The sequence below is a fragment of the Canis lupus genome, chromosome 36, assembly GCF_048164855.1.
Source record: "Canis lupus baileyi chromosome 36, mCanLup2.hap1, whole genome shotgun sequence".
NCBI classification, from domain to species: domain Eukaryota; kingdom Metazoa; phylum Chordata; class Mammalia; order Carnivora; family Canidae; genus Canis; species Canis lupus.
The window spans coordinates 18,063,979-18,179,887 of NC_132873.1; the positions used below are offsets into that span (position 1 = coordinate 18,063,979).

At 39.3% G+C, this 115,909-nt stretch overlaps 1 long non-coding RNA gene across 1 annotated transcript; it reads right to left on the bottom strand.

Moving 5' to 3' along the window:
• Nucleotides 1-5,331: 5,331 nt before the first annotated feature.
• LOC140625299 (uncharacterized) lies at nucleotides 5,332-82,893 on the bottom strand. Its single transcript, XR_012024656.1, has 3 exons — nucleotides 82,682-82,893; nucleotides 77,234-77,293; nucleotides 5,332-5,439 (listed from the first exon to the last, which is right to left on the bottom strand). It is a non-coding gene; the product is annotated as an uncharacterized lncRNA (long non-coding RNA).
• Between the last annotated feature and the right edge of the window lie 33,016 nt (nucleotides 82,894-115,909).

Genomic DNA, 115,909 nt, shown 5'->3' on the forward strand with positions numbered 1-115,909 from the left:
ATCCCACGTATGCAAAAATAACTATTCTCCTCAAATGTCAGTCAGCTCCTTGAAGTTTCAAACTCCATTCAGTGGTTGGAGAAGGCATTTCCTCTGCACATATTTTAGTATCGCATGGGGCGGTTCAGAGACGTGGGGTTTCCTGCTCAGTGGTGACTGGGAGTACGTCTAGCCTCAACCACACCAGGCACAGGGTGGCCAAGAGGTTGGTTGTTGTGCTTATTGTTTTTGTTGTTGTGGAAGTGGAGGCGGGGCAGCTCCTGGAGTTCGAATGGCTTCCACGGAGGCTGCCTCCTTCCCCCTTTTGTGTGTCCTGAGCTCTGAACTGCAGAAATGAGGTCTCCACTTCTGTTAGTCGAAGGGCTTCTGTGAGGAAATTCCAACCGCTAGAATGTCCCATGAATCGCAAAGACGACCACAACAGTCTTGGAAATTTGTCTGAGGAATGGTTGCTGGGCTCCCCAGCCACGTCCCTCCTCCCTCCCCCTGACGTGGAAATAGAATCCACCAGAAGAGTGGGGGGGAAGAGAGGGAACCCGGCTAAAACGTGTGGCCGTGAAAAACAAATGCTTTTGTTTTTTTTTTTTTTAAAGATTTTATTTATTTATTCATAGACACACACAGAGAGGCAGAGGGAGAGGGAGAAGCAGGCTCCATGCGGGGAGCCCGATGTGGGACTCGATCCCGGGTCTCCAGGGTCACACCCCAGGCTGCAGGCAGCACCAAACCGCTGCACCACCTGTCCCACTAACCAGGGAATCAGGAGAACACAAACCAAGGCGGCGAGGCCTGCCGCACCCCACGAGGCCCCGGAGTCGAGGAGCTGCTCGGTGTGACAGGGGATGTGTCTGCCCCAGACAGGTTCACGGTTCCAGAGCCGCCGGAGGCCAGCCGGAGGGGAAGTGGAAATGCTCACCTTGCGAGGAGTCAGCGTGATCTGTAGAGATAATGGAGCGTTCAGTCTGACATCCGAAACCAGTGTATCCAGGAAGAGCGGGATTCTTGCTGGGAGGGGAGACAGTCATTGTTTTTCGCATGACAGATAAGACAGTCTGCAGATTCCCCACACCTGGGGAACGACTCCTTCCCGGGGCTCAACATTTACATGAAGGCGTGCAAAGTCTTCAGCTTGTCTCCACCTCCTCCTCCAAGATCACTTCTAAATGGGGATGTCCTTCCTTCGTAATTTTACACAGAGATAGGTAAAGGGGCCGTCGGTTTTAGAGGATGGTTTGCTTTTTAATCTTGATCCAAACAGTAAGTCACCGAAAGTCTTCTGAGAAGTTATAGGGAACATTCATTGTGCAGCTGGACAGGGAGTGGGGGACCCTGGGAAATAACCCTAGGACTGAGCTGAAGAATATAGAAAGGGAGGGAAAACGGAAGCCCCTGGAGAAAAACGCCTGAGGTCTCCTCTGAGGTGAAAGTATGTAAATATAGAAAGAGTCTGTTCTCTCAAGGTCCTTTAGGGCTTAGGGTGGACAAGATAGTTGACCCATCTAAACATTCATTTGGGGAAATGCGACACTATTTTCTCCTCCTCTTGACCCAGCGCCTCTTCTTCAAAACATCGAACAAAACCATACACAGACTAAGGCTGCTGCTGGGAGGGATTTTCCCTCTGGTTTCCCTCCTCCTTCTGCTGGGTCTGTCTGTCTTTCCTTCCCTCCCACCCTCCAACCCCTCCTCACCCTCCCCAGCAAACTCTGGAAAAACAGTAGTAACTAACATTTGTGCCTTTGGCAATAAAACCACAGGCCTCGCAAACCCCAAATGGCAAAAAGACATTTCCATTCCAATCCCAGTTTTAAATTAAACTGTAATGAAAAATCAGCAGTGGCAGCTGGGACCAGAGACACTGATTGTCTCTAGGAACAAAAAGGAGGGGAACAGAGGGGGAGAGGAAAAAGAAAAGAGACTGCAAGGAAGCCTCGCTCTGGTAATAAAGCAGCTGGTAAACCTTCAAGTAAAAAGAAATTAGAAAAACAAATCTAGGATAGAGACAAGCAAAGATGGCTGTTCCCCTCTACAATCACAGTGAGGAGGTCACAAATCACCCACCACTTTATGAATGGACTCGGAGGGGGCAGGGAGGGAGGAAGATGTGTGGGCCTCTACTGACATCTGGAGGAAGAGCAGGGAAATTCTCGGGGGGGGGGGGGGGGGGACGTTGGCCCCACCTCCAAGCCCTGGGAAGGAGAGAGGATTGGGGCTTTGCCTGTGATCCTAGGCAGTGGCCAGGATCCTAGGGGCTTTAGGGAAAAACAGAGGGACCTCATTGCCTACATATTCTCTCCAAATAAAAAATGCACATCGCGGCAAGCATTTGACTTCAACAGGAGTTTTGTTGGTACCAAGGAATGTGCAACCTTGCAGCTCTCAGCCTGATTTTTAAAAGTTCAAGGCATAGGCGGCCAATCAGAAATGAGGGGGAAACACCCAAGATTCGAGCGTTTTAAGGTGTAGCTTACTGCAGCTTGCAAGTCTCTGCAGATCTTTCAGCATATAATTTAGGTGTGTATTTCTGAGTGGAGGTGATCAGGAATTCAGAAAAGACCTGTGCTGATCTTTAAGAACCAAAGATGCTGACAAGCAGGTAAGGATCAAGACACGGAGTGGACTTCTAAGTAACAGATGAGAACTAGAGACCTAGGAGCTGGCTTTCTGAACCTTATTTTGTTCCCAGAGCTCTTCAAGAGGCTGATGAAATTAGTAGACATTCTACTCAGAAAAATGCTCTACTACACACACACACACACACACACACACACACACCCCTCCCTAGGTGCACACACAATTGTAGATGCTCACGGAACCCCATGGGCCCAGGTTGAGAGCTGCTTCTCTAAGGAAATGAAAGCAGAGGAAGACTGCAATCCATCCACAATGAAGACTATCATGATCCCACATGAGAAGAAATTCAGATAAAATTTAAAATGTATGATTGCCTATTTGGATGTCAAATCAGAGTTCTTTACCGAAAGGAAAACTGCTGAAACCAAAAATACACAAGATTCATGCAGAATAAACTGCATCGTTAAAGTGTGCCCTTGTGATTGTGACTTACTCAATAGACACGGGGGACACTTAAGACATTTGAGGGCTCCCTCTCGGAAAATAATCAGTAGCTCATATGGCACTGCCAAGCAGTTGCCAAACTAGAAAATTCTGTACAAAATTAAATTTATTTATTTTAACTAATCAGGTGGTTTTTGTCACACAAAACTGTGAGATGCTCTGAGGGACCCTTTGGGTGGACATTTAATTACCTCTGTCTTGGTGCCTTGAAAGAACCAGTGCGTCTCCCAGTGGGTCAAGCTGACCTTTACCAGCTGTCCCAACAAGAGCCATTGTTTTCATTATTAGTATTTTTAAAAATAATCTTTGACTATTACATTCTAATCATCTTTGCTAAATTCATTGTTGCAGTGACAGCAGTTAAAAGCAGAAAAACAAAACTTATCGAAAGGACTTTAGAAGATTGTGTGAATGGAAAGGTTTTCAACTTCACCCTTGTGGTCTACTTGCTTCTAGATTCTACTCTTCCTTTCTACTTTTTTCTCTCACTTCCTTTTTACTGCCTAAATTAGTGGTCTCTGTTATCACTAGAGGGTGATCAGGAGCAGAGAGAACCACAACTTCCTCAGAATAATTGGATGCTAAAGAACGTTGAGCCCAGTACTTAAAAATCTTTCAATTATTTTTGTTTCATTGTACATATACATTTGTTGTAGATATTTGAGTCAGCTTCTCTTCTGATTTTGTTTAACCACCCAAAAGTTACCCACTTCACAGAAACAACTATAAAGCTTAAGTTAAGAAGATCAAATAAGACAATAATTTTATTTCATTGGTTGGGCGATGTTATGGGGTTTTTTCCCCACCAAACTTTGCCATGAGCTATGATATGTATCCAAGCTTGTGTCCATCTGTGCTGTTGTATGACATTTGGGTATTTTTGCATAATATGGTGCCCTCCTAATAAATGAGTGTTTTGTAGAATCGAGTACTTTTATTTATAGCTCTTTATTTATTGCTTTCTGAGGTATAACCAAAACTACCCAGGCAGCCCAGGTGGCTCAGTGGTTTAGCGCTGCCTTCAGCCCTGGGCCTGATCCTGGAGACCCAGGATCGAGTACCCCATCGGGCTCCCGCATGGAGCCTGCTTCTCCCTCTGCCTGTGTCTCTGCCTCTCTGTCTCTCTGTATCTCATGAATAAATATATAAAAAATCTTTAAAAAATAAAAATAAAACTACCTGATACATGTTTTAAGACCTTTGGTCTTCCTTTATTTCTGATTTTTATTTATTTTGGATTTGAACAAAGAAACGAAAAAAAAAAACCCATATGAATTAAAAGTTTATCCTCACCTCTAAATTTCCCAAACGTTAAAAAAATCTTAATCATCCCAACTTCCTGTCAATTAGGAAATGTTTACCACATAGTATGAAGAATGCAATCAGGCCTTCTGATAGTGGTGGAGAAAGTGGTTAAAAATCAACCGAAGATAAATCCTCTGTTGCTGAAATCACATGGTGGTGGATGGAATACAGATTTTGGAACAAAACAGAAGTTTGTTCCAATTTTCGATGTGCTGAATATAGCCCTTAAATTTTTACCATGTTCTCTAACTTCTCTGAGCTTCTGTTTGCTTATCAATTAGGAAGAATATTATCTTACCAAAATATGCTCAGTACTTGACCAATGTCTACTTTCCTCCTTAGAATGGAAGGTCCCCAGGGCAGGGCCATGTCTGATGAACTCATTGTGGGGCCAGGGTGGGTGCCTCACGTTCGTGTTGAGTGAAAATTGCACATGTGCCCATCTTATGGAATTTAATGGCATACGGTTACGTTTTAGTTTAAGTTATAAATTGACCTTATTATCACTAAGATTAATGGAGCCCTTTGCTATATTTTGGACATCCAGCTAGATACTCTACATATATTTAGGTTTTCACAGGAATCCTGAGTAACAATCCTTTCTGTTTTACAGAAGAGCAACAGAAGCTTACCAGAGTTCCCCTAGGTGATAAGTGGCAGGGCCAGGATTCAACCCCTTATGTCTGGCATCAAAATCTCCAAACATAACACTCCACCACTGTCACCTCTGGGGCAGGAGATGGGATGGGGGTCATTAAGTAAAGGTTGGAGAGAAGCCACAGAGGCCCTGAGACCCCAACCAGGACTGCTCACAGGTGTGAGAGAGGGTGGCCCCAAGAGCAGCCCTGTTGGTTTCCCACCCAAAGCCCCCCAAAAAGCTGAGTGAAGACAAAAATATGAAGTGAGAAGAGTTTCCTGTAGGGACCCTCATTACTCAGGCAGTGTGTACCTCCAGCATTGCAGAGTGAGTCTTCCTGTTCCCAGGTACTCAGGGCCACTTCTCAGAACCTCCTGAATCACTGCCTTATTCCTCAGATGGAGGATGACCCTACACCACTTTCAAAGGAAAAAGAATTTCCACAAATGAATATCAACTTAGAAACAAAACTCTTTGGCGCTATTAACCTCCAAAGGTTGTCATTTAGCTAAACTTCCTTTCATTTTTTTTTTTTATCCCAAAATCTCCACTCAAGAGGTACTCTTCCTAATTAAAACCATTGTCAGAGACCACAAACTTTTCATAATGGTTTCTAAACCTGTAACACCATGGTGTATGTCTGTGTATTATTTCTGAAGCATAGCAAAGAGACCAAATTCTTTTCTTATATTGTGAAAGGTTTTAAATAACAAGAGTATTATGTTTACTACTGCACTGTGCACAGAGCCAACACATAAAATCCATGGTCTGTGGGAAGTAGCCCATGCTGTATCTTAAAAATGTAAACCTGTGTATGTATGTGTATGCACATGTTCAACCTTATATCACTTCCAAATGAAGGAGTTATTAGTAATGCCTTTCAACGTGTGTTCTGGGTCTCGCCTGCATTAGAGTGACAGCTGAGTGTGTGCAGGGGTGCCTGGGTGACTTGGTTGGGCATCCAATTCTTGATTTCAGCTCAGGTTGTGATCTCAGGGTCACAGGATCGAGCCCCACATCCAGATCTGGGGCTCAGCATGGAGTCTGCTTGTCCCTCTCCCTCTGCTCCTCCTTCCGCCTCCCTCTATCTCTAAAATAAATAAATTAAACCTTAAACAAACAAACAAACAAAGAATGACACCTGAGTGCTTATTAAACATGCAAATTCCTGACCTCCACCACAAAAAAATTGCATTAGAGTCTCTGGGGTAGGGCCTTGGGATCCTCATATTTAGCAAATATTTCCAGGTGACTTTTAATTCATGGCAAAACCTGAGAACTGTTGTTATATAGTATAGTGCAGTATTTTAGAACATCGATGTTGAAATCAGATCTTGGTTTAAAGCTCAGTTGTCCCATCTATTGAATGATGATAATCATTCCTACCCCCAAACCTGTTGTTGGGATTAAGAGATGATGCATGAGAAGCAAAACCGGGGCGATGAAAATTTAAGTTTCAGAGGCTCCCTTCTCTCCCTTCCTGAGAGGATCCTCTATGTTGCTGCCTGGCTCCTGGCTGAACTGAGGAGGAGGGAAAGGAAAAAAATCTGTAAAGTGGGAGAAGAATGGAAAGAGTGAGTCAGTGGGCTGAAAGTTGGGTGCAAGGCAAGGAGGACTAGGAGACAGAGACAGATTGAGGCAAAGTGGAGCTTGGGGAGAGAAACAGTAAAAGATCTTTAGACATCCTTTCAGTGTGTTAGATCCTAAAATTCCCCCTTTACAACTTTTTCAAGAAGAGTTTTCAAAATGAAATATATTTTTTCAAAGCATTTAGGAGTCAGGTTTCAATTTCTTTTAGATGCATTACCATTCAGAGACAAACACAAATCCTGCAAGGTTCAGATTAAGTAGATGCTGGATTTGATTAGATAGATAGACACATGGCCTGGTGAATAAGTGCCCACTTATCAAAATACCTGAATTATCCCGAAATAATGCAATCATCCCACCTGTCCTTCTAACTTCATGCCCTATGCCTACGTTCCTTAAAAGCTTGCTCCTACCCCAACCTGCCCTAAATTTCCACTGCCTAGTTTTCTCTTTATTTTTCTTGCCTATCTTCGCATGTGTCTTTTACTGGCTTGTTTCTCCTTTCCCTTTTCTAAGACTCATTTTCTTCTTGCCCCTTCACATGACTTTCCCTTCTATACCACCACCTCCTGGGGCAGCCTCTCTCTGTAAGCTCCTAGCTCGGATCCTGGGATCCAAGTTTAAAGCAACATGTCAAGGAAGTCTACAAGCTGGCTTTCTGCCTTCAGGTACCCACCGGAACTGGAGTGCAGCAGTGTATCCGGTATTTAAGAGGGAGCTGGAAGTGATAACCAGAGACACGGCCTTGTGAGAAGGAGCTGGCCTGATCTCACCGGCTTTGAAGATGGAAGAAGGGGATTAGGGCAAGGAATTAGGGCAGCCTCCAGAAGCTGGAAAAGGCAAGAAATTAGACTCTTCCTAAAGCCCCCATAAAGTGATATGCCGTGATGACATCTTGGTCTTAGCCTGGGGAGATCTGTGTATGACTTCTGATCTATGGAACTGTAAGATACTAATTGCTTGTTGTTTTAAACCACTAAGTTTGTGGTAATTTGTCACAGAAGCAGTAGAAAACTAATACATTTTGTCTTGGGAGGCTCTTTGGGAAAAACCCAAATTTAAGATGGTAATTGCTTTTCTTATTGTTCTTGGGGTGTTCAGTCCCACTTTCCCTGATAGATCATGGCATAAATGCTTGGTGGATATGACTGCCAAAACAATGTAGAAAATTGAACTAATTTGGAATGATGTCTGGCTAATTACATTAAACCTCTGTCTCTTTGGCAGAGGAGCCCTTACCTTGGAGCGCCAGAGAAGTCTCACTAGGGTAACAGTTTTAATTAGTCCAGCTCTATCTCATATCCCGTGCCTGGTTCTACATCTGTTGATATTTCTCATTTAAAATATGAAATAACCAAAACATTCCAGTATTAAGAAATAATTGTTAGAGACACTGGTGGGTTTAGCTATTACCTGGATGCAAATAGTTTCATATTTTACTGTAAAGGAAATGATTTCTAGCATTAGAAATAATGTAGTATTTCTTCAGATCTCCTAATGCAGCACTCCTTTAAAGTGAAAGCTCTGGAAATAAACGACCATAACCTTCGTATTTATTTATTTTTTAAATCCTCAAAGTATTGGCCCATCTCATCTTCTTAGTCAAAGCTTGCTTCCTGGTTTTGCCCTGCTAATGACCTCAACTCTCTCTTGATGCTTTAGGACCTAGAGCTCTTTGATTAATCATTCTCTGTGTTAATATCAAACAGCTCTTGCATTCTTCAAACAGATTGCTGCTTCTGTTAAATAATGCCCTAAATATACAAAGCAGATAAATGATGACCATTGAGCCAATGGGAACAGAACTGAGCTCCAAGACCGCGTTGCAATTATAATGAAAAGACACATAACTGATGAACTCCATATCTGAACTTAAAATGATTTGTGAAGCATAAGATCAAGAGGAGTACAGACTGAGGTCTTAAGTTAGAGTTGCAATGATGAAGTATAGACAGGGGGTTAGAAAGCGTTTTAAAATTGCTTGATGTGCATGTATGTGTGTGCTGATGTGTATTTTTTTTCTTTGAAATGGTTAAATGCTTCAAGGAGTAGACCCTTTTGGGGGGCAAAGGCCCAGAATGATATGCATCAGGGTTTTATTTCATTTCAGCTCTTGCTTATTCTAATTTATGAGGTGTGGAGAATATTAGTTTTTAGGATGATTTAATATTTTATGTTGTAAGTGATCTTCTGCAGTCAGTTTGTTAATTAGATACTGCAGACAGGCTGTTTAATATTGTGTGTTGACTCTGCAGGAAAAAAGGAGGAGAGAATATTTCTGATAGGCAAAAAGAATCCAAGGCACATGATCAAAGTTCTCTTACAGACCATGTGTTGGAGGTGCTTTGCTGTAGAACAAATTGTATTTTGCCCTTAGAAAGACTCCCTGAGAGTGCTGGAGATAATTGGAGCCCTCTCCTGTTTTGTTCCTTTAGAAGGTTTTCTGGAGTCAGGTAGGAAAAGAAGACAAGAACCTGAGCTTTTTATTTAAATAAAAAAAAGAGATGTCTGGGGGAATTAGAATACTTTGGAAGTCTAGAATCCACTGAAATGGATTATCTTATTTTGGTTTCCTGGAAGAACACAGTTTAAAGGAGCAGCTTCATGTTGTTATTTCCTATTGGGCCTGTCCTCAACACCAATACCTCCTAAATAAAAATAATGTGGTCTACTGGTATATTAGTTATGTATTTAGCTTTTAATTTGGATAATCTGGGAGTGGGGAAAAAACTGACATTGAAAATATAGAGGTGATCTCTTCTACCCCTGCTACAGGAAGAGGCTTGTTGGCTGGCTTCTTTGGTTGGTGTCTACTGTATGGGGTGGCTTTCCCAAAACTTTACAAGAGCAAGGAAACTCACCAACAATAGGATTTATCGCTCAATTCCATTACTTGTACCTTATTTTTGCTTTATATAAAGTGAGTATGTACAAGTCCAATGAGCTATTGTTAGTGAGTATTCAAAATATGTTGTTAAATCAAAAGAGTGATAATTTGGGTAGTTCATGTTAAGATGCAGTTCAGGTACATGAAACTGAAGACTAGTCTCTTTCCAGGATAAAACCCCTGCCATAAGAGTTCAACTTTCATAAGCAACTCAACAATAACAATTATTTTATGACATGTTGTAAGGCTTTAAAGAGGTTTTGAGTCATGCTTTGTAAGAAAAAAATGGCCACACATAGTACGAATGAGAGTTAAAAATATTTCTCAAATACAAACAAAAACATGTAAACTTATAACCACCATTAAAACTGATTTGGTTTAATTTGTATTTTTTGCCTTTTTAGTTTTTTAATTTTTTGCTTTTTTTCTTATTCCAGCTATGATATCTGAATATTGAACTTATCGTCTTGCTTTTCTAGAGCTGTAGATACTGGTCTTAGTGTATAATAAGTAAGAAATTATTTTTCACATAAAATAGCACTTTCCGAAGGCAAGATAACATTTGTTGCTATATCATTTGGATTTTATATGCCTGATGTAAATCTAATTTCAGAACTGTTGAGGGCAGCCCAGGTGGCTCAGCAGTTTAGCACCACCTTCAGTCCAGGGCCTGATCCTGGAGACCCGGCATCGAGTCCCATGTTGGGCTCCCTGCATGGAGCCTGCTTCTCCCTCTGCCTCTCTCTCTCTCATGAATAAATAAATAAAATATTTTTAAACCTGTTGAAACTGTGGAACTGATATATGTATAAATATAATGACATAAAAATTAAAATTATGTAATTTACATATCCATAGTTTTGTTAATTCCATAATTTCAGCCATATAGTGTGTGTGTGTGTGGTGATGGGCTTTGATTTTGATTTGCTGGCACTCACTCTCACCATAATTATATAGTCTTTAACTTAAAACATGAACTTTCCTGGGCACCTGGGTGGCTCAGTGACAGAGTGCCTGCCTTTGATTCAGGTCATAATGATCCCTGGGTCCTGGGATCTAGTCCTGCATGGGGCTCCCCGTGAGCAGCCTGTTTCTCCCTCTGCCTATGTTTCTGCCTCTCTCTGGGTCTCTCATGAATAAATAAATTTAAAAAGGAATGAACTTTCCTTCTATAAAAACTTATCTTTTGAGATAGTTTCCTCCAGTCATCTTATGATATGTCAGCATATATGCACTTTTTTACTCTTCTAAGAGTTCACTCAGAGGTGAGAAAAATAAGCACAACTAAAAAACGGGGTAAATGCTTCAGAACTCAGTATTTAGTGAGTTACTCTAGAAAGAAGGAAGACTAGACACTAGACACATCTATAATCAAGATTCTCTCACAACAAAGAACATTCCAGCCTCCTTATTGGAAGTAATGTGTAAGAAATAAATATTTAATTTGCAGAGTTAAGTGCTGTTGACCAGTGCTACTGTTAGAACCTTCATGATGCACCCTTAAGTATCAATTGCAACTTTACCTACAAAACAGCTTTATACATTCAATAGACAAAATACATGAATAAAAGGTTGTCTTGATCCTTCAGAGAAAAACATTCTGTTCTCTTGACATGGGATTTTTTTTAAACCTCAAGGCACTGTTCCGATTAGTTATAATATACTGATCTAGCATCACTCTATGGAAATGTATCATGTACTTGAAATATATATTTAGTATGATAATACCGTTAACCAAGCATAGCTCTAAAGATGGTATCTTCTTTATTTCCTTTTCTATCTGCTGTTTAATTTCATTATGATTTCTAAAAATTCTCTGGTAGTGTACAGCTGCTCCACTCTTAATAGCCTTGAAATAGAAACGTGTTACTTTGCTTAGTGAGAGACATCTGCATATTGTAGAAAAAATCATTTTGATGTGATTAATACAGGAAGATGCTTATTCGTATTTTTAATGCATGTTGTTTAAACTCAAATATGTTTGCCTTCCAGTCATTTTTAGATATGTTATTCGCATCTATGATTTAAATGTGTGATGCTTTCAGGATCTACAGAAAAAAAGAACTCGAATGTTTGCCAGCCCATCCAATACCTCCTGCTGCTAGTTGGCTGGGGCTTTTTGAATGTCACAAACAGAGCTTTTGATATGGTACCCATGGGGCTCTTTATCCAGGATGATGTAAATAACTACTTCCAACATTTGGTCCTTCTACCATCTTTGATCATGTCATCTTAAAATTTGCCCTTGCAATAAGCAAGTCTTTACTTTCACATTAGAAGAACTCATCCTATATTTGAAAATGTCAAAGTCTATAAGCCCTAGGAGGGCAATAGGACAGGTTCAAAAGTTTGCAGATAGATGGATTATTACAAGCTTAGAAATTACAAGGAGAAAACGCATCCATGCCTTCTCTCATTCCCTCATAGTCTTGCAAATCTCTTGCTACATCATAAATCTATGTCCCTGCTGCCGTTCTCTAGCCATTTCACAAGTGGTCAGTCTCGGCCTCAGATTTACATCCAGAGCCCTGGAACTGACCTCATTGGAGGGCACGATTTATGTGGTGGAGCCAGTGACAGAGTGGAATACATACAGTCCAGCCCTCTTGTCATGCAGCCGAGATGCTCTCATCAGACTGCTCCTGCTTGCCATTCACGGCATATCAGTGCTTAAAGGGACCTTGGAGTGCATATACTTCAGCTCCTTAAGCATCTAAAGATGAAAACTCAAGTGAAGTTATTTTCTTAAAGCTTACACATTGATGAGAACTTTCTCTTTTTACTCATCTGGAATGCCTGCCTGGTAATCTCTTTCCCAGGGAGTAGCCTAACCTCCTGCCATAACCTGGACCCCAGAAGCACTGACTATAGAGAACTTAAACCCTAAGGATTGATATACCAAGAGAGCAAAACTCTGCCTTTCTTGCCCATTTGCTCCTGAAGCCATAAGAGAGTCTACGGGGGATCTGTGACATGACTAGGAAACCCAGGAGAAGTTTTTTTCTGTCTAGTAAGGCAACCCAACAGATATGACCAGTGGGCCAGTAAGATGTTCAAGTAAGATGTTTTTTAATCTCCATTCAAGTCAACAACAAGCATTCCTGAATTTGGTATAGGTTAAAAATGGCATTTCAAACTAGGGGAGAAGATGGAGTATTTAATAAATGGTGTTGGGACAGAAAGGGTAGGCATCTGGAAAAAATAAATAGATCTTTACCTCCCATTCTATGCAGTGATAAATTGCAATGGATCAGAGACTTAGATGTTAGAAATAAAACCATAAAATTACTAAAAGAAACTAGAAAGATTTTAATCTTTGCAAAGGAAAGATTTTTTTAACTGATTCAATATCCAGGAGCTATAAAAGAAAATAAAGATAGATCTGAATACATAAAAAGATTTTACACGACAAACACGTACACACACACACACACCATCCACGCACCCAGAAGTGTCAAAATATTCTCAAAAACCCCACAAACTAGGAAAAAAACATTTGCAAAGAATTAATTTCCCAATAGATAAAAAGTTCTTACAAATAGAGAAATAAAAGCCCAACAAGCTGAATGGAAAAACTGGGCAAAAGATATAAACCTCTTTCACAGAAGATGAAATATGAATGGCTCTAAAACATTTGGAAATATGTTGAACTTCACTCATAATAAAAGATATGCAAATTAGAACTACATTGAGATACCATTTTTCTCTTATCGAGTTGGCAAAAATCCAAAAGTTTGGTAACACACTCAATTGGTGAGGCTGTAAGAAACAGGCCCTCTCATACGTTGCTCGTGGGAGTATATGTTAGCATAACCCCATATGGAGAGCAATTTAGCAAAATCCATCAAAATTACAAATGCATATATCTTTTGCCCCAGCACTTTCATTTCTGGAAATTTATGTTACAAATGCACTTGCAAATGAATGAAAGGACATCTGTTTAAGATATTTATCACAGTATTGTTTTTAAGAGCAAAAAATTGAAATAACCTAAATTGTTAAATCCAGTAAACTGTTTACATAAGCCAATTAAATAAATCATGACACATTCATACAACAGAATACAGTGAAACAACAAAAAGAAGAGTGAGCTGACTACATAACATGGCATGGATTCTTGAGACCTTATTGAATGAAAGAAGCAAAATGTAAAAAAGTATGTCATGGGGTGCCTGGGTGGCTCAGTTGGTTGAGCATGGGACTCTCAATTTCTGCTCAGGTCATGATTTCAGGGTCATGGGATCAAGCCATACATCGGCTCCAGCTCTCTCAGCATGGAGTCTGCTTGTCCTTCTTCCTCCACCTCCCCCATTCATACTCTCTATCTAAAATAAATAAATAAAATCTTTTTAAAAAAGTGTTTAAAGATAAGCTGCATTTGATATTAAAAAGGAGAAATAACTTGAATTTATATTTGTTATTATACATAGGAGAACTGGACAAATTGGCAAGAAGCTAAATATAGTGATTACTAGTAAGAGGTGGGCATTGGACCTGGGAACATGGGGTACAGGAGTGGAAAGACTTCTGTTTATCTTTAAGCATATTTTTAGAACCATTCCAATATATGACCTTTTCTAAAATTAGAAAATTTTAAATCAGGGGCACCTGGGTGGCTCATTCAGTTGAGCAACAACTCTTAGTTTTAGCTCAGGTCATGACTCAGGGTCCTGAGATCAAGCCCCACAACCAGCTTGTACTGGCCGTGGAGCCTGCTTAGGATTCTCTCTTCTCTGTGCCTCTCCCTTCCCCAGCTCATGCTGTCTCTTAAAAAAAAAAAAAAAAAAAAAAAAAGAAAAGAAAAAGAAAAAGAAAAAGAAAGAAATTTTTAAGTCAAAGAAAAAAAATAGAGTGAGTCTTCCATTTGACTCTAAGAATGCTAGCAAGTCTCTATCTTAGCATAAAGGTGAGACTTCCAGATTAGCATGGGGTGCCCACAGTCTTTATCTACTCATTTGCCCTTCTTTCCTTTTTCCACTTAACAAATATGTATTTACAATCTGCTGTGTGACAGATTCTCTACTAGACCCTGAAGGTGCATGGAGAATAGGACCCACTAGGTCTTTGCTTCACAGACTCTACAGTCTAATCTAGGGTCCCTTTCATTTGGAGTCTGGGGTCTCCAATCAGCATGTAAGGACTCTAGGATCCATGTCAACAAGTTTCATTTTATTATGATATCATGTTAACTTAGCATATTAAATCTCTATTGGTACAGAGTTCAAAAATTTAATATCCTTGATTTTTATGAGCAAACAAGTTGTGTACAGGCTAGAGGCAATTTTGGTTTCTCTCAATGGCACCTCTTTGTAGAATTCCACGATATTTTTTATTGTGTATAATACAATATAATTTGAAACCCTGTTCCAAATATGGCCCCTGCTTATGCTTATCCAGGGTTGTAACAATTTCCTGTGATTTATATTATTGCCTTTTTATTAGTGCTCTAGAATTATACAGTGTATCACTACACTCTTTTCCTTTCTGTTTTTCTTCTTAGTTTTATCGGTTTACATTCCATTATGATTCATTTTTCAAGCCAGATATGTGTTCCTGGTGTTCCTACTAGTGCCTTGAGTAGCATTCCTCAGCCTTGTTACCCCATTTCAGGTAGATGAGAGCTGATGCTAGAGCTCTTTCAGCTCAGTACATGTTTGTTCCTGAACGTGTATACTTCTGTAATCATGTCAACATATTTCAGGGCTGGGCCCATTTGGTTCATGAAACAAACCAATCTGTCTAATCGAACTTTCAGAAATGATTGAAGAGTTCTCTGGTTTGCGCTATCCAGTATGGTAAACAGTAATCACTTGTGGATATTGAGAACTTGAAATGTGACTGGAGCAACTGAAAAATTGAATTTTTAAAAATATTTTATTTAAATTCAATTTGCCAACATATAGTATAACACCCAGTGCTCATCCAATCAAGTGCCCTCCCTAGTGCCTGTCACCCAGATACCCCATTCTCCAACCCTACAAATTGTATTTTTAGTTTGATTTTATTTAAATTAATTCAAACTTTATTTTTTTTTAAAAAAATTGTATTTATTTATTCATGAGAGACACAGAGAGATAGAGAGGCAAAGACATAGGCAGAGGAAGAAGCAGGCTCCATGCAGGGAGCCTGATGTGGGACTCAATCCCAGGACTCCAGGATCACACCTTGAGCCGAAGGCAGATGTTTAACCACTGAGCCACCCAGGCATCCCTAATCCAAACTTTAAAAGCTGTTAGAAGGGTAAGACGTGAATGCAAGGTATATGGCCCCACTGAGAGTAACCAGACATCAAAAATGTCCATCAAAGTGGAGAGGTCACAATGATGAGAATCTCTGAGTCTTGGGTAGTCCCATGAGGTGGTGAAGCATCTTGCTTTGTGAGGAGTAAATCTACACAGATTAGAGACGGTTTCCAGGTAGTCACTAAAACAGAAAACAATGCATTCTTCCCATACTCTGTCATAAAAAGACAGTCAGCAAGCATCAAGGAAGTTTGGTTAGAACTCCAGGCAGGCTTATCAGGGTGAAAGGCTAAATTCCAGACCTTGAATACACATCAGGAACATGGAAGAAAATGTCATCTCTTGGCCCGAGTCCAGTCTATGTTTGAAGGTGATGGATACCCAAAGGACATCATGGATGGCAGACTTAGAAAAGTAAACTTTCATTTGCTGGAAGGAATAGACTCCTAACCCACAGACCACCAGGCACATATTAGCTCAAGACCTGACTACAGTTATGCGGGTGAATGCAAAGTCTTCAGTATCCTTAGGTAGACACGCTCAGGTAAGCAGAAACTGACAAACTGCAGTCTATCCAGTACAGTCTCCTTCATTTGCCCCTCATTACTCTACTCTAGGTGCATACACCACCACCCCACCCCTCCCAGAGCATTCACAGCTCTCCATAGTATGGAACCCACTGCTTTGCTTAATCTTTGTCCCCACCAATCCTCATGCCTATGCTCCAGCCAAACCTGGCTATTCATGCCTCCTTAAATGTGCCTGGCCTCTCCCACATCATGCCCTCACTTAAGCCATTGCCAGAAATGCTCTCCTGCAGCATCATCATCTGTCAAAACCATCGACCTTCATGGCTCATTTCAGGCCTGGCATTCCCTGAATTCTCTTCCCCGGGCCCCCCACTATGTGTACTCATTCCCCCCATGGAGCCTTGAGGCACCTGGTTTGTGCCACTGTTTGGCACTTGTTCCACTCCTCCTTATGTTGAGGGCATTAATGAACTTGTCTGATCTTGTCTCCTATTTTGTGAGCAGTTTGAGGATGGGGCCTGTGTCACCCACTCTGTATGCTTGATAGTGCTTGACACAGGGTCGGTCTCCAAGAATTATTTTCTTTGAACTGGACTTAGGGCAGTTTCACATATAGGAATTTCAGCTATAGTCAATCAAAAAGAAATCTTTTGCTCTAGAAAGTAAGAGAGCCCGTGCAATTCTGTAAAGCGCATTTTTGCAGAGGAAACATTTTTCAAATCAAGAGTAGCAAACTAGGGAACTAGAGGTCACACGTGCACTGTATACATATTTTGTTTGATATAAATACACCATTTTTAAAAAATTGTCAACATTTAAAATTTGGAGGCTTGCATAAAAGTCCATGCTCCCATTTTTCCTTGGGAAAAAAAAAAAATCAGATCTGACATACTGGTCATTCATTTCCCCTCTGGCGATGTGCCAGTCTACCATAGTCCCTGGTTAGCCCACTGACCTTGGATCCTATAAGGACCGACGCTCTTGTTCTTCCTTCCTCACATTGTATGTGAATAGAGTCCATCACCTTTAACAATAATAATGACCCACACATGTCAATTATGAAGCCCATAGTGACTATTATAAATCGTGCAGGTTCTGATGACTTTAATGGTTATTGTTTTGGCTTGCTACTTTCTGTCCCACTCATCAGACTCCTGAGAGTGCAGCATATGTTCAGATAAAAATATGATTTAAATCATTTTTAAGGAGTATAAGGGCGACTCCATGTCCACTGTCACTTATCTGCAAGTGCAATTTTTAGACATTAGAGAATTAGTCAAGAGACTCAGGGTGGCAGGGCAAAAGGCATACTTGTTGAAAGCAGAAGTGGTAGACACTTGAAAAGGAATGACGAGTGAGACCTATGTGATACTGGATGCTAACATTTCATCTCACATCCATAGCACCTTTTGTGTAAAGATTTCCAAGTAGGTTTCAGGCAGTAATTGAGCCTCACAGCACTTGATGGGAAGGGGAAGTGTTGTCCTCATTTTCTGATGGAAGAAACTGAGGCAGTTTATTCACCATTCTAAGGACTTCTCTGCAAGAGAACTAGTAGTTAAACTTAATTATCTTCATTTCTGGCCTCTTCCCTAATCACTCATTCTTACTCTTTGGTTTCAAGGATAATTTATGTTAGATCAATTTAGACTGACTCTCAGAATCCAATCAATACCATCTGCAACTTGTAGGCCCTCCTTGGCTAAAGGTTCATCTTCAGAAAAATGATGGACTAAAGAGCATAAACAGGCAAAATATAAAATCTGCTGGGCCACTCTGACTTATAGGTAAATACCAACATTTCAAAATCCCCATCTTCCCTCTTCATTTCCCATTTCCCTTCCTGTCCACCTCACACACACCCCTACACTACCTGGAGACCCGTGTGAAAGCAGTGTTTTTGTCCAGCTTTTATTTTCATGTTTAATTCTTGAAACATCTGAAAGGAGACTTCTAATTTCCTTGACCCATGAGAAGCATAAGTTTTTAAGAAAAGAAAGACTTTGTCAGCTAGATCCACATTTCAAGTGTCTAGCAAGTGCTTTCAGCTTAGAAAAGAACAATGTGCTACCTTTGACTGTTAAATCCATTACTCTAATCACACTTTAAATGAACCATTTCGAGGTACTGATTTATATACTGTCTTTGCAAACACAGTATTTCTAGAGTGCAGGTATTCGTCGTATTTTGAGTAGGATTTGGTCATTACGTATTCTTTTTAGTAATCATAATGATTAAAAATCACTTCTCCCAAAACATCATCTTTCCAAGTTCATCTCCCTGATGACGTAACAAAAAAAAATGAGTGGAGAACTTGGGACTTAAATTCTAAATTATATGCTGCTTTACCAAGTTCATGAACTAACCTTTTGCCTCTGGAAAGATGAAATTAAATATCACTCAGATAAAAGTAATTTAAAAGTTCTCTCCTATGGATTTTTTGAATAAAGGAAACAAAGTGAATATACAGGTCTACCTAGAAATTCCTGTTGCAGGAAAAAATATACAAACAACATTTAGCAAGTGTTTCACATCCCTGGAGCAAGACTTTAATATGAGCAGATGACCTTTTTTTTTTCCAACTTTAATTTCTGATGCTCCAAGTCAGCGGTAGGGGAGCAAAATCAAAGTTGCACCAGCTTGAGCCTACAAAGATTGTCAGCCATCGTGTCATTTCCCCACAGTCTGGACAACATTCATCCTCAGCTTCAGCCATTTCTTAGTTGCCCCATCAGAGACCTTGGCCTCTGCTGGCTGTTCCTTCCCCAGCGCATCCCTTTTACTACCATTTGATCATCAGCTTGTTCTCTCTGTCATCTCTTCTTATAGCCAGGTGACCTGCCCTGGATCATTTCATGTTCTGTATTTTTCTAAATTACATTGTTCTTTGGAGTCTGTTGCCCAAATGAAAGAGTTACATATTCTTTCTCTGTTAGTTACTCAAAGTATCAATCATCCTGTAACCACCTGTACTACCGTTAACCTTCTTCCTGTCTTCCAAATCAAAACCCATTTCTCACTTCCATATGTCAACACCAGCCACATGCATTGATTAAATGTCTTTCATTTGAAAGCACACAGTCCTGCTATCCTTGCCTATGTTTGAATGCCTCCCATATGCTCTCCACACAAGCCTAATTCTTCTGTTCTCTTCCTCTGGAAAGTCATTCTTCATTGTAATAAGTTGCCCAAAGTAAATGTATTCATCATCTTTTTCTCTGACAACCATGTTTCTCCACTACGGGAAATTAAACACTGCAACATATGGCCTGAGCAGCAAACTTTAGTGCTTGTTCGCTCAATTGTTTTAACACATTGCCGCCTTCACATAATATTCTGTTTGCCACTAGCATGTCAGGCTTCCACTTGACATATGCATTAGACATGTTAATGGCAAGACAGAAACCAACCGAAGCTGACAATATGACGAAAGAAGGGTAAGTGCCTATTAATTACTAAAATTCACTTTTTCCCACTATTTAGCAGGGGGAAAAAAAACAAATTAATGTCTCCAGAACATACCACCACATTAGCCTGCTGTGGTGCCATCTGACAGATTTTTTAAACCCTAAATACTTAGGAAGAGCTTTGTGTAGATTCAGCAAGGCGTTCTCCCCGTTATCATGGGCTCTATCCGTCTGCTCTTTGTGCTTTTCTAGTCAACCACTTACACAACTAGAAAGGCTGCAGTTCCTAAATTCTTTATATGGTCATCTGAATACCACCGGTACATGCTCAAGGGTCTTCTATTATTTATACATATAAACCCCTCTGGAAGTATATATTTTTTTAAGATTTTATTTATTCACTTGAGAGAGAGAGAGAGAGAGAACGCAAATAGGGGAAGGGACAGATGGAGAGGGAAAGAGAGAATCTCAAGCAGACCCTGTGCTCAGCATAGAGACCGATATGGGGCTCTCATGATCTCAGGATCATGGTACTGAACCAAAATCAAGAGCCAGATGCTTAACTCATTGAGCCACCCAGATGCCCCTGGAAGTATATTCTAAAGCTACACATTTACTGAAAAAGAATACAGCTTTCTTCTAGGTCACTACTTCATAGATGACATTAATTGTTTATGAATCTTTAGGGTTCTATAGGAGTTTACAGATTTTGAATTCAGTTAATCTTTCAGTTAATTCATTTTCTTATCAGAATTGATAAGAAGTTATCATTTATTTAAAAGTCTTTGTTTTCCAGATCTTTATTTTTTTTATTAATAGACATTTTCAGGGCATATACTTAGGACTTAACCATGACCCTAAACAATAAAAAAGTTTAAAAGTTTTCCAGTGGAAACCATATTGAATTTTCTCTTATATAAACAAATTAGAGCTATATTTGAGTCATTGGTTTTACTTGATGCTGGAGGACATCCAACAGCTATAGTTTCCTAGAATTTCTGAGTCTGATTAGTCTCTATGACATTTTCTAAGACCTTAGAAGTCCATGGCTTCTAGGGCATTCCTTCTATCAATAGCAGTGTCATCCTGAACTCAGTGTCAGCCAATAGTTACCCAAAGCTTAATTGAAAGAAACAATTTATGGATGTCCACCCATAACTCTGACCCTCTAAAAATCTATCTTGAGATTAAGCTAGATAGCAGAGAGCTATGTCCCTGGACCTCATCAAATTGGTCCTCTGTAGAATTGCTTTTGCATTGACTTAAATGTCACACCCTATACTGAGGGATATTACCAGAAGCAGTCCTGTGAAACCCATTGTATTTTCTAGAAGGATGTTGTTGAAAGTATTACCAACTACGCTACAAAGTGTCTTCTCAGTGAGGATCTACATGACAAGTTTTTTCAGGCTTCGGTATCAGAAGGAGTTGGGCCATATATATGTCAGCACCCAGCTTTACCTTACAAAGAGTAGGTACATTGAGTTCTGGTTCATAGAGTGACTATTAGAATGCTTAGATCAAGTAAGCAGGACCTCGTAACTTCTAATTTTGCACTCTGGCCTCTTTGATGTAGTTTCTTTTTTGTTTTTTTTTTGTTTTGTTTTGTTTTTTTTTTTTGTAACTCCCCTTATTTTCCCATTGCTGATTTTCTTTTTAACTGAACATTATAATACACACACATATATATTGTCCAGTAGCCTTATAATCTTCTGAAGGTAAAAAATACATATGTCAATATATGCCTAAAATAGATTTTAGGAAGTATACATTTGTGCTGTTCTTATAAATATGTTTATAAGTCTGTCTACTCTTTTAACACATTTCAAAACTTACCATCTAGCAGGAAAAAAGGTACCAGGTGCCTATGGTTAGTATGTATGACACCACACAACATTAATATGAGAATTTTTTCTATAGAGAAAATATAGTTCATCCCTGGAAAAGAAAAGCTAAACGTGAAATATAGGAATGCATGCCTATAATGCATTTATAGGTCCACTCAAACAATTGTAGGTAAAAATACACTTAAGACTTAGGCAGCTACTGAGAAAAAAAGCAGGAAAGTAACTTTAGGCCATCTTGCTCTAGGATCCCATGACAATAGTAATATTGTTCATATTCCCAGAGTAAATACTTATGCATATCAAGAAATTTTTATACCCTCAAAATACAGATTCATTCCATAAACATGTACAACAATGCATTAGGTACAAGGGATACTGGGATGAATGAGACATAGTTCACTGCAATAAAAAATATGGAAATCTCTAGGATATGCCTAGAGAAAAGCATCCTGCAGTGTTTCCTGAATCTGTGAGACATAGATATTGAAGTATAACAGGGCATTCTAAATATCATAGCTCAATGTAGCCTTTTGTAGTTATAATGCAAATATTGAGTGACTCAGTGGAACACATCTTGCTGGATGAGGAACATGTTCCTGGGATAAAGTGTTCCTGGGAGCACTGGAAACTGCTCCTTCTCATGACTGCCATGAGCGAATGGCTGAATAATTCACTAAATGGCATTCCTGTGACCACAAATGTTAATACTACCACAGAGTGGAAATCATCACTGTCATTTTCTTCCTTTTTTGTCTAAATCTTTATAGCATCTTTTTTCTTTTTTTTCTTTTACAGAGAAGTGGTGGTGGTGGGGTCTGAGTTAGAGAGCAAGAGAGAGAATCTTAAGCAGGCTCCATGCCTAGTGCAGAATCCGACAGGGGGCCCGATGAGGGGCTTGATCCCAAGACCCTGAGATCAAGACCTGAGCCAAAATCAAGAGTTAGACACTCAACCAACTGAGCCACCCAGGCACCCCTTTAAAACAGCTTTTTTTTTAAATTTTTATTTATTTATGATAGTCACAGAGAGAGAGAGGCAGAGACATAGGCAGAGGGAGAAGCAGGCTCCATGCACCGGGAGCCCGACGTGGGATTCGATCCCGGGTCTCCAGGATCGCGCCCTGGGCCAAAGGCAGGCGCTAAACCGCTGCGCCACCCAGGGATCCCTAAAACAGCTTTAAAGTAAGTTTCCAAGTGAAAATTTTCTGATATTGTCATCACATGAGCCTAAGAGAACAGAGGAATTTGTTATGAGCCATGAGAGAGGTCAGAAAAAGTAGACTTCTTTTTGAAAATCATGACTCCAAAGTCATCTATTTGTATTAAAGTACATCCTAAGGATTCCAGGTTAGTATTGGCCACCAAATATCCTTTGTTTATCTCAATATTTAAGTAGAACCCTAGGAAGAAAGTAGCTTATAAAATTACTTGAGTGCGTTGAAAGATCAAAGTCATTGAGTGGAATTGCACTCGGGGCAATCTTCAAACACAGATATAACAACCTCTATATGGCACACCAATTAGGAGACTCACCTTGAATTAGTAACCAATAGATCAAGGGAGCTCTAATAGCAAACATTGTGATAATCCAATTTTGAGGCCACAAAAGGTCTGGGACTTTTTTGAGAAGTGTGACAAGAATCCATTTGGTTTGTTTTTTGTGGGAGGTTTTTTGTTTTGTTTTGGGTTTTTTTGCTATATGCAATATGGCCTATGGGGAAGGCTTGGTGCGATAATACTGCACCAGTGGATACAAAATGGATTTCTAAGCCAGGAGGCTGCAAAATACCTTCTAATCACAAAGACTGACTTACTAGCTCTCCTTAGGACAGAGCATTTAAGATCTTAATGTCCTAATACTTCTTACTACAAGAGTGTGAGAACTAGTGTAGGAATCAAATGATTTCTATTGGCGCTTTCTGTTTCTGTTTATCTGGTTTTAGAAACCTGTTTTTACCATTCTATTCCTAATATTGACCAGAAGTAGAGAACGTAGCCCTTCACCACACTTGTGCAATAAAAAAAATGCTTCCTAATTGTTTCTTTTCTTTGCCCTACCTTGACCTGTTCCAGCTACTCACCAAGATTTATAGTTTTCCTCTCCTCTGGGACCATCATGTGATTTGTTTTAGCTAACAAATATGTACCAGCTCTTTCGTTCTTTTGTTCATGATTGTCTATTTTCTCCTTTGTGACCATGTTGGTATAGACTTGTCTCAAGAGCAAAGCAGTCTGGAATGCTGAAGCATCACATGAAGGAGGACAGCTTTCTGGAGAGTTGCCCAGACCCACAGCAGACTTTGCATAAGTTAGAAATAAACCTTTTTGTTGTGTTAAGTTACTGAGAATGTTGGTTGTTTGTTAACCTTAGCGTAAACTACACCATCCTAACACATCCTATTGCTTTCTATCTCTAGGTCTCCTACCCAGTTCCATACATGAAGCACCTAAAGGGCTTAAAGATATTTCCTAAAATAAGTCAATGGAAAGAGAATATAGAAACCAGATTTGGGTTCCAGGTCTTAACTTGCCATCTTACTAGTGAACATAAGCACCATGTCCTAGCACCATTGTCAGAATCACGGATCTGGTATGATACAAGCTCCTGGGCAAAGCCATCTTTTGCTAATCACCTCATAGTCTGGAAAATATATCCAGTTATTTGCATAGTCAGACAGCCAGTATATATTTAATGTAACCACTGTAGTCCAAAAGTTGTTCTAAAAACTGACAATACAGAAATGAACAAAAGAAACAAGGGTTATGCTTTCATCAAGCTTCTGATCTAGCAGAAGGGAAAACATGTACAGGGACACACAGATATATACACACAGAGTAAACATATTACCTCGTTTCTTTAAGGAAAATAGAGAAGGAAAAAGAATGGTCGGAGTGGACAATACTATTAAATAAGTTGTCTCTGAGGAAATGACATTCAGGCTGGGACGTGAATGACAAGAAAGCTAGCAAAGCAAAAATTTGGAAGAGGCTGAAGGCAGAAAGAATGACGAATGTAAAAGCTCCAATATGGGAATATGGGAATAAGTTTGGCATGTTAGAGAACCCAAAAGAAGGCTGATGTGGCTGTAGCACAGCATGAATGAACGAGGGTGGAAAGAGGTGTGGTCAGAGGGAAATAAAAGAACTAAATTAGATAGGACTTTGAAGGCTCAGTAAACGATTTGAATTTTACTCCCAACTGCAACGAAAAGCCACTGGGGTGTCTTAAACAGGGAGGTGACTTGATATGAGCTACAATTTTAAAAGATCCCTCTAGCTACTGTGTATAGAGTGAATGATGGAGGAAAGGAGTGAAGGTGGAATGGGTAGTTTGGAGGTACTGCGATCCAAGCAGTGGCAGTGAGGAGATATGGTATGTTATTCTGAGATGTATGGCAATGGCTCCCAATTTGTCCTCGGATTATAATCACCTGGGGTAGGGATCATTATTTAGATTAGCCAACCCCAGGCCACACCTCAGATCAATTAGATCACAATCACTGCAGGTAGGACACAGGTGTCAGGTTTTGATGCTCTCCAGGTGCTTCCAACGTGAAGACAAGTTCAGGAACCGATATACAGTATTTTGGAGACAGGTCTGGCAGGACTTACACAGAGACTAAATGGAGTGGGGGGATGGAAGTGCAGAAAGAAAAATTAGTGATGGATATTGGTATCATTTACTGAAATTGAGACAATCTAAGTGAGGGATAGGTTTGGGATAGGGATGTTGGAAGAGTCCAGCTTTGGAGATGGACATTTTTGAGATGTCTGTTGGGCATTGTATATATTTTATATTTTTTATTTATACATTTTATATATTTTATATTTTATTTTATATTGTATATATTTTTATATATATTGTATATATTTTATATATTTTATATATTATATATATATATTTGATACCACACAGACAGGGGAAAGATCAAGACTAGAGATACAAATCTTAGAGAATTTTGTGTAGAATAAGCATTAAAGCCATGAAACAAGATGAAGCCATCTAGTGATGGGTGCAGCTTGAGAAAAGAATACTCAAAGGGTTTAGAGCTCACAACAAGCTGTAATCTGAATCTGCTGGTCTCCTTCTTGACTTTGCCTTGATCCCTTGCTCACAGGAGGAGGACTTCCTTTCTGGAACCCATGTGAGCACTGCACTGCCTCTTATTTATTCTCGCTGTTGGTTCAGGTTTTCTCTGCTTTCTAATGCCCTCTAGCTATAGTTTTGAGATCTCTTGGTGTCTGACTCAGCCACTTCCTAGCTACAGGGACCATAACTAACATCTGCTTCACAAAGTCACACATGAAGTACCTAAATGAGAACATCCAATGCCAGGCATTCTGCAGGGCAAACTGAAGAGTGAATAAGTCCGACCTTCCCCAAGTTCGGCACATCTATTACTACAATGCAGCTGCCTTTCTTTTAACACCTACGTACGGGACAGATAGTTCTAAGGTGCACAAAGTTATGTCATGCTAAGTTCCTTGGATTAGGATTTATTTCTTGAGCTTCTAGGATGGTCAAGTTAATGCTGCCATTTTATCACTTTGAATCAATGAAGTCCTATAGATGAGTTTTTTTTTTTTTTAAAGGTCTAGAAATCAACCTGCCTAAATTTGAGTCCCACATGAATGTGGGTTACTAGCTTTGTGGCTTCAGACAAGTTCTTTTTATCAAGCCTCAGTTTTCACACTTGGGAAAATAAGAGGATAACTAATTGTATCTAAACAAGCTGATGTAAAACACCTGGGCTAGGTACCTTGCACAGATTAAGCACTCAAATGTTTTCTACTGTCAGTATATACCTGGCTTATGCACAGCCTCTGTCCTCTCTGGGGGCCTGGAGAGAATGGATTCTTGGGCTTGTTCTTAAACAGTGGATTGCACTGATCCCTTCCTAGTTCCTTCTCTAGGCCTTAGACTCTTAGTTTTCATAAGAAGCTGCTACCCCAATTCAGCTACAAGTGCAGAGCTTGCTGTGAAGATCTGAACCTGAGCACTCGTCCTCTTTTCCACTCATTGACTTCAGCTCAGCAGCTACATCCATTTCCCATCCCTAAACTAAGGAATCCATCAGCTATGGTTTCCCCAGGGCAACTTTCCAGGGTTATTTATTACAACACAATATCTTAAATCATATTTAATCATACATGGAGATGGAAAATCAAATAACTCCCATCTGACAATAAAGGAATCTCTTTCCACATTATGTGTAGCTGTTTAAGGATCTTCTTTGGAAAGCATATTGGACAATATACAAATTGTCCTCAGTAGCTTGAATACTAGTAGAATTAGGAGATGTGTTTAGAGACCTTAGGGGTGGATCATGGAGTTATTAATTTTCTTTAATTGGTTGAAGGATCTAATCTATGGCCTTGAGAGCATATTGAGGATTACATTTTCTACTACACAATGTGTGGCTTCTTTAAAAGTCATTTTGGGGTACCTGGGTGGTTGGTTAAGCATCTGACTCTTGACCTCAGCTCAGGTCTTGATTGTGAGTTCAGGGCCCCACGTAAGAGGGCAGAGGCCTACTTAAATTTTTTTTTCAACTTTTGCATTCTGGGAGGGAAGAGAGAAGAGTGAAAATAAATTTTTAAAGAAATTCAATTAGAGGGAAATGTTATTTCATAATTTTCTACTGGAAAGAGTTCTCAGGATGTGGAATATAATAGGCTTTTGAAGGACATAACAGACCTTTGCAGTTTTCCAGCTGAAAGTTTCTACAATCCTCATCAGTTATAGAGCTAGTCCCAGTGTGGGTCAAATAATCTAAAACTGATTTTCACAATTCTACATCCACTGTGGTTGTGGAAGGCTTGAAGACTTGCCCGCACACCAGTTTTCCCAAGCCCAGACTATGGATCAGAGCATATGGAGATTAGCTACACATGTTCTCCATCAACATAATCATGTTGGTGAGATGGCTGGACCCCATCATATGAGATCTGGTTAATAAAAACTGGTGTGATAAAAATAAACAGTAAAGTGATATTTTGTTTTTCAGCCCAGGCTTTCAATCTGTAAGTGGGGGAGAGCGTCCACAGGGCTCTTTTCCCCTGTAACACACATGCATAACTTTCATTAGCATCAATGAGAGGAACATGTGCACAGGGAGGAAGATTCTGAGACCCCACAGTGAGCCATAAGTGAACATAATTTTGGCAACTTGAGAGCATGGGGCTATTCTGATTACTCTATACTTGGAGGAAATGATAGAACCAAGATTGCTTTGCAGGACTCATTTATACACGTGCACGCATCTATATGATAAACACCCAGGAAGACCTTCATGTAAAATAGAATAGACAAAACAAATGTGCATTGAGGAAAGGAAAGTGTGTGTGTGTGTGTGTGGTATGTATGCTTTAATACAGTGCAGGATTATGAGCGTATCACATGTACAAAAAGCAAAGAACAATTAACACATTCTAACCCAAATATCTTAGATTCGACCAAGCAGAGGTCAAATTAACAACAGACGTTGTTATACTTGCAACTCCCTCTTATCTATACCAAAGGGAGTAAGTTGGGATACGGGATGCACTTCAGATTCTATCAAAGCTAGGCCCATGGATCATCCAGTAAAGATTTGATCCACTGGGTAGCAGCCCCTGAAAATGGCTAAAGCCTGTCAGATCCCTTCTCTTCTTGCATTTAAGCATGGCAAGCGCTTGCTTTTCATTTGTGTTTTTGCTACGCGATGCTAACCGATAAGGCTACCAACAATTACAGGGTCATGCTGTTATTTTCAAATTAGAAAACACGTCGTGAACAGATTTGACAGCCGTGCTCTATCAAGGAGAAGAAAAATCAGCCCCTGGTTGGAGGACAATGAGTACAGACCTCCATTATTGGAGGCCCTGGCTTGTGGCAGCCTGTAGCTACTTGGTTGATGACAGGAATCTTTACAAGTCCGCAGCCCCTCGAGTTGTAGAATTTGCCCTTCTGCAAAAAGCATTCTGTAGCATTGAGGAGTACAGATGAACTTTTGAAGAGGTTTTTGATCTTGAGCACAATGATCAATCTTGACACAGGTCAAGAATATATATATATATTTTTTTAAATAATTTTTTTTAATTTATTTATGATAGGCACACAGTGAGAGAGAGGCAGAGACACACACAGGCAGAGGGAGAAGCAGGCTCCATGCACCGGGAGCCCGATGTGGGATTCGATCCCGGGTCTCCAGGATCGCGCCCTGGGCCAAAGACAGGCGCCAAACCGCTGTGCCACCCAGGGATCCCAAGAATATATATATTTAAAGTTATACATGTATGCCTAAGAGTTTGTTTCTATGTAGGATAATGTATTTTTGATGTGTTGTATTCAGGAGCTGATTCTTAAGATTTCCTTATCTTGTAGTGTTAGTGATTAACACAAGGAAGCATTTTGTGTGCTTTCATTTGTGGTATATGGAAGGAGAAGGGACTGCACTAGGTACCTTACAGACATTATTTCAACTAATCCTTAGAGCCTACCTGTGAGGTGAATGCTAGACCCCTAACAGATGAGGAGACTGAAGTATAAGGGATTGTAACCAACTTGTCCAAGAACACACAGCTGGGGAGGGCCAGATTATGACCCAACCACTCGTCCACACATGGTCTTTCAACCCTACTCTGCTGCTTTTCTGAGAGGAAGGATTCTTTCTCCTTGTTTGAGAGGAGGAAAAGTAAATGAAGCCCTCGGAAGTATGAAGGGAAATGAAATGCCCCAACCAAGGAGAGATCCTTTTGCTCTCCCTAGCATTAGTCAGCATGGCTGTGCTGTCTGTGCTCTGCCCAGTAACCCCTCAGGCCTCTTTCTATATTTAAGCCTACCAGCTTCTAGCTGCCAACACCTGTACCTCTTTGTTTGAGGGCTGCCCTCAAGCCAAAGGAGCCTGCTTTGTTCATGTGGATAGCATGAAGTACTTGGAAATTTACATCCTCAGGGGGGTAGCTATTAACCAATGATTGACAGGTGCGGTGGTATAAATACCCGACTGGCTCATCCCTGATCAAGACATACCCTCCGTGTGATCTACACTGACTTCAGCCCCCTGGCTGGATTAAGCCCAAATTCCCTGTGGGATTTGGACTGACAGTATACTGTTTGGCTCCCTTTCCTACCACGTCCCACTTTCCACTTCCCCTGCACTCCCTTATATATAACTGAAGTATAGGAGAGAATCTGGTAGAAAAGAAGACTAACAGGTGACTTCAACTTCACATAATTGAAAATAATTGCTATGATCACAAGAAACACAGTTTTCTCTATTCCAATTTTAATAGACTATCAAAACAAATGAATTACACCATGTTATACACCTGAAACTAATAGGACACTGTTAATTATACTGGAATTTTAAAAAATAAATATATAAAAACAAACCCCAAAATGAACTACTTGGGAATGAAAATCTCAGCTTGATATAAAGCCTTCTTGACTATAAAGGTGACTGAACACTGAGGCTGTCTCTTTTACCCTTAGAAGATATTTCAAAAGAGAATGGACAGCTGAGATTACTACAAAGCAGTATTATACTGCCACTGACTGGGCTTTACTCTCACATGGATCTGGGTGTGAGTCCTGAATTTTCCATGAGCTGCGTGGTAATCTCTCAGGTATACTCAGTTTCTTCATCTATGAAATGGGAATAAAATGAGACCTATCTCCTCTTGTTTTGAAGCTTCAGGGAGACTTAATGCAGTTAGGTTGCCTAGTATATAGCAAGGCATCCACAAAATGGTAGTCATTAGTACTGATTTTTATATTTCTAGATGCAGATTAACCCTTTGAAATTTTTTTCAGGTCTATAATTATGTAGCTCTTCTTATACCTTTCCCAAAAGCCTGACACTGGAAATGGGATCTGAGTGAATCATTACTGGGAAGAAAAAAGAACCCAGGAGAGCTGGTGAAAGATGCACATCATCACTTCCTAGGAAGAATGAAGGATCGTATGGATATGTGCATCACCTAAGGCAATTGCCAGCTACTGGTTCTAAATAGAGTATTGCCCTTTCAACTGGGTTTCACAAAAATAAGACCCATTTATTAAGCTCTTACTATGTGCAAAACACTGTGCCAAGTGTTATTTATGCTGATTTAATTCTCTCAATAGTCATGGGAAGTAGGCATTATCCTCACTCAGAGAAAGAGACAACAAGCTGGAAGAAGTTAACCCCCTCAAGATCAAGTGGTGGGGCCAGATCCAGACCCAATTCTCCAAGCTTCCAAACCCCCTTACATTTCATTCCATGTAGAATTTCAGGGACTGTGTCTCTGGCAAATTCAAATTCCTCTGCCCCTGAAAGAGCTGGGCTTGTGATGATGGGCTAGACACACGTCAATGTATGAATATGCACTCTACCTCCTAGAGTAACAGTTATTCACCAGAGAAGCATCAGCCTCAACAAGGTCCTTGAAACCAAGAGATAACTCCTACCCAGGGGTGATCTTCAAAACCAAAGTGACACCCTATTTTATCTTCACAGCTCTTAACCGTGGAAGAGTAAACTTGAGCTGGCAAAAGAAGAGCTACCCAGTGTTTCCAAATGCTGTCTTTCGAATCTGTTAAATTGCTTGAGAAGCTCACTAGGAATGAGCCCTACTGGCAGCCACTTTACATTCAGTCCTTTAATTTCTGCAGTCTGCTGGGGGATGCCCTGACAGTCAGACATGGAAATGTTTCAGAGGGCTTTCCAATTTTCCTAGCAGTCCTCCAAGCTAATGAGCCTTGAAAGAAATCCTGAAAGATCCACAGGAGCACTCCAAGAAGAACCCCTCCCAGGCACCCCCTCCCCCCACAAAGAGTGTGTGCACACCAGGGCCGGCAAGCAGGGTGAGGGGACAGCCAGATGCCTCTGACATAGAGACGGGTACCATGAATGACTTCCGCTTTCACCTCCTGCTGAAACCCTGAAAAACGGGTGTGAGAGTGACCGCTTGCTCTTCTTGAGTACAGAGGCTGGGGAGAGGCCAGGCATTTCTCCCACTTTTTTTAGATCAGCAATTCCCACAGGACTCCCTGTGAGCCTAATGCAATTTGTGCTAAAGAGGAAATGATTCTTGTGAGAGAAGCTATATTCCATTCAACTGTTATTTGACTAAAAATGGGGGGTAGGGGGGAGATTGAAGGGAAGTAAAGTCTGGATTTGCCCTGAATGTAAGGGGCAGCATTTTTAGTCTTGCCATTAAGACAAAGAACTAGTATTAAGACAAGTATAGTCAAACTCCCTGCCCCGTGTTCCCCTGTCAGGAATCCATTCTTTTTTATTATGCCATATGCGTAGCTTGAGGTTATATTGGAATGCATAAATCTCTTGTGAGCCACAAAACGTTAAGCTGCCGTTGTCCTCATAATTTCATTATCTGTTTCTGCCCTAAAACGTTTAACACTAATTGAACACCCGAGGTTTTCCTGTGAAGTTTATTTTCTGAACATTATTGAAGTGCTGTTGATAAAAGTCAGAATTTATGGAGTCAGCACTCCTTAAAATGCCATGATAAATTTGAGCAGGAGTATTTTTTTAGAGCAGGAATATTTTTATGAATTTGCCTGAAATTTCAAAGTCTTTCAATCATTCTATGTTATAAAGCTGTCTAGTTCAAAGAGTGTTTTCCAAGAACCCAATTACTTCTACTGAACCCAACCTGTTCATCTACAGGTTCAGCGTGGACATACTTGGGTATCAGATTTATCTTACATTTCGGGTTGTCTCTTGATGTTAATTTTGTTCCTGATTAAAAATACTTCTTCCCCACCACCTACAGCCTCCATGCTCCGATTCAGGCTGCACTGAAGGATGTAAATATTGGCAGTCATCCCACTAATGGCAGTTCGTTCTTTTTCTCTGAAAGAAACGTATTTGCAGGACTCAAAGCTATCAAGCATTCTTTAGTCCTTTAAAGAAACTGTTTCCTGTAAGTTAAAAAAAAAAAAATCGTAATAAAGAGAAGCCCACGTTAAAGCGGTGTCATAGATATTGTTTGCATTTCAATTAATTTCACATGTCTCTGTCAGAAAGTAATTTAGTTCAAAAAACAAGTTATGATGGTGTCTCGCATGGATTTGTATTAATATTTATGCATATGCAAATCATACATACACAAATATACACACAATTTATGGTATACACTATTCAAAAGTGTAGTCCCTATAAAGCGTTTGACTGCATTTTGGCTTCAGAAAATGAAGCAAAAACAGAGTTAAGTGTCCATTTCCCATTTAAAAGAAGTAAGTTGTTCGTGGTTACTATAGTAACTGCCAACAGACTAGCATTTTTCTGTCATTATTATAATTGGAAAAGAAAATAATCTATTTTGAATTATAAAGCATGAAAAGAACTTTGCATCCAAAATGGGTCCCTACACTGGCTAAGCAGGAGGAACAACAGATATTTGCCACAAGTGGGACTAAGACTTCACTTCCCTGGACCAAAATACGGTTTCTGAAGAACTTAGCAAAGGTAAGTTATTTATCCTGATGCAGAAACCACAATGACCTGAAAAGAGAAAATGATATGTATTTCCATCCTGGGCCTTAAGCTAAGTAAAAAATGCAAAACTGCTTTCACAAGGACCTCCAGAACTAAAAACCTGTGATTTTCTGTTAGTATTCTAGAAGCGTAGCTGTGTGTCTCATTGTACATACTCCATCTCTGCCCTCTATTACCATTTACTACCATCGTTTACAAGGGATAATTCATTTTACTCATAAAAGACTTTCTCTCCCTTTCAATGAACTCTCCTTGTATTCACTGTCCCCCGCCACCACCACCACCACCACCACCACCACCACCACCACCCCCGTTTAAAATCTTTCTGCACAGAAAGAAGGCTGAAAATAAACAATGTGGGATGATGAATGACTTTTACTTGATATTTCAGTATAAAATTTAAATTTTCTATGGTGAATATGTACATCTTATAACAAGAAACAGTTAAAACATTAATGAGATAATGAAAAAATATATACTCCAAGTCACAGGTCTTAAAGATTTTCTAATAAATATAATCTCTACATAACTAGGTGGCTCTGCAATTGAGTCTCTGCCTTCGGCTCAGGGTGTGATCCTGGGATCCAGGATCGAGTCCCACATCGGGCTCCCTACATGGAGTCTGCTTCTCCCTCTGCCTATGTCTGCCTCTCTCTGTCCCTCATGAATAAATAAATAAATCTTTTTAAAAAAACCAAAACACTACATAACAAAATTCAGTTGCTACAACTGAAAGGTTCTCAGAGAGACTGGTAGAAATTCCTTTGTGCAGGACCCAGCAAAGCCTACTCCCTCTGGGTAAATTTTGTAGCCACGTTCTCAAAGACCACTAAATCCATTTCCTTGCTTAAGTTTCTGGAGGTTTCTGTGAGCATCAGCCATGCAGACCAAGAGGGAAGAGGAAAGAACGTGGAATTGGAATTGGGGACATCTGGGGCAATTTGAAGTCAGATGAAAAAAGTTTGGGCATTTAGGTTGCAGAGCAGCTGAAGTTCTTACACAGCAATTATGTGGCTTGTACTTCTAAAACCTTCAGCTTGGATGATTTCCACCTCTTTTTCCCCCGATTCCTCCTCTCCTTTATCAATGCTTTCGTAACTCTTACTGTCATTCTTTGGAGCTACAGAAAGCTACAATTGTCAAGAATTCTGGTAAGTCATTCTATCCTCTTTTAAACGGAATCTTTGGTGAAATATGTGATCTGTTTTAAGTGACTGAAAATGTAAACGGCCAGTGGCCAGACCATATGCGCAGATAGACCTCTGACCCAGAGCCTCTGCAGCTATGGATCCAAGAAGCTAAGCCTTCTGTGCAACAATTGGCCCAGAACAGTCAGGAACATTCTGGACTGCCAGCCTCTTTATTTTTTGACCCCACCCCTTCTAATTCAGGATCCACCGGAGGAAAGCCAGAAATGCTCCCTAAGCCAATTAGGTGCCCTCCTTCCAGTTAGCCCACCTCCAGCTTCCCCAGGGCCAGTGAGCTCCAGTGACCACTATTAAAGCTTTCCCCTTTTCCTGCTGACTCCCCAGCTATGGCAAGATCTTACCAGATAGCCTCTGCTCTCTCTTTTCTCTATTTCCACTAATTCAAACATTACAATTATTACAAGATATTACAATTCCAGCCATCCTTCATAGCAAAAAGGAACACTGAAACTCAGATTTGGGGAAAATCGCCTATATTCTAGAACAAAATAGAACTTTACTATTTTGCAGCATTCACGTCAAAGAAGAAAACTCATTAGAAAAACGAAGCTCTTTCTTGCTCTTTTCTGTAATCTCCCTATTGAGACCTAACTCTCACATTTAGGGTCTGCAATCGATATTTTTATTTATCTTTGCAGAGTTGTACAACCTCCCCACACGTGTTGGTTTTCTTTTGGGGGGGTTTCTCCTTTTTGTTTTTTAGATCTCAGGATTTGCAAGGTTTTGTCAGTCCGTCCAAGGCTGAAATAATGAAAGCTAGCACTTATAGGGGTACTTACTACGTGCTAGGCAGTGTGCTAAGTGAGCCACGCACATTAGCCAGTAGAATTCCTGTGTCTATCATCATCTGTGGAGTAGGTATGATTATCACGTCTACACCTGGAGAATGTAGACGCTCAAAGAAAAAGCACAAACTTACACTTGCCTGGAGTCCTGTAGCTTGAATTAAGTCTTGATTCTGAGTTTTGCCTTAACACCTTCCTGCGTGTCTCAGATCAGTTAAATTCCTTTTTTTTTTTAATTTATTAGTTAAATAGACTTTGCTGTGCCTGCAAGGATTTTAGAAAAGAACTATTTTCTTAGGTTTTCATATCCTGCCTTCCAGCCATAGCCCCGCCAGCCGTTCTTAGTTGCTTTCTACAGAGTTGTGGCACGTCGAAGAATGATGCAGATTTTTCCCATCAGCAACTACTTAAAGTATAGATCTTCACATTTTAAAATAGACTTTTCTGTTTAATTGCCCATTTCATTCTCATTTCACCCCTCTTCTTTCTCTACTTATAAACGATCAATGACTAGGTCTCCTACGTAATATCTTGCTAATTCCCACTAAGAAGGCCACTGAACCATTTTTGTTTTCAGTTTTCCTAAATGATTTCTAAGTCTGCTAAAAGGCCTGGACGGCATCTATAATGACCAAGATAGTAACCCAAACAAAAACGTCAATTCCGGATGTCTATGGTCCTCTTAACATTTTCCAAATATTTTTACCTCGGTACTTGAAGTGATCACCATTCCTCTGGATATTTCCAAATAATTCCTGTTTTCATGCTATTTATAGCTGGTGCTCGTCCTCCTATATTTCCCTCTCAGAAAAAGGTGGTGTGATGAGGGCGGGGGCATAAGATTTGGTGTGATGTTGGTCACAACTCGCCATTAAGATCATAGATTCCTTCAACCAAAGTGTTAATTAAAAGTTTTGATGGATAAAATTTAAATTGTGCAAGCAACTTAAGATTTTACTTTGTGCTGAGCTTAGAGAAAGGAGGGCCTCAGAAGTGGTGACTTGCCAGCCGTATTCATTGGAGCCCCGGCTGAGCCCTGATCAGCATCTGTGCCTTGTTTGTTAAGGCAGAGGACAGATGCCCTGCTTACTAACTTCACAGGAGGGGTTATTGGTTGGGAACTGGGTTGGCTGTTTGTCAGGTGGCTGAATGGGCTTTAGAAGCCATCCTTTTATGATTTATACTAGTTTAGCTGCCAAACTAGCTGCTGAAATTGGCCTATCGCACTATGAAATTTGTTCAAATAGCAGCTGATATTCTCCTAGGTCCCTTGCATGTTCTGGACAAATCCTAGAGGAACAGCCATGTCCTACAGACTCAGGGTTGGGGAGTGACAGGTAAGGTCTCCTCCTTCCTCCCCTCAGTCAGGATGCAGGAGAGGAAACCATGTCAGCCACCTCACGTGAGCCAGCTGCACTAATCTTGCTGACAGAGCTTTGGATCTAGGAAGGGCCATGTAGGCAGTTAATTATATCCAGAGTTAATTGAGTGGTCATATTAACAGTCTAGTCTCATGAGGTCTAAAAGAGGATTCCAGAAATTTAGGTGTGTGAGACCCTCAAGACGAAGTCAAATGAGACATCATGTTCTTTTTGACCTTCCCCTTCAATTTGGGATGATGATTTCATTAATCAGCATCCCTTTCCCCTGTCATTCGCTTCTTTCTAATTGACAGATGCTAATTAAAATAGCAAACGGGATCCTCATGGGCAGTTTCTTCTGTGTTTCTTCAGTGACCATTCTGTTCTTGACTGATTTAGCATGGCTCTTTCCCCTCAATTAACAGACAAGTTAAATTTTATATTCCCTTAAATTTTTATTACTCATAATTAGGAAGTGAAAAAAAAATCATTCTGCATTTTACAACTTTAAAATGTAGAAGTAAATTGGCACTCAAAGAGTGTGGGGCTAATTCTCTTATCTGCGGTGAGCCAGCATCAGGTAGCATTCCAGCACGTCCCTGGGCCCTGAATCTGCCAGGACCTTCACTCCAACCCCGATTTTCCAAACCGATTTTCATGGTGGGGAAACATTTCTAGGGACTTAATCTTTAAACTTGCCTAATAGTAAAATAAGATTCTAAACACAAATCATCTAACAAAAAGTTGACTCCAATTCTAAAGCCTACATGGTGCATTTTTTTCATTCCTGTGGCAGATAAACATGGATGGGCTCATGTTCATCTAAGCTGTTTGTGGCCAAGAAAGGTCTTATTTTTGTCTTCTTCAGCTCTAGAACCTTGGGTAGCATGAGGTCAGAGACCTTGTACCTGGTGTGTACTCAATGACTCTTATGCAAATGAATGATTCCACTGTATCCTCCTCTATGGCTTACCTTTAACTGCAATTAGTACTCTTACATCTGTTTTTAGTATCACCTGAGGAACTCAAGCACTGAGGCTCACATTGCAGACAGCTGTAATGGCCTTTCCTAAGGGTTGCCTTAGTCCAGTTTGAAGAAGAGTGAGTATTAAGCACCAATTGCACCTTAGCACAAAAACAAGATACAGGAAATTAGCCATAAATGAATTTACATTAAAGATGAAGTATGCTCAGTAATTACCTTTAATGGTATTGATTTTTTAAACAGGAATTTTTATTAAAATGTGATTTTAATTTCTTAGCCAATCCAGTTTTTTCTGAGAAGAAAATATTGGATTTCCACTGGTTCCATTTTGACTCTTAAATATAGCCATGCTCTTTGCCTCGGAAGTGAGATAAAAAATTACCTTTGCGGAATTACATATTTTGGAAGGAAAGGGAGACAGGATGCTGGGGAGGAAAGTGGAATTTCTCATTCTTCATTCTTCCTCAGGAAAGACTTTGTCATTAAATATCAACAATAATTTCCGCATTACATTAGGAAGAGATAAAACACCAGTGCAGGCTGTCTGTAATAGCAGTGCAGCCAAGGTTTTTCAGAACCGCCTGAGAGAACTCAAATTCACCAAGAACTAACAGGTGTTTATACCCTTGAGTAACGCAAATGCCTTCATGAGAATCACATGTCATATAAATGTCTCGGGAGGTGGGAGAGTGGGTTATCCCGAAAATTAGCCCAGACCATAAACTGGCTATAGGGAACATTCTCTCCTTACCTAAATCATAGATGTGCCAGAAGGGCATACCCTTGAAATCCCCCCAGGACCAGAGAATGTTGCAATGAGCATTTATATAATGGCTAGAAAAGGGAGCTGCAACTATTTGTGAATAAGTTGCAGCAAGTATTCTATTCTGCTGTGGCGTCTGCCTAATAAAAGCAGAGAGGCTGATATTATGGGGTGACATGACCAACAACCCCTCCTGGTTTGCCTGGACCTAAGGAGTGTCCCAGGAAGTGGGATTTCCAGTGCTAAAAATGGCAGCCTTAGGCAAACCAGGATGGTTGGTTGCCTTACATTTGATAAGAGCTATTTTTTTTATATGGATTTGGGGCCCCATTGAGTTTAGGGTTATTTAGATACAAAGTAACTCTACTGATGTCAAAAATGAGGTATTCTAGGATCCCAAATTTTGGGATTGGGGTTAGGAAAGAAGAAAATGAAGTTACTAGGGGAGAAAGATTCTTGGTCAATATTTCCAGGAAAAGAGGTAGTGCTAAATTAAAAAAAAAATTATTTAAATGCAATCAGCTTATAAACTCCCCCAGTGCCCCAACCAACCCCTTATCCTAAGGGAAAAGATTCCCTTAACCCTTTTATTTTTTTTATCTATTCCTGTCAGGCTACCTTTTTTTACCTGTATACCTGGTGTGAATGTCTATTTGTTTCCTATATAAATTTCAATAGACCTACACCAGGTGATTTTTATCTGTATCCTATAGAAGTGGCCACAGGGCTTTCCCCTAAATTAATTTCCCAGCATAGTTACCTGACATTGACCAGGAAACAGTTTAGCAGGCAGGTGGACTCAAAGTTCTTGGGTTAAGATTTTCTCCCCTTTATTATGTGGCTTCAGGCCCACTGTCACCTTGTACTAATCTATCAAATAGGACAACAAAGATCTCCTTGGTGCCAGGGACCATGTGAAAACTTTTCAGTGCTCTTAGGTAAGGGCTACGTCACACAGAAACATTAAAACTCAGGAAACAACATGAAGTCTTAGAGATTGAATTTGCTCTTGTGGATGTTCCCACTCCTTATGTAGTGGGAGACACCTGTACAGGAAGTAGGTTGTGAAGTACTGCCCTGAAGAAGGGACCTTAGGATATAAATGAGTCTTGTTTTCTGTTTCCCTTTGAAAGTAGGCTGGAAGCACCTATAGCTTTATTTCTATGATAATAGATGCAATTTTCTCAAGTTTCCGGGTACCAGATTGATGTTCTACTGTTCTTGTCTGTACTTAGAGTCTACAACCACTGAGATGCGGGTACTAACAGCAAAAGTTTTAGAGGCCCAGAATTTATGTAGTTACAAATATCTTGTAGTGCAGGGGTTGATGTGAGAGACCCAGTAGGACTTGCTAGGCAACTTGCTCAACCTCTGTGTTTCAGTTTTCCCATTTGTAAAATGAGGATAATAGTAACTATCCCAGGGAGCTATTGAGAGAATTCAATAAGAGAATGCATGCAGAGTGCTTAGGATAGAACCAGGCCCATGGTGCTATAGATTCTTATTCTGACCCCGTGCACTTGCAGAGCACAAGGACTTGTGAATGAAAGCATAGATGAACACTCATGTGTTCAGTGGATGTAGGTCAGTGGCTCCCAATTCCAGAGAGCATCTAAAAATTACTAAGATCAGTGGTTGTCAGGGCTTGAATTTGGAAGAGGGATAAATAGGTGGAGCACAGAGGACCTTTAGGGCAGTGAAACAACTGTCTGATATTATAATGGATACATGTCATACATTTGTCTGAATCCATACAATGTACAACATCAAGAGTGAACCATAATGTGAATTATGGATTTGGGAGATTATGTTGTCATTGTAGGTTCATTAGCTGTACAATGTACCACTTTGGTGAGGGGTAGGTTAAAGGGCGAGGCTGTGCATGCTTGAGGGCTAAGGTATATGAGAAATCTTTGTTTTCCCTTCAATTTTGCTGTGAACCTAAAGCTGTTTTAAATAATAGGAAAAGAATCACTAAGGCCTAGGCCTTCCCCCAGACCAATTAAATTATAATCCTAGAAAGGAGGGACTAGGCCTTGATATGTTTTTAAAGCTCTGCAGGTGATTATGAGCAGGTAAGTTTGAGAACCACTGATTTCCAGGCTTAGTTGGATGTGGCTACAGACCTAACAAGAATCAGCTGCTCGGATTGCCAACTATAGAGTTGGCCCATGGGGGAATATACAAAGACTGTCAGGGTATATAGGATGTGGGCACAGTTCTGGGATAGTGGTTTTCAACTTGATTCTCACACTGGGCTGGCAAATTTTCAATGGGAGCATAATAGACCAGGGCAACAAGGCTCTATGAAAGTTGAGAAAAGGTGATAGCAAATAGGAGGGAACTCTTGGCTCCTTTTCAAGTGGATTCTCAGGGTTCTGTTTGTTGTTGTTGTTTTTCTTTAGAAACCTAAAATTGGGAAGGTAAGAATTTAGACTTCTAAAGATTTATTTGAGAGTGAGCAGGAGAAGGGGCAGAAGGAGAGGGGAAAGAGAATCTTCAAGCAAACTCCATACTGAGTGTGGAGCCGAACATAGAGCTCAATACCACGACCCTGTGATCATAACCTAAGCCAAAATCAAGAGTCGTACTCTTAACCCACTTAGTTAGCTAAGCACCTCAAGAGTTTGGAGTTCTGAGTTGGGGCTCAAACTAGGGTACATGCTCCCACTGGGACAAAAGTAGGAGCCAACTTGCAAATAGACCAAAATCCTAAATGAACAGTTGGGAAACTGGACACAAACTCAGCATATCCAACTGTGAAAGATAATAGCACAGATTTTCTCCTTCCTGGCCTCTAATACGGGAGATGGTTCTGAGTTCTCTGAATTTAGAGGACAATCTCTTAAAAATAATCACCTTGCTTGTTGCCATGTGGGCAGGTTTAGCTTCATTAAGATTAATGAGGATATTTGGATTTGCATTAGGCTATCACCTGCATGTGAAAGCAGTGATATTTATTTAAGTCATTCTCTGAGCTCCTGTTTCCCCAATTTTAAAATAGGAATAGTAATATCTACCCCTTACTTTCCTCAAAGGGAATTTGTGATGATAAACAGAAATAATATTCCACATAAAACTCCATTTGAGCTCCTGGAAAGAAATAAGCACAACTTAAATCAAGGTAATATTATTGTCATGAAGGAAGGTGCTGGAACAAGTTAATATTTTTATTCTTATCAAAGTACTGTCTTTCTTGGCAAAGCACAAAATTTTCCCAGGAGAGATTTCTCTAAAGTATTATCCAGTAAATCCCAACGATCCATTCCTTCTAATGAACCACACGTTGCAACTTGCTGCCAAGACCTATAAAATGCCCGACAATAATAAGGCAGTCAAAAAAAAAAAAAAGTTTGTCAACCTTAAAATGAGTTCCAATCTACACCCTGACATATAATATTTCCAATCTCCTCCTCCACTTTGCTCACCTCAATGAGGTATTTACTTCAATGTATGCATTTCACACATTTGTGCTTGCTATTGTTTTTTAGGCCACCAACACTTTCTACAAGGCTAGTTTAACAGCCCTATGGGGTTTTTGATTATAGGAAGTAATGTTGACTCTAGCCTCCCAGTTAAAGATCTTTCTTTTCTATAATGGGCTGTCCTACTATTAAACCACAATCACTTTTTAGGAGCACCTTTCACATCTCTTCAAAATTCTTTTTTTTTTTTTTCTACTTAAGCTCACGATTTCTTTTAACTAACTATTCTTTCCATAGACTCTTATTAGCATTTCAAACCTGATAATGTATTACAGCTCTGAGGCACATCAGATCTTTTTGTACAGGCTGTCTTCTAAAATGTTCTCTGGAATTAAAACAGAACAAACAATGCACTCTAATTTGTTAAATTCTGCTCTGCAAAATTTAAGCATGCAGTATGACTAAAAACTGGAGGCGAGGGAGAGGCAGAAGTATGGGGGAAGGTACAAAGTATGAATGGTTTTAAATACTTGAGAAGTCAAGGTAGAGGGTAGCAAGCAAAGAGCTAGTGGTACAAATAGGGACCAGAAATTAGAAACTGATAATAACTCGGTGGGCATGGCATTGTTTTGGCAGGGTGATTAAAACAATTATAATATCATCTTTGTCCACTTGGGGAAGTCCCCAATCAGTAGATAACCTACCAACATACCCAAATTTCTGGTAATCACCATAATCCTCTTTCCTCTTGCTCTCCTGTGTGCTTTATAGCTTCCTAGTAGGTCAGTGGAAATGTCCACTAGAATGCTGCTCATCAAGGAGAGTAGAATGGAAATCCATGTTCAGTATCTATCTTATGGTAACAGTATTCCAATTTCCTTCTAAAGAACCACTTCTCCTATAGATTCTATGGTGTTTGGGTGGAACTGGAATATACTGATCAAAGCACTGCACTCTCCAGGAATGGATATATGGCCCAATGATAGCAAATGAGATAACATGAAATTCCCCATGGGTTATACTGGATCTGTGCCAGCCATCTTGCAATCACAAGATCCTTCCTTAAACATAGAATCAACAAATTGAAAGGCAGAGCTAAGAGGTGAAAAAGAGAAGCTGGGACCTGGTGACATCACTGGAACACTAGTCAACCAGTGTTGTCAACTGTTAAGTTATATAAACCAGTAAGTTGAGTATTTGATCAAGCCACTTTGGGTTGGGTTTTTGATCACTTGTGACCAAAAGAGCCTATCTAATATAGGCAAAATCTGTGTTTTCTTCACTCTTTCCCCAGAGCTGAGCTTAGTAACTGGCATATAGTGGGTACTCAATAAATACCTAGAAACTATATTCTTTTTTTTTTTTAACGTCCCTGTCAGAAACAACACTGTTATTTCTCATCTTTGCTTAACACTTCATTTGTAGGATATCCAACTTCCTCATCTAGCAGAAAGGAGAAAGCAGTGCCAAGACATTAAGGGAAGTGAAAAATATATTTTTTTTCACATAAGACTGTGGACTCTCAGTTACTGCATACCTAAGATACTGCCCTGAGCAATAGAAAAATATTTAATGTCTTCCCTCTTCCTCTGAATTTTTCTGGCCAGTCAAGTGATTACACTGGCTTTCTCCATCAGCATAAACATCCCCTTCCTCCTCATGCTTTGGTATTCTACTACAATGTCCCCAAACGAATTTCCATTCATTTTAGAATTTGTTGCTCTACCATTGAATATCAAGGTTATTGACACTTGGGTTTTTGACTTGGATTCCTCTAGTAGCATATTGCCAAACAATTAAACCAAAAGAACATTTTTGTAACAGAACACTTGTGACTGGGAGTGGGAAATTAACCAAGATTCAGAAGCTTTGGACTTTGTTCTTGGCTTTGCCAGGGAGTTCCAGCATCATGTTAAAAAGCTATCATTTCACTTGGTTTTATTTTTCCCCCCAAGTATTTGAAAAGCAGACCTAGAAATAGCTCCAAGTAGGACAGCTACCATGATTTGGCAATGGGATGACAGCATACAAAGAAAAATTTAGATATTAGGACCTTCAGTCTAAAAACATGATGGTGGATAAGCTGAGCCTTGATTTGTTCATTAAATAGTAGAGTATTAGGGGACACAGATTGAATTTAAAAAGGACACATTTAGGGGCGCCTGGGTTGCTCAATTGGTTAAGTGTCCAACTCTGGATTTCTGCTCAGGTTGTGATCTCAGAGTTATAAGTTCAAGCCCCATGGCAGGCTCTGCACTGAGCATGGAGCCTGCTTGGAGCCCAGGTCGCACATGCTTACTCGCTCTCTATCGTGCTCTCAAATTAATTCAAAAGGGCACATTTAGGTATAGCAAAAGATTTCTATTTTATACAGCAAGAATAAAGTTTCTTTAATCCATAAATCTGAGATCTATAAGTGGATTAAAAGGAATTATGTTGATCTGTGGTATATTCCACAGAGAGAATGCTGGGCTTCATTAATCTGGGTCTGACCCATACAAAACCTTATATTTATGATCTTTGTCTATAAAATTCAAGAGCTCTCATAAGGACTTTGTGGCTGAGACCCTGAGAATGCTCCACATAAGGAAGACACAAACAGAAATGTTTTTATCTTGTTGAGCAGACTCTGAGCTAGACAGTTTTTTACTACTGACCTGCAAAAGCTCATTTACCTACCTGTGCCTCAATTTCTTCTGAAAAAACAAGGAAGAGAAGGATAACCACCTATATTAGATTCCTACTGTTGCTGTAACAAATTACCACAAACTTTGTGGCTGAAAACAACACAAATTTATGATCCCACAGTTTTCATGGGCAGAAATCTGAAAAAAGCCTGAGTTAAAGTCAAAATGTCTATAGGGCTGGGGTGCCTGGGTGACTTGGTTGAATGTTGGACTCTTGATTTCATCTCTGGTCATGATCTTGGGGTCCTGGGATCAGGTTCCATGCTTAATGCATTTGGCTGGAAATTCTCTTTCCCTCACCCTCTGCAACCCCCCTACTCACATTCTAAAAGAATAAATAATAAATACATAAATCTTAAATTTTTAAAAATGTTTTAGGGCTGCATTTCTTCTGACGGCTTTAGGGGAGAATCCATTTCCTTTTTCCACTTTCAGAAGTTGCCTGATGCCTTACCTCATGGCCTCTTATCTTCAAAACCAGCAAACCTGTCACTCTGACCTGTGCTTTTGCTGCCACACATCTAACCTGACATTGACCCACTTGCCTCTGTATTTCATTTACAGTATACTTATGGTTACATGGGCCACCCCAATAGCCCATGTTAATCTCCCCATGTCATATCCTTAACTTAATCATATCTGCAAAGTTCCTCTTGCCATATAAATTAATATATTCAGAGGTGCCAGGGATTAGGACATGGATACCTTTGGGAGTAAGGGGCATCATTCTTCCTACCACTTACCATACTACCCCAAGTGTTATTAGGATTAAAGGAGACCATACTCAGTAAGTTTAGAACAGCGTCTCAAAAGCAATAAGAATAAAACAAATGCTAGCATTGTCATTCTGCCCATTAGCAGTTCAAATTATTAGTCTCAGGATTTCTCATGCTTTACGTCAAAGTTCATTTTCCTAAAGAACCTGCTGGGCTTATCTACCTAGTATTCCAGTTCTCTTTAGCTAAGACAACTTATAGACCCAGTTAGCCAACCAGTCCAATATCTCTGCCAACCAGAACCCCCACGAGTTGTCTGTCCTTGATATTTAAGCCTCTGAATCACACAGGAAGTCCATTCCATTCAGGAATTGCTCTTCCCGTTAGAAAGGTCTCTCCTGAGTTAGAATAGATCCCCCTCCATGTGCTTTCTTAACAAGTCCTAGATGTACAAGATCTAGCTGGAGTTCTACTTTTAATTTCTTAACCATGTGAATGCCCTTTAGATGCCTAATGCTGTATTATGTCCTTGTTCCATCTTTTCCTTCCAAGGCGAAACAGTTACAGGAATTCCTTAGGATGATATCTCTGTCTGAAATATGAGCTCAAACATGAGTGATACGGTGGATTTTTCTGACCATACCCTAAATCCCCATTCTTCTCACCCTCCTCAATGCCTCCTCTAAAGTTATGGGCAATTTTCTTACTATGACATTCTCTACTTAAGAACCCTTATCAAAGTATTGTTATAGTGGCCATTACTATTCTATGCATAACTCTCGTTTCTTACAGATTAGAGCTTGGGAAATATTTTTGCTTCATTTTTCCAGTGAGAAAAATAGCATGAGAAAATAAGGTAAATGTGTTCCACCAACCCTAACAATCTCTGGGGGGAAATGGCTAAAAGTAGGCTCTATATACACTGCTGATGAAAGTATAGCTGGACACAACCTTTGTAGAAGGCAACATATCAACTGTCTTCAAAATATCCTATCATCATTTCTCAGAAATTCCATTTCCCAGGATTTATCCCAAGGATATGACAAAAAAGCACAGTATATTTATAGAAACAAATGTTCATAACATTATTTATAACAGCAAAAGGATAAAACAGCCTAACTGTCCAGGGAATTTCTTAAGTGAATCATATGTCATGTAATCAAGCACTGTTTTAAAGTATGCTTAATGATAAATAAAAGTGTAACAGTATTCAGCAAAAAGGAAGAATGTAAAAGAATATGCAGGTGACCCCAATTTGTAAAAAGTAAGAAAAAAAAAACCCAACACAAAGTTTTTCTATGTATGCATCAGATGAGAAAAAGACTTGGTGACAATACCCTAAGATATGAGTGGTTATCTTTGCCTGGCTTCTATTCTTGTCTATATTTTGTAACTTTAAATTCTATGTAAGAAAACTTTTTTAGAATCTTTACACATAGACTTTATTTTAGAGCAGTTTTAGGCTCACAGTAAAATGGAGTGAAAAGTACAAAAAGTTCCATATACTCTCACTCCTCCCACATATGGGCAACCTCCCTCACTATCCACATGTGCACCAGAGAGGACCTAGAGAAGGAGAGGGAAGCCTGTCTGACCACCAGAATAGGACCTGGGTGGGAGAGCTCATGGAAAGGCCGTGATAACTGCCGCTTCTGCGAGGCTATTGCCTCTGTGTGTATGTCCCCTTGGTGAGTCTGTAGTTAAGCTCCTGGTGGCAGACCTGGGGCCACTGTTGATCAGTATTGCCAGGAATCAGATGACAAACTTGTTGCAGAGGAGGAGGTGGTGGGGCCTACTGGACACTTCTATCTGATGGCCACAGTGTCTGACCTTGATAACCTAGGAAAATTCTGCTTTCCAAATATCACACAAGTTCCTCTTTTGATCAATTCTAACTTGGAACTATGTAGGCGAGGGGATTTTGAGAAACCTAGTTTTGAGCCTTAGCCCAGCTGATAAAATCCAGTGTAACATAGTTACAGTATGTATGTATATTTTTTTAATCTTCTTATTTAGAGGTGTTTAGTATGTAGCTATTTCCTACAAATTACATCTTGTCTGAGAGCAGCTTCTGAGCTAGCCAGTCTCTGATCACTATTTCTGGCTCAGTCTATGAGAAGATGTATGCTATTCCAAGATTCTCCTACTCCTAGCCCAAGGTTGACATGGCTTTGTAGAGTTCCCAGAGCTGTACACCCTCCCTTCCTCTTTTTCCATGCCAGGCTTCTCCCTGCATGTGCCCTCCTGTGTGGGAACACACATTTAAACTATACCCGGATTTCCTGGATGAGGAAATCAATTCTCTCCATGCTGTTCAAAGATCTCCCTGAGACTGTGATGCCCTCTTATGTGGGACCTTGGATAATCTTTCTTTATATTTCATAGAGCTGTCTATAAATACAGGTCCTGAAAATTGTAACCTCATCCCTGACCAATTTTCTTATCCAATTTGGTTCACAGTAGTATTATAAAGCACAGGCCACAGAGTCAGGTACTCTAAAATTTAATCTCTAGTCTTTTAATAACTGTGTTAATCTTAAATACATCATTTTACCTTGGAAGCCAGTGAATCTTCATTTATAAAATGAAGTTTGGATTTGACTCTAAGTATTTTTCTAAAATTATACAAACCAAGTAAGGAAACACTACAAGAGAGGCAGTAGAATTTCCTCTCCGACAGAGGGAATATGGTAGGATTTTAAGGTATCTTTAAATCCAAGGTGGTTTGTGCATGGTAAAGAATAATGTATGGACTAAATGGAAAAATAAGTATCAGTGCTCTGCCATGCAGGCTTCTAGTTTTTTTTTGTTTTTTTTTTTTTTTTTCTCTCTGAGAAGCTGGGTGCTGGGAAGATCTGGAAACCGCAGGTTAACTTTGCTCCTTTGTGACTGACAGTGCTGCAGGCTATGACAAGCCATCTTTCATTGCAAGACTAGATAACAATGGAAATAAGACATCCTCTATTTTTTATCAAATACAATATTTCCCATCGCTTGTTAGGAAACATCCTGCAATTAAACTACCAATCTTACCCTCTGTGTTCCTCTCTCTCACAACTTATTCAAACAAAATGTTGGCGGGTACTTTTAGAATCTCTTAGGCAACACTTGAAGTTGAAAATGTTTGCCTTGTTCTGTCCTGTGTCTAACTCTCCATTTTTAAAAAACGAAAGCGGTTTTCCTTGATTGCAAATTCATATGGGAGGCTTTAAATTTTTTGCAGATGAATTGCTTTAGGTACACCGACTTCCTAATTTATGTGTGGCTAATTGGATTGCCTGATTAAAGGACATGGCCATTGTTTCAAGATAGCAGGTGCTAGATTAGGATCCTCTGGTGGCTGGAAAGGCCTCTGATACGTAACATTACACCTCTGATTCAATGCGATCAGTGGTGTCTAAGGCCAAAGGAAAACCATGAGACCTCTCAAGATGCCTGTGCTGGTGAGGACAGTCTTCCCATAGTCTCAGGGATTCTCCAGAGCTCTGAAGAGCTGAGATTCAGAGTTTTACCTTACATATGACTGAGCAGGATGGGGGATGCCAGACTGCACCAACACTGGGACCCCATTAACAATGGGATGTGATCAGCACGTGAGTGGCACAGTCATTTGAATGTTCAACTCTTGATTTTTTTTTTTGTTTGTTTGTTTGTTTCAGGTCATGATCTCAGGATCGTGAGATTGAGCCCTGCATTGGGCTCCACACAGTGGGGAGTCTGCTGGAGAGTCTTTCTCTCTCCCTTTGCCCCTCCCCCCAACTCTAAAATAAATCTTTAAAAGAAAAATAAAGGGATGTAAATAGGCTATCCACCCAACCACTAGGGGTCCCATTTGCTTTGAGGATGTCCCTACCATCTTTGTATTCTTGTCTATCCTTATTAAACCATTTTTCACTGGACTTAAAAATGTTGAATATATTAAACCAACAGGTCTAAAAGGTCTGTTTCATTTTCACTTTCACCACTAATACTTTGATGGTATGAAATGCCACATAATCCTACATCTGGTTTAAGCCTGTGATATGCAATCCAGATAAGAGGGTAACCTATCTCTAAATAAGAGCTCTGTGCATCAAGTTTTGAACTTCTCCCATTTTTTACCCTATTTCCTGATGTCCCCAAATAAAAGTCAAGGGAATACAAAATATTACCTAAAGCAAAGCTAAAATTGCATGTTTTAAATTTTCATGTCAGGAAATGCAAAATTAATACTCTCCTTTCGATATTGCTCATTAATACTGTACTTAGACTAAGCTATAGTTTTAATGGCCTAATTCAAAAGAGTGGAAAATTTTATTTTACTTAATTTAAATCATTTAGATGTATGAGCTCTTTTATTTCCACTGGCACTTTTTCACATTAAGTATAATAGGGAAGAAGTCGATCTCAAATTCTCTCCTAGAACATAAACTCTTGATGGACTGAGACGAAGTTGAGCCTCAGAATACCTAAGACGTAATGAACTGGATGGACAAGAGTGCAAACTGTTTGAAACTCCACAGACTGGAACACTCCAGGGGGATGTCCACGTGATTGGGTCAGAGAAAAGGTACAAAGCAACTTGGAATATTGTTTTTCTTACCTATCCAGAACAGCTGTGAAATAGGCCACAGCTTGTAAGAACTACAAGATTTCAGAAGCATGAAGTGGTAATAATATCCAAAACTGACATTAAGTCTGGTAAAGGAATACATGGAATTAATGGAACAAGGCCTTGTAATCAGCAGACCAGCTTCTGGTTAAAAGATAGTGCATTATCTCCATTGCACAGCGAGGCTAGGGTTTAGGGAGTCTAGACTCCCCTTTCAGCCCTGCCACCACCTTTTCTCTGTTCCCTCATCTATGACATGAGGATACTGGGTTGGAAGAACTCTAAACTAGCTTAGTTTAGTGAGCAGAATTTCTGTTACCTCCGTTCTATTCTGTGCTAAAATAGTTCCAGGGAAATTGAGTTTCAACCACTGTTCTCGGAATGGGTAAGAAATAATCCTCCATTTATTTAAATATCTTTATGGGTAGATATGCACAAGTAAGTTCTATTCACAGTACTGTTCTTTATAACAATGGATATGTAGTATACAAACAAGCATTCAGGATGTCTCTTAAAACAAGATGCTTTGCTGTTCTTAATATTTCTTTTTTTTAATTTATTTTTTATTGGTGTTCAATTTACTAACATACAGAATAACCCCCAGTGCCCGTCATCCATTCACTCCCACCCCCCCGCCCTTCTCCCCTTCCACCACCCCTAGTTCGTTTCCCAGAGTTAGCAGTCTTTACGTTCTGTCTCCCTTTATATTTCCCACACATTACTTCTCCCTTCCCTTATATTCCCTTTCACTATTATTTATATTCCCCAAATGAATGAGAACATATAATGTTTGTCCTTCTCCGACTGACTTACTTCACTCAGCATAATACCCTCCAGTTCCATCCACGTTGATTCTTAATATTTCTTATAAATACTATTGTCTTCTGTGTTTTAGTTCAAATGAAACAAGCCTAAAGAAACATGAAAATTTTTAAGATCGTCCAGAAGGAAGGTGTCATTGTCAGTCAAGGACTTCCTGAGAAACTGTTCCTTCATTCTTTTTAGTCCTGAGTAATATTTCATTACCCAAATAGACTACAATGTATGTGTTTATCCACAAAGGACATCTTGCTGCTTCCAAGTTTTGGCAGTTATGAACAAAGCTACTGTAAACATATATATACAGGTTTTGGGGTGGATATAAGTTTTCCATTGTGTAAATGCCAATGAATGTGACACCTGAATTGTATGGTAACAGCATGTTTAATTTTGTAAGAAAACACCAAATTGTCTTTCAAGGTAGCTGTACCATTTTTCATTCCTACCAACGAGTGAAAGTTTCTGCTGCTCCATATCTTTGTCAAGCTTTGGCATGATCAGTGTTTGGGATTTGGACCATTCTAATAGGCAAGTAGTGGTACGTTATTTCTATTCCTTCATTCTACTCCTTGCAAATGGAACCAGAGTCCAAGAGTATGAGGGGGCATTGTCATTTATCTAACAATTTTCCTTTTTAGCATATAGCTGGAATCCTACTCCTTTTTAGAAGGTAAATTGATTTCAACAGTAAATCTGCAATGAGACGGAAGAACAATGAGACCAAGCAGTCTATAAGAATGGGATTAGGTACACTAGAGACCTATAGCTTAGATACATAGTATGTCTATATATCTAAATATACCTATAAACACAAAAATATTGCATAATAAAGGCATGGAATCGATTCAAGTTGCGGTTTCTTAAGAACTAGATGCAAGCCAGATTACCTAGGTTCAAATGTCACCATTACCAGCACTACCACCCCCATTAATAGCCGTGTGATCCTGGATAGACTACTGAAGATCGCTGCATCTCCGTTCTAAACTTGCAATTCCAGCTGCCCATTCAACAGCTCTACTTACATGTCAAAGTTAACATGTACGAAACTAAACGCTTCATTTCCACCCCCACAAATTTGGTCTTCCCACCATTTTCCACAGCTCCATAAAAGGAAACTTCCTCTACCAAAAGCAACTTGGTGTCATCCTTGACTTTTATTTCTCTCATATCCCGCATCCAGTATGTCAGCAAAATTCTATTGGCTCAAGCTTGGAAATATATCCCCAAACTGCCACCATTTCCCACCACCTCTATTTCTACCACCCTAGTCCATCTATTATCTAGATTATTACAATAACCTCCAGTATGGTTTCACCTTTCCCACCCATGGCCTATAACAGCCACTTCTCAGACCATCTAGAATATTCTTTTTTTTTTAATTTTTATTTATTTATGATAGTCACAGAGAGAGAAAGAGAGAGAGGCAGAGACACAGGCAGAGGGAGAAGCAGGCTCCATGCACCGGGAGCCCGACGTGGGATTCGATCCCGGGTCTCCAGGATCGCGCCCTGGGCCAAAGGCAGGCGCCAAACCACTGCGCCACCCAGGGATCCCCTAGAATATTCTTTTTAAGGCTAAATCATGATATATCCTACCTCTGCTCAAACAGCTTCAATAACTTTCCATCTTAGAGTAAAATCTAAAATCCTCCCTGTGATCCTACCAGATGATCCCCTATTGCTTCTTTAACCTCAAATCCTACCATTCTCATTCTACTCCAGCCCTGACCACCTTGACCCACATCGGCTACATTGCAATTCCCAGAATCTAAGGAAGATGCTCCTCTGCCTTGAAAGTTCTTTCTTTAGATATTTATAAGGCTAACACTCTCCCTTCCTTCAAAATTCTGCTCAGATGTCACCTTATTAGAGAGGCTTCCCCCAATTCTCCTTTATAATACCTCACCCCTTAGCACTCCTCATCTCTTTGTACATCCTAGCATTTTACCTGGTGTACACATGTTTATTAACGGTTTTATATCCTCTTACTAAATGTTAATCTCCATGAGAATAGGAACTCTGATTTGTTCGCCACTGTCTTCCCAATACCTAAAACAGTAGGTACACGCTATGAGTGATTGAATAAATGAATATGGGATAATATAAAAACATGAAATTTGGATCATAATGTAAGGTTGTGTGGCATTTTAAATAATATAAAATGTATAGAACACAAGCTCAGTAGTTAGTAACTACTAACGTTAACGTTAATCTAATTTGCTTTGTTATCCAGTAGTTTGATTTAATGGTGGGGTAAATCTTAAGGTAAAAAGATTTTATTTTTTTCCCCACTACAACACATTAGCTCAAGAATCCATCAAAGATGAGGCAGGACTCCCTAAATGGCTTGGAGGGTACTGGAACTAAAGCTAGAATGAGGAAGAAACAGATTAAGATTGGGTTGGTGGTCAGCACCTCAGCAAAGCTGATGAGGGTTCAAGACCAAGCTCCAGTCCCACTGAAGTTAAAGAATGTGATAAAGCACAAATTATTGCTAAGCCCTTCAAAGAGCACTCAGGTATTTCCGGATTAGCTCCTCTCCCTACTACCACCACCCCACTTTATTCCCTTTCTCTGGAGGAGAAAGAGCAAGAGCTATGTTGACAGATTCTTTCAGGGCACTAAGTAAAGCAGCAAATGTACGTAGAGGTACAGCACAGAGGAGGTTAAGGTGAGGGGAAAGGTAAAGAGTGTGGCCAACAGAACTCTTAGAGTCAGAAGCTCCTCTCATTAGTCCAGCTACTTGCAAGGGGCTGTTAGTCTACCGCACCTTTACCAGGGCAATGTTGGGCCAGTATATTAGTTGGCTACAGCTGTAATAACAAAGTATCACAAATTGAGTGGATTAAATAATAGAAATGTCTCAGAATTTTGGAGCCTGGAAGTCTGAGTCCTACTGGAGCTATCCTAATGATCTCATTTTAACTTGATTACCTCTGTAAAGACCCCTTCTCCAAATAAGATCATATTCTGAGGTCCTGAGGGTTAGGACTGCAAGTTCCAAATTGGAGAAACACAAATAAACCAACAACAACAAGCAAGAGCAGGTCACCTACACATACAAATGGGAGAGATCATATTTACGGAAGAACATGAGACCCCCTAAGTCCATTAGGTAGTAGCTGAAGGGAGAATATAAACTGTCATGTTTTCACAAAAGAAAGTGTTTCAAGGTATAAAGACCAGTGTTTGAGTAGTGATGAGGAAGAGATGAAGTGTGGTTGTGTTTGCCATGATCCTAGCTTGGGGGTTATGGACACACCAAATTGGATAATCCAGGGTTGAAGGGGAGATGCACCCTTAAATGTAATGGGGACATTGCTACATGGGGCTTTAAATTAGAGTATCCAGGCCTGATTTAAATCCTGGCTCTACCACTTACAAACACTGAGTTTAATAAAGTAGTGTAAACTCTTCGGCCTTACATTGCATAACTGAAAAATGAGCCTGATAGTACTAATCTTAAACTGTCATGATAAATCAATATAAGGATATATGTAAAGTGCCTTTCACTGTTCCTAACACATAGTGAACCCTCAATCAGACTGCACTAGAAGTTATGGGGAAATTCTCCCAGGGGTTTATCTAACGTAGGACTTTCCCCAGAGGTAAATAAGAGCATGTGATTCTCATGGTATCTAAGTAAAGACAAGTTACCCATAGCAAGAATATTCATCTTCAGGAAATAGGCCACCTGGAGAGACAGACCTTCATCCCAGTTATGCTTCCAAAATAGCTTGTCTTACTTCTGCAAATTCATTTCAATAGGCTCTCTTCTTCAGATAGATTACCTTCATAGTCTCACTTAACTGAAACATGTGTTCGCCTTTGTCTTTAAAAATATTATTGGTACTTTTCCATTCTCGAGAATGAAAAGCAAGTTTTATATGGAAAAAGTATATCCCTGAATTCTGTGTTAGAAACAAATGTATCATATTTTATAACAAAAAGTGAACTTATGGTCTACATTTTTCCCCTATGAAAATGTGCAAACCCTTTACTTTGAGTTCTTAATTTTCTTTTCATGACAAGCAGGGATTCTCCTGAGCTTCTGCTCTCGTGTGTGTGTGTGTGTGTGTGTGTGTGTGTATGTGTATGTGTGTAAAATTTAGTAAGTGATTTGAAAATCTTTCCTTAGAAAAGCAACCACTGCTAATACACATAAGGACTAATTAGTGTGAAGATGGATATGTTTTGGTATCTAATGATATTTTATTTGTTAAAAATGATGCATTCCAAGTGACTCCATCTTATATGCATTTAGTTGAGAAAAGGAAACATCCAGTGAAGATTTAACCCGGAAGTTGTGTAACCATTCAAACCCAGATTTCTAGGGGTTTTGGCCTTAAATTTCTTGGATAAGCATTGAGGACCATACAAAACTCCCCACGCCTGTTTTCCAGAAGTATAGTGGAAGATTCATGTAAATGTTAAGCAACTTCATTTATCATCTTCCCCCTTTTTATACATCAATGTGAAGTTCATTTGCAGAAATAGGCCATAGATCTAAGAAAATCAATAATCTAAAACATATTATAGACATAGAGCTTAACCCTTTCTAAAGCAGTTTCAAATGCACTCCTCTATTTTTCTATTTTCCTCTTGCTCCCACTCCTACTATAGTAAAATGCCTCATGAAGATCATCAATAATGGGCACTACTAGATCCAAGGGCATTTTTCAGTCTTTTTCCTAATTAGCATCTCAGTAGAATTTCCTGCTTTTAATTGTCCTCTTCTCAAAATATACTCTTTCCTTGGTTTCTAGGGTACCACAGCCCACAGTCATTTTTCAGGTTCACTAAAGTAAAAGACTTTCCCTCATATTCATTATATTTATAATCTATTTGCTGACAGTCATTTCCATGTTCACCTAACATTCTTTCCTTGATAGAACTCTCAATTCTGGCTTCTTTGTATCTTCGATTTCTCTCTAACTCACAGTGGATATCTGGAAGCCATTTTGAACTAGGGGCTCAGGTGGGAAGGGAGCATCCTTAAGGTAATCTTTGGTTTAAGGATGAATCATATTGGTTAACTGAAAATTCTGGAAATCTCTTAGAGTCTATAAATACTTCATTCTCAAACTCTATCAAAAGTTTAAGTCCCCTTCTCTGTTTCAGCTCACTTAAGAACTTTTTTTTTTTTTTTTTTTCCTGAGATCACTCCTGGAGCCATGTTCTTCTGCTTTACTTAGGACTGGCTGTTCCCTAGGCCTATTATACAGATGAAGCACTGAAGTCCCTTCTCATTCACCGTGAAAACCTCCTTTTCTTGCTAATGTCTTAAGGCTCCTGTGTACTAGATTCCATTGTTAGGATCTAGAATTTAATTTACTCTATAAGTTAGCCTTGAAATGCCTGGTTCAGAAACAAAGGACTATATTAATCATAGCACAGCAAGCAGCATAAGCATCAGGTCTGTGTCTGTTCCCTTTGCCCCCAAGTCCCATGTGAATAACATGGAGGTGCAGAGGTGAATGTTAGGTACACAGTGAGTTGCTTTATAGGAGAGGAACATTGGGCTTGGACTAGCTTTATAGCAAACAATAAGCAAGCCTTCTCTTTGGCCCAAAGGTAGACATTTCTTCATCCCTGGTTGTTACTTGCTACAAACATAATTCTTAAAAATGGCCCTCGTAAAGATTGGTAATGGTCTTATATTCTTAGTACACTCAAACAATATACAGGGACACACAGGTTCCATGCAGATTGTCTTTCCCAACACCGTATATGCTACACTCAGTTTATGAACTCTCCAGATTTACTCAATTAATGGCTTCCTGCTAAAGAACATTGGCCCATCAGAAATATTATTAGGGTTATTAGGAAGGCAAAGACCAAGTCTATTTTCCAACTATTGGATCCTTAGTGCCTATGCCAGTGCCTGGCACTGGGTAGGTAATCCAAATAAACTAAGAGACTTAAGTGATTCACTCTATGAATGGTATTGTATTCTAGAAGATAAGGTAAACCTCTCTTTCTCTCTGAAATGCAAGAATAAAACTTTTTAGAAAAATATCAATTTTTTTCATACTGATCATTTGTTGTATTCCCCTTTCTCTCCATTTCTACAGCTCCTCTCTTTCGACAAACTCTGCTTAGAAAAAATAATCTTAGCTTGGAATCCTTATTTGTCCAACTCTAAAACCTACACCTTTTCTACTATACCATTTTGTCTGTCATTACATTTTTCTTGAGATACTATCAAAACTCTATTATCTAGACCAGTCTTAGTGATTGCTCTAGTGCAGTGGTTTGTGCCCCAGGAAGTGTTGGGCAATGCCTGGAGACATTCTTGGTTGTCACAACCAGGGTAGGGAGTGCTATTGGCAATTAATGGGTTATGGTTAGGAATGATGTTAAACATCCTATGGTACACAGCCCCTCAGAGTGAAGAAGTATCTAGTCCAAAGTTTCCATAGTGCCAACATTGGAAAATCCATTCTAACATGTGTATGAATGCTCCAGATTAGTTCTTGTGCCATCTACACAGGAATTATCTTCCCAATTCCCTCCATTCTTTAGTATTTTAGAAACTTAAATCTCCCTTCCCCTCAAAGCTAAAATTATGATTTATTCTACTACAGATATCTTTTTATCCCTCTTTCTGAAGTACCTTCATCTTTCTAAAAATCTTTGAGAAGGATAAGTCCAAGAATGTGGATTGAAGATTTGCTACTATCCCAAGGATTCCCTGTGCTCATCTTAACCCTGTCTTCCAGCCATACACATATATTACTGTGTGGTCTGATGTATTACTCTTGACTGTTTGGCTATTGTGTTCTTGTTACCCATTCTATATGACTATATCTAGCCTTGCGCAGAAAAATGGAGTTTGAGATTATTTCAAAAGAGACCTAGCCCACCAATTTGACCTTTTATTCAAATATTGGATCCACTAAAACTCAGTTGCTGAAAGTTTAGAACAGCTAATCCTAGTAACTTGACTGTTTTCTGCATGTATATTTAGGCTGAGTCACAAAGCAATATAAACTATGATAATCCACCACCAGATAAGTCTTATTTGTACAGCAATCTGACCTGACCTAAATCAGGATAAACAGGTAAATCAATACAGGAAAGTCTGGCATGTAGGCTTAATTTACAGACCTAAGAGATTATAGAGGAGTTTAGAAAGACCTATAAGCACAGACCCACAAAAATATAACAGATTGCTTTTAACTCATCCCACAGATAGAATTCCTTTGCATCGTCAGCTTATTTGCTGTCCTGACATCCCAAAGACTATAGTTTGCATCTTTTGAAAAGCATTAAAACCCAGGGATTTTCCACTGATCAGTAATACTTAATACTAAGTTGCATGGTAGGCTAAAGTCTAGCTCAGAATAGTCAGGATCTCTCCTGGTTTCTCAAGTCTCTCCATGTACTTTGTGTGTCCTTCCCTTGGCCCCACTGAATTTCTGCTTTCCTTAAACACTGTTCTGGCCCTCATTCCCAAACCCTCTCCCTCTCTTCCAGCTGCCAACTCCTTTCTCCTGTTACCACCCTGATTTCTGGCTCCAAAGTGATCCACTCAGCAATGATCCAGACTCATAATTCAAGGGCGTAACTCCACATCCAGGGGCAATGAGCTGTTTTTCCATGAAAAGATAGTTAGTGCTGGAGCCTATGTCTTCTATTACAGGAAATTACATCAAGCATTAATTTAACTTACAGGATCTCCAACATTCTTAAGGGGGAAGGGAAAAGGGAGGTGTAAGAAGTAAAAAAGAATCCACAAATAGATTTTTGTTGAAATATACCAGAAATAGAGCTTGAAGTGCCAGCAGAGTGTTTCAAAACACCGTTTTTTTTTTTAATGGTTTTCCATGAATGTACAGAGTAAATCTGGCACATAGTTTATTACTACAATTGGGGTTTATCTGATACAATAGTTAAAGACTAGAATAGATTCCCATAACTCAAATGGCTAAGTCCTAAATGAATAGAATGAGAAACTCATGGTAAGTTGAGGGAATGGGATTTCTAGGCAGCAAGACATTTCTCAAAGCTCTGAGACTGATAGGAAGTGAAGATAAAAGTTTGAACCAGAAAATGTCACCTCCTTTTAAAAAAAAAGTGAACGAAAAAGAGGAGCTGTTTTTAATGCATTCATCCTCCAAAGAAAGAGGTAAAGGATGACAAAAACCAAACATTTTAGTTAAGTACTCAGTAACAGCTTGTTCTCATTTGGTTTAATTTAATCCAACAGATTAAATACCATCCCCAACTCTCCTCTAAAATTGTCATGAGATTTTACTACACTGAATCCCTATGCTTTATTACTTTCTTTCAGAATGCATGTTGGTCTTTCTCCCTTCTTTCTCTTCCTCCTCCTTTTCTGGATACCATCTCAAGCAACAGAAACTAGATTGCTACTAACCTTTAAAGGGAAATACCAAGTAACTGAAGCCATACCAGTGAAGAATTATGAAAATGATTACACATGAAATATTAAAAATAGAATAAAAAAGACTCTGACAACATTTGAAAAGTGAAGAATCTTGGACTCAAGGGAAGGTTGTATGGATTGGATTAAACAAAGCTGAGGGGGAGTGGGACATATATTGGCCTATAGGAACTTTCACACTTTTTTCCCATGTTAGCTTCTAGGGGGCAGTAACAACTGGCAATAGGACAACCATGGACTTTATTCCTTGGAAACTTTCCTAAGCATCCTGACATCATGGGATGGACCTAGTCATCCGTGTGTTCATGCACAATTTTTTTTAAATAAAAAAAAACAAAAACTTTCAGGTTTTTTTGAAGGCATCATATCATGAATTCACTTCGAAAGAGTCAAAAATCCATGCAAGATTTCTTACATGTACATTTTTATAAGCCTTCTTAGATACTTTTGAGGGAAGCCTGTATACTTAAAAATTAATTTATAAAGAGCAAACTTTATTTTTGTTAGTGAAAGAAGTGTTAGTCAAAGAATCAGACCACCTGGTATCTCTATTCAGACCTTGCTACCAACAAGAGGCAACCCTACTTTACCCATCCATTCTTCTCTGGTTCCCTAACACTCTTTATTCACATCGTCTACAGGACTTCTCACATCTGAAGGTAATTATCTATTAATCTACCTGTCTCTGTCCATAACCAAAAGCTTTTTTAAAGAAAAAGACCCTCTTTTTCAGCTTTGCAACTGCCCTAATTGGGATTTTTAAGTGTTAAACAAATGAACCAACTTCCTGCATTTCAAATCTCCTTTCTTATTCCCCATTTGAGAGCTATTGTGAGAATAAAGTGAATAAAGATAGGTAAAATTATTAAAAAGCAATGTATCACTAGTAACCACTTAGAGGGGAATGACAAGATAAATATGAAATGTGAGCAGACGAAGAAATTCTTTAAAGGCATATGCAACTGACAGCATATTGGCTATCATCATACCCATCTTACTAAGGTCTAATAATAACTGAGGACGACCTAGCCTGAAGCTACCAGAGGCTAAGTACATAAGTGATTATCATTCATTGAACTATTTCTCCCTGTTGTTTAATTTATGAAACCAAACTTGTGTTGTTTTTGGAAAAGTCTTGCTATCCTCATGATCCCAGGGGATACACAGGAGCATATACCTCTCTTTGACTTTCGTTTGAGGTTGATCTAAACCAGATGGAAAATTTGTCATAGACATTGTAAAGTACTCCATCTGTGAAGCAAACAAAAGTAAAAGATAATGAACTGTATGGAAGCTGAATTACCCATTAAGGGGTTATCCTGAGGTCTGATAATGAATTAACTCAGTGTTGTGTGAATGCTGCAGATAATGCTGAAAAACACTTCACTCTGCTTGTCCTTTTGAGGGTCACTGAAATTATGAATGTCTTTGCCAGTTGGTGGAAAGCATGTACTTCCTATTATATAAGTTAAATCTTTTTACTTGGCATTTTAAATTCCCTCTTTATAAGTTAGGCAAGCCCCTTGGTAGCAAGATGATCATCGGCAAGATTTTTGGTTAGCTTTCTGATCTTCAGTTGCTTTATTTGTACTTGGGGGTGGTATACTACCTCGTATGATTGCTGGGGGGAAAAATGACAAAAACTACTATAAGGGACTTAGCAAAGTACACGGTGCATATCATGTCCTCTGTATAATGGTAGCCAATAGTGTTACCAGGCTTCTGTCAGGTAATATCACCATGCTTTGTTATTTGTTTTGTTTTATACACTGTGTCCATTACCTCAGTACCAGAAAGAAAGAAAAAGATAGTTTCTCAAAAACTCATGGACCGCTGTTTCTCTAAGGTGATAGAGAATAGCCAGAAACTTTGAGCATTAATAGCACTGGTGTCAAACTTAGAAGACCCATATTGAAATACAGTGGTGCCCACATCCAAGAGAATAGACAAAATTAGATAATGACAACACCAAATGTTGGTGAGGTTGTGGAGCACCTGGAACTCTGTTGACAAGAACATTAAAAAAGTAAAACCACTTTGGAACAAGTTCTGGTAGTTTTTCTAATAAAATTAAGCATGTACTTTCCCTGTGACCTAATAAGCCCACCCGTTGGTATTTACTTGAAGGAAATAAAAACATGTTTGCAAAATGCATTACAAGAATGTTCATAGCAGCTTTATTCATAACAGCCCAACACTGGGAACAGCCCTGATATCCATCAAAATGTGATTAATCACATTCATCAAATTGTGATTTAATGAACAAATTATGCATACAGTAAACTACTCAACAATAAAAAGGGATGGGTGTGGGATGAACTACTGGGTGTTGTATGAATCTCACAATTATAATTCTGAGTGAAAGAAGCCCTACGCAAAAGAGAACATAGCATATGAATCCTTTATGACCTTTTATAACAGACAAAACAAATCTATAATAGAAAAAAAAAACCTCAAGAGTAGTTGCTTCAGAGACAGGAGCAGAGTAGGAAATGTTCTGTGATAATGATTTTCTATAACCTGATGGGAACTGAAGGTTGCACAAGTATATGTATTTGAAATACTCCATAAATGTATATTTAAGACTTATTAAATGTACATACAATGAAATGTATATCAAGTGAAAAATAGAGAGCAAACTCTAATTATATGCAGGCTGAAGTATTTAGGAGAAATACACTGATATCTGAAATTTATTTTGAATGCACCAAAAAAGATGAATCAACAGATGGATATAGGCTAAGACAGACGGATATAGGCTAAGATAGATGGATAAAGACCGATAAAGTAAATGCTAATGATAAAACTAGGTGGAAGGTATGTGTGTGTTCACTGATAATTTTTGAATACTTGAATGGTATGAATATTTAAAATGTTGGGGAAAATATAGTAGTGGCAAAGTTCATTTTTGCCTGAAGGAGTAATTGAGGCATCCTATTCTATTAAAGGAAAATTTATGAGGCATCCTATTCTATTAAAGGAAATTATTCCAGAAAGCATGAGAAAAGGAATATATAAAATGTGCAATAGCTCAGAGGTAAGGAGAAATGATGAAAGATCTCTCCTCCAAAAGATAGCAAAAATTGGCTCTTTTCAACCATCTTTCATGTTCCCTTGTTACTTTTCTACCAGTCTAATGGTACCCATTGGCTAAGCCTAGCCTGAAAAGGAGAGTCCTGACTTCTTTTGGTCTGACTTCTAGACTGTTAGACAAGAACTTCATCTCCATACCAATTACTTTGAGGAAAGATGGCACCCATTTGCTTCAGCAGAGACCAAACTTTGAGTGAAATGAGCATGGTGATTTGTGCCCCTACTGTAAATCTTGGAACACCTGTATTGTTAATACATTAATGTAATGCTGAGAAAACAAAATGCTCATTTCTCACTGAGCCAGGAGTAAGAACAGTACCATGTATGAAAAATGGAATTTCCCTTTTGTTAGCAGGATCTGGTTTTCCATTTTCCACATTAGGACTAGTTGGCATGGTTAGTTACAGGGCCTGATCACAGAGAAGGTAGTCATGTGCTGATCTTGGTATGTTTTTTGTGTTTAAAATTCATAGCAGAGCAGAAAAACATTTTAAAATAAAATGATCTCAGGAAAGGCTCTATCGAAGCAATATAGTTTGTTCTTTAAGAACTATTGCAGAATTTTGCTTTTTATAGATGAGCATGTGATCTGCGTATTTTGGCACAAGGAGAGGAAATTCAGGCAGAGTCAAAGGAAATGACCATAATCAAGGTTATGACTTTGTCGTAATAAGCTAGCTGACAACACCTGATTTTAATGAACGCAAGAGTGAAAGTAATTAAGCATAATTGTTAATTCTGCCTTATATCTAGAATAGTTACTTTCAGAAGAAGGAACTTCTGCTAATGGCTTTAAGAAGCCAGCAAGTGGGTATTTTTAAGCTTCAATAGTATTCCTACAAGGCTTTCTGGAAAGGTAATAGGAAGTAGCATTCAAAAGAAAAGATCAGCGTGGTTATCAGACACTAATACTATTTGAATCCATGTGTCATCCAAGTGGATGGTGTCAAAACTAGCATCCACTTGGCAGAAAATTTCTTTTAAAATTTCTTCAGCTCCGCTCTAGTACTCTATTAAAATTTCTTAAGTATTAAGGTAATAAATCCAAAAATAATGGCTATAAGAATAAATGAATCAAAAGCTTCATTTTTCTTGCCTGTCTGAAGAGGACAAAAATATTAAGGGCTTTCTTCAGTTTTTCTGGAGATGGAAACTTAAAGACATTATTTTGGTCTTTTGTTGTTTTGCTCTTCTCTCATTCTGAAGAGAAGGCATTCAGAAATAAGAATGATCACAAAAAATACACATGGCCAATAAAAATGAAAAATGTTCATTCCCATTAGTAATTTTAAAAACATAAATTAAAGCAAGGAAATACCATTTTTTTTCCACCTATCAAACTGGCAAGAATTAAAAATTGGCAAGAGAATGGAGGAGACATTCTTATAAACAACTTGTATATAGGAATATAAATGTGCTATAACTTTCTGCTATAACTTTGCTGGTGGGAAGTTTTGGCAAAGTGGATTAGAGTTTTAAAATGTTTGATTTCTAAAGTTTCTAATGAAAATAATAGAGACACCCACAAAGATTTATATATTTTAAGTTTATTGCAGCAAATTTTATAGTAGCCAAATTGGGAAATAACTCCAACGCTCATCCATAGGGAATTGGTTAAATGATAGTACAGTCATGTATGGAAAAGTCATGATTTTTAAGAATATTTAGTGGTAATGTTTATAATGTACCATTAAGTGGTACATCCATCTCATCTCATCCATCTCATTTCTCATCCAAATGAGAAATTTGGATGAAAGTCATATTTAGAGCACTATTCCAGTTTTCTAATATGTATGTATATACATGAAAAATTCTGCACGGTATATATCAATATTTGTGTATGATGGGACTTGGGGTGATTTTTGTTTTCTTATATTGTCTGTATTTCTACAATGAGCATATTTTACCAGAGTACAATAAATCAATACTTTGAATTGTACAAAACAGAATTTGTGCTTTGTTTGGATCTAACAGGCTATTGTCAGTCAATTCAGTTGAATGATGGGACAATTCAGAGAAGAAAAAAATTCAGGCAACCTGGTTGGTTGGCAGTTGGCAGACAAAAGAGTTGGCTAATTTCCCGTACTTGTAATTTTTCAACTAGTTGCTTTGGCATCACATAAATACAGCTCGAGTTGGAACATTTGAAACTGAAAAAGCTTTAATGCCAAAAATCTTAGGCCAAAATTGAAAAAAGATGAACGCTGATTTTTTTTTCTACTACAGTTTTTTTAAACATAAAAATGAACTAATAAAATAAATCCCCCATCACTCCCAGCTATATTTTTTGAGCATTTTAAAGTGTAAATATGGTCTTTAACCCCATCTGGCTGTGGAAGAGCTATTTATTAGGCTGCAAGGAGTGTAGGACAGGCAGCAGGAGAGGGGTGGTCCATGAGAGAAATAAAGCTATCTGCCTCAGGCTGGGCCTCTTTGTTTTCATAATTTTCACCTCATTCTATTGTTTTGCTATTACTTTATTGGTTACCTCGGATAGGGTCAAATTAACCTTTATAGCTGTCACCTCAGAGGTTAGCCAAAGGGCTAGTTTTCATCAGTTCTGTTCATTGCAATGTTCCCAGTGGCTGAAACAGACCCTGGCACATAGTAGGCACTCCAACAATTACAGGCTGAAACCTCTCTGACGTCATGCACAGAAAACTGCATAGTCATTCAGACATTCCCTTTAGCTTGAAACTCTGGGAGACATATTTGAGTAAAAATGCCCATGTAGAAATTAAGAGTCTAAATTATCAGTAACTTATAATTTAGTCTGATGAGTTTCAGGTCCTTGAGAATGAATTACGGCTGGTGGCTGAGAAAGAGCTATCAAGAATGAAGTTTAGGGCACTTAAAGGAAGAGAAGGAAAATTATGCTTGTCGAATACAAGCCATCATACTTTCAAATAAGCAAAGGTCCCCAGTAAACATACAAAGAGGGCTCATTTTGAAAACAAAATCTAAAATCTAATCTAAAATCTTGCCAGATGCTCTCACAGATAACTGTATCATTTAATCCCTGCAACAGTCTTTCAAGAAAGGCATTTCTTATCCCCATTTTGCAGATATGAAATTGAGGCTCGAATAGATAAGTAATTTCTCAAAGGCCTAACAGCTAGAAGCTAGAAAGTGCAAGAGTCCAGATTTGTCTGACTCCAAAGTTCCAAACCATGAAGAAAAATGAATAAAATTTAAAATGGGAGATCGGGAACAGTGTAAAGGAATTGGTCTTATCAGCATGGTTCAGAGCTGCCAGTCTTGTGGCACTGGTGGTAGTCTCTCAACTCGGCTGAGCAACTGAGGTGGGCTGATGATGGAAGAAATCTAGAGAATCCCTTCCCCAACCCAGCAGACAGGACTGTTGCAAGCCTACTGCTACGTTATCTTTACAAACGGTGTAACACAGCCGTACCAGCCCCCTGGGCAGTAAAAAATCCTCCCCAAGCACTTCTAATATCCTTAAATAAATACTGGGAAGTTCCAAGTAAATATCCAGAAAGCAAAGGTTGAACTGAGAGCTAAACAACCTTAAATTATTTAAATTCCTAAATATCAAATAAAAGAGCCAGACACTAGGTAAATTAGTGGGATGTTTACACACCAACTAGATAATTTCTAATCTAATTTGCAGTGGCAGTCAGAATGCCGCTGACCATTCGAAATAAATAATATGTTGTCTTAGATCTGGATGATTAGAAAGACTACTTTGCAAAGATCTGCTTTATCGTACAAGACCGTCTAGCAAGGGACTATTGCTGTAGGAGACAACTATTGCCAAACTGGGGATTATTTGCAGAATATACATGGCTGAGGATAATTGTGTGTAGTATTAATCTTATCGCTACACAGAAAACTCAACAAGCTTTCCTGGATAGTAGCTGAAAGTGAAATAAATATGATTTAGAGTACTTTTATTCCAGGGAGTAATTGCGCAGCCTGGCCTGCAGTTGACAAGTATAAACAATGTTTGGGAAGTCAGAAACAAATGTTTTAATTTTAGTGCATAAAAAAGTTTGTGAAAGAACATCTGAGTAGAACAAGACTGCTCTTGAAATCAAAAAATGACCACTCCCTCAGAAGGGCAGCTATCCAGACAAGAGCTTTGAGAATTGGAAAGCTGAACTCAATTCAGCCAGGCTTCCTAATTTCTGAAGCTCTGGTTTCCTCTGCTGCCAACAGAAAAGCAAGGCATACATAAAAATAGGAAGTGTGCACTTTCAGCAAGGCTTGCCAGCTTGCAGTATTCACAGGTTTCAAAGAAAAAGGCAATGGGTCATGGCAATGCTATGTCATCAAGAGAGAATGTTAGTCTGTACATGTTTCAGAATAATATTTAAGTACCAATAAGTGGGGTAAAATGAAAATTCACAGCAATAGATTACTAGATCTAATAATTTTAGAATTTATTTAAGAAATTGGCAGCATTATGAACCAAGAGTACATAATTGTACATATTTGATGTCAGAATTCATGAGTGTGGGTCTCTAGGTCAACCATGTTCTAGTCAATAAGTATTGATTAAGAACCCTATATGCTTGAATCTAAGACCTGCTATGAAGGATACAATATTATCAGATATAACTCCAACCCTCTGAGAGATGGGAGAGGATGGAAAACAAACTCATCATGTCAGCTAAATGCCAAACACAGTTCTAAGCACTTTTACATTAAACGTGGCAACCCTCAAGAGGGATATTAGAATTTCTATTTTATGAATGCATTGTGCATGAGAGCATGAAAACAAGTATAAAACGATATAGTATATAATTCTTACATTGAATATTATCAGGTTCTACAGTTTGTGATTCTCAGGAAGTAGTATGAAAAATCCAGAAGGGCTGAAATCATTATTGACTAGAGTGACTGACAACCCGTGACATCATGAAGGAGCTGGTGTTTGGAATGCGTGCTAAAGTATAGGGAAAATTAGAATAGGTAAGACAATGTGTGGATGGAAAATGGTGCAACATTGGAGGTAAGAACCATGTAATTAAAAGCAAAAATTCATAAATAATAAGTGTATGGGGCAGAGGTGAATCAACGTGGTGGCCAATCTGATAGGAAGAGAGGATGCATTAAGGAGAGTATAGGAGAATTAAATTAGATAAAAGTTATGTTTAGATTCCAGTGGATTCAAAAATCAAAAGGAGGTAATGGTAGATTCTTGAATAAATGGTAGGAGAATTCAAATAGTAGGCCATATTTTGAACAAGTTCCTAGTCATAGATGCAGGTGATTTGGGCCATTCAGAACACACCTGCATAGAAAATACTATGACAACACTTTGTTTTATGAGGACATCTCTATGTGTCTAGAGATTTATGCGGTAACAAAATTTGAAACTGGAATATTATTGTATTCTTTCATCTGGGGACAATGGCTTTGAACTATGGCTACAACAATAGACACAGAGAAGGAAAGCTATTTGTTTAAAGGAAGAAACTATGGGACTTTGTGATAGAAATGAGATGGCAGAGGGGAAATCGTGAAGATGAATCCCAAATATCTTGCTAAGGAAAGAAAGAACCTCTAGCAATGCAATGTAGGTATTAGTCATAAAGAAAGCACATAAAATTCAGCTCTGCTATGCCAGATATCAGCATCATGGTTTAACCATCTTGTTTCTTGTTCCCTCCATTCAACACATACACTCATGATTCAGAGCTAGAGGGAGGAAGAAGGAATAGACAGTGAAGGGATTGGTTAGTAATGTTTGCCTTTTAGTCCAATATGTATCTTTCCCTAAAACAATGGAGGGGGTGAATGTGAGAGTGGTTTCTGCATGCCCGTGCCACCCAATGGTCAAATGTTAATGTAATTATTTTAGTTCCACTGGCCTTCAGAAGTTTCCACATCAATCTTAGGCTTCACAACCTAATATCAATGACCTATCAACGTCTACCAACCCTACCTTCTCCCTATCCACGACTATCAAATATGGGTATACTTTATTTGAAGGCAATAGGACCTAGAGAAAATATTTTGTTAAGAAAATAATGCTAACAGCAAGCATACTGACCAAAATTGATCCTCAGTAGTGTACTACCTGTCTTTTGGATTTTGGATTAGATGCTTCAAACAATAGCTTAGCACTGGGTGCAGTATCTGGCATAACACTAGTAAACAATAAATATGTGCTAAATGAATAAATAAACTTTATTTTCATCTTCTTCTTGGGTTTATATGTTGCCTTTGCTTGAAAACCTCCAAAGGCTTCCATTATTATGGCATTCAGAAGAATGCTTAGATAAGAACTAATCCTAAAATGGCCATGAATGTTTTGCAGCACAGTAGAATAGAAGAAGCATTTAACTTGGGCAACTTGAGTCTAAGTACAGTCTAAGTCTAACTTGCCTTGATCATCCATGTAACATTTGGACAAATCGCTTCCTCTCTAGGTTGCTGTTTCCTCGGTGGTAGTTGAGGGGTCTGGGTCAGGAGGAATGTCAGGCTTGTTCTGGTTTAACAACCTCAGAGTCCATGTAAGCTCACAGAAGCTAACTCTAAGATTACCTTGAGCCCTGCCCAGGACATTCATTTAAGTAAAATTTCTACTCTGGTCTTAAAATATGACTTAGTAGGATTTTCCTTTCATCACCTGACATAAGTCATTTGAAGAGTCTTCTGTGACAATCAGAATGAATGTGGCTCCAAGCCCTTTCAAGGCCCTTAAAACTAAAGATGATGATTCTGTGACACCTAGGTATCACCCATGGATTTTTTTTATCATACTGGGCATATGGTATGGTAATAATTATCTGTAAGGCCCTTTTACAGGAAACACCTGCTGATATGTAGGTCAGCCCAGCTGCTCTAAATATGAAACATTTCTGTACCTCTCCCTGTAGAGACAGAGAGATAATCAGGCCAGACTCTCGGCAAACCCTGAGGTCCACAACTTCCTTTTCATTCTCCCTTTCTTCTACCAGGGGTCTGCTGTCTCTCCCAGACTTCACATTTTATTTTCTTTCCAATAAAAGAGCAAAGGAACAACCATTAGCATGTGCACTTCTGCCAAATTCTATCAAGATTTAATATTCCTGGTCATATTTGGGTTTTAGATTTTTTTCCCCATTAAAAGCAGCAAGTTGGTAGAGGTTTTTTTTTTTTTTTTCTTGGTGGGAAGGTAGTGAGTGATAGGAAATCAATCAGAACATAACAGATTGTTTTAGATCTCTGTCACATGCTATCTCCTACAGCATACATTCCAAAGACACTGTGTGCATCTCCAGGACTGAGAATCCTATCCCAGCAACCCTGACTTCTTCCTCTTCTCCCACTTCTTGAAGTCAATTGTTTTCCTTTCAACTTCTTTCTCAAAGACTCCCAACTGTTCACAACCTGCCCCCAATGTTTCCCCCACTTTCCTGTGGCCTCACCGTTGGCCTAGGTGCCCCACTTTCTGTACTGTGGTACATCAATAGTCTCAGACCTTGGAGCTATTAGAGCTTTAAGGCCCCTAGAAAATATTCTTCTAGAATGTTATTATGCTAACTGTTAATAAATACTAAGTTAAATACTGGTTAGGAATGGAAAACATGGCAGCAACTCAAATGGAGAGTAGAAGCTGAAAGTAGATCAGACTCCTCAGGTGGGGTATGGAATAGGGCTAGGAGTAGGTACTGGATTAAATAGTGACCCCCCCCCAAAATTCATGACTACCCAGAACCTATGAATATGACCTTATTTGGAAATAGGGCCTTTGCTGATGTAATCAAGTTAAGATGAGGTTGTGCTGCATTAGGATGGGCCCCAATCCAATATGACTAGGGTCAGGAAAGAAGGCAACTGGGACACAGAACCGCACAGGAAGAACACCATGTGATGATGGAAGAGAGATGGGAGGGATGTAAGCCAAGGGGTGCCAAGGATTAGGAAGAGGCAAAGAAGAATCCTCCCCTAGAGGTTTCAGAGTGAGCACAGCCCAGCTGCCACTTCAATTCCAGAATTCTGACCTCCAGGACCATAAGAGAACAAATTTATGTTTTAAGCCACCAAGTGAACATTTGTCACAGCAGCCGTAGGAAATGAATATAGGTTATCACAGGGATTAAGTGTTAGTGGACAAAGTGAAACCCTGAGGATCTCACCCTGTGCACAGGAGGATGAGGGATCTGGGACCAAAGATCCTGCAGTGTTGGAAGCAGATCCAAAACTTTGCCTACCGTCTGTGGATATCAGAGTAGGTCCCTGTGCGAAGGAAGATGATAACAGTGAGGACTATGATTGTTACTAAGATAAAAAGAGAAGGAACAGAGAGGGAAAAAAAAGAAAATAGTGGAGAAAAGCATGATTTTAGAGAAAAATAACCTTGTTAGTGACTCTATATTGATAACCAGAGTCAAGGTAGAATGAAGGGTAAAACCCAAAATCTGGCTCTTGTGGATAAAATATTAATTATGCAAACTGCTTACCATTGATACCTAATAGCTTTCAAGCATAATAACAATTATGTGTATCATTAAATGTTAGAATTAAAATTTGTAATAATTTTATCAAAACAGCAAACTTTGTGTAAACAGCCCTTAAATAGTGACTCCTGCCACATGGTCACTAGCTCACAACCTAAAAACAAAAAACAAAAACAAAAGCTAGGCAACTGCTTCATACCCCTCACATAAGTACAGAGAAAATATGGCATGATGGTTATGCTATTTATGGATTTTACCACCCAGGCATAGACTTAATAAGGATCTGGAGAAACGAAGCCCATTATCATGTATGAAAGCAAACGTTGAAGGAACACAAGTCCACAGTGGTGGGATATCCTTTTGATATAATATTCCTTGATTCAAATAAAAGTACGTGTTATGTGTTCAACAGAGAACCATTGAGCTTTCTTTGGCATTCCTCTGTCATGTGTGCTGCCCACGTTTTAACAAAGACTGTTTGTGCTGATGTGTGTTTGCTGGTTTGTACCCCAGTCCCACACATAAAATGTCTTGTGCTCCCACCAAGACTTAAGAAAAACACCCTACAAGCATCAGCACACAATCAAATGCACTTGAAGTTCAGCTGAACTTTGTCTTCCATTTGAGACCATGAACACAGTCTCACAGGCTTCCTCTCCCAAACACACCAGATTTTTTTTGTTTCATGATCAGTCTGGGTTTAAACAAAATACAATTTGTTTTGAGAGCTATTTGAAACTAAAATAGGAAGTCTTGTTACTGGTTTATTGGTCTATAACTAGGTTCTTTCCTGCAGAGAGATGTTTTCAACATTCAGTGTGAAACACACACAGCAGCACCCTTTCTAGGGATGGGGTGATGGTGCCCTCTTGAGGAAGAAGGAATAAGGCAGGGGGAAAAAATAAAGTTGAAGGAAGAAGCCACTGGAAAACAGGAAAGGAATATTTAAGTATTCAGGTGGGCAGCAAACCAGTCCCGTCTATCTGAAAGGACGACTTGGGTTGGCCAAAGATGTGGACAACAAGCTTTTTGCATTTTTTTTCCCCAGAGCAAACTCACAAGTCTTTATTTGTAAGTAGAGTCTGCTTTGCTCCTGCTTTTTATTAACAGTGTGTTTTCCAAAGTAATGCCATTCTGATGAGGCCATGCCTCCCTTGCTTTTCTGTAGCTCACAGCCAAAACTGCTTTTTAATTATTGAATCCACACTGTCACTCTGACAGAGTAGCTGCCATCTGATCCCTTCTAGCCATCCTTGAGGATCGCAAATCTCAAAACGTGCTGGCTATTGTACCCTCCTCCTGCATTGCGGGCTCTGGCTTAATTAATCTAACTATACCCATTCAGTCATTTTCCCCTTTCCTTGCTATTCAGTTCTGCCAAGCTCCTCGTCATTTTTCTTACGATTCTTTGAACTCAGCCCAACTTTCTGCCTGATTCTGATTCCAGGAATGTGGGCTTTACGAATCTTTTTTTATACAGGACAAGTAATATGTTTAGCTAGCATCTCTACCCACAACCCCCCAAATATGAAATCCTTTTAAGAGTTTCCTTGAAAGAAAACTGGCTAATGAACAATCTCAGAAAATGGAACAGACTTCCAGAGCACTTTACCTGATTCATTCCAATAAGGTACAGGCAACATATAAGATTGGAACCCCAGAGAACGTTGCAGGATGAAATTTGTGACCCTTGGCACAAATGCAGACATAGAACCACCTGACTGTATTGCTCATCCCTAATTTACTACCTTGGGACTGGCCAAAATAAAGATGAACACCTGCTGGCTTCCAATGGCCAGTATACTCTGGTGGATCAGAGAACTGGTTTTAAAACTATGCTAAGAGTTTCTGACTACTTTCTCTGCCACTGTCCAGTTGCATAAATTTCAGTCAAGTTACTTAAGCTTTCTAGACCTCATCCTCTCATCCATAAAACAGGGTGGTCCGAGTGTCTTCCTGTGCTAGGAGAACCTGGATCAGTCCTGTGGACAAGAGGCCACACCTACTTTTTGACTATTTGCTATATGATCATTATCCCTACATCTTTGAACATATTGAATTTACAAAACTGTCTTGAGAAAAAGCGAGCTTAAATAACTCAATTTTAACAAATTAACACATTAGGTAAAACAAAAGTAAAACCGGGCACCTGACTGGCTCAGTCGGAAGAGCATGCAACTCTTGATCTCTAGGTTGTGCCACGTTGGGTGAAGCAATTACTTTAAAATCTTTAAGACTTTTTTTCTCAATAAAAATAAATTTTAAAAGAGCATAGAATGGCATATGATGTCCTGTAGCTTTGTCTCAAATTGTCACAAGGCCACTTTTGAATCCTGGCTACTGTGTAACAGCCCCTCCTCGGCACCCAGAGTTAGAAGCTGCAGCTTACTCCATCAGCGTCAGTCGTCTTAGGTGTCTGAGGGAAGCAGGTCACCTCGAAGATGAGAAACTGAGACTGTCACAGCCTTGGTGCTTCTTCATAGACCAACACTTTTTCCTGATCTACTTAAGAGAGAATGGCTCTTGGGTCGGGGAGGAGGCAGGGACAGACTTCTACCTCCACTCAGAGCTTTGAAATACCTTCATCACTTGAGGAGAGAGATCTCAGCATAAGAGAACTGAAAGACCAGGCCAGGTAGTATTTGATTATTACATGATATGATCTTAAGTCAAAAATGGAGTTTACTTGGGGGAGAAAACCCTTCTGACTCTGTTATCTGTCTCAAAATTCTGAACCTCCTGTTCACTGTCCTATAAAAAGAACTTCCTTATCAGCTTGGGACCAGAAAGGCATGTGTTCCTTTTTCTGACCCCAAATTCCTCTGAAATCTTGCTCACAGGTAGCTCTGGGGATTAAACAAGCTAGTACTTGTGATGGGCTCAGGCCTGGGCCTGGGACGGACAGATCTCCATCACTATTCCTGGTGATCATTTCATCTTAGGCTCCTTGGCAAATGTTGCAGTGAGTGAAACAAAGGGCTGAGCTTAGCTGAGCTGACTTCCTGGGCCCCATGCTCGTGCAAGAGGAGGTGTCTGTCCCAGGAAGGGCCCTACAGATGCTGCAGGGACAGGATGTCTCTTTAAGTCTGGAAGAGATCACACAAGGACAGAAATGTTTCCCCCTGTTCTCATCATGTCAAGTCCACCTCTGTCCTGGTAGGACCTGTCTCAGCACAGGAATTCTTTGAGGACTCTCCCATTCCTACAGCCATGCTCTCTATGCTTGTCCCTATTCTATGTAACTTTAAGCCCTTCTTTTCTTCACAGGGCGAGAAGGAACACATTTTTAAATGTATCACAATGTCCTTTCCCAACACTCTGCAAACACCTGGAGAACCATGCATGGTAGTTATATACAAATTGATCATTTTATTGACTCAATTCAGGATTCTTAGAGAGGAGTTTCTGTGAATAAGATTTTTCCCCCTTTTATTTATTTAAAGATTTTATTTATTCACTCATAAGACAGAGAGAGAGAGAGAAGCAGAGACACAGGCAGAGGGAGAAGCAGGCTCCATGCAGGGAGCCCGACGCGGGACTCGATCCTGGGTCTCCAGAATCACGCCCCAGGCTGAAGGCAGACACTTAACTGCTGAGCCACCCAGGGATCCCGTCCCCCTTTTAAATAAGGCAAAAAAAAATTTTTTTTCCAGGAGTCTGTGTGGCTCTGCCTTGAATTTTACGGAGGTTGAGAATGGTTGGGTTTTAATACAGTGTAAAGCTTTTTTTTCTCTCCTATTTGTGGATCTATCTTTGTGCATTGGGCTTATTGCTTGAAACGTTAGAAGACAGATTTAGCTGATAACAAACATCCAATTTTACTATACTTGACCTCTGTCATCTCACTATGCATTACTCTACTGTAGATCTGACTCATCTTGTGGGTGACTATAACAATATTTCAAGACATTAGAGACCATGAAAAGGCTACTTAGGGATAGCTTTGCTCTGTATCAGTGATACTTGAGGCAGGTAGCCAGGAGGAGCAGGACAACCACCTTCCAGAATATTTCCCAGGGTCTAACTGCTCCATGTTCCTCATAAAACCCACAAAAGCAACAGGGTTTTCCTTTTGCCTCAAGTGGCTCATCACCTTACATAGGCATTTCTGAGATTTAAAATGCAATCAAGTGTAATTGAAATTTTAACTTCTGCAATATGTGTGTGAATAAGGATGTGACAAGGGTAGGGCATGGTTTTGTGTGGTTTGGTTTTGTCTAGAGGGCCTAGTGTTATTCTTTAATCCTCTCTCTGCTTCTATTATGTTAAAGCCAAAGATCCAATGTCTCAATTCACCCTGTAGAGTTGTCTACACTGACTCAGTTACTTTATAATTCCTATAACGTGGTCTCCTCATCACTTAAAGTATGAGTAATTACATGTATCCCATTCTGTGAAAATGTTTTTCAAGATTCGCCTTGTGTTTCTTAATGCTGGATAGCCAGAAAATAAAATCGGTGCTACCCAGAATCAAGTAGATACCATCAATTACAGATAATAACCAAAGCTAGAGAATCCTATTTTAATATTCTTTAAACTGAGTTCCAAATAGATTGTTCAGTCTGCAGCCACAGACTCCAAAATATGAACTGAATATGAAAACATTTTAACTTTCATGTTTTAATGATAAGAATGTTGTTGGCATTAATATTTGAACATTTCAGCATACCTAGTTCTGAAGCTATGTCATGGCAGGCTCAGAATCCACTGGCAGACTATAAATAAAATCTTTCTATAAATATACTTTATGCCAAACTACCGGCAGAATACATTTTTCATCTTCTAAACAGATGGTATAAGAGAAAAATCATGCATGTATATGATTAATCAAATGTGCTTTTGCTGATAGAATTTTCATTACCATTACCAGCATGGGTTTTATGAAATTTCTGCATGTTATATTTTCTTTTGAGAATTAGTTTATTTAAGAAAATGATTAATATAAATGAAGACACAAAGATGACAGGCCTTTATGTGTTTGGTTTCTCAGAGGTCTACTGGGCCTGAGACTTAAGGGGGTTTGGGGGGGCAAAGACAAAAGCAGGCAGCTCTTTCGAGCCTATGGCTGATCTACACGCTTAGGTTCTCACCTTTATTATCCCAGATCCTACCCCAATCCCCCACTGGTCATCTGTCAAAACTTCTCTTCTACTAAGAAGTTAGCTTTTGTCAAAGGCCTTACCCTCTCCATGCTTATGACCAGTCTGCGAGAGACTGAAAATAAGAGAGTTTACTGAAGAAAATGTCATGGCAAAGGCTTCTCGCATGTTATAAAATAGCACCAACAGTTACCATTTTATAGTCATTAAAAAAATGGGGAGGGGACTCCTCTAGACTTAGATCATTTGGATTCAAACCCAGCCAAATCACTATAACGAAGGAGGGTGGTTGCCCACTGCTCTTATCCATTCTTCTATTTCTCCTTGTGCAGGACACCACAAATTTTCATCTGGCCATATTACCATCTAGAATCAAAGACCCTTCCTAAAGCCACCCTGGGGGCTAGGTGAGGCCATGGGACTAGACCATGGCCTGGGAGTAAATTTGAGCCAGAATATAATTAAGGTAGATAGCTCAGTTTGCCTTTCTGCCTTCTGTCTTGCTTCTGGATTGTATAGTGTGTGTGTGATAGCTGGAATTCCAGGAAGCATTTTAGACCTTGGTATGGCCATGAGGATAGGAGTGGTGTGCTCAGATGGTGTGTAGAAATTTAAAACTGGAGTCCCCGAAATCACTGAGGAAGTTACCATATCAGCTCTAGTCTGCCTCTTGTTAGACTTCTTTTATGTGGGGAAAAGAAAATGAACCTTTATTTATTTAACATGCTGTCTGTGGGCCTTTTAACAAATTGCTTGACCTCTCAGCACATTAGTTTTCATATCTACAAAATGGAGATAATAATAGCACCTAACTCATCAGATTTTTGTGGGTGTTCAATTAGATAATACCTGCAATGTGCTGAGGCCTGGGACCTCTGCGTATAACAAGCCCTCTACCAACAGACTATTGTTGTTATTGAGGATGCCTGATATTTGAGTACCTAACAAGCAGTTTTACCATTAAAAAGGGACCTGGGAAGTTCCTCAGCATATTATTTTTTTAATGTTCTGAAGTATGAATATGAATCATGCCCTCTGAGAAGCAATGAGTCATTTAGCAAGGCAGAGACTAGCATCTCCTCTGAGTAGGGCTTTGCTATTCTCTGCTCATGCAGTAACCCACTCGTGGTATGACTAAAACATTGTTTCTTCATGAAAACAACTCTGGGAGGAAAAAAAAAAAAAAAAACAAATGCCAGTGCTAGTCACAGTAACAAAGAAAACATTAAGCCTAATAAAGTTAAAAAAAAATGAAGTTTCCCAATTAGAATATTGACATTTTGGCAATAGTTCTGATTTATGGCATAAATATACCTACTGTATGCTCCACGCAGAGGAAGCTATAGATGAGAGAGGGCATTTTAAATATGAGTATCTTCAAATGACTCTCACTGTCTCATTCATAAATGTGCATGACCTCCTGTTGCATACGTTCCACATGCACAATCCACAGGTAATAGAAGGACCAAAGGTAAAAAATTAAGGGGGAATGGAACCTGCAGAATCACAACAGTGGGCAGATCCTTTATCCCAAAAGAGCTCCAAGAGTGAGGAAACTATTTTATTCATATCCACCTACTCCCCTCGAAAGACTTAAGACTTTTTCATAATAAAAGACACAGGATTAGCAAAATCCTAGAATGACTGAGACAAGAATGAAAGGGAATAGCTGAGAGGGAAGAATAATTACAGGCAAATAGCTGAGTCCTGGTCTGGAGACCCCACTTTCTGGGATTTCTCCTGGATCACAGGTCATGCTTGGAAAAGTTCCACTTAGAGAAGAGGGAGGAGTGCCTGCTGTGTTGGATCTCCCCCACTTGCCCCCAGGACCCTCACCGTGCCCTCACCCTGCCCCATGCCCATGGAGGCTGACCTGTGGTCTGCATCTGCAGGTTCCCTGTCTTCTGGTTTCTGGTTAAGCCAGTGGTGACCCCTGGAAGAAGACCAGAGGAAGGGGAGAGACTGAGATCATAGTATTTATCCTCCAATTTCCTCCCCGTGAGGTTGCTTTGAATTGTCTGCATCCCTAGACCCAAGCTTACTATTCCTCTCAGAACAGCCTGTTCTACAGGACTCCTTTCAGGTTCTCTAGACTTCTACACCTTCCTTTTGAGTCTAAAGATGCCAGATTTAGCAAAGACACATATAGGAAAAGCAGACGAATCTGAATTTTTAAAAACCAACTTTTCAGTATACCTCATCCAATCTTCCACTAAGATTATTTTATTGTTTATCTGAAACTCAAATCTAACAGGGCATCCTGTATTTTATCTGGCAACCCTACCCTAAGGGTACTGTCAGCTGCTAACCCTAGGTTCCTGCTGGCTTCCCTACACCCTGCCCACGCCTTTGGAATGAGTCCCTTTGTCTATAAGCCATCCTTGAATTATTCTGATGTGACTTTGCCATCTGTTTTCCCTCAGGATCCTGATACAGTCCTCATATCCTTTAGTTTTTCCCTGTCAAGGTTATTTCCTCTCAACCATCTCTCATATGCTAATTTCTTTCAGAAGATTTTCACAAGGGTCCTATGGCAAATAACCCAATAAGATTGAATGGAGAGTCGTACTCTCCAGAAAATAGATAATGCAGAGTTGGGAATGAGGACATGCTAAGGAGCTCAATTTAGATTCTTGCATCATGTATCTTAGCTTGTCTTTCCCTGAAAGTAGAAGCCTGAGACAAAGGCTGACTTTCAGGTCACCTATTTCTGAATGTGGCCCCAGGGAGCAGGGATACAAGGTGGAGAAAGGGAAGAAGGGGAAGCCAATGTGAGAAAGTGCTATTGAATTGACTACTGGTGATTGGTATTTGATCCCACCAAAACCTTATGAATCCTCATCAATATGACTCAGACCATCTATCCAAGGATTCAGAGAGGGGAAACACCTATCAGGGGAGTCTGTTCTCTGTCAGGGAGCAAGAATTTCCTATCCCCTTCAAGGTCATTCTAGCCAGACTAAGAATCAGAGTGACATGAGACCTTAACAGAGAAAAATCAAATTTAATTTTGTATATATGAGGAATCCACACAGACATGGAAATTCCAAAGACAGGTGAAATGAGGTATATGTGTCATTCTGGACTAAGGAGACAGGTTCTGGGACTTCAAAGGGAAGAAGATCATTCACAGGAAGATGAAAGAATAAATGTTTGGTAAACAAAGGTATTCTGGGCCACTCAAACAATGGGACATAAAGGACTTTGATCAAACAGGCCTCGCTAGATCCCTCCCTGTCTACCATACCTAGTTCACATTATGATGTAGTTATCTGTGGTGATAGTGGTCTTGGAGCAGGTCCTCTACCTAAATTCTTTTAGCCCGTTGTTAGGGAGGGGTAAAGAGATTTCCCTGGATCTGCTGGGTATTGATTGCTTTTTAATTTATAATAATCTTCATGCCTAAATGGCCCATCTTGAGATAGACTGCCTTGGCCTCCATCCCCACAGTGGTCAAGAGTGGTTTTATACATGCCCTGCATCTCCAGTTTAAACATCAGGGAGTACAGAGCCAGTTCTTGAGATTTCCATGCTGCAACATTAGAGAGGACTCAAGGCACACAATGGGAAGTATTTGGCACAAGCCTGAAGTACAGTGCTGCCTAGTACTGTCCAGTTGTGACTCTCTGAAAGAATCAAAGCTCCCACAACATGGTTGAAGACAAGAAGATTTTGAAGGGGGCCAAGATGTCTCCCATACCCAATGAAGGCCAATCTAATTTTATAGGAAGGTGAGCTACAAGTTTATCCAGCCATGTGCCAAGACATCAATGAAGATAATCAAACGCTAATGCTATTGAGGAAGCATGTCCTTCCTAAAACGAGATTGCTGGAGGAGTTGCCACAGTTGCCAGCAACTGGAAGTCAGACATTCAAGCACAGAATACGCTTGGGTAGAGCTTAATTCATGAGAGGAGCCAAACCAAACTCCTCTTTGAAACTACTATATGTCTATAGCAAATAGTTATGACAGGCCATGGGGGCTGTCCATAGAAAGTCCACAAGTAGACATACATGGGAAATTCATGGCTTCTCCAACACAGCTGCAATTAAGAGGTGATTACTCCAATTTGGTGCAATAAGAATTTCATGGCTTAGAGTCTCTATTAGTTCTGAGTAGCAGAAGTATTGCTTTGTATGGAAACATGACAGAATTGATACTTCTATGCCCTGGTGAGCATCTCATTCCACCCACACAGCCAAGACCACCAACCTCAGGTCTGTTTCCATGGTAAACTTGGGTGGGACAGAGAAACATACCAAATCACCTCCATCCTTCCCTTGTTTGGGTAAGAACACTTCTGAGAAATCAGCCTTGAATTCATCTAAGTCGTCACTCTTATTCATCCTTGAACCCAAACCACTCTACGTGGTCTGGTCTAATAGAAAGACCAAGCACTAAGTAGGTGGGCAGAAGATTCAATGGTTAGGTATGGGTGTAACTAGAGAGCATCCCCAAGATAATGGAACTTATTCATAAATAACACCATAACTCACAGGGCTGTCTGCAGGAGTGACCACAGATGACCCTCATATTCTATCTTAGAATATAATTCCGCCCCACATAGTGAGCCAGAATTGGGCTTCTAATCATACGCAGTGTAAGCTGTATGTTAGTTCAGACTATTATCATCATGGGTATAATTCAACTTTTCACTTTGTGGCAAATAAAGAAACCTAAGCAATATTTTCAGTATTTTTCTTCTCCATGTGAAATGTAGTAGTGTGAAATACAATAATTTAAAACTATTCCTCTATTCCCGATAGTGCAGCATTTCAAACTTCATTCTTTCTTTTGTGTCTACAAAAAAAATCCTTGAAAAATGATTAAAATTAACACTTTTAATAAGACGGGAGCATAGAAAACAGGGGCTTTAAAATATTTTGTTTTTCACATTCTTCCACCATTCAGAGTAGCTGGAAGATGTGTTAGCCATCAACCCACATGACATTGAAGACTTGGAAAAAAAAAAAATTAAGTCCTTTCTTTATCTTAGACCCTGCTCCAGAGCATATTACCCTTTGACCTACCAGTAGGATTATACTCAAATCACATACACAGTTTCACTTAAATTGTTGTAGTTAAGTAATAAGTCTACAACAATTAAGACTGTATTTCATCTGCAAAAAAAAAAAAAATCAATTTGATCCAACCTTTCCTTTTCATCAATATGTCAACAGATTGTTCCTCTAAAAACTGCATAACCTGTAAGGCATTTGAATGAACCATGAATGGGGACACCTGCATATTCTAAGGGCTAAATACACCCCTGAGTGTGATGGGCAATGTATATCATTATTTCAAGGCATCAAAGACCTCATACTTCCTCCAAATGCTCTCAGGTCATATATACTTTGCTGGGCAATCATGTAGGTGAGATATTCAGATATTCTGGCCCCCCTATCATCTGTGCTACATACAAAAGCCTTATTCTTTTATAAGCCTAGAGCTGTGCAGTAATAAAAATGGTAGACAGGGGTGCCTGGGTGGCTCAGTCGGTTAAGTGTCTAACACTTGATTTTTGGCTCAGGTCATAATCTCAGGGTGATGAGATCGAGCCTCATTCAGGTTCTAAGCATGGAGCTTATTGAAGATTCTCTCTCTCTCTCTCTCTCTCTCCCCACCCCCTCCTGCCCCATCCCTTCCTCCATTCTCTGAAAATAAAGGGGGGGCAGAGAAACTTGTTAAGCTAAGAACTGGTCAAAGCAGAGAGGTAGGAGTGACTGGTGAATAAATTACTATTAGAATTGGTGTTACAGTAAAAGGTGTTTTGACTCTTTAATAAAAAGTTATGCAACCTGATAGTTGCTGAAGGGAATTTAAGAGATTGATGATGACTTGGTTTATGCCCAGTGAGGACCGAATGTTGAGCCGAGAAGCAACACTTGACATCTTCAATCAAAACGTCTGACTCCAGGGACCCAATGAGTCGTTAGCACAGGGTATGAAAGCTGCAGCCACGTGCCTTTCCCTTTTGCTGCATGGTAACCAAAAAAGGGACTTAGGTTTGGAGGACCACGGAGGAAGTTACGTACAGGAATTCACTTGTGATTTCCAGCCTCAGTTACAACATATATAGACTTTGGAAGTCATCACTACTGTTCTTCTGACAAGAAAATACTATAAACATTGAAAATTAATGACTTTTCTCAGGCTTATCAGGGAATTTAGGTTGAAAGCAAACTGGCACCTTGAAATCTGTAGAGATGGGGGCATCTCCTGTTCTTGGTAGCTGAATCAGCCAAGAACAGGAGTTGCTGGAGCCATAAGTTGACAGGTACACTTACATGGTAATTTTGGTGGATTGCTAGAAGCTGAGTGTGGAGTAATGTGAGAATGGAAAAACTCCAGAGGTCCTAGTCATAGAAGGGGCTTCCACACCTTGATGGGCTTTCCTTCCAGGAACGTACCAGATTGTCATGATGAAATCTGAGAAAGATGTTCTCTGGCTTTGGGGAGGGGAATGGTCATTATTGCGAATACATCAGAACCTTCTCTGTAACAAAGATCTATTCTCTAAGGGAAAAAAAGCTTTGCCAGAGCCTTATCCCAGCTGGGGGAAGGGCATTCCTTCCATTCCAGACCTCTCCAGCCTTTCTGTCTCATTTAAAAGAGAAAATACAAAGTCAACAGGGGTCAGAGCTTCAAGATCAAAATAGATTGGAAAGGAGTAAATTGCAGGGAAATAAAAGCTATACTTCTGATGAAACACTTGTGAAGGTCATAGTTCCGCAACAAGGCCCACTAAAAGCCTGATATTTAATGAGATGTTTTTAATTTTTTTTTTTAGTTCTTTTTAAAATTCCAGTTTGCAGTGTACTATTAACTTCAGGTGTAGAATTTCGTGATCACTTACATTTAACATCCGGTGCTCATTACAAGTGCCCCCCTTAATCCCCATCGCCTATTTAATCCATCCCCCTACCCACCCACCAACCTTCCTTCCAGTAACCTTCAGTTTGTTCTCTACAGTTAAGTCTGTTCCTTGGTTTGCCTCTCCCCACCCCCCATGTTCTTTTGTTTTGTTTCTTAAATTCCACATATGAGTGAAATCATATGGTGTTTGTCTTTCTCTGACTTATTTCCCTTAGCATAACATTCTGTCCCCATCCACATCATTGCAAATAGCAAGATTTTATTCTTTTTTATGGTTAAGTAATAGTTCATTGTATATATAATGGACCATTATTTATATATTAACACATAAATAATTTACTTATATATATTTATATATATTTAGAATTTATATATTAAAATGTTATGATAAATAACATTTATATATTAATATATATATATAAATACACACACATACATACATACCACAGCTTCTTTATCCATTCCTCAGGCGATAGACTTGTGCTTTTTCCATAATTGGGCTATTGTTAATAATGCTGCTATAAATATCAGGGTGCATGTATTCCTTCATATCAGTATTTTTATATCCCTTGGGTAAATGCCTAGCAGTGTGATTGCTAAATTGTAGAGTAGTTCTATTTTTAACTTTCTAAGGAAATTTCATACTATTTTCCAGAGTGGCTGTACCAGTTTGCTTTCCCAGCAACAGTGTAAGAGGGTTCCCCTTTCTCTGCGTCCTCACCAACAACTGTTGTTTCCCGTGTTGTTCATTTTAGTCACTCTGACTGGTTGTATTTCCCTGACAATGAGTGATGTTGAGCATCTTTTCATGCCATCTGTATATCTTCTTTGGAAAAATGTCTATTCATGTCTTCTGCCCATTTTTAAAACTAGATTATTTGTTTTTTGGGGGTATTAAGTTTTATAAGTTCTTTATATATTTTGGATACTAACCCTTCATCAGCTATGTCATTTGCCTTCTGTAGGTTGTATTTTAGTTTTGTTGATTATTTCCTTTGCTGTGTAGCAGCTTTTTGTTTTGATGAAATCTCAATAGTTTATCTTTGCTTTTATTTCCCTTGCCTTGGGAGACCTATCTAGTAAGAAGTTTGCTGATGTCAAAGAGGTTACTGTATTCTCCATTAGGATTTTGATGGTTTCCTTTCTCCCATTTAGGTCTTTAATCTATTTTTAATTTCTTTTTGTGTATGCAGGAATAAAGTGGTCCAGATTCATTCTTTTGCATGTTTCTATCCAACCATTTCTACCATTTCTTAAAGACTGTCTTTTTTCCACTGGATATTCTTTCCTGATTTGTCAACGATTAATTGACCATATAGTTGTGGGTTCATTTCTGGGTTTTCTATTTGTCTCACTCATCTAGGTGTCTGTTTTTATGTCAGTACAATACTGTCTTGATCACTACAGCTTTGTAGTTAGAAAACTGGATTTTGTAATTAGGGGGTGTTCTCCCCTTCTCCCACGTCTTGACACCACACCAGCAGTAGATAACAGCTGAAGAAGTTTTAAGACCCAGATTCTTCCTGAGGAGGAATACTTTGGGAATTCCAAAGTATCTACTCCTAGAGAAGCTGTATAGCGGCATAGAGCCTGATTCCTAGCAGCAAATGCTATGGCATCTACCATCATGTGGTTCTGTAGGAGGGCTTGACACCCAGAATACATCACTGCAATAAGTCACAATAGAGAGGAAAAGCAGAACCACGCCTGACAATTTTGCCCATGTCTACTCTCCTGTAAGTAAGCCTGGGCTTCCCTGGTACAAAGGTTTTTAGACACGAAGTTGCTGGCTGTCGTATATTGCTGACAGAACTTCCATGATGTTAGTGGACTTACTAGATGAGTCACTGAAGAATCTTTGTCCCCTGCTTGCCGTAGCTCAACATTAGTCTCAAGAGATGCCTGTAAGATTAACCATTCTTTATAGATGATTCAATTAATCTAGATTGCTGACCTCAGCAGTCCAAACTGGTTCATGATGGAAGGTTCTAAAGACTTCTTTCTAGATTTGCAGAAGCAAGATGCTATAGATCTAGCACAAAATGCTGAATTTGCAAATGCTATCAATTTGCAACTGTACAATACTCAGAGCAGCTATCTATGTTTAATGTACAAGCACAGCAGTAAATGGTAACCTTGGTGTTCTCAGCAGGAAGAAAATACTAAGATCCTTCATCCAATCTTTAGAATGTGCACTACTACATATGCACATTAGCCAATTCTACTAGTCAAACTCCTCTCAGTTTCAAGCAATAGAAACTCAACTCAAGGGCACCTGGATGACCCAGTGGTTGAGCATCTGCCTTTGGCTTAGGTCGTGATCCCAGGGTCCTGGGATTGAGTCCCATATCAGGCTCTCCATGAGGAGCCTGCTTCTCCCTCTTGCCTATGTCTCTGCCTTTCTCTGTGTCTCTTATGAGTAAATAAATAAAATCTTAAAAAAATAAAGAAGTTTTAAAAAAAAAACACCTCAATTCAAAATAGCTTAAAGGGAAAGGGGAATTTATTATTGGCTTGTGTAACTAAGAAGTTAAGTATGTAAATTGTTTCAGAAATAACTAGGGCTTAAATGCAATCATTAAGTCTAGGCCTATTCGTCTCTTATTTTTCTTTCTCCCTCTCTTGCCATTGTTTCTTTCTAATTCTTTTTGTAGATGTTCTCCTTTAATTTGGTGATAAAAGTAGCTACTGTAATCCCCATCCTAGAACATTCTAGTATGAAACTCCCAACAGAAAGAGCCAGTTATTTTTTCCCAGAGTCCAAATAATAATCTCAGAAGGACTCTGAAGGACTTGCTTGGTCATGTGTCCACTCCTTGGACCAATCACTAGTTCTAGGAGTACTACGACTAGCCATCCCTGTGGCCAGAGAGTGCTGTGACCAATAACTCCATCAGCACCCTTAAGAAATAGGAAGGATTACTTTCCCCAAGAAAAGGAGGGGTTGTTGCTAGAAACCATATTCTACTACATTTCACCCTTTGATTTCTCACATACACATTTAATCTTGATCTAATACACATAATTCCAAAGGTGTACCCACCTGAGCCTTTGATCACCTTCTCCCTAAAGACAGACCTAAAACCACACCCTCGTCCAGCAACTTGGAATCATGCACATAACTCTAACTAGGTTCAGATATAACTTCTCCCAATGGTGAAGCCTAGGGCTAAATGATAAAGTCAACCATCCTCAACATACCCAATAAAGAATAGTAGAGACAGAATAGCAATGGAAATCCTCACTTGATAAGTAGAGAAAAAGAAAGTATACAATGCTGTGTGCTATATACTACTAGATAGAAAACCCAGACTGTATCTCCCTAAGGTTGGATGCGTTCTGAAGGAAGCCAGTCCCATCCCTAGTCTTGCTTACAAGGAGGCTTTCCCCTGAACATTGAATTCCAAGTCTCTCCTTGAGAGAGAAGTAGGGGGATTTACTTGGGGTCTCTTTAGCAGCTCAATTCCTAAGGCACAGCTATGTGGGCCCTGGTAATTGCCCTAAGGAGTGGAGCCTCATGGCCCTTCTTAGATCTGGAGTTTCTCAGAGCATAACTCCTTAAAGTTCTAGTAAGCTGTTAATAGAATCAATATTCTGGAGAACTCCTCCATTAGCTCAGAACCGATGCCAGAAATCTTAGCTAGTAAAAATTTATAAAACCTAATTCTGGCTTTCAGCTTCTGTCTCTTAGCAACAAGCTTTGGTCTTCTGCCCATGACCCTAGCTCTTTGTTATATGTCCATCTTGGTCTCTGTTGTAGGACTATATGATACAATAAATTGGGGTGGTGAGGCAAAGCTAATCTATCCCTAAGCACCAGGCCATATCCCATTGGATGAAGCTTCAGTCCAGGAGTAATTATTACCTTTAGTTAGCAAGGGTGACACAGAGCTGGTAGTGTTTAGGACAGGTTCCCATATTCTCTGGCCTTTCTCTGGTTTCAAAATAATCTCCTGTCTTTCCTTACACTAAACTGAGTATAAGACAGATATTTTATCACTTGCAATTTCACAAAGACATGATTATGTGACCCTTAGTGGTCTTGGCATTCGGACTATCAACAGATACATACTGTGCTCTCTGCTTTCAACCCACCAACCTGTCCCTTTCTTTCAGGGCAATAGTGAATACTTCAGAAGTAATCAACACCCTCCATCATTCTGATTTCTCTAGTAAATCCTCTGAGACTTCAGGCTTCGTTGGTTTATAGTCTGAAACCTAAAATCCCAAAGATGATAATGAGCCAGTAGCACATAGCAAAGATCTGATCTTCCCATTTGGAGATAGAAGACTTATCATAATCCCTTACTTCACCTCCACTCAAATAATTCCACAATCATCAGAAATGCCCTCCTTCTAGGTACCAGTTTCTTTGTTGACCAAATCCCTTTTGCTGGCAAATGACAGAAATCTAATGCAAACTACCTTAAATAAAAAAGGGAATTTACTAGCTCCCATAATATGGGTAGAGGAAGATTCTGCCACAATCCGATCTGGGGAGCAGTGAAGTTCTCACATCTCCACCTCTCAGCTCTGCTTCCCTTTGAGAGTTGGTCTCATTCTCTCCTGGAAGATGGCCACCTCCTATGTGGTAGGGAGAAGCCCTTGGCAACCCCAAACTTATGGTGTTGAGGAGCTGGTATCTCAGCAGAATGAGAATCACCTTTCTCACAGCATCTAGTTATCTTTTCTATGAAGATCTCTGATTCACTCTGACTGGTCACATACCCAACTCATAAATTCACGCCTGTTTCCAGGTTAGTGGCTTACAATAAAGTGATAGGCCTGAGCTATAAACCATCCACCACCACCCCACACACACACACACACACACAACTGGCGGAGGGATAGAAGTTTGTGACTGGAAACCCCCTACCACTGCATGGAGTGGGGTGGAGCAATCCTCTAAGGGAGAGAGTCCTCCAAAAACCCTGTGACTAGAATAAGGAGGGAGGGGTACAAGGAAGACAAAAATGACACCAGTTCCCCTACACTGACTTCCCTGCCTCTTGTGGCTGAGATTCCTAAATCTACACATACCCTGCCTTGGTTGAGAACCTGAAGGATCCACAAAGTTTATCAGTGAATTAAAAAAAAAAAAAAACACCAAAATAAAAAAGACTGTGTTATTCACAAAGACGTCTAATGTAGATATTCATACTTGAAGACTCCAGGGAGAGTGACCCCTCAGACCACCACAGCAGGACCTAGGAGGGTCTGGACATACTTCTACATGCCTCTTAGATTTCTCAGAGGTGGCCTTCCCTCTTCCTACCATCTTGGCCAAACACAGGGACTGCATGTTGAGCCTTGCAGCTCTAGCTAGATGCTCTGCTTCTATTTGAGGAGCCAAAGTTAAGGAGCATTTACCAGATTAGTTTCTGTGAGCAGGACTGGATTTAGCAGATTATCACACTAGAGGTGAAGTAGCAGAGGGATAGATTTTATTACAACAAAGGGCACTCAAAGATTGTAGTAGAGCACATGGCACTGACTACCAAATCCAGAAAAGGGCTGGAAGGTGACAAGAGGCAAATCAGAACAAGCGGTTCAGGACTAGGGACATAAATGACACTGAAGTCCAGAGATGTGCTTTCATGAGGTTCTTGAAAACCCCTGAGGAGGTTAGGCGTGAAGTGAAAGGAACTGGAGGTAAACGTAGGACAATGGATTATGCATAGAAGTCATTTACTAAGTGCCCAGTTGTTTTACACTGTAAGGCTTTTTATGCATATTTTATAGATTGCGATTTTCAAATGAAGAAAATGTTTCTTGCATAATGGTCTAGGATATTTTTGCCTCAAGGCTATTATATTGCTTATTTTTATATAATTGACTTTCTAAATTTCATAGTGGTAATTGTTTTTAGAACACAGGGAGCTTTATAGAACATTCAATTCAGCATTTTTTCACTAGTCTTTTTTTTTTTTATCACTAAAATGCTTTTCTGTCCACCAAATAAAATCTCACAAGAGATTTCAATCTGTAAGATAATGTCATTCATTCAACAATTATGTATGTTCCTGACACATACGAAATCCCCTTCTGTCACAGCCTTGGGTTCCAGAGAGTCTGGCGATCGTTCACACAGCCCTAATCTAGGCTCCCTTCCTCATTCTGAATGAGGACACTGAGGTCAGAGGACAAGCTATTCACTTAACATTTTACAACTTAAGTTAAATACTAACATATAACAACTTAAGTATCAGAAAGTTTAATTTCATCTGTTACTTTTGTCTTCCTTTAGATCAAAAGAACATCACCAGTTGTCCACCTACCTCTTATTCCAAAAAAAAAAAAAAAAAAAAAAAAAAAACCAAAACTATTCCTCCTACATCTGCCTTCAGAATTCTTTTGCTTTGAGTGGAAGAACACACCAACTTTTTTCTTTTTTGGTACTCCCCTTATACTGTCATTTTGCTTCTTGAAGGAAATCTTATGTGGGAGGATGAGAGTGGAGTAAAGTTGGCAGAATTAAAGCAAAGGATGGTCCCTGTGGTGAAGCAGAGGTCTTGGTGTGGAAGAACTGGATGTGCAGAGATGTGATCATGATAAAATTATCAGGAAAGAAAGCCTAAAAGTTGAAGGTCAAAAGGAGAAAAAGCCACTCACTGAAGATTCTGCATAAATAACCAGAGTTTCAGGGAGGGAGGAACATGGTCAAAGAGGGCAAGTTGTAGAGGCCATAGGGTGACTTAAAATTGTATAATAACGACATTTCCATAGGGGCACATTTTCTTCATGGACAGCCTCTCGTCTTGCTGCCTTATTAATCGAAAGACCACAATTACTAGTCAAATTTGAGATGAATCCATGACATTGAAATGGAATATGATGTAATTCAAAATACATTAACTGAGCACTTACCATGTGGCAGGTACAATGATCAACACTGAGGGTCTAGAGGATTAAGAGTTACATCCCAGGAGTGCACTGGTCTCCCAGGAGCACTCTCTCTAGAGAGGGTAAAGACCCATACGCAAACAAATATAACATGGATTCATTCATTGATCAGTATGTACGCAGTGCTTACTCTGAGCCGGGCACTGGGCTGGGCAACTGGAAATTCAGGCCCACAACAGAAACATTTCTTCAACTCCAGGCATATGTAGTTACAGGTTAAAGAGCCAATCAAATAATTACAGAAACAACTATAGAATTACCTCTACTCTAGGGCTATGAAGGTGAGGCCTAGGGAGCTATGAAAGCCTGATTTATCTTTATCCTAAGAGTAATAGGGAGCCATAAATCCTCTATAAAATTTCTATGTAAGAAGTTCTGTGGGTACAAAGAAGAAGTAATTAATTCTTCCTGAGAGGGGGTGATATGTGGGGGGGTGGAAAAGACATTTGGGCTGGAGGGATCCCTGGGTGGCTCAGCGGTTTGGCGCCTGCCTTTGGCCCAGGGCAATCCTGGAGTCCCGGGATCATGTCCGCGTTGGGCTCCTTGCATGGAGCCTGCTTCTCCCTCTGCCTGTGTCTCTGCTTCTCTCTCTCTCTCTCTCTCAATCTCTCTCGAATAAATAAATAAATAAATCTTTCATTAAAAAAAAAAAAAAAAGACATTTGGGCTGGGCCTTGACAAAGGAGTAGATATTTTTCTAGGTGGTAAACTAGATAAAGCTGTCCCAGAGAATGCCAATGGTATGGAAAAAAAAGGAAAAGAAGGGATGGGAAATTAGCTATGTTTGAGAAACATGGGGCAGGACATGTGATATTCTGGTTGAGTTGGCAAGTGGTTGGGAAGGCTTGGGAGTTGCTGAAAGAAGGAACCAAATGATGTCAATAAACCAAACTTGGGCAGTTGAGGCATATGTCAAAAATGTAGAGAAGAGAAGGAGGAACAGATGAAGAAAAAGACAAAGCCAGCTGGCCCAAAGAGGCATTGAATTGGAGTCCTAATTTTTTTTTATTCCTGCTAGGAATTGTCTTCTCTACACTCTCTAGGAAGCCAGAGGGGTACAATTGCCTGAACTATCAGAATAAGTTACTTGCGCTCAGAATGTGGCTCTGGCTCTAGACCTCAGAACGCCAAGCTCCCAGCAAGCTACATCCTCATTTCTTCACCATACAACCATTCTCTCAGACCCTTTGCCTTGATCCCAGCATTTGGCTGCCCAGATTCTTTACTAGGGTTTTCTTGATTCCATGTTATATGGACTCTGCCTTTTTACTCTCAAGTTGCCCACTGTGTTTTTTGTGTTTAGTTTTTTTGACTTCCTATAGCTTGACTTCCCAGGCTCCTTGCCTTTCATTTTCTCACCGCCAAATCTGACCCCTTTGAGCCTTGGGACCTGTCCATACCTATGGACCCTGTCAATGCCCTCTCCACTACTTCCCCTGCCAGTTTCCCAACTTGGTTCTTCCTAGTTAACTTTCTTTTTTGCCACAAGGACCCTGCCATATGGTGCTATGGTAGAAATCACCTAAAATAAGAGCCACCTCTGATTCTTAGGACTTTCTGGAAATTCCACTGCTACCCCATTCAACTCTGCTCTTTAGACCATCCAAGAGAATGTAGCACTGACACATTTCATACATGAATTGACACCATGCAGCAGTCTCCCCAGAACACAGTCAATGACTAAATCAAACAGAAACCTGACACTGGCATATATTTCTCTGCACCAGCTTCATGATTCTTGGAAACTGAGCTAAGCTGAATACTTTCTTTTTAAAATAAAATGGGGCCCTATTGGGTTTAAGATTAAGTAACATGCTTAGCTCATTGACTGACACACAGCGCTTATTGAGGGATTGCTACTATTAAATTTTTGGCAGTAAAAATATATATTTGTGACTGGGGTGCCTCGATTAGGATTGCGGGTTTTATCATGAAAGCAAGAGCAAGCCAATGACCAGCTCCAAAAGTGTGATTGAATTTGCATACTGAAAAGAAATATCCCTTCAGCTAAGGTGTCAAGGTGTCAAGAAGGGGGTGGGACACACAACATTATAACGTGAGAAATTTCCAGTTATAGCTAGATTATTCTCTTAAAAGAGGGAGCATGGGTGGTTTGATGATTTGCAAGTAAGAATTGCTTTTCTGCATCATGGAAAAGTCATTTGAACTCTATCTGGTCTATGGAAAATAAAGAAGAAAAAAATACTTGTATTTCACCGAATACCTTTTATCTTAATGTTTCTCTTTCAGCAAAATGCAGATGAATTTGCATAAAAGTTTACGCACACACAGTTCTGGTGACCTACTGACTCAACTTGTTTTTCAGCTTGACTTATTTTCCACACATGAAACGTTTTAGCTCAGATAGCAGACAGGTTGTAATAAAGCATCTTGTTTGAAATACAATATCACTAATCAAAATTATTTGGAAGTAAATTAAGTATTTTCAAAAATTGAAAACTGATAATCCAGCTGTTGGTTTGGTTACCCATAAAATAGGGTTATTTCTAACCTCGTTTTATGTGTGGCTCAGTCGGCTAAGCATCTGCCTTTGGCTCAGGTCATGATCCCAGAGTCCTAGGATAGAGCCCCCCCATCCAGCTCCCTGCTCCATGGGGAGCCTGGTTCTCCCTCTCCCTCTGCCTGCTGCTCCCCCTACTTGTGCTGTCTCTATTTATTTATTATTTAATATTTTTTAAATTGGAGTTCGATTTGCCAACATATAGCATAACACCCAGTGCTCATCCCGTCAAGTGCCCCCCATCAGTGCCTGTCACCCAGTCACCCCATCCCCTTCCCACCTCCCCTTCCACCACCCCTAGTTTGTTTCCCAGAGTTAGGAGTCTCTCATGTGCTCTCTCTCTTTATCAATAAAATCTTTTAAAAAATTTAAGGAGTCTAAAAAGTTATCTATCTTCCTTCTAATGATACAAAAACTTACAAGATTTAAAAAGTAGTTCTCAACCAGGAAGGTTTTCCCTCTAGGGGATATTTGACAGTGCCTAGAGGTGGTTTTGGTTGTCACAGATAGAAAGTGGGGAGGTTGCTACCGACAACTAGTATGGACGGGTCAGGGATGCTGTTAAACATCCTACAATACACACATTAGACCTCTGCCCAGCAAAGAGCTATCCAAACCAAAATGTTAATAGTGTTAATGGGATAGAAAAACCCTGGTCTAGAATGTTAATCCATAAATTTCCTTCAACTCTGCTTGTTCTTCGTAATGCTATAAAGTCCTACTTTTTTTTCTTTGTTGTTGTTTTCTTCTCTTTACTTTTTTTTTTTTTTTTGCCTCCCCGTCCTTCCTTTCCTCCTCCCCCTTCTTCCTCCTCCTTCTTTGTCTTTGCTGACTCACCTAGTTTCCATAATCTGAATTGAGATTCTTCAGTTTTTGCAGAAGCCATGAAATATCTCATGGACACAGATCACTCCCATCCTGGTATATCTTGAAATATACATGATTGATTCACACAGTGACTTGTGCCCTCAGTACATCCATCATCTCCCCCTAGGACTCCCTCAACTTCTTGTATCCTGTCTCTTCTCTTCTACCAACTAGACTTTTAAAAATATTTAATTTAGGGTTAATTTAGCCACTTGGATGGCTCAGTGGGTTAAGTGTTCAACTCTTGATTTCAGCTCAGGTCATGATCTCAGGGTCATGAGATTGGCACATGTGCTGAGTATGGAGCCTGCTTAAGATTTTCTCCCCTTCTCTCCACCCACCCCTTTCACCCACCCTCCCCTGCCCCCCCACTTGTGCTCTCTCACTCTAAAAAAAAAAATAATAATCCAATCTCCTCTTTATAAAAAAAAAAAATCCAATGACTTTCCAAGACAAAGTTAAAAAGTGCTATTGGCCTGTGAGATCATGAACAATTTCTCTCTGCTCTACCACTTCCCATTTTTTTCAATTTCATCTTGTAACACTCCTGCTCTTCACTCTCGCCATGCTGGATTCTTAGTTTGGAGTATACTCTGCTCTAGTCTGTCTCATAGGCTCTTCCCTCTGCCTGGAATACTGTTCCCTTTATTTACTTACCTACTACCTATTTATTCTTCAAGTCATAGTTTAAGGAAATGTTCCCTGATGCCAAGATGAGATACACAGCATCAGAACATTTGAGAATATTTAATTATTTATGCTTTATCTTTTGCTTAATGTTAATGTAGGCTTCCACCAGACTATAAAGCAAACCATGAGTGGGTGTTCAAAAAGAACCTTGCATTTCAACCTGTTACAAAGACTTTTGATCTTTTATTTGTAACCATCTGTCATGGACCCAATGCTCTCTAAGAAAATAGTGGACTTGGGCAAAATTTGCAAATCTTGGCATCTTAACTGTGGTATCACACAATAAGCCACATTTATACATTCCAATAGAGTCCTTCTGCCTCTAATATTTCCTGGCTAACTGTACCAGACTATTTTTATGTCCCATCTGGTGTTCTTCTGGACCACTTTACTCCAGCCATTGTGGCAACAACCAGTTGGTATAAATTCACAATTACTCTTATGACTCTAGCTTTTAACCCCAGGACTGTTGTACCATGGAACACTTAGGGAAACTTGCCTGGACTCAAGCATGTGCAGCTTTGAGGTACAAGGGATTTAATGTTCTATAGGGCAACTCTTGGTTAATGGTTGATGGAGCTAATATTCTTTCACAAGTCCCACTGTCTTGGGCAGACTATTCTGGAAATACATTCTAAGTTGTCTTCAGAAGGACCTGGCTGGATCAAGCCTTAGCTGCCTATCATGATGATCAAACCGGTAATGTATCCCTGAGTGGGTTTTCCCTTTTACCCTCTTTCCTCAATCCATCATTAATGCTCTCTGGGACCACTTCCAAAATAAACTAACTGTACATAAACACTTGTCTTGTGTTCATTCCATGGAGAAGTCAATCTAAGACAATGACATTGTATTTTGTGGGAGTCAATGAGGGAAGCTATTTAATCACATAGCAAATGAATTCCACTTTGCTCTAGAAACCCCAGGTTCATCTGTGATAAGCAAAATAAGTTTCTCAAATCTATCCATGTTCTAATGTCCAGAACCTGTGGCTATGTTACCTTAATATGACCAAAGGGACTTTGCAGAGGTGACTAAAATAAGGATCTTGAAATAGGGAAATTTATCTTGGATTATCTAGGTGGTCACTAAATGTAATCACAAGTCCTTATTAAAAAAAGAAGAAGAAAGAGTTGGAGAGAAGTTTGTGTACTATTGAAACAAAGATTGGAGTAATGTACTTTGAAGATGGACAAAAGTACCACAAAGCAAGGAATATAGGCAGCCACTAGAAGCTGGAAAGGATAAGGAAATGGATTCTCTACTAAAGACAATATAAATTTATTCTGAGTTTGTGATAATTAGTTTACTTTTATTACTATAAGAGTCTACCTCTTTGACCATGATACAATTGAATACCTCTGTTAATAAAAATAATAGTAGATGCTAATATTTATTAAGCCAAGTGCTTACCATGAGTCAGATTCTGTGATAACCACCTATTCTCCATTCTTCCCTAATTTTTACAACAATCTTATAAAGTTGGTACCTCTACTATCTATCCATCATGGTGGACACCATCCTATGATACTCCAGATCTATCTCTTTCCTTCTCTGCCAAGCGAAGGTGGGTCCATATTGACTTCCTCAACTGGCTCCCTTGATCTCTTGCTTTAGGTAAGTTTCGCCAATTGGAGGCAACAGAAAGAGATATGGAGAGTTGGGTGGGTACTGAGGTCTCTAGTTCTTTCTCCCAGATTTTTACAGGTTGATTGCATCCCTCTCCTAAGAGAACAGATCCTGTCAGGTAACTTCTACACACAGCTTTCTTGCAGGATCTTTGCTCTTGCTACTTCTGGTAATAGTCCCATCACTTTTCCTGAATCCTGCCCACACTTCTGTAAATAACCTTTGATTAAACATTCCTTAAATCACCCGGTTCATATATCCTGACCTCTGCCTGCCAGGACCCTGCCCAATAATCTTCAATTTACAACTGAAGAAACTAAGGCTCAGAGAGTAAAGTAGCTTATACATTTCTTCCAAATATAAAATCACCAAAGAATGAGATGATTAGCAGAGGTCTCATGTGCTTTTGCTGTGGTAGGAAGCATTGCCGGTGTCCTCCCAAACTTAAAAATAAAATAAAATCATTAATAGTGGGTCTTTGATCACACGCACACTTAATCTACCTGCATTTTTATCAGGTTATTTCCCTTAACTATTATGCTCTCATTTTGTAGGTGCACCATTGGGTATTTTTAAATAATATATGCAAATTTTGTGAAAATTATTTTCTATCTTGTTTTGATCATCTTGACACCACATTTTCCTGTTACACAAACATTGTAGAGTGTGGTTTGTCCTCAAAGACCATGCCAATTGAGAGGAAATGTTTCTGTGAGTTGTCTGAGTATATGTGGCCATTTTTTGATGAAGTCTGCAATTTTAACAGCTGTGTCCTAAATTAAGAAGATGGGCATTTCTCCAAGGATGAACTAATTCATCAAGAACCCATCTTGCACATAATATAAAACTTTAATAATTCAGCCCTACTGAGGGGCTGGCCAGCCTGAAACATGTTGTTTAAAGAGATGCAGTTTGATGGCTTTGAAATACAAACAAGAACTTAAACTAGGTAAATAGTGTGGCCAAGCACAGTTCTTAGGAAATCTGCTTGAATGAATAGCTAAGAAAGATTTATATTTGGTGTATCAATTATTTCTATGGGAGTGGATGTTTTTATGATGCTTGAGGGTACTCAAAAAGTTTGTTCTCATAAGTAATTTAAACATTCCTCTTGAAATACTGTTTGCACTATTAATTTATTTAGCAAATTAATCACAGAATCATAACATTTTAGAGCTGAAAGAGGCCTCAGAGAAAATCCAGTGCAACTTTTTGCAAACAGCTTCTTGGATCATTCTTTTCTCCATGATCACAGTACAAGGGTCAGACCTCTACACCCCACCCAATCCATCTTTGACTCCTGAGGCACTGGCCCAAAGCTGGGAGTCCAGCATAACCAGCTGCTTCTTGCCTGCTTCAACACATGTCACAAGAGTTTCAACAAATAGAGCCTTTGTTCTGTTCTATTCTTTGCTACCTTTTTTGCTAGTCACATACCTTCCTGGCCACTTCAACTATGGAAAGCTGAGAGGAGGACCAACTTCTATGTCTTGCTTTGCTAATCTTCTTCTGATCTGTACTCTCTCTCTACCCCTCTGGAATCTCATCATCCCAAATGGCATTTGCCAAGCTCATTAATAACAGAGCTCAAGACTCCTATGGCTTGACCATTTCTTGGTAGCATTTGGAATGGTTGATGCCTCCTTTCTAGAAACTCTTTCCTCTCTTAGTTTCTATTATAGTGGCTCCCTCCTGGTTCACTTCCACCACTTTGACCATTCCTTCCCAGTCCCTCTTGTTGGAGTTTGTTGTCGTCATCTTATTCTGTGGTCCTTCATGGGAAGTGCCACCACTTTCTCAACTATCTGTAGGCTATTTACTCTCAGATTTAAGTCCCTGGCCCAGATCTTCAACCCAAACTTCTAATTGTCTACTGGGACACCTTATGAAGTTCCACAAGTTATCCAAGCTCAACATACCCAAAAAAGAGTGGGCTTTTTTCCTCCCAAATGTGTTCCATACTCATGTTTTCCTTTCTGTGAATAATATCATGCACATAGGTGCCTAAGCCAGAAATATGAAAGTTACTAGATCAGTTCACCAATGTTTCTCCACTGTTCCCAATATAAAATACTAACTTAGTATAACATGTAAGCACTGCTTACTACAACAGCTTCATCTTTTATAACTCCCTGTCAGTTCCACATCCGCTCCAGATAGACTGTCCTTCCCATAACCCTCCAATAAACACTGACTCATCGTCCAAGACTCAGTTAAAGCATTATCTCCTCTATAAAGCTTTCTCTCTCCTATTTCCCCTTCTCTGGAAGACTTAATCTTTCCCTTTGTGCCTCATCTATTACACTTAGCTATACATAGTCTAAGTTAAAGTTCTGAACAAGGTTGTCATTAGGAATAGGAAGAAAGTTCCAAGTCACAGAGAAGAAGCAATGGTGTTGAGACTAAAGTCGCCTCTGTTAGGATAAACTAACCAGTTTTAAAAATAGATATTTCAGAACTTTTCCTTCCCTGATACTTTGTGAAGGATGCTTTCCTGAAAGCGAAATGGCTCTATGACTCTGTTTACGTAACTCTGTGGGTTATTTTTTTCCTTTGGCTGCTGACTTCTGGAAACCAGTATCTCTGAGTACTGCTAATCATAACCCTGTTAGTAGGAAGCAGAAAGCTGAAAAATGTAGGTAGGGAAGACTGCCCTGAGTATTTATTTTTCCCTTGCCTGATGTCCTTAATCTTTTAAGGCTAGACACAGAGGAAAAAATAAGCTGAATGACAGAAGAGCCAAGAAATTGCAGGTAAAAAAAAAAACCTGGGGGATTTCAGAGAGCCCAGTGAAGGATGAAGGCTGGTGTGGCAAGATGGGGAAAAGGATTTGTCTCTGATGAGTTGTTTACGACTCTTGTGCCCGTGCTGTCCAGCCAAATATCCACAAATAAAATATATCCCCAAGAACCTGAGAGTTGCACCAGTCTGTGTTGTTTCTCTCAAACACCCTCTAAGACCTCACACAACCATGGCTACTGAAATCAGAGTTCTGGTAACAATAACAAAGAAATGTTCATATGTCAGCCAGTCCCCACACCCTACCATGTATATGTTTATTTTACATTCTATACTTGAGTGTTTATACGTGTCACGTGTTTTTATCTAACTTGTCTGAACTCCCATGTAAAAATTTATGCAAGATCTTTCATCTAAAGTTCCTTAATACATGGCTTCTGAGTTAGAAATATAAATGTAAGAAAATTCTGAAATCTAAACTTGAGAAGCAAAAGTCTTAACTACCATGTTTTCCAGATAAAGTCTTTTGTAGCTTTCTTCCACTAAGTGGCAGGATAAGTGATCTGTAATAAAAATCAACAAAAATTGGTGGCTTTTTTGGAATTTTACTGAGGAAAAAGGAGAAGCTCTGCACATGATTATCTTTGTCTGATTGAGTTGGGAGTTTCTGAATGATTAAGAAACTAGAACTTGACTAAGTCAGAAACCATGTGGTCTATAACAGAACACCTTCTAAAGAAAAACAACATAAATTTCCAGATGAAGCAAACAGATGATTTCTGTAACTTCATAACCAGGACAAGCACTCCATTTGCCTTCAGTTCTGTGTAAAGTCCCTGAATTGAGGCCACACCAGGACAAGGGGGTAAAATGTAATTTCAGTGACTTCTTGGAAAGAGAACATTTCTCTCTTGAAACTGAGCCCTCTGATTTATCTGAATAATGTCTCCATTTCATATAGATGAATGGCGATGAGGGGAGTGAGTTTTGAATTGCCTGCTTTGCTAGTGTAAATGGTTTTATTTTTCTAGTGAAAAGGGGAAAGAAACATAATTTGCACTAGTGGAAACCGTGCTAATATTCCATTGAGTCAGTCATGGACTAGACACTGAGAGAGGTTCTTTTATATCCATTTTCACTTTTAGAAATAGTAACAATAATGATAGAATTCTATTGGCACGGCCACCATTGACTGAGAACTTTCATGTATCTGTGAATGCTAAGCATTTTACACAAATCACCCCATTTTCAAGGTTTTCAAGATTCATCCATGTTGTAGCATATGTCACTACATTCCTTTTTGTATTATTTTAAGATAAATATATTCAAATTTGTGAAAGATAACTTTTGTGTCCATGGGTTATCTTCTCCTATTGTAGTCTCTGTAGGTAATGATTTCTGTACAATCTCAGCTGTCACCATGTGAAGGCAGTCAATATTGCATTTTTTAAAGGGCACATAGCCTTGTACTTCCTCCATTACATTCTTTTTGAGTTCTCAGGCCAGTTGACTCAGGAATATACCACTCATCTATAAAACAAAGGCAAAGGACCCAAAGATCCCAGGCCTATCCCACTCCATGTGGGAAGATCAGATTAGAAGATATTAGATTATATAAAGTCTGCTAGCTCTTGTGTGTTTATTATCAAGCTAATTATCTATTTTACTGCTCCAGGATTTGGGCCTCCCATGAATTTCCTCTTTTGATTGTGTGTGTGTGTGTGTGCGTGTGTGTGTGTGTGCACGTATGCACATGCGTGCCCATTATTTGATCTTAATGGTATAAAAATGTAGGTGGAATGACCAGAATGGAATTGGACATACCATTTCTACATAACATTTGAATTCCCATTCCTTCATTAGATGATATAATGCGATAATCACAGTGCTGGAAGCAACCTTGGTCAGAATCTTCTGTGTTAGAGGTCTACTAAAGTACAACAGTTAGAAGCAGAGCTGGGTTTAGACCAAGGAGGAGAGTCTTCATCTTGGTGAACAAAAGAGAACGTGGATGTACTTCAAAAGATCTAGCTATGAACCTCCACTCTGTCCCCTCTTAGGCAGGGACATTCTCTAAGTTCCCTAACCTCCCAAAACCATTTCCTCATGGAGGTGTGAACACCAAATGAGAGAACATGTACCAAACATTGTATGTAGTCTAAGCTATTGATGAGTGTCAATTGCCATCCTTTCCAGGTCAGAGCTCTTTGGTTTTGGACTTTGAGAGGTCCCTCCCAGGGAGTTAAGCAAAGCCCATAGTTTTCAATTTTCTCCTCCACTTCCAGGGCAAGGAGACTGGCCACCTGGCCACCTATAACATTGTTCCTTTAGTGAGTTGTAAAATGAGTGTCAGTTAACACAATGCCAGAACAGAGTCGGGAACTATGCCTTTGACCAGTCCTAAAGCTGGAATGAAGCATCTTCTGGACTTGAAGGAAGCCCTGTGCCTGTCATTAAAGTCCTTCATCTCCATCTCTGTCATGGCTGCTAACCCACCCTAAAATCTGGTAGATTCCTAGGAAGTATTTTGGCTGGAAAGAAAAAGTTTATTTTTCCTACTTTATAGTTCCCAAGGATGACCGTGAACCCAGAATGTAGTCTGAGCTCCCTCTTAGGCCCTAAAAACATTATACTATCAAATACAAACCACTACTTATAATTGAATTTTATTACTTATAGTCATAGTTTCTCCACTACAAAATATTGTCTTAATTTTTTTGTCTTAATTTTAAGTAGCATGCTTCTGCCTCAAAATCTAACTGAAAACGTTCCATGCTTCCCAAATGTTCTAAACAAACATGTAAGCTCTGTCTTGCAGTAATGTTTGTCCCAAACTTTCTCCTTTTTCATAGATTACTGACCCAGAGTATTTTCACATTTTGTTACTTTCCCAGATATGGATCTGAGTCTGAAACAGGTTTTCCTTGTCTTATAATTTTCTACCTTTCACTGGCAGGCCTATTATTCTACTCCTAACTCCCTCTAAATCTCTTTAAAGCTTTTCCAGAGCCTGCCCCAAAGCAATCCACCTTCTCAACACGTTTGCTTCAACTACTTGGAGAGAGAAATAAAGGACACCTTCCCTGACAATTACTCAACTTTGGGGAAGCCTACTATATATAAAAACTGAACAGAATTGTCACTTTATAAGTGACCTAATGCAAACTACTTAACCTTTTTTTTTAAGGTTTTATTTGTTTATTTGAGAGAGAGAGAGAGTGCAGGCACAAGTGGGGAATAGGGCAGAGGGCAAGCACGAGGATGAAGCAGACTCCTCGTTGAGCAGGGAGGGCTCAATTCCAGTACCCTGGGATCATGACCTGAGCCAAAGGCAGCCACTTAACCAAGTGAGCTACCCAGGTGCCTCACTACTTAACATTCCTAAACTTCAGTTTCCCCATCTGAAGAAGGGAGGTGGTAATAGAACCCATCACATCAGGGTGGTTTTGAGTAATAAGAGAATGAATATAAAAGGCTTAGTATACTGTCTGGCACATAGAAGTAACCAATGTCAGCTAGTGTGTTATCATTAGATAATAGCACAAAGATACATAAGACCTATTCCTCACCCTCAAAGACCTTACAAGTTGCTTGGGATAACAAGACAATAGCAATAGAGATATCCTAATAAAGTATGTGACACTATTATTTACCAGATGAGTGAGGGAACTAAATAGTGTTGACTAAAATATAACCTGGAAAGACTTTAGGTTGATGGAGGAATGATTACCTGGACCTTGATGATGAAATGCATTCAGGTGGGTAGTGAGAATGGAAGAGCATTGTAAGTAGGAGAAACCCTAATAAGCAACATGCAGAGATAAGAACATGCAAATGTTTAGAAGACCTTGAGTGACAGGTTCAGGGGAGAATCATGCCAATGTAAGTTGGAGCCAGATTAAATTGAGTATAACTGCACACTATGGGTATTTGAGGTTTTGAAAACAAAGCTATGGAAGCTTAATGTGGTGGTGGTATACAGGGTGAGTTTGGGAGGAATGGACAACAACAGTAAGTGAACACATGGTTAAAATCACTTAAACTTAAGGTGAAATACAGAGATATGGGTGACTATCTGGAGATGTAAAGTGAATCTGTATCTCAAAGATACTTAGAGGGAAAAACTGCATTCTGAATTCCACGAGGGCAGAGTGGAGTGTGGGGGTGTCATGCAAGGAGGAGGGAGGGCAGCCTGGGTGGCTCAGCAGGTTAGCGCTGCCTTCAGCCCAAGACGTGATCCTGGAGACCCGGGATCGAGTCCCACATCGGGCTCCCTGCATGGAGCCTGCTTCTCCTTCTACCTGTGTCTCTGCCTCTCTCTGTGTGGTCTCTCATGAATAAGTAAATTAAATGTTAAAAAGAAAAAAAAAAAAGAGGAGGGAGATACAGTGCACTCAAAGGTTTTAATCCCAGGAGGCAGATTTAATTCCAGATGAAAGTCACTTATTCAGCCATTTGTTCAATAGAATGAATTCCTCACAGTCTACACCAGACCCTGTGCCAGGTCTTTGGGATCCAGAGATGAACACAGCAGTGTCTGCCTTCCAGGAAGTAACAGACTTGTCAGAAAGGGAAACTAGCCTGGGGAAGAAAGGTGAATATTTACTCATTAAGTTATAGATCTGAAAAAACTTAAATGTCATCTAGAGTACGCCTCACTTTGCCCCACTTGGAACAAAATGTAAAGAGAACTCAAGTCCAAAGAGCATAAAATTCACACCTCCGGTTCCTGTCCGGGCTAGCCCAGAATGTGAACCCAGAATTCTTTTGTTGTTTTGAAGGGGAAGTGGTTGGAGAAAGAAAGTGGGAAGGTGAAGTATTAATCCAGCAGGTTACCTTCATGCTCATGTGATTCTGAAGGAGAGCTGGGCTTAATTTGGACTTGAGATTGACCTGTGGAAGGGTCAGACTGAACGATGGAGCCTCACTGGAATATTTTGGCATAGAGGGATGGCACATGGGATCCTTTTGGCCGGCTTCACTCTCCTAGAAACTTCCTCTGAACAATATAGATTCTGGAGAAGATAGGTGTTTGCAGATAAGGCTTCCCTCGGGACCTCCTGTGGCATTCTTACCCTAGACAACTGTGGCTGCTGGGGGAGGGTTATAGGCCATCTGAGGAATAAAAAGCCAGTTTAGATGTACCACTGGTTGCAAAGAAGAGTTCATCTGGAAAAGAATGATGCAAATAAATGGCTGAGCCCAGAGGAATGAGAGACCTTAGTAGATTATCTGTCCTTACCACTGGTAAAAACCAGGACTAGGAGTCTTTAGCCCTAAGCCCAGAGTTAGAAACCTCCCAGCCAGCAAGAGCGCAGGCCTCTGCAAGCAGGCCTGAGGCTGCTGAGAGTATGCTTCAAGTGTGAAGCCGGAAATGTGGAGTTTGGCCTTGGCCCTACCACTCACCCACTGAGTGTGTGGGAACCACTGACTTCATTAGCTGGGCCTCAGCTCCTCTTCTGTAAAATGGCAACTTCAATGTTGGCCCCTTCTAGTAATTTCCTAAAAGACCTTAGAATCAGAGGGAGGTCTATAAGTACTTTGAGTTGATCCCTACAGTTAGTGTTCTGGGATTCAGGCCTACAGAAGCAGGAAGGAGAGGTAGGATTTCTTTCATTTTTGTGGATGAAACATATGCTGGCATATGTATGTATGTACATGTGTCATTCATCACTGGACAATTAGGATGTTTCCATGTCTTGGCTATTGTAAATAATGCTGCAGCAAACACAGAGCTGCAGAAATCTTTTAAAGATAAAGATATTGTTTCCTTCAGATAAATACCCAGAAGTGTAACTCCTGGATCATAGGGTAATTCTATTACTAATTTTTTGAGGAATTCCCATGCTGCTTTCCATAGTGGCTGTACCAATTTATATTCCCACCAGTGGCACACAAGAGTTCTTTTCCCTGCATCCTCACCAACACTTATTATTTCTTGTCTTTTAGTTAATAGCCATTTTAACAAGCGTGATATTTCATTATAGTTTCGATCCCCTTGTGTTTCCCTGATGTTGAGTACTTTTTCATGTTGTCATCTGTATATGTTCTTTGGAAAAATTTCTGTTCAGATCCTCTGTCCATCTTAATTGGATTTCCTTTTTCTTTCTCTATTTCTATTCTTATTGTCCTTCCTTCCTTATTTCCTTCCATTCCTTTCTTCCTTCCTTTCCTTCCTTCCTTCCTTTTTTTGTATATTTTTAATCGATTTGCCAAAATATAGTATAACACCCACTGCTCATCCCGTCAAGCGCCCCCCCTCAGTGCCTGTCACCCAGTTACCCCAAACCCCCACCCACCTCCCTTTCCACTACCCCTTGTTCATTTCCCAGTTAGGAGTCTCTCATGTTCCATCACCCTCTCTGATATTTCCCACTCATTTTCTCTCCTTTCCCCTTTAATCCTTTTCACTATTTTTTATATTCCCCGAATGAATGAAACCATATGTTTGTCCTTCTCTGATTGACTTACTTCACTCAGCATAATACCCTCCAGTTCCATCCACGTCGAAGCAAATGGTGGGTATTTATCGTTTCTAATGGCTGAGGAATATTCCATTGTATACATAGACCACAGCTTCTTTATCCATTCATCTGTCAATGGACACCAAGGGTCCTTCCGCAGTCCTTCCTTCCTTCCTTCCCCTATCGATTTATAGGAGTTCTTACTTATTTGAGATATTAACCACTTATTAGATATGATTTGCAAATATTTTCTCCCATTCTTTAGGCTACCATTGTGTGTGTGTGTGTGTGTGTGTGTGTGTGTGTGTGTGTGTGTGTATAGCAGGTTTTTAGTTTGGAGTGGTCCCACTTGTTTCCTTTTTCTTTTCATTATTTTGCTTTTGGTGTCAAATACAAAAACTCATTGTCAAGACCAATGAATGTCAAGAAGTTTATCCCCTATGTCTCCTTCAAGGAATTTTATGATTTCCAGTCTTAAATGCAAGTCTTTAACCCATTTTGAGAGGAGTTTTGTGTATGATGTAAGATAGTGGTCCATTCTTTTATATGTGGCTGTCTAGTTTTTCTAGCACCATTTACTGAGAAGATATTTCCCCATTATATATTCTTGGCTACTTTATCATAAATTAATTGATCGTATATTGTGAGTTTCATCTGGGCTATCTATATTGTTATACAGAACTATGTGGCTGTTTTTATGCCAGTACCATACTGTTTTGATTATTATAGCTTTATAATATAGTTTGAAATCAGAAAAGATGGTCCTCTTGCTTTGTTGTTCTTTCTTGATATGGCTTTGGTTTTACAAGATCTTTAATGGTTCCATATAAATTTTAGGATTATTCTATTTCTTTTTAAGTTTTTATTTAAATTCCAGTTAGCTAACATACAGCGTAATATTAGTTTCAGGTGTATGGTTAACTGATTCAACACTTCCTTATAACACCCAGTACTCATCACAAGTATACTCCTTAATCCCCATCACCTATTTAAGCCATCCCTCTACTTACCTCCCCTCGTAACCACACAGTTTGTTCTCTACAGTTAAGAGTCTGGTTTTTTGTTTTCCTCCCCCCACCCCCATGTTTTTTTTTTTTTTTCTTAAATTCTACATATGAGTGAAATCATATGGCATTTGTCTTTGATGTATTGTTTGTTCTATTTCTACGAAAAAAGTCATTGGAATTTTTATAGGTATTACATTGAAGATTGCTTTGAGTAGTATGGACATTTTAACAATTTTAGTTCTTCCAATCAATTAGCATGAAATATTTGTCTATTTTTTTATGTCTTCTTCAATTTCTTTCCTCAATGTCTTATAGTTTTTCGTGCACAAGTCTTTCATCTCCTTGGTTATATACATTCCTCAACACTTCATTCTTTTTGATACAATTTCAAATGGATTCTTAATTTCTCCTTGATTGTTTATTAGTGTATAGAAATTCATCGCACTTCTATATATTGATTTTTGTATCCTCCAACTTTACTGAATTCATTTATGCTAAGATTTTTGGTGGAGTCTTTAGGATTTTCTATATATAATATGTCATCTGCAAATAAAGACATTTTATTTTTTCCTTTCCAATTTGGATGCCTTTTATTTCTTGCTTAATTGCACTAGCCAGGGCTTCCAGCACTGTGTTGAAGAAAAGTGGTGAGAATGGACATCCTTATCATGTTCCTGATTTATAGAACAAGTTTTCAGCTTTTAACCATTGATTTCTGTGAGCTTGTCACATGGCCTTATTATGTTGAGGTATATTCCCTCTATATTCACCTTATTAAGAGTTTTTATCATGAATGGATATTGAATCTTGTCAAATGCTTTTTCTGCATCTATTGAGACCATATGATTTTTATTTTGTTTAGTCAATGTAGTATATCACATTGATTTATTGGTGGATATTGAATCATCCTTGCATCCCTGGACTAAATCCTGCTTCATCATGGTGTATGGTATTTTTATCGTGTTGTTGAATTTGGTTTGCTAATATTTTGAGGATTTTTACGTCTATATTCATTAGGGATATTTGCCTATAATTTTCTTATAGTGTCCTTATCTGGTTTTGCTATCAGAGTAATGCTGGCCTCGTAAAATGAGTTTGGAACTGCTCTCTCCTCTTCTATTTTCTGGAAGAGTTTGAGAAAGATTAGTATTAATTCTTCTTTAAGTGTTTAGTAGAATTACCAATGAAGCCATCTGATTCTAGGCTTTTTTGTTGTTGTTGTTGTTGTTGTTGTTGTTCTGAGGCTTTTGATTCCTGATTTAATCTTAGTAGTAACCAATGTGTTCAGATTTTCTATTTCCTTATGATTCACTCTTAGAAGATTGTATGTGTCTACAAATTTATCCATTTCTCCTAGGTTGCACAATTTTTTTGGTATATATTTGTTTATAGTAGTCTCATGATCCTCTGTATATCTGATATCAGTTGTAACATGTCCTCTTTAATTTCTGATTTTCTTTATTTTAGTCCTTTTTTTTTTCTTGGTGAGTCTAGCTAACGTTTTGTCTATTTTTTCAAAATTCAGCTCTTAGTTTTATTGATCCTTCCTATTGTCTTCTTAGTTTCTATTGCATTTATTTCGCTCTGATCTTTGTTATTTCCTTCCCTTTACTAACTTTGGGCTTTGTTTTTTTTTTTTTTTCTTCTAGTTTTTTGAGGTGTGAAGCTAGGTTGTTTGAGATCTTTCGTATTTCCTTATGTCAGTATCTATCACTATAAGGCTGCCTCTTGAACTGCTTTTGCTATATCACATAAGTTTTGGCATGTTATATTTCTGTTTTCATTTGTCTCAATATATTTCTCTTTGGATTTCTTCTTTGATCCATTGGTTATTCAATAGCATATTGTTTAAGCACATATTTGTAAATTTTCTGGTTTTGTCCTAGTAATTGATTTTTAGTTTCATACTATTGTGGTCAGGAAAGATGCTTCATATTTCAATCTTTTTAAGGTTATTAAGATTTGTTTTGTAGCCTAACATATGATCTTTCCTGGAGAATATTTCATGTGCATTTGAGAAGAACGTATATTTTGCTGCTTTTGGATGGAATGTTCTGTAAATGTCTAAGTCCATCTGGTCTAACATGTCCTTTAAGTCCATTGTTTTCTTACTGATTTTCCATCTGAATGATCTATCCATTGATGAAAGTGAGGTATTGAAGTTCTCTACTATTATCATATCCTGTTGCTGTCTATTTCTACCTGTAGGTCTGTTAATATTTGCTTTACATATTTCAGTGTTCCCATGTTAAGTGCATAAATATTTACAAATGTTATGTCCTCTTATTGGATAGCTCAGAATTCTTGTCATATCATGCCACCATCTCTCCACACATAGCCCTCATGTTGTAACCATTTGTTTGACACTCAATCATGCATTGCCTTGAGACATCATTCACAGGTTATCAAACAAGAGCATGGTAAGCCATTGCAAACTGTGAGGGAAGATAAACAATTGCTAACTCACTTCTCATGTGCTGATGCCTTCTTATCCCAAAAGATTTGAAGTTCCTTCCCAGGACCATGTAGTCAATATCTATGAGAACAAGGACATCATCTGCCATCTAAATAAAAGCCTGCCTCTCCTCTCCCCCCACTGGCTATGTGCAATCATTCCTTAAGACCTACCACTCTGTTCCTTCAATATTGCTCAAATTGGTTATTTGAGCAATAACCTACTGCCACTGATATTGCCTTAGTCCACGCCCTCACGACAGTTATCTTTTAATTTTTTGCCTTCCTCATTCCAACCCACCTTTCTCACTCTGCCATCACAGAGCAGAACATGCCCCCCTTCTCCTTTAAAATCCCTTATATTTCCTCATCCTCTATAGGATAAGAGCCGATCTCCTTAGTATGACCAGTTCTTTTTCTTTCAGAAATCCCCTGCCATTTCTTTCCAAATATTCTATGATCCCACAAAAAACCACCCACCATTATTTGAACACTCCAAGATTTTCATCTCCCTGTGCTTTTGTACATACTGTATATTCTGCTTCTTTTTCTCCTTCCTGCTGCCTGAACTCCATCTTTCAACGCCTACCTCAAAAATCAACATTCTTCAATATAGACTCTTATTAATTTTATGTTTTCATATCATACACAAGGATGTAAAATAAAAGGACATAATGCCTTGTACAAAGAAACACTATATAGCAAAGTGAAATATATTCTGAAACTTAGCAAAAGATATGAAAGTAAGATGAAGACAGGAATGATATTAGGCAATAAAGTACTTTTCAACAATTCTACACATTTGCTAGCCCTTCACAGTATCACCTAAGTCTCTGGGGCCTTTAAGTGTTCGTGTTTTACTCTTCTAGCCTGTGAGTTGTTAAGAACAAGAAGTTCATCTTAATCATTTCTGTATTTCCAGTGTCTCAAATAATGTCTAGTACTTGCTAAGCACTCAATAAATGGTTATTGGATAAATGAACAAATGAATATTTCAATGTATATCATTCTCATCTTTATACCCCTCTCCCAGTACTGAATAATTTACATGTAATGTATGAAGTGATGGAGAGAAATTCAGAGAAAAATATCCAAATACTTGGAAATGTGATCTTCTTCTTTAGGGAAAATAGACTAATTTTCATGAATATATTAAATATCAAGAAAGAAAAGTCGGAAATAAAAGAAATGGCAAAGGAGCCAGTGAAAGAATAAAGAAGGTGTTGGGTGGAAAGGACTAGTAAAGAGATAGGGAAGACAGAGCAATGGGTCAATGCTGTGACTATTCAAGAGTCACAGTTGTTCTTGAATCTGATGTGTTTTCTATTCCTTGTGCCTTCCATATAGTAGGTGCTAAATAAACATAGTCCTGTCAGAAGTTAGGCAGAAAAACTTAAAGCTCCAAATCAGGAGCAGAGCAAAGTGAATAACTTTCTTGTCTTCAGATTTAGTTTGGACCTCCATGTGAACACATTTTCATACTATTTAATATACTTATGTTTCTGTCAGCTTTAATTCATTTATGGCCATTTGTTCCTCCAGATACTAGAGTTCTCAAACAACTTTTCTAAATCTGCATTTACCCACCCTGGTCGTTAACTCTTAGGAAAATAGGCATTCCTTCAACATCCTATTTGATTTCTGCATCTGCTGAGACATTTCTGACTTACTCTTACCCTTGGATGCAACGTGTGAGTCTACCTGTGCAGTCCTGGATAGCTTCCTCTCACTCTTCTAATATGCATATGCTCCCTGTACAGTTACACAGCTCAGAAACTCTCCTCTGTTTCCCCATTGCCAGCCATGATCTCTTTGGGTCTAACAGGGTGAGAGATTAAAATGCTTTGTCTCTTACACTAAGTTTTTGAATTTACTCAAAAGGAAGACTATGCTGTTTTGTTGTTGTTTTTCCAATGAAGCATAAATCACTATAAATTCTCAAAAGACTGGCAGCTGGTGACAAAAGACAGTGATTACACTGAAATATTCTTTATAAAATCTCTACTATGTTTTGTGAGAAATTTCATCCAAATGTTTCTGATTTTGAAATTACTCACTTGTAATTGCTATTTAAGTCCAGGAAGCATTTTGACTATCATCTATAACATTTTAAAAGATCTTTTTCTTTTGAAATCACTTTTTCAAAGCTTGTATTGCATATATTCTTTTTCTGTAAACCTAAGAATTAGGTGGTTGCTAATTCAAACATATTTGCCATGTAGGATTGCCACAAATAAAACCGCTTATTTAATTTGCAGTCATTCCCTTGTATGCATTCTCATTGGGATAACCCCCTTCTCGCATCTAACTTTCCAGGGGGAAAACCCATAAAAGTCACAATATAAAAATACTAAAAATGGGAAAATGGGAACTTTCAGAATAACGTAAAATCTGAAGACTACCTTTTCCCTGAGCAAGTCAACAAAGGGTAGAAGATGGAAGTAGAAAATATCTTATGATCTGGGTGATTTCCTTAGTGAGTTTTAGGAGCCTTAGGACTTACCCAGAAATAAGAAAAATAAATTGTAAAAAGCCTGACTGTGCAGCTTTAAGAAATATAAAATCTTATAAAAATGTGTTTTAATGGGAATTCTTCTTGCCGATATAATTATGGTACTTTTGCATACAAAGATCACCTTGGGAGTACAAATACAAGTTTGCAGCCCTGAACTAAAACAACACAGACTCTGTGTTCTAATTCCAAGGGAATTAGAACCAAGAAAGATTTTAAGAAATGTTGAAATTTAAGTGTTGGATTTGGAGCTAAAGATTTTTAAATGCTAGAATAGTAAAATTGTAGAGGTAGAGACTTCAGAAACTATTTTGTAAACGAGAAAAATGAGCCCTCACGTGTATTCAACTGGCAGTGAAAGGACTGAGTGTGTGAAGATAAATGCACAGACAAAAGGCAACATGCTTCAGATAATAGGAAAAATTATGTGCAAAGGTTAGCATTAAAGGGAATTGGGTGTAATCCCATTTCTATGGAATGCAATGGTCTCATTGGCAAAGACCCTGAGCTTCAGTTCAGGCTCACCCATGGCATGCTCCTGGCTTCCTCTGCCTAAGTACAAAGAAGTTGGTGACAATGAAAGTGGCAATACAAAGAAACTTGAAAACTCAAAGCTAGTGATAACATGGGGAAATGAAGAGATGTAAGATGTGAAAGCCAAAAAACTCATGATTATAAGAATAGAAAATTGACTAATTTTAGACAAATTATTAGTGAAAATTGTATAACTACATTATGAACTTTCTTTCAAGCATGCAATTAAAAATGTGTCTTAATGTATTTTTTAAGTGTCATTTTGAATTCAGGTTTGTCATTTTTAAAGATTCATATGTTAATTTGATCTACAGCAACACAAAGTACCACTTCTTTAGAAAAGCAAATTCTGCTTAGCAAAAACTTCTGGTTTGTTCTTTGTGGGGGTGGCAGTTTCTAGATTATAGGCACCTGAACCTAGTCTCATTATCTGAGTACTGTGTCCTACCTTTGCAACACCTCTATGTAAGAATGGCTTCCAGGTGGCCCTATAGCCAGCTTCAAGGTGCTTTTCACAGGCCCAGCAGACTTGAGTTAGGTGGGGTGCTTCAAATGGTAATATTTAGTGCCTCTAGGCACCAGAGTTTGCTGTTGATAAGGAAGATAATAAAAGGAGGGGAAAACCCAAATGACTTCAAATAAGCCTAAACTTCAAAAGTTTCAAAACTAAGAGGCTGGTAATTTGAGTTAAGGATCTTTTGTGGGCTGAACTTAACTAATGTCTCACCTCTGCCTTTACCAATAATGCTTCAAAAAAGACAAATAGAAACCATTTTTTGGAAGTCAGGTAAAGGAAAAAACTAGGCCCATCTGACTTAAGAGAACCAGAGAAGAAGTTTACAAACCATCTCAGGGATATAACATAGTATCATGAGTGGGTCGGTAGGCTTGTCCTAGCAGGCATTCAGTAATAGTGTGAGCTATAAATGGCAAGAATAAACTGGTTTACATTTCTAAAAATAAGCACATCCTAGAGGATAATTACTGAAAAATACCTATATAGGAAGATCCATCTTTGAGTACTTTAAGAATAGAATAGAAGGCAAGAAAACAGATTGTACTTCACTATATCATATCCTATTTGAGCACATTAATGTTAATCTCACATATAATTGCTCTTATGATATACTTGGGATTACGTGGAGGGAAAATTATTGTATTTTTCTCTGTGTTCCCAAATTCCTACTAATATTTTTTATAGAAGGAAGAAAGAAAAACTTGTTCTGACCACAAGCATCTCTTGCTAAGCCTACAAGCAGCAGAGGATGGAGGTGGGATGAGAAACCTAGGAGAATAGAGGAAATCAGAGGTGAAAGTGCTCAGAATCGGGGCCATCCCAACCCAAGGAAAAACATTAATGAGTCTAAGCAGATACCAGGGACTCCACTTTCACCAGAGCCCAATGTGCTCCATGAGAGTGATAAGAACTTCTGGGAACACCAATTGTGAAGGAAGATAGTAGCTATCGACTGTCCTATGCCATGTTATCTGAGCCCAAGTTTATAGATCTCCCACCATCTCTCCATCCCAAGGAGATCATTATTCTTTATAAAATCCCAAGTCCAGACAGAAAATGTAGGGTTTTTTAGTTGATTCTTTATTATATTAGGCAAAACATGTTTTCTAAACTTTTCCTCTTCCCCTGAAGCTACCAGTTCCTATTCCTAGTACAATTCCTATTTCTAAAATAGGAATACTGATAATGACATCCGATGAAAATTCTTAGATATCAGTTCTCCAGAAGACCCTCAGTAAAACCTGTTAATCAAGCAAAGCTAAGCTAATTAGTTAATTAAACATATTTAAGTAAGGAAGGACATCACCTTGCCAGTCTCAAAATAGAAAATCAAAACAAGTTATCTATAGAGTTTTAGGGCCCAGGCTGGTTGACTCTAAGGCAAGGTCTCTAAGGCAGGAAAATGGATGAGATTGGGCTGAGTTTATGACAAAATAACTTGATTTGGTAGGTACAACGGGGCATGGATGTTAAAGCAAGTCCTGAAGTAAACCGTTGAGCTGGCATTGTAGGTTGGGTTTTCTGTGAAGCAGACTTTGGGGCACCACTTAATATTCAGGATGCTTACTAGGTGATGCTTAAAATCAACAGCTGTGCAATAAGAGGGAGAGGAACCTAGAGTGGCCAGGGGGAGAAGTCAAGCTTGTGATCTCTAGTTTCAGGAAATCCCCACAGGGAGCTCTGTTTATAAAATGAGGCATCAGAAATGTCCCACATTGAACCACATTATTGGACGTGGGCTACCTCTGGAAGGAAGTAATGGGCAAGGCAGCCCTCTGCAGCTGAGGCCATCTCTGAAGGGATGACAGATAAAGGCTTTTTGCCAATAGCATTCACCTGCAGCAAGAGCAGAGGGATCTGGACAGGGTGGTCCATGGTTTCATCATCCATGAACATGTATTCCCTAAACAAGCAGCCTTGGTTATTGCTTGGTCTTAGCACTGTTTAGCATAGGAATAGGAAAACATGTCTGGTCCCATTATTTAAGACAGGAATAAGGAATTAGGACAGCTCCCGTTTTCAAAACAAGTTCACCTTCTATCCTCCTGATACGCAATTTATCTGAACCTCAGAGAAAGAGATGTACTTTCTTTGTATCATTTGGATTCTCTGTCCCATCTATTTTTACCTACCATTTTCCATTTATGTATTCGACATATTATTTATTCCCTTATTCTTTGCATATTCCATTACCCCTCACCACCAATAACTTCTCTACGTAAAAACTTCAAGCTTTCCTCGTTTAATTAATTAGTTGATTTGATAAATTTAGGCTTGTAGATCTCCATATAATCACCCATCTTCCTTTTATCATCATAAAAAAAAAGAACTTAGTGACCTCATTTTTCCTACCAATTCTTATTCTAACTTGACTGTTCTATTGAAACTTCCCTTAGGAAGTCACCAGAAATCTCCCTTGACATTTGTAGGATTTGCCTCTATTTGCAACCTTCCTCTTTTTTTTTTTTTTGTATGTATTCTTTTATTGGAGTTCAATTTGCCAACATTTAGATAACACCCAGTGCTCATTCTGTCAAGTGCCCCCCTTCAGTGCCCATCACCCAGTCACCCCAAACCCCTGCCCACCTCCCCTTCTACAACCCCTTGTTCTTTCCCAGAGTTAGGAGTCTCTCATGTTCTGTCACCCTCACTAATATTTCCCACTCATTTTCTCTCCTTTCCCCTTTATTCCCTTTCACTACTTTTTATATTCCCCAAGTGAATGAGACCATATAATGTTTGTCCTTCTCTGATTGACTTACTTCACTCAGCATAATACCCTCCAGTTCCATCCACGTCGAAGCAAATGGTGGGTATTTGTCGTTTCTAATGGCTGAGGAATATTCCATTGTATACATAGACCACAGCTTCTTTATCCGTCATCTTTCCATGGACACCGAGGCTCCTTCCACAGTTTGGCTTTTGTGGACGTTGCTGCTACAAACATTGGGGGTGCAGGTGACTCGGTTTTTCACTGCATCTGTATCCTTGGGGCAAATCCCCAGCAGTGCAATTGCTAGGTCATAGGGCAGATCTATTTTAACTCTTTGAGGACTTCCACAGTTTTCCAGAGGGGCTGCACCAGTTCACATTCCCACCAACAGTGCAAGAGGGTTCCCCTTTCTCCGCATCCTCTCCAACATTTGTGGTTTCCTGCCTTGTTAATTTTCCCCATTCTCACTGGTGTGAGGTGGTATCTCATTGTGGTTTTGATTTGTATTTCCCTGATGGCAAGTGATGCAGAGCATTTTCCCATGTGCATGTTGGCCATGTCTGTCTTCCTCTGTGAGATTTCTGTTCGTGTCTTTTGCCCATTTCATGATTGGATTGTTTGTTTCTTTGCTGTTGAGTTGAATAAGTTCTTTTTTTATTATTATAAATTTATTTTTTATTGGTGTTCAATTTGCCAACTTATAGAATAACACCCAGTGCTCATCCCGTCAAGTGCCCCCCTCAGTGCCCATCACCCATTCACCCCCACCCTCCGCCCTCCTCCCCTTCCACCCCCCCTAGTTCGTTTCCCAGAGTTAGGAGTCTTTATGTTCTGTCTCCCTTTCTGATATTTCCCACTCATTTCTTCTCCCTTCCCTTCTATTCCCTTTCACTATTATTTATATTCCCCAAATGAATGAGAACATATAATGTTTGTCCTTCTCCGACTGACTTACTTCACTCAGCATAATACCCTCCAGTTCCATCCACGTTGAAGCAAATGGTGAGTATTTGTCATTTCTAATGGCTGAGGAATATTCCATTATATACATAAACCACATCTTCTTTATCCACTCATCTTTCGATGGACACTGAGGCTCCTTCCACAGTTTGGCTATTGTGGACATTGCTGCTAGAAACATCGGGGTACAGGTGTCCGGTGCTTCATTGCATCTGTATCTTTGGGGTAAATCCCCAGCAGTGCAATTGCTGGGTCGTAGGGCAGGTCTATTTTTAACTCTTTGAGGAACCTCCACACAGTTTTCCAGAGTGGCTGCACCAGTTTACATTCCCACCAACAGTGTAAGAGGGTTCCCCTTTCTCCACTTCCTCTCCAACATTTGTGGTTTCCTGCCTTGTTAATTTTCCCCATTCTCACTGGTGTGAGGTGGTATCTCATTGTGGTTTTGATTTGTATTTCCCTGATGGCAAGTGATGCAGAGCATTTTCTCATGTGCATGTTGGCCATGTCTATGTCTTCGTCTGTGAGATTTCTGTTCAAGTCTTTTGCCCATTTCATGATTGGATTGTTTGTTTCTTTGCTGTTGAGTTGAATAAGTTCTTTATAGATCTTGGATATTAGCCCTTTATCTGATACGTCATTTGCAAATATCTTCTCCCATTCTGTAGGTTGTCTTTTAGTTTTGTTGACTGTTTCTTGTGCTGTGCAGAATTTTTTATCTTAAGTCCCAATAACTCATTTTTGCTTTTGTTTCCCTTGCCTTCATAGATGTATCTTGCAAGAAGTTGCTGTGGCCAAGTTTAAAAAGGGTGTTGCCTGTGTTCTCCTCTAGGATTTTGATGGATTCTTGTCTCACATTTAGATCTTTCATCCATTTTGAGTTTATCTTTGTGTCTGGTATAAGAGAATGATCTAGTTTTATTCTTCTGCACGTGACTGTCCAATTTTCCCAGCACCATTTATTGAGGAGACTGTCTTTTTTACAGTGGATTGTCTTTCCTGCTTTGTCGAATATTAGTTAATCATAGAGTTGAGGGCCCATTTCTGGGTTCTCTATTCTGTTCCATGGATCTATGTGTCTGTTTTTGTGCCCGTTACCACATTGTCTTGGTGATCACACCTTTGTAGTACAACCTGAAATCCAGCATTCTGATGCCCCTGG